The sequence below is a fragment of the Heloderma suspectum genome, chromosome 2, assembly GCF_057233095.1.
Source record: "Heloderma suspectum isolate Gila_16-S chromosome 2, 16-S_ref, whole genome shotgun sequence".
NCBI lineage: Eukaryota > Metazoa > Chordata > Lepidosauria > Squamata > Helodermatidae > Heloderma > Heloderma suspectum.
Window position 1 is genome coordinate 164064425 of NC_139459.1, and position 143076 is coordinate 164207500.

Below are 143076 nucleotides of genomic sequence, written 5' to 3' on the forward strand. Positions count from 1 at the left end.
AGGTGCAAAATAGTGGCTCAGGGCCACCTTCACAGACATGTTTCACAGTGACCCAAGAGAGGGCCTTTTTGGTAGCCACTCCTTAGCTGTGGAACTCCTGCCCAAGGGAGGGTAGGCTTTCTTCCTTCTCTGCTCTCCTTCAAATGGCAAGCAAAAAATGCTTTATTCAAAAAGGCCTTTGGGCTGTGAGTCTGTTGGGTTGGTTGCTGTTTTTCTTCTGTAATTGTTGTCTTTATTGTATTTTCATGAATTGTTTTAATAAATTTTAATTGTGCCTGTAAGCCACCCTGAGTGGCATTTTTTAGTGGAAAGGCAGGGTACAAATAAAATCAATCAATAAATACACCTAGTAGACTTAAGGAATTGGGCTCCTCTGAACACATGACTGAGACCAAGAATTTGTTTTTATTATTAGACCTGAACTCTCAGTACTTTCACACACAAATGCACTCCTGGATCCTGCCCAGGTACACACACATGCTACACACTGTCAAATAACAATTTCCTTTAGAAAGTTTTCCCTAATGTTTAGCTGAAATCTGCTTCCCTGCAATTTCCAGCCATTGGTTCTAGTCCTGCCCTTTGAAGCAACAGAGAACAACTCTGCTCCGTCTTCTGCATGACAGCCTCTCAGATATTTGATATATCATGTCTTCCCTTAATCTTCCTTTCTCCAGGCTAAACAGGCTTTTCTCCAGCTCTGTCAGCCAGGATTCATAGAACTTTGTTTCCAGACCCCCCCACCATCCCTGTTGCCCTCCTCTGGACATGCTCCAGTTGGTCGACATCCTTCTTTTAGTTTGGCGCCCAGAACAGAAGCACTCACAGTATTTCAGAGTGGCATCAATTCCATCCCCTGCCTTTATTTCCTGACAAACTACATTTAAAATACTCTATAGAGAAAACCAAGTTTTTGAATGCTGATCTACACCATCTAGAACTGTTGGGACAATTCTGAGATTTATTTTCATGTTTATACTCATACTGAGATTTATACTCATGTTTAATGGTGCATCTTCTGCAGTTCTGTCCTTTTTTTAAAAGAACACAAGGCCAATGTGTGTTAATTACTCCATTTTCAGAAAAAGAGCTTTTTTACTTAGTAGATAGAAGATAGCTGGCTGGGCAGGATCCAGAAGGATAGCCTGGAGGTCTTTGAAGGCATGCACAACTGCCATGTGGATCTTCCCCAAGCTGAGTCTTCCATGCCAGAGGACCAAAAAGCAGAAGCAAAACACAGTCCTGTCCCTTGGCTTTGCATGACTGTAGGTATTCCTCAGTGCTGGGTAATCAGTGCCCCTGGTTTTTAAAATATGATGCATGTTTGCTGTTCATGTTTTTGCCTGTTCATGGCAGTCTAATTTTTACGTCAAAACGGGTGCAGGGGTAAGAGGAGCTGATCCCTCCCCACTTTTCTGCCTTTATACTTGGACAGGACTGAATAACAAATGTGGCCATTCCCTCACAAGCCTAGTTTGACTCTAAGTATTTCTTAAGTGTTTTCCTGTGGCATTAGAGCAGGATGGGGCAGTTGTGCAGACAGTACCCACGAAGCTAGAGGATCACAGAACGTAGCACATGTTTCCATAAGAAAACTGGATGAATTACCTTTTTTGGATATCTGAGGATCATAGTCTTCAATCTTTTCAGAAATGGAACCCACCTTTAACCTCAAGCTTAAATGGAAGACCCAGATTTAATTTTTTTAAATGTATGTCTCCCTTTCTCCTTTGCTGTCTTTTGCTGGGTGTACCTATACTGCAGACATACAGGTTTGATAGTCATCCTTTCTTGCTATAATAGACCATAGGGATTGTGTGTGCGTGTGAATAGAAATCTCTAACAGAATTCTTAGCATGTGCACTAAACTATAATTCCCAGGATTTTTTGGGAGCAGCCATCATGGCAGTTAAACTCCCTTTCTCCTCCCCTTGCCCTGTCTTTCTACTTGTTTTGAAAACCCTGCCACGAATGTTGTGATGCCACTGGTGTGACACACCCTAACTCAAGCCTTAACTCACTTGAGGCCCCCAACTTACTAGCTGAAGACCAGTGTCTTAGGGACACTTACCAGGGCTGGACTAATCACTGCCCTATGAAGGCCTTGATGGGCTGGTTAGGAACTCTGGCTTGATATAAGTGCAGCTACTGCATGTGTGGAATATGATGATTACGCTGGGTTTGACAAAAATAAAGAGATGGGTGACATATTGCAAGGGCCCTGCAGAGTTGACAGAACTTTGAAGAAATAAGAGAAAAAAGAGGAAGTGTCCTGCATGCCGGGAGAGATATATAGGGAGGCCCATCAGTGTTATAACATAAGTGTTATCGTCTTTGTTCCATGTTTTAGGGAGACTTCCACTTTCACACAGATGCTGACAAAGACATTTGTGCATGTACTGCTGACCTTATGAAACCAATGCAATATGTACCCCAAATGTTGTACCAAAGGTACAAAGGAAATCATGAATCAAATTTAGCTCAATGGGAGAGGGGCAAGATCTTGCACAAAGAGGAGAAAGAGGTATAAAAACAGGAATAAGCAAAGGCTAAGTTCAGCAAGTGAGCAAGCAAGGAAAGAGTATTGAATACAATTAGCTGTAATTGAACCCCTTTGGGCTTTGAAGAATGACTCCCTGGTCAACAGGACTCCAGGACAGGCCTGCCAGTTTGATCATCAATACCTTACACTGAGCCAACTGGAAAAGTTCTGCTCTTGCTTCCACCCAGGTTCGGAGGACTGGCTATCTCCTTTGCTGAAGGTGTAAAGTTAGGATGAAGACAGCCATCACTGTTCAGTAAATATATCTCCTGTTGTGGTTAGGACCTAGGTAGTTGTATGGTAGCCTTGAAGGTCAAGGCATTATACTTGTATTCAATAATACTGAGTTGTACCTTTTCCCTTTTGTGGTGTGGATTTCTTTTCCTAAGTACATGATCTGTTTAACCCTGCTAAACCCTTATGCTCATAAGTGCTTTCATTAAGGATGTCACAAAATGGGACCCCTGCTATCTGTGGTGATCATCAGTTATTCTGCTGCGTTGGCCTGCTCTTAGAATTTCCCACAACAGAGAACAGGAAGGCTATTCCTTCATTACATGCTTATAGGAGGAGTATGGAGATGGAAATCTTTTTGGCAGTCAGCCTCAGCATGAAGTGCTGAGAGAAGAGAGGTGAGAGATGGGGTAAACTGGGTTAACAACACCCACATCCAGAGTCAGCTATGCCTGTGAAGCAAATCTACATGTATCTGTTTCTTTTGTGCAATTTATTCTGCTTCCAGGAATTAGGTTTAGGACTGGGAAAATGGAAGCAGGCTGAGAACAGATGAACTGCAGAGTGCAGGGCAAAAGAAGATCAGCCATGGGGGTGGGGTGGATAAGGAGCCATGTAGGACATGGCATCTGAACTTTATGGCTTCTGAAATGGTTACATTTCAGCATATTCATAGAAATAAAATTCACATATAAAGAAAAAAGAAAGCAACAGCTGAGTAATTCAGGAGTTGGGACTGTAAATTCTGCTCCTGAACAATTATCTTGCAATGAACACAGCCTTGGCTATATAGTGGAACATTTCAGGCATGGGATTTGCAGGAGCAAGACAGGCTGCCTGTCTGCAAGTGTGTGTGTTTGGATGGACTTCTTTTGAGCTTGGCATAAGCACAGTCTGGGTCGGAGAAATGTGGAATCTCACAATATAGTTCATCCTGTGGACCACTGGTCCTTTAATTCAGCATTACCCACAAGACCTGACTGACTGCAATGACAGCCATGCCCTCTGGACCTGAAAACACCAGGGATGGTTAGTCACTGGGTAAGTCGGATCCTAAGGGACTGATCCGCATCAACTGATCCACAACAACCAACCAGGCTGAGCTTGACAGAAATGGGAGATATTTGACATGTGCTCAGCAGATTCACATCAGGAAGTCAAACCCATAAGCAGCTTGGCCTCACAGCCATCTGCTGCCTTGGCCTTTGGGGTAGTGGCCCCCACTCTGAATACAAGCTACACCATCCCTGGCAGAGGCACAGACATAGGCAACTCAGCCTGAACAGGGTTTATTGCATCATACACAGCAAACACAGCATTTAGTGACCACTCAGAGCATGACTGGCTCTGAGCCCCCTGCCCCACCCTCCCTCTGGGTGTGCAAAGACCAGGGCACTGATTGCGACGGAGGGGGGCAGAATCAGTCAAATGACGGGTACAGTAGGGGTCTCTTTGCTCAGGGTTTATAGGAAAGAGTCTGGATTTGCTTGGGAGGGAGCTAGATATATCCTCCTTCCCTCCTTGACAAGCACCAGGCTCATTCCCACAGCCCCCAAAGAACCCATGCTTCTCACACAGCTGGGAGCTGAAGGGCAGGAGAGCAGGAGCTATGCACTGGCTGCAGCTCACTGTGGTTCCTGCCTGCCCTGCACAGGGATGGAGAACAGATCCACAAAGGGGTCATGTTTCTCTTTTCCCTGGGGCCTGCAGACTTGATGGAAATGAAGTGTGGAACTGGCTCACATGGGAGGGCCAGTGGCTAGGAAGCACCTTTTAATAGCCAAGGTCTCTGGAGCACAGCAGGATCTGGGGAAGGTCAGGCTACAGAGGATGTAGCTTCCCATCTTTCTTCCTGAAGCGGTTGCGACGTTTGGTCTTGGCCTCTATGATTTGCTGGGACTGACGCTTCAGGGCTGCGCGTGTCACCACATCAGCATCATCCTCCCCACTGTCATCCTCATCTGTGAAAAGACCAAAAGGTCGTGAGGCCTGCTGCACAGTCACGGGGCCACAAGGCTCAGCTCCTAAGCTCACAAAGACCACCCACCCTGACAGGGCACTCATGTCAAACATGGAATCCATAGGCATGGATTCTCTGCTCTGTATCAAAGCCCTTAGCCAGGGAGCCACAAAGACAAGTAATTCTGCACACATTCCATCACAAAGGAAGACAAATATCCTTTAGGCATCTAGTCCAGGACATGGATGCTGTACACGGAGAAGGCTCGTGTCATGCCGCAGAACAGGCTTGCACTTACACAGAACCCATAATTGCAAACTACCAAAAAGCACACAGTGGATTAAGAACGGGGCTGCACGTACTCTGAGCAATCAAATGTTAAAATTCTGCACCCAGGCAGTCCAAATTCTAGGGGTAAAAAAAGGTGAATTCTACCCCCCCCCCCGTATAAATTATGTAAATATGCATAATTTCTCTTGTTTTGCATAACATATTCTGTATTTTGCACAATTTATTCTGCCTTTCCTAGTTATGGGAAGGCCAAAACCACTGACGTCCCACTGAGTAAGAATTGAAATTCTTACTCAGCCCCTTCTCTTATTTCAGAAATTTTAGAAGGCATGGCATACACATTTCCAAGCCTATCTTCACAGCCATAAGGGCTAGAAACTTGCTCTTTTTTAAAAAGAATATCTCAGGAAGTGTGCCAAAAGCACGTTCTGCACTCCCCTGGAATCATGGCATGACTAAGACTACAAACAGTCCACAGCCGTGGGGAGACAGTAACCTAAAGCCACCTGTGCACGTGCACTGCTAAGGCTTCACACCGCGCCCACCTGCACAGGGGAGCTGCCAAGATACATAAAGCCCCCAACCAGAGAGCCACAGGAAGGCCGACAGAGACGGCCTTCCATGGGAGAATCTAACTTTGTACATAACTTCTGTTCTGTGGCCATACGTTAGAAGACTTGTTTACCCTTGCCAAGACTCAACAGCTTACTCACCATAATACATGTCTGGTTTCTGTGCGATAGGCAGTTTGACCCTGGTGTTGTAGGTGGGCAGCCTCCTCTCAAGCTTGGAATGGAACTGCAACAACACAGGTTGGAGCTTAGACTGAGGCCACGGACGGGGAGGGAACACCTTTGGTTGCGTGTTGGAGCAAAGGCTGGCAGAGCCAAAAGCCCAGCAATTTGGTCCTGGATTATTTGCCCCAAAACTAGGTGGGTCTGCATTGGAGGCAGGAGTAGGTGATTATTTATGGAATTGCGTAGCAATCTCAATTCCAAAAATCGGGGGTACATAAGAAGGAGCTACTGTAATGCAGTAGCTAAGAAAATGAGCTGTGAGTTGAAAAGACACCAGTTCAAATCTTCCATCTGCCATGAACTTCCTGTGCAAACCTTTCTCTCTCAGCCTTCCAATTGTAATAATGAGTGAACAGAACCATCCCATCATGTAAGGATCGCTTCCAGTGTACTGTTTGTCTTGATTACTTCACACGGGTGATGTTTTGCCTAAAGCAGGGTGGGGAACCTTAGTCCTGAGGGCCAATTTTGGCGCTCCTGGGGTCCCAAACTGGCCCGCTGGGGTTCTCCAGATGGCCACACCCCTTCCCATGGCCCCACCCCATTTTCCCCAACCACTGATCATTGGGTGGCTTTCTGCCTGTTGCTCAGGTTTTTTTCCATTCTAAAAAATAGTTACTCGCAGTAAGACCGTTAAGCTAAAATATGCTGGTCTTCTTTTCTATTTTTGGCCTGACCCACTTTGCCTTCAGTCCTGCCCACCACTGGAATTTGGCTCCCAAGAGATTAGCTGAAATGGAATTCAGCCCTCAGGCTGAAAGAGGTTCCCCACCCCTGGTCTAACATGCCACCTGATGGGGTCAGAGATTTAATAAAAGAACCTTAATGTTTCTTAACAATGGGGATGCTTTCTTGATGGCCCAGAAATGCCTGTTCTCCAAGCTCGGAAGATAATACCTATCAGATTTTGGGGAATGTGACACTTCTGAGAAGAGCAGAGAAAAAGCTTGGAGCCAGTTTGATTGTAGGCAGGACAGGGATAGGCCAAGATTTTCTTGCTAGCTGAAATAGGGGTGCACCCTTGAGGTGGGGCACACATTGCTCCCTTTGGGGAACTGATGCAGAATTCCCAGCCTTAAGAGTCTGCTCTCAAAGTGTTCTGCTTGAATATTTGTACATAAAACAAATACATCAAAGACACCAAAAGTCTGCAGTGCTCTGTCATTCAAAGGAAGCTAAACCCTTTGGAACTTTACTACTTGGCGCATTGGAAAACACTGAATTGCATCGAATTCCAACAAAACCGTCACATTTGGTCAAAGAGGTTATAGAGAAGATGAATCAGACAGGGCCCCTCTCAGCCTGATCTGAACTTACCTCCACTTCTTCAATTCTCCGGAGAAGCTCCTTCTTGTCTCGATCCTTGAGGGACTCCATCAGGTACAGCAGTTTCTCCTCTGCTTGGCCCAGGAGGTCAAGCACATAGTCATTGGCTTTTTCATCCAAGACAGTGGAAGCAAAGCGGCTATCTTCCTAGGGAGAAGAAGAGATGCTCACTGGCCTCTGGCCCAGCAGGAAACTGCAGGGAAACAGCAATCTGCTGGGAGAGTTAGTTGCCTAATCAATGGATCCCCACTTTGGCATCTATACCTGTCACAGTTATCATAGGCTGCGCCTTATTCAGCAAAAACTTCTGTTTTGTATCAATTGGATGGTGCACTGTATCTTTAATTAGGGTTTGTCTAATTCGGCTAATTGCTGGTGGTGCAATGCAGCCAATGTTACTTTTAAATATATGTTTTGGCAGCGTCCAGTAGTTGCTTCTTTTTGGGAGGAGATTATTATACAGATAAACTTTGTGCTGGAACAGTCTTTAATATTTGCTGATTTACATGCTCTGTTAAATCACCTACCTGCATCTTGGAAATTAACGAATGGTCAGCGTAAATGGATTTTCCATGAACTTTTGACAGCTAAAGACTGATATTACAGTATTGGAAGGATAAACGCTCACCTCCTATAATACAATGAACTGAGGACTGTACAACGCTTTCAGTATTTGAATGGGTGCTGTATAAACGCCACCTTCAGATGGATACTTATTTGGATATCTGGTCTGCTTTTGTTGAAGCTTCTGTATAATTACTAGAAAGTTGTATTTTCATATATAAGCCTTTCATATGTATTCACTGATATGGATATATACGTGTGTGTGTGTGTTCTCTTCTTTCTTTTTATAATTTTTTGTTTGTTGAAATTTCACAATAAAAAAGTAATTTAAAAAAGTTGGTTTTCAGGGCCACAAAAGAGAGAGCATCAGGGCAGAAGTCTTGCTTCTCAACTGCCCTGTTTTAAGCCTCTCTTTTCATTGAGGAGAACAGAACCCAGGAGTCTTGCCTTAAAGCCCTTGCTATAACTGCTTGCCTCTCCTGCCTTCATCCCCATCATTCCTCTCCTCCCCTACGGAGGGCCTCAATCAGCTTCCCACTTCAGAGAATCGGGCACAGGAGACTCAACCACACCCTGGGCTTAGGGGATAGGCGGTTGCAGCAGAGTCGCACAGACAGAAGTGAGCACTCACCAGCTTGATGTGCTGCAGTTTGGAGGACAAATGCTCCACCCCAGCCTTGGCATTGAGCAGAACCCGGTTCACCTTGTCCAGTTCTGCCTGGGTTGTATCGCGTCTTTTCTCCTCCATCTGCAGGTGGTCGTGCAACTCCTTCATCAGGTTCTGGGCCCTGGTGGCGGGGCAGGGGGGAGAGGGGATAGTTGGGCCCAGAAGAGAACCCATGAGTCTCTCACTGCTCCACCCATTACATGCCCCTTCAAAGTGGGTGGCAGGAAGGAAGGATCAGCATGCTGCATGGCTGGTGGCAAGCACGTGCTGCTATTTCTGCACACCAGCGCAAAGCCTATAGCTCAAACTCAGGAACCAACTTACCCCACCTTCCGGGCCTCTCCTGAGTACTTGGCATGCTCGAGTTCACGTTGCAACACGTCCTTCTCCTCTCTAAGTCGGACCAGGGCCTCTTCGTTCTCATTCCTCATTTCGTCTAGCTGCTTGAAGGTTTCTTCTTGAGCCACAAAGCAGGCCATAACCTCCTGTCAAGCGATCCCAGGGATCAACAAAGTATCCCAGCCAAACCAACCCAGCTCCTGCCCACTCTGCAGGCGATTCTCTACATGCAGATATGAGACCGTGGCCTGGCAGGTTCCACGCAGCTCTGCGGCCAGCCTGCAGATCTTATTGGTCATGGCTGCCAGGTTTGCCTCCCACGATGCACAGCAGAAGGGACCACAACAAGGAAGTTGCCAGGGCCAGCAAAGCCCCCTGGCTTTGCTTGGCCATCAGTCGGAATCTAGGCTCCACCACAGGCTCATTCTCACAGCTCAAGCAGACAAGAGTTGAAAGGAAAGCCACCCCCAGCGCAGGGATACGTGGTGCAGCCGCACGAGAGGGGGCTGAAGCAAGAGACTGCAAAGGTAGCGTAAAGGACAAGGAGCACACCATCAAATTGTGGCAACTTCAGAATGGGACACCCATGTGGTTTAGTAGCCTTGGAGCGTTCTGGTTGGGATGTCCTCAAAGGCCCTGGAGTGCAGACAGGCAAGGAAATGACATTTGCCATATGTCTAGGATCAACATGAACCCCGACAGGACTGAGTGCCTCGCAGTCCTCTTCGTTGGAGCAAATGCATTTGAGATGGGTCCATAAAGTAGCTTGTCAGATATGGTGAGGTCCAAAGCTCTCAAAGTGTGGCCCTGTGTGTTGGAGAGGCACAGCTGCTTATAGGATGAGGTGCAGCTCTGAACATTCAGGCATGGAGGGCAGTGGAGCAGACAACAGGTGGGGCCTCAAACATTTGTGATCTTCACCATCCTGCTGGGCTTTATGGATTCAATTAAGCCATTCCAGCCCGCCCCCCCGCCCCCACCGCACCACAGCACACCCTCCCCAACCCCCTCAGAACAACAGGAAAAGATCTAGATTTCACGTACTTGGCCTTTTGCCCTCCCCGCTCCCGCAATGCCTCCGAGCCGACACTGGTAGGTAATTGTTTGCAGGTCTGGCTCCTGCCGTGAAGCAACAATCGATTGTGCAGAGATAGCTTGGCTGAGAGCCAGAGCCTGCTGCTGGCACAGCAGCAGTTCTACTGGGGATATGGTGTGGAAGGCCCGGCTGGGGGTGCAGATGGACCCGCAGTTTCCCTAGAACTGCTTTTCTAGGGAAAGGTGAGTGGAAGGGTGTGCTGGTGAAGGACACGTACAAATTCCAGTGCAGGCCCAGGCCCCAAACGAATGCTTCAAGGCCAAGGTCATGAGAGAAATCGCCTCCTTTCCCAGGGCAAGGAAGAAATGCATGAATGGAATCTGCCTGGAAAAGCATAAGAACACTGCCTGCCATAGAAGCAGCTCCCTATGCCCTGATTGGCTCACACCAGGTAGTGCACGGAGAGCAGAGGATGTTTTGCAGTCACACATGAATAACTAGTGCCCTGAGCAACTATTGACTTGTGGCGTCAAGTACATATCAGCAGGGAAGGGTCACGGGGTGTGCTGAAGCTGCTGCAAAATGCGAGTTAGAAGGCACAGATCAATACTGATGTTTATTATTTGGTCCTCTGACTGAGAAGAGAAAGCAGCCGTGAAGCGCATTTTTCTACTTTCAGAGGGACAGCTGAACTCACTTCTGTTTGGATCGCCACAAGTGTCAATTCTGTTAGTTGTCTGCTATTCTCTTCCTGTTGGGTTAGTCTGGGGGCAACAAAACGCACAACATTCCACCCCTCCAGAACTCCCCACCCCCTTAAAAGGAAATTAGGCAAGAATTGCACAATGACATATTCTAGGTAGCTTCATTTCTATATTATTGGACAACACTGGGCTGAATTTAAGATACTGTGCAAATGACCAGGGGATAAAAAAGACCCCTGCCCCCGCAACAACTGACTACAACCCCTCCTGAATATGGAGGCTCACAGGGAAGGTGGCCCTGAGACAGGGTTTGTGGGATACCTTTTACAGAACCCATAAGGTTCCTTTCTTGCTTGAAGCAGCTATGCTACCCAATCTTACGCATGTTTACGCAGAAGTAAGTCCTGTGGAATTACCAAGTAAGTATACATAGAATTGCAGCTTTAATACCACACTGGGCTTATCATGATTCTCAGCATACGTTGTCAGTGAAGTTGATGCACGTCAGATACCATTAACAATGGCTTCAGATCTGACCTGACATACACCAAAGAACAAATGCCGATGGCTAAATGAATCCCGGACTGGGGGGCCGGGCCACAAACTTGTATCTCACTCTGGAAAGGCCTTGGGACAGCGACTTTAATGGTAATGTAATGTGTCCTCTTTCAGCTAAGGAGGCAGCATGGGAGAAGCAGGGAGGAGAAAGTGGGCAAAGCTCTTACATCAGCATCGGTGACACCAGTAGCTGCTCGGATCTTGTCAAAGGCTTCTGACGCAGTGAACAGGGCTTGTCTGGTTTTCAGGACAGTTGCTTTCTTAAACAGGGGCTCTTTGAGCAGGTCTTCAGTTCCAAACGGGACACGTTCCCTCTGGGACTGCTAGAACAGATAAAACACACTTGAATTAAGATACTTGTGGGCCAACAGCCAACTGCTCTCTGCAGAAAGGGCTTCTGTTAGGCTTGGGTCTAGCCATGGGTTTTTGATTCCACTATTGTCCCATCTTATTGTAGGTGGAGTTGACTAGATTACTATTTTGTTTTCATTTCCAGTGACTGTTACTTCTTTACAATCTCCCCTTCACAACTGTGTCTATGTTCTGGAGAGGCCATGTTCCCTGGAGAGCAGAAATATCACCCAACCAGTGATTTACAATGGTTAGAGAAGGGATTCAATGCCTTGTACAGCTCCTCTCCTTTCCTCTCTCCTTGGATATAAGTAGACTGCAAATAAGCACATTTGCATATATTTGCTAAACACATATAATCTTTAAGGGTCACATAATTCAATCACAGGGAGCATTTTTTCCCTAAGGCTAATTGCAATATTGGGGGCGGGGGGGGGGATTTTCATTAGGACTACAGCTGGGGAAGGAAGTGTTAAACCTAACCTTCCCCTCTGTGTGTGCAGCAGTTCCAATGAAAATGGGGGTGGGTGGGATACATAATATTGAACCAATGACGCATTAAGCATCAGGTCTAGTTTGACACCAATTCTCATGCTGTTAGTGTCAGGTGAAACAGAAACTGACTGGTGTGGGGGTGCATGTGTGTGCACAAAAGGAGGCTTGACAGGCAAAATATCTACTTGGCCAATAGCCAGCCCGAAGAGAAGCTGGAAAGCGAATGATCCTAAGCTACCCTTCTTTCTGCACGTTCGTTCTGTGCTCTTTTGTCCTCTGTCAGCTTCTTCAGGTCCTTCAGCTTCTTATCACGGATCTTTCGTTCTCTGTAGATGGTTTCTTCTTGGGACAGGAGCTGCTCCTACATGGTGGGGGAAGAGAGGGTGACCAACTGCCCTGGGATGTACTCTGAGCACTTCTCCAACTCTCAGACCTATTTTGGTCAGCCAAATAGGCCTGTTGATGTCGTGAGAAACCAGCCCATGTTTCTGATAGTGCCAGGTCGTCCTGGTCCCTGAGGACCCCTTCCTGGTAATTTTACAAACCTAATCAAACCAGATCATACCCAGACTTGTGGGTTTAACCTTTCCCCAACTTATACTGTTTTCTTGATGGAAATGTGCCCTAGTTGCCATTTGACCCATGTAGGCAGGAGTGCGAACCTCTTTCAGCCTGAGGCCAAATTCCATTTTGGGGGCTGCATTCCAGTGGTTGATGGAGCCAAAGGCAAAAGTGGCAGGGCCCAGCCCCCCAAAAGAAAGAATGTTGTAGCCTACAGCTCTGACTGACAGTAACTAAATCTTTAGAGAGGCATTTCAACCTTTTAGAATGGGGGAAAAAACTACACCAAAGTTGGGAAACCACCAAAAGATCAGTGGTTGCGGTAAAGTGGTTGGGGGAAGGGCTATCTGGGCAACCCTGGGGGGCCAGACAAAGAGCCTTGGAAGGGCAGATTTGGCCCTCTAGGTCTGAGGCTCCACACCTCTGCATTAAGGAAAACTTACAGGCACACATCAGTGACCAGGGATTTGTCACACAAGCAAAACATCTACTATCTGCCGCAGTGTTCTGAATACTGAACATTTCAGGTTTAATTTTATTTATTTTAATCAAGAGTTCTAGCTAATATGATTGCTTTAAAACCTCAGAAATGACTCCAGAACAAGCCTGAATCATGACATCAGAATAAAATATGTGAAATTATATGTACATGTGCAAATACAATTAATTTTCAAAAGTAACTATGAATGCAGATGGGTGGCCCATAAGATGAATCTCCTTTAAAGATCGCAAGCCTTTAATGCTCTAGGACTCTGCAGCAGCATCCCTGGGTGTCTGAGTGTGCTTTGTTCACATTCTTTCGGCACCATGTCCCTCTCATCCCCATTGCCTTTTACACATACTCCACACATATCGCTTAATACCCACTATACATTGCCTGACTGTTCACTGCCGGCCCCCTTTCTCAGTAGCCTGTCGCATCTGCTCCTGGATTCTCCTGGACTTGCTTTATTCAGGTCCTGTGGTATGGCTGTGATGCTGGACAGAGCAGTCCCCTATTGTTACTTCACCCTGTATCCCACATTGTGTCGACCCCCTACCCTAGCTGCATTACGAGCATGTTGCGCATCGGTGTTCACGCTTTCCAGGTCCTTGAGCTCATGACGCAGGCGTAAGATCTCAGCTTCCAGAGCATCCAGCTTGTTCTGGAAGTGCAGGCTCTGCTCCTAGAAAGGGGATGAAGGATCCCAGGGTGAATTGTGGAGCAATCAGCCTTGAGGCCCGAGCCCCTTCGCAACAGGCCATGCTCACTTATGCAGAAGGAACAACGATCTCTAGGGACATGTGGCTCCCTCCGTGGCCCCTAATCCAGACCTTAACTCAGTGGGATTTTACAGAGTAAAAGTAACAGGTGCTGAACTACATCTCCCTTTCTCCAAGGTGGTGGGGAACAGGCTAGAGTGGGGTACCTCCTCTCAGTAACCGCCTATTAGGACATATGCATCTCACCTGCATGTGCGCTTTTAGCTTCTGGTACATGCTGGTGATGCGCTCAGCCTCATCTGTCTTGAATCGGGCCTTTTCCAGGCGGTTCTCCAGTGTACGCAGAGTCTGGATGGAAAGAGCAGCAAATGGGGCTGGAAGCCAGGAGACTGAAGAGCCTCCAAAATCCCAGGCAGTTCAAAGATGACCCTGCTCCAAGGTGCTGTACGGTGGAAACTCAGGTGCTCTATAGTAAATCTTTGCCCAGGGGTCTGATCTTTCCTTCCCTGTCTCCTTCAGATTGTGGACTGATTGATGACCATGCCAAGTACTCTACAACCGAGTTTCCCCAGTGCCATTCTGAGTTGCGGGGAATTTTCAAGCAGCAAGAACACGGTGGCTGCTCCTGTGGTACAGGGGAAGGAGGAGATGGACCTGGCACGTTGCCAGCTGGGAAGGGAATACACTAGCCTTTCCCAAACTTGTTGCACTACAACTGTTTTGGACCAACTCCCATCAGCCTCAGCCTGCATGGCCAATGTTCAGGAATGTTGGGAGTTGTAGTCCAAAACATCTGGAGGGCACCAGGTTGGGCAAAGCTGGAATACAGAATGCTGGCGTATATCAGTCAGCAAGAGAGGCACAGTATTATCTACACTGTGCAAGATCTCAGGGGCTGGAAAAGATGGATGGGAGAGGTCTGGTTGCAGGTATTGCCTTCTCCTTTCATTCAGCAGAGAAAGAACATGTGGAAGGACGGCCCAAGAACTTGGTTCAGCACAACCAACCACTTCCTGTTTCTTTTACTCTGCAAACATGTTCTTTTTTAGCAATTGGAATACATTGGAGACCCTTGGTCTTTCTTGGGCAAGTTTAGAATCTCTCTTCTGTTTTGCAAGTAGCGAGAACTGCAGTTCGGGCAAGTCCACAACCATTGACAGGATGTCTGGGATCTGGCTGGTCGCAATTGCTCATATTGCAAATTACCTTTTAGGATGAGAAATATTGAAAAACCAGTATCTCTTAGAAAGGTAACAGACAACAATAAAAGTATCTGAGCTTTTTTTTAAAGGTACTCTCATATTTGAAAGAATTAGAAAACAGCAATGTTAAACAAGTGATAATCTCATACAGTGCACGAATTGATGTGCTCTTATATTCTAACAAGATAGTCCCCTCAATCTGCTTACATATTAAGTAACATGTACTACAAAATTATTAACAGCTCTAACATATTCATAGCATCTGATGATGGATTTTTGCCTGCATTTTCAAGAATGCATGTTTTTTTGACAAAATCACACAACTTCTATTTTGCAGATAAAAACATGACACACACCAAACACACTCCGCTTCAGGACTTGCTAAGTCTTGACTTGAGACTTCATAGGAAGCTGCTGTGCTAAATCAGACATCTGGTTCATCTTCTAGCCCAGTACTGTTTACACTGGCTTGCAGAGGATCTTCTTTAATCCTGTTATCCATGACCTCTCAAGTGGAGATGATGCCAGGAAACAGTTAGAACTATAAAGGAGCTATCCAGCGAGTGGAACTGACTGAAACCTGGAGCGGATTCACCACCCCACTGACATTGGAGCCTTGCAGCAATGAATTATGGGCCCCTTTTTGGCACCAAGCCCTTGTTCACTGACACCCAACATGTACTGAGCCTATTAACTATGAGGTGGAGAATGCACACTCAGTCCATAGGTTTGTGGAAGTTGATATCTGGTAGTATTTGCCTGTATATTCATGTGCAGACAGCGTTAATATCTGAGGAACAAAGGACTAAAAAGTGCAGAGCAGCTCTAATATGTTCTTAACTAGAAAGACCAAAAGGCCTGGTGGGCAGGTTAAAGTTTGGGAGCCCAGAGGCTGAGCTTTTATCCTCAGTTTGGCTATCAACTTGAACTACACATTTCCTTTCTCTCTGCCTTGCTGTTCTCATCTGCGAATAGGGCACATAAGACTACCCCTAATTTCTGACAGCTATATATAAGCCAAGTAGCTAGAATAAGGACAGAATTAAGGTATAACATAGTAGTTCTTTGCCTCCCTCTTGTGGTGTGTCTGCATAACCTGCCAGCAATAGCTGTGAGCCAAATTATATGTTATGTTAAGCATGTAATTAGCAATTGTAGGCTTGTTTTTTCTTTGATAAACTGCAGCCACAGGGAGGGCTGATCAGGATCGGAACTGTGGCATGAGAGAGGGAGAGAAAATGCAGCCCATTGGAAGGACCTGCTAGTCCCAAGCTAGATCAGTCTTTCCCGCCTGCAGCCGCTGTTTGCCCTGGGAGGAAAGCTGCCATTCTGAGAAGACGGTATCTGATTTAGGATACCCAGATCTGGACTGCCTGGATGGCCTGCACTATCAATGATGGTGATCTTGTAATTTTAAAAAAGTCCTCATAGTCTGAGCATTTCTCCTATGTAATACTGAAGCATGGAAAGGCTCCTAAGGCCTACAAGAAACAAAAGAAAGCAATCACTGACAAGGCGCTGAGGCATTTGCAAGGACCTCCCCATGCCCAAGCGGAAAAACCACTACATTGAGGATGGGAGAGAGGAAATTGACAGGAAGGCAGCTAACCTACATTTGTTCCAGAAAAATACTTAGATTTAATATACCATACCTCAAAATGCGCCTGATCTCGTCTGATCTCGGAAGCTAAGCAGGGTAGCCCTGGTTAGTACTTGGATGGGAGACCGCCTGGGAATTGGGCTCCCTGCGCTGAGCAGGGGATTTGACTTGATAGTCTTGTAGGCCCCTTCCAACCCTATGATTCTGTGCTCAGACAGCTTCTCCACAATCCCAGTTAATCGCATGGATCTCTGCTGTGCTTATTTCTTGTAAGGCATCTTCTCCCTTCACAATTCTCTGCAATGTCCCTGGACTTTGTAAAATCAAAGACCACAGATGAAGGACAAGCCCTTCTAATTACCACAGGTAGTTTAGGAGGCCAAAATCCCACGCAGGTACTTAACAGAGGGGATATGGCTTAGTCGGCTCCATCAATGCTTATCTGGAGGGGATTCAGCATAACCCATCAAGGAGCCGGAGCTGAAGCTAAGGTCTCACAGCTGGAGTTGGAGCTGCGAGTCCCCCATCTGAATGATAGTCCATCAGTCAGGACTGAACACATCCCTAGCCAAACCTCAGCACTCCTTCCTGCAAAACAGAGGTGGTGTGATTACATTCATTGTCAAGGAAAGTCAGAGTGTGGCCTCTAGGAGTTGACAAACGTGGTTGCTGGGAACAAAAGGCATTCTTCCAAAGGGTTCCTCAGCATGTTAAGCACTGTGCAAACATGCAGCAGAATGCCTCCTTCCCAATGGGTAGCAGCTGCTTTTTAGAGAAGAGACAATCAGACAGAAAAACAGTGCAGGACACAAGAGATCCCCAAGTCATTGTTGCATTCCATGGAAAGGAGCTGCAGGAGCAGAAACAACACACCCACTTGACATCTGCCCCTGTGATAAGAATCTGCTCTCTCTGCTAGGGAGCAGCTTTGCTCAAAGCTAAGAAGTTATTCAAAGCAGAACGGAGCCATCTGCAACATCCTGGCTCTCTTTTCCCTTCTCTTACATCCTTCAGTTCTCCTTCCTGAGGAGATGAGGACTCCAGAATCCTGACTCCCAGCCTCTCCCACTCCATCGCAGCCACCCCGTCCTACTGTGCCACAACTGAAGGTGAGAACCCAGGAAGCCTTCAGGCACAAGTCGACTTAACATTCCGCCCAGGTTTTATGGCAAATGGTCTGCTTTAATTCTAGCTCAGCTGGGGCTCTGGGAGAAGCAAAGCCTCCACCTGCCTGGGATATTGGGGAGGCTCTAACCCTCTGGCGGTGTGCGCCAGCCTCCTCGTTCCACAGGACTCAGGCTTCTCTCACCTTGGCTGCCTCGATGTTCCCTTCTTCCAGTGCTTGCATGTCACTGATTTCTTGTGCCCTGGTACTGTACTGAATCTGCAGCTCCTCCAGCCTGCGCTTCCGCATCTCCACCTGATGCTTCAGGTTGTTTAGCTGATTGATTTTCTCACATAGCCGGTGATTGATGATCTGAATGGCACCCTATGGAGCAGAGGGGAGAGGGCAAGGCTCAGAGGCATCTGAACAGCTGTGTGGGCAGTTAATTCACCCAAGAGAGGGTGATTTCATTTTTAAGAGGGTTTTTAAGAGGGCTGAAAGTGCTTTGAGTTGAGGGAGGCTTTGCTTTTCAGGTTGCGCACACATATTTTTTTCTGTCCTATGGCTTCATCAGAGCGAACAGATCTTGCAGGGTTTTGAAGCAACACAGAAGCCTGAAAACCCTGATTGCCAGTAGAGGTAATGTTTTCCCTTTGAGTTGTTAGGAATCTCAGTTTTAACGTTTATGTTTTTCTCATGATAACAGCAACATTTAATAAAGCATACATGTGTAAATGAAAAAGCTGTTTACCAGAAGCAAAAGTTGGACAAACACAGACAATACGCACAGTGATCCCTGTTTCAAGCCATGTTCAACAATCTGAAAAAAATACCATCTGTTTCTGGCCAGACTGTTCTCAGAAAGAAAAGTCGAAAAGCAGAAATGTCAACCCTGTACCCACTCCCTGACCATGCAAGGGATTCAAAATTAACTCTCCTCTTTTAGTCTCTCTTTTTCAGTTATAGTATTTATATGTCAATTTACAGTCTGCAGTGCAGATCACAACACATAAGACAAAATTTATAAAGCAGTATACCATAACAATAACCACAAAAAGAAACAACATACTCATACAGACCAACAGAAGCAGTTAAAAGCAAAAAACAACATAATGATCCATTTTGGACATAACAATAAACAATGATTTATTTTTATGTACATGAGCCTTAGGCTCATGCTCTCTTCCTCCAGCACAGCTGCAAGGTGGAGATTGGAAGCTTTCATTTCCAATTTAAATTAACCAGATTTTAGTATTGTGTCTGAATCCTAAACTTCAGTTAATCTTAACAATAGTTAGTTGAAACAAGCCATCTTCAAAATTTTGGTTTGAAATTGGCTTGTTTCAACAAACTGTAGTTAACCACAGTTTGTCTAGGTTCAGATACAATGCTTAATTGTGGCTAGACTAAAACAGATAAAAAATTCCAAACTCTTCCTCCCAGCTATGCCAAATGAGGAGAGAGCCTAAGAGTGCCTGTAGCTCAATTCCTGTGGTATAACAATAAACCATGGTTTATCATTACATCCCAATGAGGACAATAAGTTATCATTAAATGCCCTGATGAATAAAAAGATCTTAACCTAGCATCTAAAATAGGGTAATGTGGGTGTCTCCCAAACATGTTTGGGGAGGAAACTTCATAAGCAGGGCACCACCACTGAGAAGACCCTTTCCTCAGTCACCACCCATCTTACTTCTGAAGACTTGGGCAGTCTTTTACATATCTTAGTGATCAAGCAAATTCATATAGGAAAAGGTAGTCCTTCAAATATTTAGGTCTTCAGCTAATCAGAGCATTGAAGGTTAAAACAAGCACACTGAACTGAGGCCAAAAATAAACTGGAAATGCAGAGCTTTTAAAACTGATGAAGTATGATCAGACTAGTGAGCTCTGACAATAAAATGGCTGTCGCATTCTAGCCAAGTTGGGTTCTCCAAATATTCTTCAAAGACAATGCCACACCACAGCTATCTGTAGTGTGGCATTAACCCACGGGACTAACCCACAGTCCCGATAACTGCTGTCACTTTTGTTAAAGAATGAAGGCTGCAATAGTTTGCACGCTTATTTGGAGTAAATCCAATTGAACTCAGTGGATTGTACCCCTAAGTAAATCTCCAAAGATCTAAGTAATTCCACTTGCAGGTCTTTGACTACATTCCCAACCCTAAAAACCTCACTTTTCATTCTGTGTAATCATATGAAGGGAGGTGCCTGTATTATTACCTACCTCTCCAGTTTTATTTTTCACAGATCCTTGCTCAGCTGGATGTTGCTGGAATGCAGCCTTGATTACTTTCTCCTCTCCCTGCAAAAGAATCAGACAATTATATTCACCTTGTGGAAGTCTCACTCAAATCCAATATACAGGATGCAAATGCTTCTCTTGGAGTTGAGAGCTTACCTCTTACGAGTGGAGAAGGGAAGGGCATGTGCAGTAAATACCACCCTCTTCCCAAAGATTTTAACTTCTTTTGGATCACCCACATTGTTACTCTCAGGGCATCTGGTGCATGACGAGTACCACGTGCTATGATTGGCATGCAGAGTCCCTTTGTATTTGGCATGTTATGGATGGTCACTAGAGTGGAGACAGGTCTACAAGCCCTGCATTCACTTTGCCTTGGCCACCCTCATCCATAAAAAAATGAGGGGGGAGATCTTATGTGAACACAGGATACAGGAAAGAAATCAACTTCAAATCATCCACCACAGGGTTAAGTAAAAAAAGAAGGGGCAGGTGGGGAGAGAGAAGACAGAACAGCTTGTCAGATAAGCTGTTTGAAGAGAACAGCATGAAAAGAACAAGCAAGAACTTAAATATATACCTCTCGGAGAAGAGCATGCGGTGACTAGTTACGGTGTTCCTCTTCTTCACTGCTGTCACCACTCACTTGCAAGGAGAAGCAGCCACCAGTGATAACAGTGCTAAGGGAGAGTGTGTGGCTAGGGCCTACTGAGGGTATTTTGCCTGAGGGCTTCCCAAATCTGGATCTGGCACTGGGTGATACTTCAAGGCAACCTGAGCAAGGCCTGCAACTTGAGATACTGGATCAAAGGTGTGAAGAATCCCTGACAGTTTGTGATCTCTAGACCATATGTGCGTTCTGCATTTATACCCTCCCCACCAAAAAAAATCACACCTAAGTAAGAACTATTACAGAATGGAACCCCTATCTGAGAGCAGAAGGGATTTTGATATGGGCTTTGATCATGAGTTGATCTCACGCATTCTGTTTATTGTTTCCACTTGCTAGCAAGCGTATTGATTTTCTCCAGAGCAGAACATGGCTCTGAGGCTCACCGCTAGTAGATCTGCCAACTTCTGGTGCAACTTCTTATTCTCCTGCCTCAGCCGCAAAATTGACTCTTTGTTCTTCTTAATGTTCCATTGGGAGTTCTCGTAGAAAGCTTTCCGGTCACCTTCTGTAATGAGCAAAAATAAAACTGCTCTGCTGACCATTTTACCTATTGCTCATTCAAGAAAGCTAAGCAAGGCCAAACTGTCCCAAGAAGTTGACAAGTTTGGTAATGTTGAATCATCTTCATTTCCTCTTAGAGAGATGCAGTTGTGTCAACTGCATAATGCATCAAATGAGGCAATGGAAATTATACTGTACTACATGATATACTTTGTGGACTGGATTTGCATTTTGCTGGAATCAGAAATGCAACCTTAGACAATACGGTTTCCTTCTATAGGAAATCTATTTTCCTTTTATTCTGTCATTAGAAAATGAGATTTCAAGCACTTTCCTTTGATCTACATTTTAAGCCTGAAAATAAGAGGGCTTTAACATTTCTTAGTAGTTCGTTCCCATACAAGAAAAGAGAGGTCACTATAAGTCACTCATCCATCTATTGTGGTAGGTATCCCCTCCAAACACCCTCTCCAATCCTAGACTCCAACAAAAGTGCACTAGGATTGGATGTATCCAATCTGTTCATCTCTATTGGACCTTTGGCACAATGGAAAATACTGATATTAATACTACTACTACTACTAATTTATTACATTTCTATACCATCCCATAGCCGAAGCTCTCTGGGCAGCATACAGAAGTTAAAACATTAAAATACAAGATAGAAAAGTTAAAAGCCATTTACATAAATACACACAGACAACATACACAAACAATATATAACTAAAAACCGGGACTGATTAAAACTCCTCATGTGCTGCCAAATGCCTGGGGAAAGAGATGGGTCTTACCCTGGTGCCGAAAAGATAATAATGTTGGTGCTAGGAGGACCTCATTGGGGAGCTCGTTCCACAGATAGGGGGCTCAGTCAAGGGGACTGAAGAAACCACTACTTCTCAGTGTCTTACTAGACTTGGCAGCAGCATGACCACAGCTGTAGCATGCTTGCACATTCTTTGTCTCTCTCTCTCCTGTGGAGCATTTTTGTGCAAAACCACATCAGTGACCAAGCTAAGCCAGATTCTTGCTACATGCACCTGGGCAAGTGGTTGATTAGAACAGCTGAGTAGAGAAGCCTGGATTTGCAAGTAGCTACTAGCTTGATCACTATGGTATGTAAAAATTGTTCCCAGGTAATCAAACAGGAAAGCATTACAAACATTCCTTTTTTCTCCTCCTTTATACCACACATTAATAGATATAGATAGGAGTGGACAGGTGGGCTAGTAAATAATTTTGCAGGCTAACAACTTTTGTGGACTTATTTGCAAGGCTGGTTTAGCTGAATAACCAATGCTTTTCTTCCAGTAATGTTGCTATATGAGGGACTCAGCTGGGATCTCCTCCTCAGCAGGAATATACTCAAGTAATGGATTATGAGTGATATTTCACTTCTTGCCAACCTTGAGGAAGATCAGAATTTTAGACTTAGATCAGATAATTCTTGGTTGTGATAACCCCAGTGTGGCTTTAAGAAGGACCCCTTCCCTCTCTGCCTTCCCATGAATAAAATGGTAGTAGGGATCTAACTCACAGAGTATTGCAAAGAATGAAGGAGGTAAGAAAATACTGTTACCTGATCCTGATCCTAAAGTTTTGTTGAGTAACCTACAAACTAAAGTAATAATTAATACACAACATACATATAGTTATGGTAAAAGAACTATGAAAAACTTTCTGGTCTAACTGCTATCTAGTCTTAAACCTATGTGGCAATTTGCATGCAGTCCTATCTTACGCATGTTTACTTAGAAGCAAGTCCCACTGGATACAATGAGGCTTACTCCTAAGCAAGTGTACATAGGATTGCAGCCTTACTCCTAGGGACCATTCATTCTGGGATGCCGCCTCCTCCTCCTCCTCCTCCACTTCTGAGGGCTTCATCCTCCAAATTGTCAGGCACTCCTTACCTAGGAGCTGTATCTTGTTCTGCAGCTCTGAGATCTGCTCGTGGATTGGGGGTTTTATTCCTTCCAAGGCCTGGGTCACCGGCATGGCAGCGGTGATGACGGTAGGCTGGGGAGTTAGTGGGCTAGGAAGATGAAGCGCGTGGGGAACACGACAGCAGCGTAGTACACCAGGACTTCTGGGGCACACGGGGCAGAGCCCGGGGGCACCCCTTCAGGGTTCAGTGTTCAAGGGGGAAGCAGTGTGTGGATGGGAGAGGGAAGTAAGGTCTCCGCACACACACTCTGGGGTGTCCGCTGCCTCACCCCCCTCGATGCCTGGAAGTCTCCCCAGTTTGCTTTTTAGACCGATGCTGCTCCCTCCCCGCCTACACACGACCTCCAAGCCCGCCCTTCCCTTTTTGCCAGGCTGCAGCTTCCACCCTCGCCCATCAGCATCGCTATGCCTGGATCGGTCGCTATGGCGACCGGTTCCGATGCAAAGCGCCCATTGGCCGAAGGAAGAAAGCCCCGGAAGGCATGATGGGAGGAAGGTCAACCTCCCCCTTGACGGGCCAGAGTTGAAGTTGACCATCATGTGCCATTGTTGTCACGCGGGGGACGAAACGGGGGAATTTTATTCTTCAGATGTAAAAAGAAGCGAGGCTTTGAAGGAGAAGAACTAAAAATCAGACTTGGAGAGAGGGAAAACCCACTTCCGCCACTTTTATCATGGACGCCCTCGCTGTGCTCAAAATGGCGCCCGGGGAAAAAGTAGCTTCAAGGCTCCTCCCCCCCGCCCCGCCCCGCCCGGCCCGCCCCGCCCCGCCCCGCCCCCGCTTCCAAGCGGATGTTCCATCGTTTCCTTCCGGTTTGTAGCGGTGGACTTAGGACCATTTTCCACGCGGATTTCCGCGCCCGGTTGGTAAGGGAGGCGGCTGGGCTTGTAATGCTCATGAATGAGGGAGTAGCGCGTGTGGGGGCTGTTCTCTAGGGCAGGTTTCCCAAGTGGGTCGGGGAGAAGCGGGGGGAGTGGGGGCGGCACCTGTACGTGAATCTGGGCTACGGGTGGCTCGCTGTAGCAGTCGGTCGCCACGTGAAAGAGCTCACCGAGCTGGCGGAGGGTATGGCATGGAAAGCACGTTACCCTTTTCATGTGGTCCAGGCCTAACTAGCCATTATTTGTGGTTGCCACCAGACTCCTGAGTGTCTTGGATTGCACAGAGGACCCGGCGAAGGGGGGGTGCTGTTATCAGGGGAACCCAGGGCTAAACAGTTAAGCAAAAGGCTCCAAGTCTTTGAGTCTCGGTTGTTTCCCCTTAAATTTCAAAAACCTCCAAAAAGTTATTAGTCGGTTGCCACTAATCCAAAGGGACACTCTGTAGTTAATACTTTATGTCCGCTAAGCATTTGGAAATCCCCTCAGTTTCTCCTCGGTGATTATTTCGTATTATCTTACAAACCTAAAAAATCTCTGTTTAGCGGCTGAGTATAAAACAGAGTATTTAGTCATATGTAGGTGGTTGGAACCTGGATGAAAATGAGTGCAATTGATCAACAAGAACTTAACCTGTAGTTCCAAAAATAGAACTCCTTGGCTGCAGAGCTTTTTGAAAGTGCTATCAAGAATTAGCAAAGAGTGGCCATTCATCTTTTGTAATGTGCATCATACAAGTCATAGAACCCGATCAGTTTAGACTAGCTGAGGTTTCTACTGTCCATGCTAATTAATTAAATTGACTCCAATTAAATGAATTGACATGAATTAAAATGTTGAACTACTGGTATGGAAGGACAGAAGTTCTAATTTACACCCATTGGGGTTAGTCTAGCTAGGAATTGGGAAATTCTGTTAGAGCAGGCATAGGCAACCTGGTGCTCACCAGGTGGTTAGGAAATTAACTCCCATCAGCCCTAGTCAGCATTACCAATGATCAGGTATTATGGAAATTGTCCAAAACATCTGGAGGGGAACCAGATTGCTTAGTCCTATGTTAAGAGCATTTCAAGATACTGAGCAGTTATTGGACAACTGTTAATTAGGCAGGATGGGAAGTGGAGAAGGAGTTGTTTTGATATAGAAATACTCATTAGGACTAACTACTTTGCTGGCTATCTCTCAAAATGGAGTTTTGCCTTTTAAAAATAGAAGTAGGTAACATCAAGCTGATCAAATCTTGGCTGATATAAGCCAGGTTCATTATAGCTGGGCTTTAAAGGCAGAAGAAGCATGGGAGGTTTGTGGTACTCAATAGCCAAAGCTTTCTGAGCAGTTCAGAATAAGTAAAGGCAAAAGTTCCCTTGGATTATGAGCCTGCCCGGCTTGGAAGGGGTGTGCATGAATCTTTTCCCAACCCCAGATACAGCAACTGGTTGGACAATGATATGAAGCGAAGCTCAACCCCTAAGGACCAGAACATGTAGTTACTATGGGGATGCCACCTAGGGCCTTCTTACAGAGAGTCATTCCTCTTCTAGCTGCAGCATATATATATAAAACCTTACTGTGTGGATCTTTATGATCCCATTGTGAGTCTGCCACTGGCAAGAACATGAAGATGTCAGTGTGGTGATGTAGATCCACATTCTATGTAGCTCTCTCTGTTAGAACAGATCCATTATAAAAGAGAAGCCTTTGTTAGCATCTTCATGCTAACATGACTGTTAGTAATGACTGTTGTGATTTTTGTGGGGACCTCGAGTTCAGTAAATGCATGTCTGTTCCCACTCAGCATCCAATTTCCAGTCCTAACAGTCCCTGATAGCCCAGATCTTGGGGTGGGATCAGACCTGTTACTAATGAAAACAGGCCGCTGGAAGTGGGACACACCAGAATAAAAAGCAATTGAAATCATTATTTTAAATGACCAGTGATTGAAAAATAGTAACAGGAATTCTTAGTCAGGAATGCAAGATGTTTATGTCCCAGACTTTCATGGGGCTGAGAGAAATTCCAGACTTCAGAATCACATTTCTGGGCACATAGGAGAACAGCCTCCTGGGATTTTCCAGCCTTGATAGAAATCATAAATGGTGTGTGTCTCTGTTTAAAAACCTGGGTAATTTAAAAGTGTGGAGTAGGCTTTGAGTTTAAAAGTTGGCCAAACCAAATTCCTGAACGCGAAGTAAGTTCTTGAAATGTGAAGGGAATTGTGCTTTTGATGGGAGGGGAAGGAAGATTCTATGTCTTCCCCCTCCACCTATTTTTGGTACAATGGGATACTTCAGTAGTAACAATCCTTTTAATCGAAGTTAAGGCTGTCAATGGCTATCGGCAGGATGGCTGTGTAATACCTCCTGTATTGGAGCGAGTATGCCTCTGGATACCAACTGCTGGGGAGTATGAGGAGGGGGGAGGGGTGCTGTTGCACAACCAGGCATTTGTTTGGCCATTGTTGGATCAGATAGGTCTTTGGTCTGATCCAGCAGAGATGTTCTTATGTTATCTATTTCCCTTTGCCTCAGGAGCTGCTGCTGCTTTGGGCTGAGAATCATGCTGCTTCTGCCTCTAGTGGTGCTCTTGCTTTCTGGCCTGGCTTCTCCAGTGGAAGTGAAGCGCCCACGAGGTGTCTCCCTAACGAGTGAGTTCCTAGCAGACAATACCAAGCTAGGTGGCAACTTGGAAATTCTCCTGTAACGCATTGTTCCATCAGGAGGCAACTCCTCCTGTTCCTATTGATGTGGAGGCTGGAAACAGGCATATCTGCCTGTTTTGTAAATCTGTGGATGCGTCTTTGATTTGTTAGCTTCAGTGTAATAACTGTTTGTTTTTCTGGGTGAGAAATGGAGGCATGAGGGAGGAAAGGGACTCCATGTGTTGGGGCTGCTTTTACCTTCTGTCCTACACTTCATTCTGTTTCCAAAACAAGAAACAAAGCGCCAGTGTCCTGATACTTCAGGCCACGCATGCACTTATTTCCTGCAGAGGATGGGTGCACTTCCAGTGACTTTCTATTCCTTGTTGGTAAGTAGAAATGTGACAGACTTGGTCCATTTCCTAATTCTCATTATTCTCTGAGCAGTCTCGGTTCTTTCAGCGGCAGCTTGGTTTGCATGTAATGCCCAATGCCCAGCCAGGACTTAGTGTTATGTGCATGACCTATAGTGAGCCCAAGTGAAGTCTTGGGCTCATGTACTCCCTCCTCCCCTCTCCTCTTCCCATGTGTCCAGGAGGAGGACTCCTGCCCAGTTTAGTTTCACTTTCCGCAAGGGGGTAATAATTCATTGTGGCCTATTTAGCATCATGTTTGTCACCCAAAATGTGTGCTGTGTTGCTCTGTGCTTGGGATATTGGCCATCTGGCTTGGATAGCTATCTGGATTGGCGTATTTGTGTTCAGTGCTTCCCTTGCTTGAATCCAAGTGTCTTTCTGTCATCTACAGACCATCATTTCTATGACGAATCAAAGCCATTCACTTGTCTAGATGGCTCTGCAACGATAGCCTTTGATAGAGTCAATGATGATTACTGTGACTGCAGAGATGGCTCAGATGAGCCAGGTAAGTGAGGCATGTAATTCAGAGTTGCCCCACTAGCATACCTTGCCCCCATCAATGAGCCTTGCTCCTTATAATTGCTGCTGTAATTAGATGTTTTCTAATATTGTGCTTCACAGGGTTACCCATCCCTCATCATATGCCTCCCCCTCTCAGCAAGGGACACTAGCACTCCCATCCAATACTCCCATCTCTATTAATCCTATTATGCTCCACTCCTATATGCACTTACCTGGGTTTAAGTCCAACTGAACTCAGTGGGGCTTACTTCTGAGTAGACATGTATAGGATTGTGGTGTTAGACTATCAGCAGTGGAGTGTTCCTTTCCCTTATACAAAACTTTAAAAAAAGAATTGCAAAGAAGAGAAGAACACTTCAGCAGAAGAGACTAGGCCCCCGCCTATCTCTGAGCAGCTGCTAAGCACCCACTTGGCATTATCTTCTCAAAGCTTGGGGATAGGATGTATGAGACAGGGCGGGACCTGTACCTTGCTCCTGCTGTCAACCTTGGCAAGAGAGCCTGCATTGAAGGTGGGGAGTAGGGGGGATGGAATGGTTGTCTTACATTTCTCTTCAGAGCATGGGGCAGAGAATGTGAATGTAAAAGGGGTTAAAGAGTAGGAATGATAAAATTGATTTTTGAAAATATTATATGTCCTAATTCCATTTTCAGTAAGACTGAGGCTTTGTGGTCATGTCTGTATTCTGTTTATACACAGTTTACTGCAATCTGTCCAGAAGTCATGGGACAGGGTAGGTTGTAAAGGCCAGATAGGGAGTGAATATGTTTTTGTTTATGCTTGTGAGTGATTTTTGGGTGACCTTTCTGTCACCCAGAAAGATCAACTCTTCATGGTGATAGAAGAGGGCAGAGCAGTCAGAGTGACTTTGCAGAAAGTTTTAGTGGCAGGATAAGAACAATGAGCCACTCCTCTAACAGTTTTCCTCCTTTCCATATGTCAGGGTGGGAGGAAGTTATAATTTATGCCCTTCATCCTGTGGCAGGTTTTTCATATAGACCCCTAGCTTTATCCTCCCTTTCTCCCATGGTAAAATGAGGGTTATATGCATGAAGGAGAAGGAATGGCAGGTAGATCTGTTTCCCAGGATGGCTGTTCAGTAGTTAAACATTGATTAGCCCCTTCTTATAATATTTGTCTGAATCTGGAGACTGTTCTATAATTGGGTCTCAAGGCAGGAAATGGTATTGCAGATGCAAAAGATGGCAAATGGATTTCTCTTGCATGGATGGACAAATGGGGGAATAGGAGAGGAACATATGTGCTGAAACTGCACAAATTTAACTACACACATGTTGTAGTTGTGATGGGGAGGGGTATAAAGTCTGGCTCCAGACTCGAGACGGGATTGTCTAGAGGGCTGGTGAAGGAGTAGCTGCAGAAGGATAACGCAAGATAGAGAAAAGGATTCTGCAGCAGCAGCGGTGAGCAGCATTGTGCTTAGGGCCTCCTTCAGCCAATCATTTGTGTAGAGGGTTGAGCTAGGTCTGTTTTATGGGACTGGAGAAGGCGGAAATGTAGCAAGTTGTTTGTGAGTCTGCTGCTGACACTATGGTTGGGGCAGAGATCTAAATCTCTGTAGGGCTTTGATCAGGCCATGGTGCATATCCTAAGGCCACTAAAGCAGAATATGTAGGCTTCTCTTAAAGTTTTAAAAGCTGGAAATATATTGGATGGGGTTTTCGGTGATTGTGTTGTGACCACCTTCTGCTAACTATAGATCCTAGACTTTTCTCACAGTATTTTTTATCTTTGTCCCTTTGCTGTAAGTCACCCATTCAGTGTATCCAGACCTCACCCTCCTCAGTCCATTGTGCAAAAATGAAAGAAAACCCAACTGTTCAATGTGGGCAAATCAAACACATTCATGGCTCACCTAATTTACTCCAGTCAGGGATTTGGGGGTCAGGGGAGAGAACTGAGGGAAGGATGGGGAAGTAAAGTTGGGCTGTAGGTGTCCTGGACATGGGCGGGAGGCGAACCTCATCCTGCCTTAGGATGGTTCCTCCTCTTTTCCTCCCCCACTCCCATTTGTTAAATGTAACCACAGCTATCCTCTATCTTCCCAGGGACTGCTGCATGCCCCAATGGCCGCTTCCACTGCTCCAATGCTGGCTACCGTCCTCAATACATCCCCTCCTCTCGCATCAATGATGGTATTTGCGGTAAGCATTGCTAGCTCATGGCAATGGAGTCCTCTGGCTGTGGGCAGCTGAGCCCAAGTGGGTGGATGTTAATGGCTCTCCTTGTCTTCTCCCTTTCAGATTGCTGTGATGCAACAGATGAGTACAACAGCGGCATTGTGTGTGAAAACACCTGCAAGTAAGCCATAGTCGATAACCTTTCAGGAAAGCTTTTCTCTGCTTGTTCAAGGGGCTAGTTTGGGATTGGGCTAGCTTGGAAAAGGTAAACTGTTGGTCCCAGGTACCAACTTCCAAAGTCTGTGTAGCTTCCAGGAGAATCCCAGTTTCCCAGTCTGAAGAAATCCACTTAACAGTTTTATTGTTTAACCATAGATGATTTCAGTGATAAAACCACAATTTTAAAAACAGAACACAAAATCCATGATAACCTGGCTGAATCTGTTTAATAGACAAGTTGCTTTGTCAGTTCATTGTATTTTTCATGAATGGCTACAGTGACATGGTTCACACAATCATCTTCAGCCACCATGGTTTGCAGCATGTACTGGGCGCCCGTGGGTGGGTTGTAACCAAATCCCTGCTCAAAAGTTGTTGTGTTATCCGAACCCAGCAAGGGTGGGTTGTTGGCATGGTTAACAAACCATCCAGAACCCATGAGCTGTTTTAGGGTTGTGGGTGTTTTGTTACCCACCCCAACAACCCACCCTCTCCCGGTCCAGATGATGCAACAACTCAGGAGTGTGGCTTGGGTTATGGAATGGGTACCCAGAGGCATCTGGTATGTGCCACAAACCATGGTGGCTTATTTAAGCCACTGTGATTGAAAATGATTGTGTGAACCTGCCCAGTAAATAGAGCAGCTCTGTAGGTCAGAGGCGGGCAGACTTCAGCTCTACAGGGTTTACTTGTTTTTTGGTAGAAGTGCAAGATTCACCAGCTGGACCCAAAGGGAAAATAATCATTAATGAGCAGAATTAAGGAATAGGGTACCTCTGAGCACATGTTCAGGTTTTGTTTTCCAATACTAGAATTAAGCTCACAGTTCCCCGCACCAAGCCTTCTTCATTTTAATTGCCTAATTTGGGGTGGAGGAGCCTGTTTCATTTGTTATTTTTGTTAGACAATTATAAGTCGGAAGCTCTTGCGATCTCCTGCAAACCATCCAGAGATCTACCAGTAGATCCCAGTCTGCCTGCTGTCCATACCTGCTGTAGGTCATGGCTTTTAGTGTTTCTTAGTATATTTCTATCCTGCCTTTCCACCCTATTTGGGTCCATTGGGTAGCTCACAACCATAAAGTTTGAAACAGAATTGTCACATAATCACAAAATAATAATGCCAGTTAAAATCAAATTCTAAAAAACACATGCATGAATACAGTGGAAAGTAGAAACATAATCCCAAAATGCCTTGTGAAACTAATGTTTTCAGCTTTTTAAAGATCAAAAGAGGTTGTAGTGTGGATTTGCAGGGAGAGAACACATAAAATTTTGTGGTGCTCTCTTACTTGGATTATTTTTATGTTGCTGTTTATAGACTTGCTGTCTTCAGCTTATTTTAATGTAGTATTTTATGGTGCATTCAATATTTTATCATAAGCCTCTCTTATGTATTTGAAGGCTAATAAATTAATAATAAATACTCCTCAAGTTACCCATAGCTCTTGCCCTACTACCACACAATTCTGAAAATGTCGTTAAATATAGAGCTTTTTGGAATAAGAACTTGCATGTGTGTGAAACTGAGAGCTGTCTTTGGGTACACAGCCCAAGCTAGTCCCTTGGTGACTGTGCCGTTGCCTGGGTTGCACCTTGTTGCTTTGTCCATTCTGCTATAGGCTGTATGCCTGAAGCAACCTTGACCACCCCTGCCCCTTCCAGGTTGGGGTCTCTTTATGTGCACAATTGGAAGATACCTTTGGGCTAAACTCTGGCTGTCTCTTTCCTTGCTCCCATGCAGAGAGATGGGGCGAAAGGAGCGGGAGGAATTAAAGCAGAAGGCTGAGGTAGCCAGAGAAGGCTTTGAAATCAAGAAGGCCCTGATGGAAGAAGCAAGTAAGAGAAAGGAAGAAAAACAGGTGAGGAGGCTGGCATAGGAAGTGGAGGCAGCCTGCTGATGGAGGAACCTTACCCATTGCCAACACTGCTGTGAGACTGGGTGATTTTCTTCTCATGGGTCCATTTTGGGGGCACCAGAGGAAGTAAAGAAATGGCTCTTCTCAGGCAGGCATTTGGCTGGGAAATGAGACCCTTCCAAGAGAAGTGGGGTCTAGGAGGTACTGAATCAAGGTGTGGTGGGGGATACTCTGTGCACCTTTCCCATTGGCAGCTGAGCTTGCTGGGAAGCTTCTCCTCTGCAGTCCCTGTGTTACTTCATCTTATCTGGAGTACTGGTTGTACATATACATTTTTAAAATGTAATATCAAGTTATGTTTATGCAGCCTTACAAAACAATTGCTCAACAATACCCACCTTCTTGGACATTTCTCTCATGTTCCCCTCAAGAGACCTTAACTAAACTGGATCATACTGGCACTGAAACAGAGGGTAATTAGTAGCTTGTGATGCTGTCATGGGAAGGGCTGGTCTTGGGTTGTATTCAGAAGACCTCTTTTTTCCTCTTTCTCCCCTCCCCTTTTAGAAAAAGCTGACTGAGCTACAGGAGGGCAAGAAGTCTGTAGAGGAGCAAGTGGAGACTCTGAAGTCACTGAAGGAAGCTGCTGAAAAGCCTGAAAAGGAAGCTAAAGAGATCCACCAGAAAGCTTGGGAGGGTGAGTGCGCTGTACCATATGAAGGGATTTAGTGACACTAGGAGTCTCCTTGTTCGTTGCAAGCCAGCCGCCTTCCTTCTAAAGAGATGAGACCAAAGAGATGAGCGTGTGTGTGTGAGAGAATGAACTGCAGTGGGCAGTAGGTTGTTCTGTGGCAGGGAAGTTTTGCACAGAGTCCAATAATGAATGGGAAATGGCATTTTCTGAATTGTAAAAGGATAGTGCCTCTGACAGAAACTGATTAACAAAATTGAGAAGTCCCAATAGTGAGATCTTTGGGAAAAGATGGCAGATATATGAATTTGGCACAGGAGATCGCATGGCTCAGGGAAAGCATCCTGACTTTTCTTCTGCTGATCAGGCAAGCCAAATGTTTCTGAAAGAATGAATTTCCTTGTCCTTGACCATTCACATGGCTACTCGTGCCCTGAGACCTTCAGAGGAGGCCCTTCTCGCAGTCCTGCCACCATCACAGGCTCGTCTGGTGGGAGCGTGGGGGAGGGCCTTCTCGGTGGCTGCCCTGAAGCTCTGGAACTCCCTTTCCAGGGAGGCGAGAGTGGCACCCTCCTTGGTATGCTTTCACAGGTACATACAAACTTTTTTGGTCCGGCAGGTCTTTGGGGATAGCTAGTCTGGACCTGTGAGAATATGATAGATGGATACTATAGTTTATATTTCTTGTCTTTTAAAATTGTGATATTTTATACAATTTTAATATTGATGATTTAATTCTATTTTAAACTTCTGTATATTTCTATTTATAGGTTTTAACTGTATAAGTTTTTAATGTTGTAAAGCCGCCTTGAGTCCCAGTATTGGGGAAAAGGTGGGATGATGATGATGTGGGGGTTTTGCAGGCAGGTGTTGCCCAAAACTGGTTTGTTTGGAGGCAAGCTTGTGTCTCATATGCCTGCAGGGCTGATCCTGTTTCGCTAGCTGTAGAGCCGTACTTCCATGATCTCCTGCAGTCTTCACAGCTCAAGTAGATTTAAGGGCCTAGGGAGAGGGGGTTACTTCCCCCCTATCATACTTTGGGCAGGATCATGTGAGTGAGTGTGTGTGTGTGTGTGTGTGTGTTTGGGATAGTTTAACTTACAGAATTCACTGTATGCAACAAGATGCAGTGATGTCCACTGGCTTGGATGGCTTTAAACTCAGCTTAGACAAATTAATGGCAGGTGAGAGGTCTTTCAGCTGCTATAGGTTGTGATATTTAAATCTGGGTAATATCCAATGGTGGCTAGAGAGGTACAATTTCCAGAAATTTTGAAGCCATGAAAAAAACTCTTCTGAAAAAAAACAGAAATTTTGGGAAATAAACAACACTCTTTTTTTTAGCCCTCTTTAGATCTGTAAAACCACTTTGTTGCTTAGTACAGCTTTCCCCACCCAGGTGCCCTCCAGAAGTTTTGAACTTTAGCTTCCATCAGCCCCAGCCAGCGTGGCCAATGGTCAAGAATGCTGGGTTTTGTAGTCCAAAACATCTGGAAAACATCAGATTGGGGAAGGCTGCTTTAGTAACAAATAACTTGGTTTGCTCATAAAATTATCATTAAACTTAAACTTTTAAAAGTAAACTGAGTAAATTAGTAATTCTTGTCTGAATAAACTATACTTTTAAATGCAATATGCCAAACATGATAATTTTAGGAGCAAAGCAAATTATGCATAATGTATTTTAGGTTCCTATTTAATGTCTGATCAGAGCAAGTGGCCCCTGAAACATCTAAATCATCCTAGAAGCCAAAAGAAGCAGGAAGAACTGAAAGCTGGTGTACAGGATCTGTTCCTATTTGTAAGGAAGTTTAGGGAAATTCCTAAACCTGTTCCTGTTTATGGGGTGGATTTTAAGTAAATTGACCTGAAGGAAAAGCTATTGAGATTTTATTTAACTAGGAAAGACTCTACTTAGGAATGGTAAGCAACCTGTTTGAAAAGTGATGTTTTATTTATTTTACTTGTAAAGAATTGCCATTAATGAGCATCTTATTTTTGTTCATTTTGAAAGGTTGTCTCTAGTGGTGGTTTTAATCCCAAGCCTCTGCCAAAGGGACCAGGCTACTAAGTTTCTTTTAGGTAGAGATGGTTAATTTTAGCAGCAGCTGTTAAAAGGTTTTATAGGTGAAGCAGCACTCCCTACTGAGAACTTTTCTAAAAACTGTGGCAGTGAGTTCTATAGATTCAAGTCTCAAAATTAATTTTTAAAAAAGGAAAAAAGAAATGTGTGAGATAAGCCATGTGCCGGTCTACCACATCTGGTGGCTTTGGCAGGATAATCTACAATGTTCCTTTCACATGTGGGCTTTAGATTAAAATCACATTAATTGACTGCTGCAACATTTAGCCAGACCAAGCCCAGAAACACTGGATGCACATTTTGTTCCAGATTATGATATGGCGACTCTACTCACACGTTGGGAAACTGAGCATGACTTTGGAGCATCCTTAAGTGTCTGTCAGTAAAGATGTACTCAATCAATACTTTTAATAAGGAATGGAATAACTATGCTGGGAAACTTACAGAGGGGATAAAAAAACATTTTTCCCCATGGCTTCATTATTTCCAGACATTTTTCATCTCTTGTCTTTCTATAAAAGTCGTCATATTACATAATTTTTAGAAATAATTTCTGGGAAAGTAAAGGCTGGGTAACAATATATAAATACCTTAAATATTTTATGTACTATTCTGAAAGAAAATATTTCATAGTTTAAAGCTGTTAATTTTCCAGTTGGGGGGATGGGGACAAAAACAGTGCTTTGGGGGGGAATGTTTCCCCCCCGATTCCCCCCCCCGATTCCCCCCCCCGATTCCCCCCCCGATTCCCCCCCCGATTCCCCCCCCCGATTCCCCCCCCGATTCCCCCCCCGATTCCCCCCCCGATTCCCCCCCCCGATTCCCCCCCCCGATTCCCCCCCCGATTCCCCCCCCGATTCCCCCCCCCGATTCCCCCCCCCGATTCCCCCCCCCGATTCCCCCCCCCGATTCCCCCCCCCGATTCCCCCCCTTTCTTTTTCTGGGTCTTCACATCTCTGATGGTGGCACAGCACTAACGCTGATGAGATTGTGCTCTTGTAAAGCAATGCTAGTGCAAAGGTTATTTGCTGCTGCAAATTCAGCACTACTGCCAAATTTCAGTGGCAAAAAGCCACGTTTTCCCTTTACACTTGGAGACGCTAATGATGTTGCGCTAGCTTTGGCTTACGCCAGCACAACATCATTAGCCCTGGCACTGCACCACCATTGGATGTTATCGCATGTGTTCAGGGCAAGATACCTCTGAATATCAGTTGCTCTTGGATTGAGGGCAAACAGTGGCAGCGGGCTGTTCCCTTCACTTCCTGGTTTGGCTCCTTGGAAGCATCTGCTTGGCTGCTGTTGGAATTGGGATGCTAGGCTTAATGTTTCATTTTTAATTAAATTTATATGTCACTTCACACAACCAAAAGGAGTCTCAAAACAATAGCATATTCATGACAATCATGTAAATTTACTTAAAAATGTCCATCCCGAAGATCATTCCCCATCCAGCATAGGAAAGAACAGCAGAAATAACCACCATGGTCCTTAAAACCAGTCTTCCCCAGCTTTGTGTCCTCCAGATGTTTTGGACTACAGCACCCAGCTTTTCTGACCATTGGCCATGCTGGCTGGGGCTGATGGGATTTGAACTCCAAAACATCTGGAGGGCACCAGGTGGGGAAGGTTGCTCAGAACTATCCATATGACTGAGAGAAGAGAAGTCTTTATGTGGTGCTGAAAGGATGACGGAATCGGCATCAGGCAAACTTCCCTGGGGAGAGCATTCCATAATTGGGGGCGGAGGGGGTTAGTGCAGAAAAAGCCCCTTCTCTCATCACCGTTGTCCAAACATTTCGCAGAGGGGGCACAGAGAGAAGGGCCTCAGATGGACTTGGCTTGTCTGCACCAGCAGGACTGCTTTTACAGTCAGAGCCAGAAATATTGGAACAAGGATAACTGTTTTGGCAGTTGGCCTCTGCACACCACCACATTGAAGTTGAAAGGAAACACACCCAAATGGGAGCGAAGTCAGGACTTTCAGCTGTAATTCAAGGGGTTTGAGAAAAGTGGGGCACTAACCATTAAGGAAGGACAGCCAGTGGCATACACACACATCCATTGTTGGTGGCTCAGAAGTAATGGAATGAATGGCTGACAAGCAGCTGCATGGCCAGGTGTGGCCTGTTTCTTGGGTACCCCATGACCAATCAAGCAGATAAAAGGCCTGGAGGTGGTTCTGAGTGTTATATTTGCATTTGGTACCTGTTCAATGGAACTCCCAACATGAGGTCCAAAGAGGTGTCCATGCGAGTGAAGGAGGCTATCATTAGGCTGAGGAAACAAAATAAACCTGAGAGGTAGCAAAAACAGTGGGAGTGGCCAACACAACAGTTTGGAACATCCTGAAAAAGAAGGAATTAACTGGCAAGCTCAGCAACAGCAAAAGGTCTGGAAGACCACGGAAGACAGCTAAAGTGGATGACTGCAGAATTCTGCTCATGGTGAAGAGGTACCCTTTCACAACATCTAGCCAGGTCAAGAACACTCTTGAGGAGGTAGGCATGTCATTGTCAGCAACTATGGTCAAGAGACGGCTTTATGAATGTAAATACAGAGGCCTCCCAACAAGGTGCAAACCACTGGTAATGCTCAAGAACAGACAGGCCAGATTAGCTTTTGCCAGCAAACACCTAAAAAAGCCTGCCCAGTTCTGGAATAAGATTCTTTGGACTGATTAAACCAATATTACCTTGTACCAGAATGATGGGAAGAGAAAAGTATGGCGAAGGAAAGGAACAGCTCATGATCCAAAGCATACCACATCGTCTGTCAAACATGGTGGAGGCAGTGTTATCGCATGGGCATGTATGGCTGCCAATGGAACCGGGTCACTGGTGTTTCTTGATGACCTGGCTGCTAATAAAAGCAGCAGGATGAATTCTGAAGTGTATAGGGCTATATTTCTGTTCAGATTCAGCCGAATGCTGCCACACTGATAGGACGCCGCTTCATATTGCAGGTGGATAATGACCCGAAACATACAGCAAAAGGTACCCAAGCAGCAGGCAAAGAAGTGGGCTGTTCTTCAATGGCCAAGTCAGTCACCTGATCTCAACCCAAGAGAGCATGCTTTTCACTTACTGAAGACAAGACTGAAGGCAGAAAGACCCACAAACAAGCAGCAGCTGAAGGCAGCTGCCTGCAGTAAAGGCCTGGCAAAGCATCTTGAGGGAGGAAACTCAGCATTTGGTCATGTCCATGGGTTCCAGACTTGAGGCAGTCATTGACTGCAAAGGATTTTCATCCAGGTATTAAAGGCGATCTTCAGCAAAGGAGATCGTTACCTTGTCGTGGTGCTGGAGCTTGAGCACCTCAATGATGTCGTGAGCTAAACCGTGAAGGGACACCCAAGATGGGAAGGTCATGGCAGAGAGGTCAGACTAAATACGATCCCTGGGGAAGGAAACGGCAACCCACCCCAGTATTCTTGCCATGAAAACTAAATGGATTAGTACAGCCAGAGATATGTTGGTATACCATCGGAAGATGGGACTCCCAGGTCGGAAGATGGTCAAAATGCTACTGGGGAGGAACAGAGGATAAGTTCAACTAGCCCCAGATGTGATGACGCAGCTAGCTCAAAGCCGAAAGGACGGCTAGCAGCCGATGGTGCTGGTGGTGAACGATGAATCCGATGTTCTAAAGATCAACACACCATAGGAACCTGGAATGTAAGATCTATGAGCCAGGGCAAATTGGATATGGTTATTGGGGAGATGTCAAGATTAAATATAGACATTTTGTGTGTCGGTGAACTGAAATGGACTGGAATGGGCCACTTCACATCAAATGACCACCAGATCTACTACTGTGGACAAGAGGACCACAGAAGAAATAGAGTAGCCTTCATAATTAATAATAAAGTGGATTAGTACAGCCAGAGATATGCTTGGATACAATCCAAAAAATGACAGAATGATCTCAATTCGAATTCAGGGTAAGCCATTTAACATCAGTGATCCAAATATACGCCTCAACCACAGATGCTGAAGAAGCAAAAGTAGATCAGTTCTATGAGGATCTGCAGCACCTACTGGATAGTATGCCAAAAAAAATGTTATTTTCATTACAGGAGACTGGAATGCTAAGGTGGGTAGTTGAACAACACCTGGAATTACAGGCAAGCATGGTCTGGGAGAATAAAATGAAGCAAGACATAGGCTGATAGAATTTTGCCAAGACAACTCACTGTGCATAACAAACACTCTCTTCCAACAACCTAAGAGACGACTTTATACATGGACTTCACCAGACGGTCGACACCGAAATCAGATTGACTACATCCTTTGTAGCCAAAGGTGGCGGACATCTATGCAGTCGGTAAAAACAAGACCTGGAGCTGATTGTAGTTCAGATCACGAACTTCTTATCGCACAATTTAGAATCAGACTAAAGAGAATAGGGAAGACCCACACATCAGTTAGATATGAGCTCACGAATATTCCTCATGAATATGCAGTGGAGGTGAAGAATAGATTTAAGGGACTAGATTTAGTAGATAGGGTCCCGGAAGAGCTATGGACAGAAGTTCGCAACATTGTTCAGGAGGCGGCAACAAAAAACGTCCCAAAGAAAACCAAGAAGGCAAGATGGCTGTCTGCTGAGACACTGGAAGCAGCCCAAAAAAGAAGGAAAGCAAAAGGCAACAGTGATGGGGGAGATATGCCTAATTAAATGCAAAATTCCAGAGGTTAGCCAGAAGAGATAAGGAATTATTTTTAAACAAGCAATGTGCAGAAGCGGAAGAAGATAATAGAATAGGAAGGACAAGAGACCTCTTCCAGAAAATTAGAAACATCGGAGGTAAATTCCAGGCAAAAATGGGTATGATCAAAAACAAAGATGGCAAGGACCTAACAGAAGCAGAAGAGATCAAGAAAAGGTGGCAAGAATATACGGAAGATCTGTATAGCAAGGATAATAATATCGAGGATAGATTTGACAGTGTGGTCAGTGAGCTAGAGCCAGACATCCTGAAGAGTGAGGTTGAATGGGCCTTAAGAAGCATTGCTAATAACAAGGCAGCAGGAGATGATGGTGTCCCAGCTGAACTGTTTAAAATCTTGCAAGATGATGCTGTCAAGGTGATGCATGCCATATGCCAGCAAATTTGGAAAACACAAGAATGGCCAACAGACTGGAAAAAATCAACTTATATCCCCATACCAAAAAAGGGAAGCACCAAAGAATGTTCAAACTATCGAACAGTGGCACTTATTTCACATGCCAGTAAGGTAATGCTCAAGATCTTGCAAGGTAGACTCCAGCAATTCATGGAATGAGAATTGCCAGATGTACAAGCTGGGTTTCGAAAAGGCAGAGGAACTAGAGACCAAATTGCCAATATCCACTGGATAATGGAGAAAGCCAGGGAGTTTCAGAAAAACATCTATTTCTGTTTTATTGACTATTCTAAAGCCTTTGACTGTGTGGATCATAACAAACTGTGGCAAGTTCTTGGTGGGATGGGGATACCAAGTCATCTTGTCTGCCTCCTGAGGAATCTGTATAATGACCAAGTAGCAACGGTAAGAACAGACCACGGAACAATGGACCGGTTTAAGATTGGGAAAGGAGTACGGCAGGGTTGTATACTCTCACCCTAGCTATTCAACCTGTACGCAGAACACATCATGCAACGTTCTGGGCTTGATGAATCAAAGGCTGGAGTTAAAATCGCTGGGAGAAACATTAACAATCTCAGATATGCAGATGATACCACTTTGATGTCTGAAAGCGAGGAGGAGCTGAGGAACCTTATGATGAAGGTGAAAGAAGAAAGTGTGAAAGCTGGGTTGCAGTTAAACCTCAAAAAAACCAAGATTATGGCAACCAGCTTGATTGATAACTGGCAAATAGAGGGAGAAAACGTGGAGGCAGTGACAGACTTTGTCTTTCTAGGCGCAAAGATTACTGCAGACGCTGACTGCAGCCAGGAAATCAGAAGACGTTTACTTCTTGGGAGGACAGCAATGACAAATCTTGATAAAATAGTGAAGAGCAGAGACATCACACTGACAGCAAAGGTCTGCATAGTTAAAGCAGTGGTCTTCCCCATAGTAACCTATGACTGCGAGAGCTGGACCATAAGGAAGGCTGAGCGAAGAAAGATAGATGCTTTTGAACTGTGGTGCTGGAGGAAAATTCTGAGAGTGCCTTGGACTGCAAGAAGATCAAACCAGTCCATCCTCCAGGAAATAAAGCCAGACTGTTCACTTGAGGGAATGATATTAAAGGCAAAACTGAAGTACTTTGGCCACATAATGAGAAGACAGAATACCTTGGAGAAGATGCTGATGCTAGGGAAAGTGGAAGGCAAAAGGAAGAGGGGCCGACCAAGGGCAAGATGGATGGATGATATTCTGGAGGTGACGGACTCGACCTTGGGGGAGCTGGGGGTGGTGACAGCCGACAGGAAGCTCTGGCGTGGGCTGGTCCATGAAGTCACGAAGTCGGAAGGGACTGACCGAATAAACAACAAATTAAAGGTGATCCTTCAGTTTGAAACAATGTTGGTTTGTTCCATTACTTATGAGCCACCAACGATGGGTGTGTGTGTATGCCACTGGCTGTACTTCCTGAATGGTTAGTGCCCCACTTTTGTCAAACCCCTTGAATTACAGCTGAAAGTCCTGACTTCGCTCCGATCTGGGTTTGTTTCCTTTCAACTTCAATGTGGTGGTGTACAGAGGCCAACTGCCGAAACAGTTATCCTTGTTCCGATATTTCTGGCCCTTACTATATGTTCTTAGTTTTGTCTAAGGGCAGTTACCATGTTAAAAAAAGTGGTTTAATGGCTGCCCAAGAGTTGTGCAACTCAGTCTTATAAGAGCTCCATTAAAAAAAATTCTTTAAAACTTTGTCATGAGTTAAGTATGGCTATAAATTAAAAATAAACAAAATAAATGTTGGACATGCCTTTCCATTTCCTTTTTGTTTTTGCACAATGCATGGTTGGTATGTGTTCTTTTGGTGGATCATAAATATCATAATAATGGGAGAAGCATTTGGTAGGGCTCCAGCTGCTTATGCATATGTGATCGCTCCTTCTCTTATTGTCCCTTTGGGATGCAAGATTTTAGGGCAGGATTTTTGGGTTCTCACAGAATTCAAATGTGCTGCTGTTTTGGTGGCTGGAGGAAGCAGCTGACCTTATAAGCTTGAGGGTTTTTTTTAAATAAAGAAAACTTGTTATCTATCTGCTTTGCAACAGAACAGAAAGCCGCTGAAAGAGCAGCAAGAGATCAAGCCAAGGCAGAAGAGGCCTTTCAGGAGCTGGATGATGATGTAGATGGGATGTGAGTTTCATTTGATTCCCCTCTCAGTGGCTGTACCAGTGAATGTGGCAAGCATATAGATCCTGATTCTGCTTCTGATCCTTTTTCTTCCTGATGTGAAATTCTACAGCTTAACTCTTCTTGCATTTTGTTGGGGGTGGTAGGAGGAGGAGCATTTATTACTGCTATCTCAGGCTGCATTGGCTTATGGGGTGGTAACGCAGTAGTCCCTGTGTGTGGTTTCTAAGTAGCGACATCTAAATAGGACACCAAGCAGCTTCCCAGGCTTAGAGGTGGAAGGGTCTGTAGGTCATTTAATCCAATCCCTTTTCCTTGAGTCATGGTCTGAAGTCCTCGTGGCAAGAGCTACTAAGCTCTGTCTGCTTCTATCAGATCCTCTGCACAGTTGGGCAGTCCTTGCTCCTTTAAGCAGTGGGTGAACTGAAAAAGAGGCAGAGGAGCAGGAAGGGTGGGGTTTTCAGGCTTCCTGTGCCTTTTCTTTGAGCCAAGATACTCTGCTCCTAAAGCATCGCCAAGAGAAACTGTGCAAGCACTAACAAGGGCTGAAAACGTGCTCTTTTTAAAACAAAAGCTAGGAATCATAGGAACCCAAAATGCACTTGGCATAGGTATTGAGAGCCAGTGTGGTGTAGTGGCAAGAGTGTTGGACTAGGAGCTGAGAGATCCGGGCTCTAGTCCCCACTCGGCCATGGAAGCTCACTGGGTGACTTTGGGCCAGCCACAGGCTCTCAGCCCAACCCACCTCACAGGGTTGTTGTTGTGAGGATAAAATGGAGAGGAGGAGGATAATGTAAGCCGCCTTGGGTTCCTTGCAAGAGGAAAAAAGGCAGGGTATAAATGCAATAAATAAATAAATAAAGTTGCAAAAGACTTGGTTAGCACCCTAATTGCTTGTCTGCCTTCCTGTGTCTTCAGGGTGTCTATTGCTGAGCTTCAGACACACCCTGAGCTGGATGTGGATGGCGATGGGATCCTGTCAGAAACGGAAGCCCAGGTATCATGATGGGGAGTATGTACCTGTAGCAGAAGGCTGTTCCAATGCAAGCAGTAATGGCTGTCCATGGTTATCCCTGGCTCTTGCCTGGTGACCTTCCACTTCAAAGGGCTTTTCGTACTTGGTGGTTCTTTCTGCCCCCTCTCCAGATTAGGTCAGGTTGGATACCACTTGATGCTTGGAGGGAAGGTGGAGTCTGGGAGGTGGTAGTGGAGAAAACCAGCAGGACTTGATATCTATCGCTGTTATTTCCTGAAAACTGGGTCTTGCCAAAGGGGGATGTCCTGGGGGTCAGCAGTGTTCTGTTGAAGATACTCTGCTCTAGTTGATACCACTCTTCCAGCCATTGCCAATATGATTTGCCCTGCATGTGCTCATTAGCTCTCTTTCTGGAAGTGTCCACCCTCTGTCAGATCAGGAGGGGCTGTAACTCAGTGGTAGAGCACCTGCTTTGCATGTTAGAAGGTCCCAGGTTCAATGCTCAGCATCTCCCGGTAGAGCAGGGAAAGACTCCTGCCTGGAACTCTGGAGAGCTGCTGCCCGTCAGTGTTGACAATACTGGGCCAGATGGACCAGTGGGCTGACTCAGCATAAAGCAGCTTCCTATCAGTTGTCGGTGCTTGAATCCTTGTTGCAGTGGTGGCTGGTCTGTTCACCTCCCAAGCGCTGGGGCAGAAACGGACAGTATATCAGGGAGCCAAGGCCAGCACGCGTATGGTGATGAAGTTTACGTGACACTCCCATGCCTTGCCACAGTTGGTGGGCATGTTGCTCTCACTTTCCGATACTTCTCTGGAGTTGTTCAAAAATCTTGATTATAAAGTAGATTCACATAATGTCCTCTCCCCCTCCCCCAAAGATATTTTGTACACCTGGCAGTGTGCATTCGTACAGAGGTTGATATACGCAACTTGCCTATACTATTTTTGTGCTTTTTCAGGAGAGTGCCAAATTGAGCACTCACCGGCTTGCATGGCCTGGAGCAGAAGTGACACTTCCCAGTTCTTAACCATGGTTAAGAGGTGTCAGGAGCACCTGCTGTTCTCTCTCTGATTTCATCTGTCCCCGAGTTCAGCACAGTTAGCTTGAAACTAGGGTTTGAAGCAGGTTTAAAACTAGTTGCAGTTAAGAGACTGGGAAATGTTATGCCTGCGCTAGATGCATGTCTGACTCCTGCAGTAGTAACACAAATCCTCATAGTTAAATGAATTAACAAGTCACAAGTGTCTTCTTTTTTCTCCCATTTCTCCCACCTTTTACATTGGAAAATGCAGCCATCATTTTGCTGCCACCTTTTCAGCTCTGAGAACTTGAAATACACGTATTTTTAAGTGACAGCTGGGATCCTCATAATGAGAGCCTTCCCAAGTGCCTTGGAGGCTACATTTTCGCCACCTCTTGGTCCAGAAACTTTCAGGTGTTCTTCAGTGCAATGCTACAAGGTCCTGTGTGCCACATTGGGTGAAAAATTATGACTTTTGGCTGAAAAATGCAGGATATGAAGTGGCATAAAGCTGCAACCAATGAAGCTGCTCTTGTGGGGGGGCAGGGGGAGGCTCATTCTGCTCGGGGTTTGCCTAGAGCCAGAAACAATGCATTTGAGCTCCCGGAGGTGTTGCTTTCTTTTGTCTTGTGCTGCTTGGCAGTCTGGCTTCAGTTTTCAAGAGATATTTGCTGTGCACATTTCTGCTTTCTGTGGGATGCTGCAATCTGGGTTGAGTGGGCATCTAATTGGGACCTCATTTGGACTTTCAGATCTTCCCTTCCATAAGGCTTATGTGGGGTTACAGCAGCCTTCCCCAACCTGGTGCCCTCCACATGTTTTGGACTATAACTCTCAGTATTTCTGACCATTGACCATGCTGGCTGGGGTTGATGGCTGCTGTAGTCCAAAACATCTGGAGACTATCAGTTTGGGGAAGGCTGGGTTACAGTGTAGAAATGTGCTTCCTGTGGAAGCTTAAAACTAGCTTTCGTAGAGGATTCTTATGACTCTTCCAGAATGGTTCAGGTTTGAGTGAGTACACTAGAAAAGAAGGGAGTTCCCTAGTTGTGAGGCAACCACTGTTTAGCGGATAGGACCTCGACTTGGGGCAGGCTCCACTCTCCTTCCTGTGGCTCTCAGTCTTGATTCCTTTATCTTTGTAGAGCAGTTTTCTTTGATTTTCAGAATATTGCAAGATTTATACTTTTTTATACTCACAGTTCGCAATCCAAGAACAAACCATGGGTTCTCTTTATGGCTCGTTCATGGTTAACAAACCATAGTTTATTAGCTCAGCTGGGTTTAGACAATATGATAATTGTGGTTCAACAACAACCCTCGGTTCAACAGCAACCCTCAAGTGTGGTTTATCATGTTGTGTGAACCGAGTCATGTCTGGGTTCAAATGTCATGTAGCAACCCTTGATCAGCCCAGTCAGTGGTTGAATCTTCAAAATGGCCTCAGAACACGCCTGACACGCATCATGGTATTACGTGCGAACTGGGTCTTTGTCTGAGGTGGCCACAAAATGGCAGTAATGCTAACTTTGTTCTACTTGAGAGTGTGTTCAGGCTCTTTTTGCTGGCAGCTGAGCTATCACAGGAAGACTGTGGAATGCCTGTTGCAGTCCTGCACAGTTCAGAGCATTCCACACACTCTGAGTACCTCTTTACTCCAGGGGTAGGCAACCTGGTGCCCTCCATAGGGTTTGGACTGTAACTCCCATAAGCTTCAGCCACTGTGGCTAATTGTCAGAGGTTATAGGAGTTGTAATACAAAACATTTGGAGGGCTCCATCAGTATGATTAACTTGAGAGAATCACTGCCCCCAAATGTGCAATTAGCCACTAGTTTAAATTACTTTAAAAGAGGATTAGGCAAATTTGGGGTGGATAGGTATATCAGCATCTATGACAAGTAAATGGAGCCTCCAGTTTCTAGGGGTGGAAAGGCAGAGGGGACCACTACTTTCATTCCCTTCTTTTCTCGAACGACTGGTGGCTGTTCAGTCGCTTTCCCACGCAGTACAATAACAAAGATACAGCACCTCCATCTACTTTTAGTCAAAAACAGGTGGATGTTTCATTAGCTCATCTTTCCCCAATATGGTGCCTTCCAGGTGTGTTGGACTGCAACTCCCATCATCCTCAGCTAGCATGGCCAGTGGCCCTTTGAAAGCAGTTCACAGAAATAAGTAAAAGCTATTAAAAATAGAAACTAACTGTGCACACACACACACACGCGCGCGCGCACGCACACACTATTAAAACTAAAATAGCTGTACCGAACAACTCAAACCCAGATTAACAATCCACAAAAAACATAATATAAAACATTAAGCAGTGGCTTTCACTAACTGAATGCACACCAATAAATTAAATTGCAACGTGGCTTCATTTTTTGAACTGCTTGAGAAAATCTCTTTAGGCTGCAAATTGAGTAGCTAATTCTGTTTCTATTAATAGGCAAACTCTGCATCCTTACCAAACTGAGAAGTTGAGTCATGGGCACCGAAGCTCCTGCCCCAGTGGCCAGTTTTATTCTCTTGTGCTTCAGAGAACTTCTCCATGGCATAGCCTTGCTTGTGTCTAGTCGTCAGGACAGAGAGATTGACATAGTTCAAAGGTGTATACTATTGTCCCTTCTGAACTGGTATGCTCTGGCTCAGAACCAGGGCTTATCCTAATTGGGCATTTCCATTTATAGGTAATAAGAACCCCTCCCAAACGCCTTAAGAATGCAATCATATGTATGTTTAGACAGAAATAAGTCCTACAACTCCCAGCTTCCCCCAGCCAGCATGCTTGGCTGGGGGATGCTGGGAGTTGTAAGACTTTTTTCTGTCTTAAACGCACATAGGATTACACCCTAAGTTGCCTATTAAGCATTCTGTTTTGCACTATGTTAGCTAGTAATATTGCTCAACAAACATCTTACCTTGACCCTAGCAAGCAAAACATCCTATTTGAACTTATCAAGCCTTATACTTCAATGAAGTGTCCAGAGATCAGAGGCAAAATTCAGCTGCTCAGAGCAGTGTATTTTCATGTCATTTTCAGAGGTGAATGTTTGTGTGTCTGGGACATGGGTGATGGATTAGCAAACATTGCTGTCCCTCCCTCTTAGCTAATGGCTAACAGAAGAGCAGAACAAAATGGATTCTGAATCTGGTTGTGCTAACTCCAGTATATGGTTTAGTTTTGCCACGTTGGTGAGTTACAAAGAGATCGTGGCACATCTTGGGTTACATCATACATAGGGGCTTCCTGCAAGAATCTGGCTGGCCACTGCTGGAGTCAGGGTGCTTGACTATATGGACCGCTGGTCTCATCCAGCAGGGCTCTTCGCACGTTCCTTATCACAAGTGACCTTGTACAGCCTGGCTAGCTATTGTCTTTCCAAAATGCATCCCCAATCTGGGGAACGGGAAGAGGCCTGCCTGGTACTTAGTTTGAATTACGGTTCAGCCCTGGAGCATATGAAACTGTGTGAGAGTAAAATGTGACTCTTGTTCTTCCAGACCTTGCTGGACAACAACGTTCAGGTGGACATGGGTGGTTTCCAGGACACTGTGTGGGCGGCGATCAAGGAGAAGTACAGAGCAGAGGTCAGTGTGCCAACCCAGTCTTCCTCTACCGCTGCCCCAAGCAGCTCAGATGATCTCATCTGGGGAATGAATTTGACAAGGACAGCTTAGTCAGGCAGCTGTGTGGCTGCAGTGGCTTTGAGAAGGGCCCACATGGTTAGGTGAAGAAATTCTGTTTCTCTTGCATGTACACTTGCTCAGGGTTCCAGGACAGGGGGTAGCCCTGACTACGGCAGTATGAGTCCCTGGTCACGAAGCTCCAGAATACTGGGAGGAGGGCCACCTTAAAGGGGTGGGTGGATGTCGTTTTCCAGGCCTGAGTTTATAGAGGAAAGAGGAGTTCTGTCTTTTTGTCCTCTTCATAATTGGGGCTGATGGGACTGTGTGATGCCTTAGCAGACGCAGGTGCATGTAGAGGTCCTTTTTACTGTGTAGAGTTGTAGTAATATTTGACAATTATATAGCATTTTCAGAGTGTTCTAAGTACTTCACATATGTTATTTCATTAATCTGTACAATATCTCTGTAAGGTAGGTCAGTATGTTCCCAGATTTCAGCTGAGGTGTTGAGACTGAGAGAAGAGTGGCTTGCCTGAGGCCACCTAGGTTGTTCATGGCAGAAACAAGATTTGGGCCTGAATCTTCTTGGTTCACAGCTAGGTCTCATGACTTGATATTCTATACTTGTAGGCTCTTCTTTTAACAATAGCTGTTACTTGGTGGAACTTCCCAGCATTCCCTAACACTTTGGCCATGGGTCAGCACCGCAGTACTCATGGGCACAGTGGTGCCCACCAGGACCCCTGAGTGCACCTGCCAGATCCCCTGAGGATTTTCGCTTCCTCCTCCCCCTGCTGCTGTTGCCTTATAGGTCATAAGCTCGTCATCATGCTTAGCACCTCCCATCTGAGGTTTCCTCTCTCCTCCATTTCTGCTTCCTTGTTTTGGGCAGAAAAAGGAGGAAGTGAGTGTGGAGGGAGGGGGAGGAGAGTGTGGTGGCTGTTCCCCACAAACACTCTTTCAACCTCTGAAATGTGCTTGCAGTCTCGAGAAGGTTGCCTACCCCTGCTCCAGACATTGTGAAAAAGGAGCTTGCAACACAACACCCCCCCCCCCCCCCAGTATGGCTTTAAGGTCTTCTCCAGCACTGTGGAATGACATATATTTGATCTTTTGCTTTTCTGGTTTGTTTTGTGAATATGGTCTTGCCCAAATTTGAAATTTGATCTTTTCAGGACCTTGATATAGACCAGCCTTCCCTAACCTGATGCCCTCCAGATGTGATGTACTACAACTGCCATCATCCCCAGCTAGCATGTTGTATTCCAAGGAATCTGGAGGACACCAGGTTGGGGAAGGCCAATACAAGTGATGCTTTCATGTTATGGTTAGTATATGCAAATCTTTTTATTTGTATTAGTTGTCACAGAATTGAATACAAGAAGCCCATTTTCAACCACAAGTAGATCATGACCATTCTTGCTGTCAGTGTGTTGACTTTCCCTGAGGGTAGAAACAGAATGGACTGGTGCAATTTTATATAGTCTCAGACTTAAAGCATGAGAGTGATTTTTTCCCTCTACTTTTTTTTAAAAAGAACAACCCTTTGCTAAATAAACCAGCTTGGTGAGATGATGATACATACAAGACCTTGTTTTCATACAAGCTGTTTAAGGCAACCTCTGGCAGATGGTTGTCGTATTGGGGGAGCCTGCCCCCAAAGGGTTTGCTTTTGGAAGATGTAATTGCTGTGTTGGTAAGTGATAACCGGATAAGTTAAAAGTCCGTTAGTAGTTCTTTTAGGATTCATCAAAGATTATGTAAGAGAGGAGAATAAAGAAATGATGATTAACTTGTTAACAGAACTGAAAAAGCATCTAAATGAAAAATGGATACTTTATCTAGTGAGGATTGGTTAAAAAGGAGAATGGAATAAATTGCTGATGGTAAAATTCACTCATTTAATATGGTTTAAAATAAGGAGGTAATTAGAAACTCATTTGTGGGTAACTGGAATTTATTCTTAACCTTTTAGAAATGAAGTTTTCGACAAAATATAGCTACTGAGGGAGTATTACAATAATTCTCATCAGGGGATCTGCTTTATTAAGACTGTGTATACCTTTTTAACTGGGAACTTGTCTGTCTATATTCATAGGTGTGGAAAATGTGTGTGTTTTTTTTTAAAACAGACTCTTGGGAGAGGTTCGACTTTATCTTTGTGACTCTGGCAGGGCGGCAGAGTAGTAGAGGCTCTGGTACTTCATTTGAACCAGTTGCAGTAGCAATATTCAGTTCATGCCTATATCCTTAAATTTGCATGACACCTTTTTGTTAGATCCTGAACACTATGGTATGATTGTGAAATAAGAGTTTGGTCTTGAAGGCACATGATATAGCACAGCCTTCTCCAAGCTGGTGCCCTCCAGGTATGTTGGACTACAATCCCCATCAGCCCCAGGCAAAATTGTCAATAGTCAGGAATGCTGGGAGTTGTTGTCTAAAACACCTGAAGGGCATCAGGTTTGGGAAGGCTGATATTGCAAAATTGCCAAACAGGTGCGTCTACTCAGTGCCTGGATGGGAGACCGCTTGGGATTCCTACTTATATTACTCTGAGTTTCATGGGAAGAAACAGGATATAAATGTAATAGGATTGATTTCCTTATATATTTCTATCTCCTTGGAAAGAGGTCTATTACAGCTTATTTATAGATTTTAAAAATATTTAAAATATTTATTGGCTGCCTTTTAGGGCATTGCCCTCACAGGGCAACATACACAGCCAAGACAGCAGATGTATCATAGACTTCAAATAGTATATAGCAGAAAGTAAATCTCCAAATGTTTCAGACTTCAGCTCTCAGAAGCCCCTGCTAGCATGGCTTCTGGAGGTCTACTTTCTTCCCACCCGTGCTATATAGTTCAGAATCTCAAAGCCCCCATAAAATAGCAGTGCAAATTAAGTTATGTTGTGGAACAGTCAAATTTTTAAGGCCTGCAATGTGGTGTCTTTGTGTAGTTCTGTTGGAAGGGAGTTTCATAACCCTGTGTGACAACACTGAGAAGACCCTGCCTCTCATGCCTGACATCCTAATTTATTTTATGCGGTGGGTGGTTATACAAATAGTGTATGTGACACTGGTCTTAACATAAGGGTAGGACTGTTCAGTGATGGTGGTCCTTTAGATAACCTGACCCCAAACTGTTTAGGGCTTTAAAGGTTACTGTGAACGCTTTGACTTGAAAAACACTGTTTCCCGTTAAAAGCATGTCTAAAGAAGCTTACAATAAAAACACATCCCAATAGTAAGAGCTACGCCTTCAAATGAAATGTTTTTATTTGGTCTACCAGAGTGTCTCCTGAGGCTCCTAACCTTGGAAAACTTATATAACAGGGAAGCAACCATTACGGACAGGGCATGTGGGAAGTGTAAGCTCCAATCCTATGCCGTTTCCTGGGAGTAAGCCCCATTGACTATAGTGAGCTGACTTCTGAGTAGATATGTAGTGGACTAGACTACTAATTACATTTTTCCCTGTGGTTCTTGTAAGGCATCATTAGAAACTGTTCATTCTATGCAATGGGTTAGTAGACTGGCTTCCCCTTGAGTCTCAGGAATGATGCATATAGGTTGTGCACTCTTTGGATGTCATGATAAGCCACGACTGGAATGAGCTGTACGGTCTCCCACCCCACTCCTCTGGTGTGTGGCTTACTGGTCCAGCACACTCTGCAGCCACTATACAGCGCTGGCTTATAGTCCTTGAATTTTTAGAATTTGACTTTTTTTTTTAAATGAATATAGATTTTAGCAGTTAATTAAGCTGAAATCCTTTTGATTTTAACAATTGGCTTTATGCCACTATTATACTTCATCAGTTTTTCCTTCATTGTATTTATTTATTTTATATGAAGTATTTTTATGCTGCTTCTCAGTTGAAGTGGCTTCCAGAGTGGCTTACATATGATCAATTAAACAAGGCAGTCCCTGCCCACAAGCTTACAGTCTAAGAATACATGATCTTGTTCAGTCGTTAAGTCGTGTCCGACTCTTTGTGACCCCATGGACCATAGCACGCCAGGCCTTCCTGTCCTCCGCTCTCTCCCGGAGTGTGCTCAAGTTCATATTCATTGCATCGGTGATGCTATCTAGCCATCTCATCCTCTGCCATCCCCTTCTCCTTTTGCCTTCAATCTTTCCCAGCATCAGGGTCTTAAAAATACATGATACACAAGGAAAAAGGAATGGAGTGTGGAAGGGGGGAAGGAATTAATTCTTTCAGCAGGGCTAGTGGAATGGCCCAGCTCTCCTCTCCCTCTGTACAGCCTTTTGTACCTCACTTTTTGGAGTAATTGATATATTGTGAAATGCTTTTGCAGTGGTTTCATTGCATAATTTGTATTGCGTTGATATATTTATAAGATGCTTTGCATTCTTAGATTGGTCAGAAAGGCAGGATATAATAGGAAGCATAAATAGGCTAATGCTTTTGTCAGAACTGTTTGGACTGTGTAGATTTAGATCGGCTTTTTGAGAACTACAGAATCTTGGTGGGCACTAATTTCCTACTCCTGGGGAACTGGGGCTACCTTATCCAGTGTGAAGCCTTCTCTGAAGGATCTTTGGAAAGGCAGGCTCCTCAGGAACTCCTGGCCCAGAAAAGGTGATGTCTTTGGTATTTGTTCTTCCTTGCTCTTCGAATGTTCAAAACAGTTAACTGAGTGCAGAAATCAGGTATTCTGCTAATGTTGGGCTAAGCTCAAGTCTTCCCTCTCTAGAGCTTGCCTGATGTTCAGCCTCCACCAAAGCCCCCAGTAGAGGAAGAGCCAGATAATCAACCTGATGCCCATGTGGACCAGTTACCTCCTGATGAGGACTATGATGAAGAGGATGATGAAGAGGAAGAAACTGATGAAGATGGCATTGATGAGGAGGTGAAGGTACTAACTATGTTGTAGAAGTCTACAAATGAAATATACAGGGATACCCCTGCTCCTAACTTGAATTCTGCAGGCAAAACCATGCATCACAGGAAAATGTATGCAAGTGTGCTTGTTTTTGCATACTTTATCCTGAAAACAATGTTTTTATGTTTGTTTGAATTGAGAGAAGTTGGTCAAGGAGGAATACGGTGACAAGGGAGTGATATGGGTAAAGGCTCCTGACCAAATTCTATGGAGGATGGGTGGAAAGGTAACCATGCTGGTCACGCTAACTTCTTCCTCTGGAGCCTTCTGGTGACTATGTATTCAAGCCCATTTTCGCAGCCCTGGGGGCTACACACTTTAAAATGAAAAGTGATTTTAAGATCACAAATTCCATACAGGAATGTGTAGAATTCCAGAAGATGAGCAGCCTCCTTCCATATCCAGCAGGATGAAAGTCAAGTGGGGGCTGGGTTTGCCTCTCCTGGCGTAGTAATGGGACAGTGGAGCCTGTTCATCATGTATGGGAAATATCACCCTTTTTTCTTTTTTGGAGGGATTCAGTTCTGTTTTCAAATTCTGGGCTTTTCTTCTGTTTTTCTGGGTATATTTATGTAGCCTATTTTTGTGAGTCCTTTCAAGGGACATGTATTAGTATATTCAGCTGAATAGTTGTTTTCTGGCAATATCTGAGCTGATCCCTGTTTAGTATCAAGAGTGAATTCTTCACTAACCCTAGCACATGTTTCTTCCTGCTCTTCCCCTCCCTTGAGTTGGTCATCTCCTTCCTTGGAAAGCTCTTGGTCACTTGGTATCTATCAATCAGCTCTTCAGGTCTCTATGTGTTAGTTTCTGCCACTATCCTTCTTTGTTTTCCTTCTGCTCTGGGTGTGTATGGTCTGGGTTTGGGGTTGAAATAGATGATCACTACCTGTTGCCTTGTTGTCTCTACAGGTCCCCCCACCCAAGCCATCCTCTGATACTCAGGCAGCGGAGGATGAAGGGGAGAAGATGCCCCCTTACGATGAAGCCACGCAAGCTCTAATTGATGGTAGGTCATTCTTTCCGAAGCATCCTTTCAAATGGAAGGGGACTCCATGATTGTGTTTAGTAAGCCCAGGCCTGCCTGTGGATTTACTGCATAGAAAAGAGGTAGCCCTCTTGGTTTCAGTTGAAGCTACATTAAAATAATACTTTGGGTTGTTGTGAGGAGTCACATTGCTCTCCTTTTCTCATCTGTAAAATGGGAATCAGTTGCGTTTCTTGTAGTATTAATGGGAAGATGACAAGTAAGATGGCACTGCATTTTGAATGTATTTATGAGTAACCCAGATAACAGAAAATGTTTTCTGATAGCTGCATCTAAAACAGACTGTGGAAAGTCACGGGAGAGTGATTAAGCAGGTAACAATTAAATGACCTGTTTGCCAATACAAAATACTGACATGTTTGTCATAAAATTGTTTTTCTAGGATATCCTGCCTGAGGCAGGAGGCTAGGCTGCATGATCTCTAATAGTCTAGAGTCCTACTTGCACCACCGCCCCTAGTCAGGATGGAGGAATTCAGTGCACATATGTGTGTACGTACTCTGAGCCTTGAGTTGAGCTGGTGTTTAGACAGCTCTGCATTTGTCGCTTTTTACTTGGAGCTGGTATTCAATCTCTTATATTTTATTTTACTCTAATGTATTTGTGACCAGTGCTGCCTTATCTGTCCAGGTCATCTCTTGGACTTGCCATTTGTAAGAGGGTTTTTTTAGGCAAGACACATATGAATGTGCTCAGATCTGGTTTTTAGATGCTAAAAAGGGGTTGGTCAGCATGGGGTTGGTGATGTTGGTGGTCACCATGGCTAACTTTGCTCAGGAATGTTTCCTAGTGGAGCCATTTGCAATTTTGATGATGGTGGTTATCTCCCCTGGGAGCTCATGGGTCTCCTCCCATTCTCTCTTGACTTCAGGGAGGCGAAGGCTTTCATAGGGCCAGCACCACAGTAGCTATTTCCATTTTGGCGGCTGGCACTTTGAGGGGATGTCTCCCCAGGTGTTCCCTCTGGGAGATATTTGGGGCAGGCCTCTAGGACAGGGGTGTTGAGCCTCTATCAGCCTGAGGGCAAAATTCCATTTCAGACAAGCTCTTGAGGACCACCCTTCAGCAGTGGGGTGGGGCTGAATGCAAACCGAGTGGGGCCGACGGCAAAAAGGGTCGGGCCCAAAATACCAGCACAATTTAGCTTAATGCCACTAGCAGAGCCTTAGGAGAGGCATTTCAACCTTTTAGAATGGGGAAAAACCTGCAGAAAAGCTGGGAAAGCCCCAAACCATTTGGGGAAGGGATTGGGGCCAAGAGAAGCCATCTGAAGAATGCTGGAAGCCCAGTTTGAGATGCCAGGTAGGCTGGATTTGGCTCACGGGCCTGAGTTTCTGTGCCCCTGCCCCAGGAGCTGGGAAGAAAGCCCCCCTTTGAGCCCTTGTGAAGATGCACTGTATTAAGCAGGTCTTTCTGCTAGGTGGGCTTGTTTGGCTGCATTGAGAACTCTTATTTTTAAGACCATCTTGATGCATGCTCTTCTGCTGTTTGGGAACACTAGCAGGACAGAGAGCACAGTGGTGACAGGAGTGGCGAAGGAACAAGGAACAGGGGGTGCTTGAGGAGTTCTAGGGCTAGAGCTGAAAGACAGCTCAGCATTCTAAGCCTGTCTGTATCTCTGAAAAAATCAAAGGCAAATGAATTATTTGCTGGGTCTTGCCAACTCAAAGTTTCTGGGATCTTGATGTAAGGTCACTCCTCTCTGATGGCAGAAATGTTGTATATGGGCACTCTGTCTTCCTTTACATCAATGTCAGTATTGCTGTATGAGAGCTCTCAGAAAACAAAGTGGTGCCTGCTAATTGGAGGCAAAAAAGAGGAACATGCTATGTCTGTTTGCCTGTGCAGCAGTTCTTTTGGGCATTTGGAATACATATGAGCTGGGAATGAGAGACTGCAGGCAACAGAGGTGGCCTTTGTTTGCTCTTCTGAGTGTGGGCAAGTCTTGAGCAGGGTTGTGTGTTCCCCAAGCTAAAGAAACTACATTCTGCATCTAGGCAATCCAAATTTTGAACTAAGACAAGCTGAATTTTGTAACTTGTATAAATAGGCAAATAGAGTAAATTTTACAGTTTTTTCTTTTGCAAAATTTTACCATTTTTGTTCTGCATAGTCTGGTTTTGCTAATCATGGGGAAGGTTAAGGGCAGTGGAGTCCCACTTCCAACTACTGAGAATCTCATTCCTCCACATTTCTTGCTTTTGAGATGTCAGCAGGCATGGCCTGTGCACTTCCAAGCATATATCTGCAGCTATAAGGGCTAGAAACCTTTACCCTTTTCCTATGCTCTTAAATTCTGATTTTTTTTGTTAATTATCCTGTCCCCAAAGCGCTCTAGGCTTTTGACTTCTATTTTTGTATAGATGTTCCTTCCTTTGCTGAATATATTTAACTGCATCCCTTATTGACTGGTCTTTTAGTCGAAGATCTTTAAGGAGATTGGAAAGTTCAGAGTGTTTTTTCTTTCTTTTCTCTTTGTGGAGTACAACTGCCAGTGGTAACACACACGCACACACACACACACACAGACACACCGGTTCTTTTTCTGTTAAAAGAAATGTCATAAAGAGGCTTATGAGCTTAAAGCAAGGCAAATGTGCCATCACATCACAAAACAAAAGCCATTTGCTCTAAGATGAGATGAGCTCCTGCTTTTAGCACATAGCTGGAAAGGGGAGCTGTTTATGTGTGTAAGAAAATAGCCCTCCTCATTTTCTCCGAACAAAGCAAAGCTGCTTAGATCGTTTTTTCCAGGGTGGGGACTGTGCAGTGACTTAGATGCGCTTGTCCTGAAAAGAATTCCTTAATTACATTTGACTCTACAGCTGTGAGGAGCTACCTTCTCCCTCTGTCTAGTTATAAATAACATTGGCTGAGGGCTAAAGATATAATGGTTTACTTGAATTCATGCAGTGTCATAATCCCAAAGCATTTGTAGAAGGTTTTCATGGAGAAAGTGACAACTGTGGGCTGTGATGCTGCAAGTGACTAATCTTGCAGGAAAGCTAATCATGCAAGGAAGGTATTGGATCCAGTAGACCTCACCCAAGATGAGGCTCCATGAATATTTGGTGCTTTGCTAACTGCTGTACTTACCTTGTGGTAAGTACAGCAGAGCTTTCTCCCTATGCAGTAGCTGGAGTTAATTTGGTAAGAGGCAACCAAGTATTTGCAAGTGACCGTTTGTTTTAACGTGGGGCACCGTTGACAATTAGGTGGTCACAGGCAGGAGAGGTGTGAGGTCAAGACCAGCAAATCGAGCTCTTTCTTTCCATTGGAGCGAGAGGAGTGATTTCAGCCTGTCAGAGAATTACCTTGCATTTCATAGGTGAGAAATGGACATCTCACATTGGGCTCTGCACCACTTCAGTCCGAAACCTGAATAATGAGTCAAAGTGGGCTGTTTCGGAGGTGCCTCTGTGTGGTACGAGGCTGAAGCAACTTGTATACGAAGCACCTCGTCTGACTTGGTGATTCGTTCTGAGCAAGCCAGACAGCCTGGCGTCAAAAGTATCAACTTCATAAAGTTCAGCAAAGGGTTGAGGAGGGAAGGAGGCAGCTTTGGCTAATGGAAACTCTAGTTGTCAAATCAGGGCTGAATGTAACCCAGCAATCTCCAATCAGAGACAGTGGTGGAGGAGGGGGGGAGATTGAATAACTGGAGAAAAATGGCTGTGTTTCAGAGACAGATTATTCTGGTAGTGTTACTTAGGGAAATGAGAAGTGAGAAAGCCCCCCCCCCCAGCCCCTGCTCTGCTTGCCCGTTCCTCTGCCTCTGCCACAATCGCCATGTTCTTAAAAAACATGGCAATTGTAAGTCTATGTGCACATAGACTTATTTGCAAAAATCACCGTGAATCACCCAGGCAGGAGGAGGAGGTGAGGCACACGTCCCTGCCACTCACTAGCTGTCTCCTCCTCATGAGCAGGAGGCGGCTAGCAGTCCTTGGGTGTGTTTCCCAAGTTAGCAGTTAGCAAAACACCAGTGATTTACCCCCTCAATTAACAAGGCATCACACCCCTTTGTTATAGAGATCCTGAGGGTTAAAATGAGGGCTGGTTTCCCTCTTTGTGCTGGAAGAAAGTAAAACAAGGATCCATGCAATCGAAAAGGGGATCTTCATGATTTCATATGGTTTTTAAAGGGGAGACTCCCCAAGCCACCATCCAATCACAGAGCGCATCTGTCTCCACGGACTGAAGCAGAAAAATCACGGATCTGCCACTTGTGGGTGCAGCCATGGCGCAAAAACAGGAATCCAAGGCAGGGATCCTCTTGATTTCAGATGATTTTTCACACCATTTGAGGTGAAGCAAAAGATATGGGATTTTTAGTGTGCATACTTGGACAAAGATGAGTTCTGTGCTTTGATGGGGGCGGTTGGGTAGGGGGGACCCAATGTAAAAATGTAGAGGATCCATATTGAATTGGGTGTCTTATCCATGGCTTTATAACATGACGGTGCTATGAAGCCCCAAAATCTTATATTTTTTGTCACTCAATCCATGGGCATAGATGGGCTGTGTAATATGACAGTGTTTGGAGATATCTTCCTTGTAAAAATCATGAGGATCCCTAAGGATCCATGCTTTGAATCCAATTTTTTCCACCGCGGCTATGGCGGATCTATGATTTTGCTGCTTCAGTCCATGGAGGCAGATGTGCTTTGTGATTGGATGGTGGTTTTGTGGGTCCCCCCATTAAAAATCATATGAAATCAGGAAGATCCCTTTTTGATTTTTTGGATCCTCGTTTTACCCAGTCCCCTTTGTGTTTACTGCTCTCTTTCCCAGCACAAGCATATGTCTGTCTACTCAGAAGTAACTCCCATTATGGTCAAGGAGGCTGCTCCTGAAATGCAGGTGCATCTGGACTTTCAGGGGAAAGAAGAAAGTGGGGGAGAGTGGGAGAAGCCTCACTTATTGGTGGAGCAGCCCTGTCAGTCAGATGATGCTCACTCCAACCCCCACCCCCACCAGGAAGTATGTTCTGTGAAGTGATTTTTACTGGTGTGGAGAACCTGGTTGTGGAGCCCTGCATGGACCACATTGCAGCAAAGCTGATTTCTTTTAAATTAAAATCTAGTACTCCTCCATTGGCTTCTCCTTCTGTTGTCATGGAAACATGGCCATAGACAGCTGAGCAGGCAGGGGGTGGCACTGAGAGGTATAGCTTATTGCTTTGAGAGTTTTTGTGGAAAAACTCAAAGTTCAGCTGCACCTAGCACAAAGAGTACTGGGCCAAACTGTGTGAAATTTGGCAGGTGGCATCCCCTCCATGTCAGCAGAGAGGTCCCCAAGTTTTATGTATTTGTCATGAAAACTGAAAAAGTGATGGCCATTTGTGTTTTCCCATGCAAGTCAATGGGAAAATGCCCAAACTGCGTGGTCCGGATATCCAGATCTCATTTCGGATCTGGAACTGAGTTGAAGCGGAGGGGCTCTGAATCGGTCCAAGTCAAAGTGAGGCAGATTAGGAGGGTTTGGAGCAGCATCCAAAGTGGATCGGGGGGTCCATGCATAGCCCTAATCCCACATTCCTTGATGCCAGACAAAAAGTGAGTGATGGAGTGAGAGGAGGAGAGAGATGGACACAAATGTTTACACATGCCCACACATGTCAGTGGCTACACTCTGCCAAGAATTTTAATAGTCCACGCTTCTGGTTATGGTGCATATTCAGTGGGTGCCTTTCCATCACTATCGGGCTACTTAGTTCCCATTTGCTGCCACAACCTGTCCAGTAAACACCCCCAGCTGAAGTTTCTCTTGTCCCACTTTGGTCCAGTTTCACAAAGAAATGATCTGCCCCAGATAACTCCCACAGCAAATCATGCTGCAGGAATAATGTGTGTTTGGCCTTCTGATCTGGTTTGCGCAATCACTGCAGCCCACAGTACATGCCAGGTGGTTTCTGAATATTCAAGCCGCAGCTTGTTATGTTGTCTGAACCCAGGCAGTGCATAACCGTAGAACAGGCCATGTGTTATGCAAGCGTAGTTTAATCCTCTCATGACCCCTGCCACCCATGTCTCAATGACATGACAAGCTGTGGCTTGAATATTCAAAATGGCCAGCCACCAACACCACAGCCCACCTTGGCTTAAATAAGCTATGGCGGGCTGTTTGATCATGTGAACCAGGTCTCTGAGTCTGTTGTGATGGGCAGTTGCCTGGAAGCTGGACTGGCAACCTGTTCCGCTTCAGTGCTGTTGTACTCAAGGCTGCCACTCAGTGCTGGGCTGATTTGTCTTTCTGGGCAGCACATGTGGAAGCTTTTTATGCACTTCGAAGAAATTCCTGTGTGTTTAGTAGCTTTCAGGGTCATTTGAAGACATTCTTCCCCTTGACTGTGCCTCCCAAAGAGCTGGTAGTCTCCTTGGTCATCAGATCTGCTGCAAATTTGTTGGATAACAGGACAGTTTTAAAGCCACATCTCCTGCTTTCTGTCTTCTGGCCAGGGCCTTTATCCCAAGAAAAAGACAAAACCTGGGGCTTTGAGAGGTGATTCTTCTTCTTAAACTGCCTCTCTCTCCTTGAAGTGGTCGTCAGCCTGCTCCTGGGAGCTTGCGGAAGACGAGCAGATCCTCTCTAATAACCCACAGCAGGAGCACATTGCCTTGCTGTGGGCTCTGTCAAGAGCAAGGTATCAGAATTTTTATGCTGCTCTGGATTCCAAGCGTTGGGAGTGAATGCCACCTAGAACAGTGCTCCATTCCTGGCAAGGCCTGTATGAAGTGCATTAAAGTAGAGCAAGCCTGGCCAACCTCCTGGTAGTCAGATCTCTTTATCACTCTTTGCTTATTGATCTGTACCTTAGATACTGTTGCCAAGAATATTGTGTGTGTGAGGGGGAGAACATAAAAACTGTATAACAAGCACCCAAGAGAGAGGACACATTGGGGGGGAGAATTTTGCGCATTCTTCTCAACATGTCTCCAAATGTGGAGTCTCAATGCTCATGTCAGCTAGGATAAGCACACACTGGTTTGTAATGTAGAGAGATGCTGAAGCTAAGTCATTTTGTGTTGTTGACCAACTCATTCTCTTTTCTTGACTTTGAAGTCTAATTTAAGGCCTCGTGAGACATCTACATATGTAGTCAGTGTGGCCGCATGCACTTAATTTACATGCTTTGTTTGCACAATTCTTGTTTTTTCTTCAGAATGGTTACTGGCTGCAGGAGAAGGGTTGGGACTCAAAATGTTTGTGGCGCAGGAGGATGGGACTGAGGCCTCTACTGCTATCTTGAGTATCCTGTATCCCTTTTGTTACATTTGCCAATCACTCATCTCTTCCACCTCCTGCCATTCTCCTATAAATGGTGGGCTTTTTTCCCCTACAGCCTCAACTCAAATTCAATATTGTGGGTGCCAGATCTGGTGCTTAAACTCATATTATTCCTGCTCTGTTGTATGATTATGGCCAAGCAATAATTGAGACTACTGAACATGCTTTCAGTGCTAAATCACAGTCCAGTCCTTTGAATCTCTGATTTAGCCTTACACAAACCAACTTGTACACACTGCTTTATTCAGTGTACACCAGGACTGCAAGCCACACTTTGATCTTGGTTTGTGATCCAGGTTTTGAGGGCAAGTGCAAACCATGGTCTCTAGGTTTGGATGTAGTGGCAAGCTACAATTTCTACAAAAATGGAAGTCACTTATTAAAGCAGGGCACACTAGAGATGGGGGAGGAGGAAGCACACAAGCACAGGGCTTGTTCATGTAATATCAAAGCATGGCTTAATGTTACATGTGAACTCACTCTCTGTACTGTTGGTGTATCACTGAAGCACCTGGTAGGCCAGGTTGGAAGGGAAATGGTTTACTCTCAGCTTGGCAAAGTATGCACTGGCTGTTTCAGCCTACAACATAGGCTGTGGCTGATGGATTTGCCTGTGACACCTGGGAACTGTTGTCTTCATCTTCCTTGGATAGCGTCGTTTCTGAGGTGTTTAAACCAAGGCTTCATTTAGACATCATGCCAAACAATGGCATGCTCTAACCATAACCCAAATAATCGGGAAAATTATAGTTTAAAGCTGCCAGTCTGCTTTTATTTTCTATCTATTCAGGGTGCCTGAATCCATAGTGCAGTGGCTTCTGGAGGTGGAGTGATGGCCATCACTCTGGCTTGTTAGTACAGACACTGCCATCCATAGTTAGCAAAACTCTTCAAGCCATGGTTCCTGATTCTGGTTTGGCCGATCACAAATGACGGTTTGTCAATTCAGATGTCATACCAAACTGTAGTTTCTTATGTCTGAATTGGGGCAATACCCAAGGCCCCAGGTTGCTTCCCCCTCACATCTTTCTGTTGAGGTTGAAAGACCTCCTTGTTTCAAATGGCATCATGGCTCCTGATCTTATTGCTTGTTGTGTGGGTGTTCATGTTCTCAGATGCTTGTGCTGGTTGAATTGTTTTTTGTTGATTTTGTTTGTGTCCTTACTTTATTGATTCCTGTAAATCTCCTTGAGCCTTTGAAAGTGAGGTAAAAATATCTTAAATGGATGTATAACTTGACCATTTCTGCTCTCTGTTCTTAGAGAGACAAAACAGGGAAAAGTTGAGTCACCACCACGAAAAGCGTAAATAAACTGTTAGCTTTACCTGAGGTCTAAATATAGCACTTGCAGGGGATGTGTGAGAGAGGTTCCACTGAACTGCCCCCAGGTTGATGTCATGAAACCAGCCTTGAGCAGCTGGAGTAGGGCTATCTCAGTGGATCCTCAAGCCCCTCTCTGAAGAGAGCTGCTGCTCATACACATGTCTTCATATTAACAAACGGCCACATGAGCTAAGTAGTTACATGCAGTGGAATGTCTGGATTCACCCTGATACCCCGATTGTCTCAGTGAAGGGATCCTACTTTAGCATGGTGCTTAGGTTTAATGTGATGCTTCCTCTTTCAGGTGGCTTGGGCTTCTCGTGGAATCTGCTGTTATTGGGTTTGCCCTAGGGCCATGTGGCACCAGCTTGGGAAGGCAGTGGGCTCTTTTAACTGTTCCCCAAATTTGGGGTGGAGTTTAAAGGAGCTGCCACCCAACTGACCAGAGACTTTGTGCAGTTCTTCCAAAGCCCGTCCAGTTTCCAAGCAGGCTCTGCCGGAGCCATAGAACAGAGCTTGTCAAAATGTACCAGGCGTAGCAAAAAGCTGTTTTATAGCTATAATAAAATGAACTGGGAAGCCCAAGGCATGTCTGCACTTTGTGTTCTGGGAACATGTGCCACCTGAATAGATCACTTCCATTAGCATTGCTAAGCAGATATGCCATTTCTCAGATCTCTAATGTTCAGGAAGCGAAAAGCAATCAATTGGCAGGGCTGGCTGTTTAAAGTGGCTCATGCAGCATAAAGCGAATGGCTCTGCTTGTGGCCTTCTCCTTAGCAGAAGTTGAGAACCCTCAGAACATACCATTTTTGCAAGCAATCAAAGCTGTACGTGTGTGTAAACGTGGAAGTATTTTGATTTGCCAGAATTCCTTTTTTGCTGCAGTTAAGGTATTGAAACTGGTTTGTTTTATTTTTCAGTAATTCCAGCTATTTGGGGAAGGGGACAGTGGAGCACAGGAGGGGAGTCAAAGCCCAAACAAAAACTGGCTCAGGCTTTTCTTTTTTCTATCCTAAATCAAAATAGAACCCAAACCATGGTTTGTAATTTTGTTGTTGAACCCTTGAACTGTTACGCTGTTCAGATCCAGTTCAACTAAAATAACTGATGTGGTAGTGCACTGCCTGCCTCAGCCAGAATGAGCTGTGACTAAAACCAATGTTTAGGATAACTTTTATACATTGGGGTTTGTCTAGTCTGTCTTCCCAAATGTCTGAAGATGGGGAGGAATAAGCTGAAGCTGAACCCTGACAAGACTGAGGTACTTTTGGTGGGAGACAAGAGGAGGTTGGGGGATGTTGACCTGGTGTTGAATGGGGTACGGCTACCCTTGAAAGACCAGGCTGCAGCCTGGGAGTAATTTTAGACTCCCAGCTGTCCATGGAGGCTCAGGTGTCAGCTGTGAGCCGGACAGCGCTGTACCAACTCCATCTGGTACAGCGGCTGCATCCCTACCTTTCTGACCATCTGCTCCCATCGGTAGTACATGCCCTGGTCTCCTCTTGTCTAGACTACTGTAATGCGCTGTACGTGGGGTTACCCTTGAAGACGGTTCGGAAGCTGCAGCTGGTGCAGAATGCGGCAGCTTCCCTGATTAAAGGCAGCTGCCGGCATGATCACATCACTCCAGTGCTGAAGAGTTGCGCTGGTTGCCAGTTGTTTTCTGGGCCAAACTCAAGGTGTTGGTTTTGACCTTTAAAACCCTATGCAATTCCGGCCCAGCCTATCTCAAGGAGTGCCTCCAGCGACACCAGATAGGTCACTCAACAAGATCAGCCTCAGATGGCCTTCTATCTGTCCCATCAGCCAGGACAGCTAGGCTGGTGAGGACGAGGGAGAGGGCCTTTTCTCCCCCACTCTGTGGCACTCCCTCCCTAGGGAACTCCGCCATGCCCCCTCTTTAATGAGCTTCCGCCACATGTTGAAAACTTGATTGTTCAGGCAAGCATTTGGGGTGGGTTAGGGAAATTTTAGAAAATGGTTTATTTATTTATTGCATTTATACCCCGCCTTTTTTCCTCTTGCAAGGAACCCAAGGCGGCTTACATTATCCTCCTCCTCTCCATTTTATCCTCACAACAACAACCCTGTGAGGTTGGTTAGGCTGAGAGCGTGTGACTGGCCCAAAGTCACCCAGTGAGCTTCCATGGCTGAGTGGGGACTAGAGCCCGGATCTCCCAGCTCCTAGTCCAACACTCTTGCCACTACACCACACTGGCTCTCTGAAATGATGTTTTAATGTGTAATTTTATTGCTTTAAAACTGTTTGTATTATATTGTACATTGGCCAGAGTGGCCGGGTGACCAGCCAGATGGGCGATTAAGAAATTTAATAAATAAATAAATAAATAAAAAAAATAGGCTGGACGGACTGAGGTGCAATTTACTGTAAGACTGCAATTTACTGGCCGGGCTGCAGATAAACAGCTTGGTAGAGGAAGAAGACAGTGCCCCCGTTCAGACATATAACATATCTTGGCTTAATAAGCAGACATATGGATGAGCCTTGTGCACATCTGCTCCACCCCTTCTTTTTTCCCTTCGCAGTGTGTCATGATTGAAGACTTCTTGAGGAAGTTGACCATCATTTCCTGTTATGTCCAAACCAGGAAACTGTGGTAACCAGGATCTGAAACCAACCTCAGATCATGGCTTCATATCCTGGTTTCTTATCTGGTAACTATAATTACTCATCTGGTAACCATAGTTTCCTGGTTCGGACATAAGGGGCAGTAGAGATGTGAATGCCTGGAGAAAAAACTGGGAAAATTCAGGGGGAAATGTGTTTTCCCCCAAGGATCATCTTCGTTTTTTTTCCTGAAAAATTGAACAGCTTTGGATCATGAAATATTTTCTTTTAGAATTTAAGACAAAGTGTTTATATATTGTTTCCCAGCTTTTACTCCCCACAAAATGATTTCTAAAAACTATGTAATAAGAACACTTTTATAGAAAGACTAGAGATGTAAAATGTCTTGAAATAATGAAGCCATGAGGAAAAATGTTTTTTAATTCTCTCTGTAAGTTTTCCAGCATAGTTATTCATTCCTTATGAAAATCATTGGTCTAAAGTATATTTTACTGATAGACATTTATGCTCAGTTCCTAACACGGGAGTGGAGTTACCATTGTGTATTCTTGACAGTAAATGTTTGGTATATTAAATGTAAAAGTATCATTTATTCTGAAAATAATTACAAATTTACTGAGTTTATTTTTTAAAGTTTTAAAATATAATGATAATTTCATAAGCAAACCAAGTTACACATAAAATCCACTTTAGGAACAAAAATGCTACTTTATGTTCTTAAAACAGCCCTCCCCAACCTGGTGCCTTCCACATGTTTTGGACTACAATGTCCGGCATTCCTGACCATTGGCCATGCTGCCTGAGGCTGATGGGAGCTGAAGTTCAAAATATCTGGAGGGCACCACATTGGGGAAGGCTGTCTTAAAGCAACAAAGTGACTAGATCTGTAAGGAGTGCTAAAAAAATTTCCCTTAATTTCCAATTTTCCCCAAAATTTCTGTTTTTTCCCACCCACCCCCACCCGGAAAAAAACCATTTTTTTTCCATGGCCTCAAAATTTCCAGAAATCTTACATCTCTAAGGGGAAGTTATGGTTAATTAACCCAGGAAATCTCCAACTGTGGCATGTTGAGGAGGAAGGGACGATGCACATAGGCACAAAGTTTGAGCATATCTTGACTTAATAAGCTGCAAAATGTTATGGCCAAACTGGGGCAATATTTCTGTGTGCTGTGGAGTGCCTCCCTCCCTATCCTGTGTTGCATAGCCACATTCTGTAACTGTTAAAACATTTCAGCAACCACTTCCTTAAAGGCCAAGTTGTTTTAAAAAGAGAGCTCCCTTACAGACAGGTCTGCAAGGTCCAATACAGTGCAGAGTGCAGCAGCCTCCAGTGTCCTCATAGCTCTGACGGACTATAGGAATCTGACAGCATGGGTTGATGTGAGGTAGGTGGTATGTAGTTGAGCAAGAGAATTATATGTGTATAATTATATAATCTCTTTGTTTTCCCATCATATTGCATCAAGTAGTGAGCAAGGATAAATAATTTTCCATTCCCCATTTCTCTCCCTACTGTTGATACATGTTGAAGGCTGTTAGGATACAATATCCCAAAGGTATTAACTGCCTTATTACATAAGCAAATCAGCAGTGTAACACGATCATTTACTTTTTCCCATATGAACTAGACCTGAGCCAGTTACAGATTCTTTTATCAGTCTTAATGGAACTAAACTAGAATGGCTTCATTCACAGCTGAATCCAACTGGAACTAAACCACAATATTTGACTCCCTGCATACCTGAAGGGGATGGGTGGATACATATATACACGCACATGCACACACCTACCCTTACCATTATCAGATACCCCTACTTCTTTTGAATTCACTGTCTTCCCATGTGTTTATCTGTGTTTAAAAAGCAGTCCTTCTATTTATCTGTTAAACATCTTACCTGATTATTCAAATCTGTTAAATGTCCATTACCTGCATAAATGTGCATATGCATAAACTAATAGATCTGAAGTCATGGAGAGTTTTTTCTTGATTTTTAAATGTACATATTTTTCATAGAAGGCATTATTTTAGAGCCATTTCCTCCTGTGTGAAAGGAGGAATGCCTCTAAGATGGCACCTACTCCCTATACCTTGGGTAAGTAATTGCATTAAAAATAGTTAACTATTTAAAAACCCTGCACAATTAATTGAGGGTCTCTCTAATCCAGGGGTGGGAAATGTGTGGCCCTCCAGATGTTTTGGCTTACTACTCCCATCATCCCTTACCATTGGCTACACTGCCTTCTTTAAACCATCAAAAGATTTTTAATTGTTTAAACAAATAATCAACTAAATGTTGCAGCCCTATTTAGTACTAAGAAGTGGCCCTGGTGATAATCTTGTCCAGTCTGGTACCCTGTGTCTTAAGTATCCTGGGTAACGTAACATAAATGGTGCCACTGTTTTGCAGAATTAACAAACTAGGCTTGAAGAGGCAGGACTACATCCAGCTACTTATACAGGGACTTTACACAGTTGTGCTTTTCTATAATCCATAAGATCAAGGCCACAGTTGCTTAGTTTCTTAATATTTGCTTAAGTATAAAGAATATCTGCTTAGATCTGTAATATGTGGTTAACCATCAGAAAGATGATGTGTGTAGGCTCAGGCTTGCGGTCAGGTATGGGAGGGGGCTTGACCTCCCCTGGCGCAGAAGCATGTGGTTCCTCAGATGAAAATGGCACAGTGTGCACTTTTGAAACACTGAAGTTCAAAATGCTTAAATTACAGCTCTCGTTTTATGGCTTGAGTGCAGCCCCTGAAGTATTTTATGATCCTTAACAAGTCTTGGATTATGTGTAGAAGGCAATTGTTTGAAAGAAAAAAACCAAGTTCTCTCCTGGCCAGCTTACTGAACCTAAAAGGGGCATTTAAGTTCAGTCCTTGGGATTACTCTGCTGGTATGCAAGCCTTAGAAGGTCCCTTCGGTTGTTGAAGGGCGGAATTATATATGTTGGAGAGCAGATCTCACCACTCTGAACATGGTCTGGTCTTGAGAGGTTCAGTGCTTCCACTGCAGGTCCTCCATCATGAACTCCTGAGCTCTTTCTGTATACTTCTGAAATATGGGAAAAGGGTTGTTATGCGTTGGTCTCTGGCTCAAAGCCAAATGAGATTACTTAACCTGCTGCTTCCCCTGATATCCACTAGATGGTGGTGGTGTATCCCAGATTCCCATCATAGTTGATAGGGATGTAGGAAAGTCACTTTTTCAAAGGGTGACATTCGCGGTGGGGGGGAAGCGCTCCGTCCCTCCCCCCGAAATTCTCTCTGGCTGGCTCCGCTCAGCGGAGATTCTGCAGAGTTGCCGGCCGGGGCCACCCGCAGCCGGACATCTGGCCGCTGGGCAGCCTGCAGGGACGCAAATGGCGACTGCCGTAGCCGCCATTTGCGTTCCCTTTTTTTTGCCGTGATAGGCTACGTAAATACTTACGCAGCCTATCACGGCTTCTGCAGGGATGCAAATGGCGTCCCTGCATTAGCCATGATAGGCTGCGTAAGTATTTACATAGCCTATCACGGCTATAGTGATGAAGGGAATGGCGGCCGCCGACGCCATTCGCAGAGCAGCACGAATGGCACCGGGTAAGTGTCCCGTTTCGCGTGCCTTTCGTGGGGCGGGGGGCTTCGTTCCGCCATGGATTTCGGGGGGCCGAATGCACTGGCATTCGGCCTCACCGAGATCCGTGGCGGAATTCTCTGACATCCCTAATAGTTGATGAGTTCTTCCAGACAGAAGTATTACCCACATGATTCCTTATTATTCCAATTCTTATAAGTTACTTAGCCTTAATACTCAGGTAACTTTTACAGCTATATGGACATACTTTATCCTGAACTGAAAGCTTAGGGAAACAGCGTCAGAGCAGTCAAGGATAGAACTTAGGCACAAATTAGGGATCCATTTCTAGTAAGCTTTTCTCCATAGAGGAAGAGACTAATTTTCAAAGCCAGGGGGAGCCAGTGATAGTGAAGATGCACAGAGGTGTCCAGTCATAAATGGCTGCATTTGGGATTGATGTTTTTGGCCCCGTTTAATAGTCAAAAGGAATTTCTGGTAGAGGTAGGTTTTTTTATTAGAGAGAAGTGGATTTAATGGCTCTGCCCATAAAGAAAAATTTGAGAGCAGAGAAAAGGTGCAAAAAGAAAAAGGAATGGGACAGGGAGAAGAGGAAAGTAAGCGAAGTCAAGCATCAGTTCCTGAAATCACAAGATTATTGCTGTTGCTTTAAACTTTTAAAAATGGTTCTGGATTTTAATTTTGCTGTAGGTTGCTCAAGTATCCTCTGGATTGAAGAGTGGGGTAACAAATATTAATAAGGAAATAAAAAGAAGAGGCTGAGATCAGTGGCAACGAAGTCCCTACAAGTTCTTCTCTGGGCTGCTTGCAAGGCTCAAACACATCTGCGTCTGCTTTGCGGCCTCATTCCCCTCTCTGCCAAGGGCAGAGATGAGCATCATCTAGTGCACTGCTCTTCAGCTGTCCCAGGAGTATTGAAATTGTCCAGTGGTTAGCTCTTGGTCTGCAATAAGAAGGAAATGGTCCTTTTAGATTGCTATTATTAGGCTAAATCTGAGCAGACAATCCATTGTTTCTTGTTCTCACCCTCACCCTCCTTTGGACAAGACCCAAAGTCACTTGCTCTTGCTCTTTTTTGCTCCTACCTTTGAATGTCCAAAGCAGCTTCCAGTTCTGAAATGTGAAAGATTTCTTCATGCAGGACACAAGCCAGCTATAATCTCCCTGTTCACACTCTCTAGGTGAAGAGGGAATAAGCATGTAAGGGGAAAGCAGTGCAGAGTACACCTGGGAGTTGCAGTTCATATCTTGACCCAAATGACCAAGTTGTGCTCTCCGCCTCAGTTCTCTGTTGTGTAATGGGATAAATAGTGGCTTACCTTGCAGGATTGCTATGAGGTTGAACTGCTTCAGAGCAGGAAGAGTTTTTCTGATCTTAAGAACAGCTAGGCCAGGGGTGGGCAACCTGCTAGGCAGAAGAACAAATCACTGAAAGTGGATGTGGCAGTCTGGGTGTTACGGCTTACTGTTTTGAAAGTTCTTGTGAAAGTGCTTTATGGTCTTCATTTTCTGTCTTCTCACCCACCTGCAGTGGCCCTTTAGGGTTGGTAATTGTATTACCATTTTACAGGTGAAAACATGACTTGCCCAGGCTGCAGGCTTGAGGTGCGGTTGCATAGAAGGGAATTCTGCAGAGAACTTAGTATGAATTACCATTTTCATTCAATGTTGCAGCCAGTCTTATTGTCATATGTGTTTTCCAGCTGCTGAAAAGGCCCGGGAGCAATTTGAAGAGGTAGAGAAGTCCCTGAAAGAAATGGAGGAATCTATCAGGTATGGCTGTGGGCTAAGTGCTGCTGCTCCTCGAGGATGTTATAGGCCTCCATGGAGAGGAGGGAGCACCACCCTGTTGCTGCTTTGCCCAGTTTTTGTGCATTCCTAACTAGGGGTGGGTGAATTCCCGAACGTCTGGTCCGGGGGTGGGTGGGCACCGTGGACTCCGGAGGTTGGATTCTTTGGAATCTGGCCTCATTTGAGTCCGTGGCGGACTTCTCCAGCATCCCTATTCCTAACACATTTTACAGGGACTAGGCGGTGGGATAATGTGTATCCATGCATGCTTCAGGGGCACCCACCAAGTCTGCCATTTTTAATAGCAGTCCTCTGATCAGCATATTCTTTAACAAATCAAAACTAAGTGGTCATGCTACCTGTGAATAGTTAAACCAGTTAACCACACAATGCATTTCAATACATTTGAGGGGGATTCTGTTGACTCTCTTGCACTTTGGATCTAATCACTGAGACTGCCAGTGAGGTACGGAGCGGTGAGAAGTGGCTAGAGAGGCCTGAACAGCTGGCACGTTGAGGCATTATACCTGTTCCTTAATATATTCAGGGTCAATCTTTAAGCTACACAACAAATTGGCTGGACCTGGGGTGGTGGGTGGGGTGGGAAAGAGAACATTTAATGCCCTGCCAGTCTGTCTCGTTCCAGTTGTATAGCAATTGAACAAGAGGAAGGGAACCTGATGGACCTCGGGGACAAGGCCACCATCATTATCACCATCTTCTAAGACTTTCCTCCATTGCAAACAGTCCTACTGAACACCCATAAATCTCTCAATCATTTCACCATTATCACTTGATCTGCTGCATCTCACATCACCAGAGAGAGAGCTAACAGGATCCATAAGGTCCACCTATACATCTGATGAAATGGTCAACTTGAGAGGAAACCAGATTTGGGTGGGCACTCAGTAGCCATTCCAAAATGGAGGTGAGGCAATTGCTGGCAGGGGAATCTGCAGATTTTTTTTTCTAGCAAGGACAGAACAGACTTGAGGTCATGCAGCCTGGCCTCCCTGAACAAAGCATTAACAAGGTCTCCAGCTTCTGCCAGGCATCCCCTCAAACATACTTTCCTGCCTCAGCAGGTGAGACCAGTTGGATATTTTTCAGTTTCCTTAAAGTCTGACTCTGCATTTAAATTGGCAGCCTACAAGCTCTATGTCCTCCCGCAGTTATGGGTTTAAATTGTCCTAACACTGGAAGCTCCCTCTAACTGTTCTGCCACCCCAGCAGGGATGTTGGAGGTGTCTGGGAGAAGGACTGCTGAGAGTCTGCAGTGTAATAACCTAGCTGGTACACTAAGAACCCCCAGTATAGTTTGTAACAGGGACAGTCATTCCAAATTGGCTTTCTATTCTGTAGATGCTTCCTAGAGTCTAAGACAATATGACTTCACCATCCTCACTGTATGTATTAAAATACACGCCCCAACTCCTTGCCAATTTTGTCTTACTCCTCCTCAGCAAAAAATGAAGGGCTCTCCTAATAACCCTAAACCTACTAAGGCCTCATTTTTTGGCAGTGGAAGAGAGAAATACGGGGACCCACACCTTTTGCCAATTCCTGTGCCTTAGATGAAGTCTTCTTAGTCCTATGCAAGTGTTCACCTGCTTATGTGTAGGGTGAAAGCAAGTAGAGGGACGTGGCCTGCTGGTTAGACCTTCGTGTGTTCAACACAAGAGTCTGTAAAGGGCTCTGTAAGCATGTTCAGGAGAACATGCTTCCAGAGCTCCCATGATCAGGAGAACTCTGCCTTCCAGATCAGCATAGGGCTCTTGAAGTTTGTAATGCTACTTCCTGCTTGACATGGCCCTATTTCTCTTCCTCACAGCCTTCCCCTCTGGCTTCAAACAATGGTGCTTGTACTCCCTGGCCTGTTTCCCAGGCACCCAGTGGTTTGGATAGATGGCACCCTTGGCTGCATTGGGCTGAGGCAGCGACCTTATTTTCATAGTCTGGAGGAGGGGGTCCTCTTCTTCCCAGGACCATTTTCAATATTCTGGCTCTAACCCATGTAGTCCTTCCTCCTTTCCCCTTTTATTTATGGGAACTCAGCATGATGGATGTTTGAGGACCCCTGTGCGAAAAAGAGTCAATGTGAATTCTGCTGAGGCTTTCAAGAGGGCTGTCCCTGTTCAAAGGGTTAGAAGGACTGGTGGTTTTTAAAATCCTCTCCTACTCTTGACATTCCCTGCTGCTGTTTTGCTACCTTGACACATCTCAGCCTGGATGTTAGTTTTTAATTTTCCCATGAAGATGGGAGGAGCAGTTAGTGCAGGTTTGCTCCGGGGGTTTGGGCATTGCTTTGACTCCATTTGCCATTCAAATCACATCTTTTTCTCTCTTCCCTCCCCCAGTCCCAGGTGGGGGAGGGGAGAAGCCAAAAATAAAACTCAAGCTGTCTCCTATTGATTGCATACATAATTATTGCCATAATCACATACTCCTGAGCTCTTAGGGCGGGAGGGCTGATTCAGGGAGCAGATGGGAGACCTCGGCATGCTTAGCTTGGTTGACCTTGGTGACAGGCACTTCATTTAGCTCTTGGGGGAGGGCCTATTTTCTGGTTTCTTCCTCATTCTCAGAGGAAGGAGCCAGAAATGCACAATGCCAGATGCATTGGCTATCCTAAATGGAGCCTATAGTTTGGTTATTTCTGGCTGCGCCTTTAGTTTAGAAGCCTCTTCACACAACCATTGAGACATGGTGGAGTGACCTCAGACTTTGGGTGTGATTTGCAACTACTCCCAATGTGATTACTATTATCCCCAGCTCATTCTTTTACTTCACTTCATCCTGGGAAGGGCTGCACTCACAAAGGCAGATTCTTGTGATATAGGCATTGGTAAGGTCAGCCAGCCCAGCTCTTTCTGGCCAAAAGTCTATAAACAGTTCCCATTCTCCATGGAACCATCTACCCTGTTATTCATAACAAAGGTTCCTCTGGGAGAGGTGTGCATTTAAATACATCTTAACACTGAAATGTCACTGGGGAGGTGTGAATCTAGCAAACCAGCTATAAAGCAACTGTTTGAATGCACCTTAGATATATTTTCCTCCAGCTCAAACCACTGGGACCTTCTCTTGCATGAACACTCTTGTAATATTCTGTCAGTCATGCCTTTGCAAACTATACATCCATTGTTTTTAGAAATCTTTATTTTGGAAGCAAAATAAACAATTTATACCTATGAAAATACAGTTTATTCTTGACTTAGCATGTACATTTCCTGTGCCCTGACTTTTATTTTATTTATTTTTATTTACAGCATATATATACTGCTCCACATCTAAACAGATTCCGGAGCAGTGAACAATAAAAGATTGTTCTGAAGCCTTCTGGAGGCTTCTTGTGACGTCTTTCCCTCCATCAAAGGCATCTTTCTCTCTTTGTATAGCATAGTTGAAGGGCAGGATGGCAAGGTGGGGCTTGTCCATAGTGGGGCTCTGCTCTGACCTAGATCTATGAGCAGATTAGGAACTTGGGCCCTAATAGGCTAATCTCATTTCTCAACAGGGTAGGGTAGCACAGTCTAAGGGGTGTTGAAGTTCTTTCAGCCCACGGGCTGGATTCCATTTTGGAGAAGCTCTCAGGGGATGCATTCTGGTGGTGGGCGGGGCCTAAAGCAAAGGGGATGGGGCAAATCTTTCTGCAAATTTTCCCACAAATTTTCAAAGAATACCAGGACATTTTAGCTTAAAGCTTTTACTGCCAGCAACTAAGCCTTAACCAGAGGCATTTCAACCTTATAGAATAAGGGAAAACTGTATAAAAGTCAGGAAACCACCAAATGTTTGGTGGATGTGGGGAAGGGGCCAGAGGAAGGGGCCAGGCCATCTGATGAATCCCAGGCGGGCTAGATTTGCACCCCTCCCCCTGGGCCTGAGGTTCTGCACCCCTGATCTAAGAGTTTCTGTGCCTCTGGAACAAATTCCATTCTAAAGCTTTCAAAGATGCCCAGGTTGTAACCCTGACGACAGATTTTGGTTTGCTGAGCGTCTGTGTGGGCAGAGTGATTAAACAGCTTCTGTCCTGGCTGGAATTGGAGTGTTGGGTCTAAATTATGCCCACTAAGGCAGAGTTCTCCCTGAGGTGGTAAACGTTTGTCTTGGCTATGTCACTTCAGATGGCAGGTGGGGGCTCACATAATTGAATGCTCCTCCTCACAGCACCCCCAAGCTCCCTCCCCTTGCACACAGAAAACTAGCATCTCTTGGAGAAGGCTAGGCTAGATCCCTTCTCGCTGAAACAATTTGTTATGTTCAGAGTGGGGTGGGTTTGGCTGGGGGTTGTATGGAGGAGCATTCAGCCCTGTGAGCCCCCACCTGCCATCTGAAGTGGTGCAGCCAAGGCGCAGTTTTACCCCCTCAGGGAGAACTAGGCCTAAAACAGCAGGTGCAAAACAAGAGCCTTAATTGAAGTCCCTCTTCAAAATTGGCTCCACATGGGGCATTTCCCACCCAGCCATAACTCGGCTGTAGTTGCCCCTCCCTGCCCCAGGGAGATCTCTGGTTTGGCCCATTAGGAAGGCTTTTAGAGGGGGCTGGGGGTGGAGATGGAGATGAGGATGTGTTTGCTAAGTAAGCAGCTAATGGCAGTCTGGAGTAGCAGCTGAGACCTGTTTTCTTGGTGTCATTTTTCAAAGCGTTTTTTCTCTTGAGGTAGTGAAAGCCAGCCTTCCCTTTCCTCCGAAAGGAAAGTGGATGCTGTACTCATTTATTTAGGGTTCCCTCCCCTTTTCCTCAAAGGGCTCGGCATGGCAGACCAAATTTGCTCATCTCTCTCGCAGGTGTAACAGTCTTTCAGCTGTAGGTTGCTACTCTTCCCTTTTTCACAGGTTGGATGCTGTTGCTGGCAGAGAAGCAGCTTGGCTTGAGGCTCTGAGGACAAGACTGGGTTAGAACCCAAGCACATGCCTCAGGCATGCTCTGCCACAACAGCCTGTCCATTTGGACAGCCTGTGTGCTCAAGGAGGGAGGAGAGGACATGAGCCTTCTGGAAGGATGAAAAACCGAGAGTTGGTTTCACTGTGGAACAGAGGCAGGAGGAGGAGGCTTCCTTCTTCCTGAAAGCAATTTTGGTCTGGCTGGGGCAAAGTAGCTGCTAAGGCAGGTCCTTTATTAAACAAAGAGCTTTGCATCTCTCTGTGTTCCTGGGAGAGAGACCCGTAATTAGGAGTAGCCTTGGTGACAGGGCAGTAACCATGGGAGCAGCCCCCCCAACAAGTCCCTTTGCTGCTCTGTGGGGTCCCCCGGGGCTGCAGGCAGATGATAAGGCCAAGGAACAAAGGCAGCCACTTAACAAAGGGTTTGGGCAAAGGGCACTGACCCCTGACACAGACTGGACCTGCTTTCCTTAGGGCCAGGGAGGGGGGCTGATGCCAGGTTAATGCTTGACCCTTGGTGGTGGCTGAGCAAAGAGACTGCTGCCTAGCTGGCCTTCCTCTCTGAGCCCCCCCCCCCCCCCGGGTTGTCAGGAGGAGCTGTAGCTCTGTGGTTGAACTCAATCCACAGAATCTTGAGAGCTCTTGCCAGTCGGAGTAGGCAGTGCTGGACTTGGCCTGGCTCAGCACAAGGCCGCTCCTCTTGACTTTCTAAATCCTTGGTAAAATGAGGCAGTGTGTGAAAGGGCTGTCACAAGTGCTGCCTCTCCCTCAGTCTAGGAAATATCCTACTTGCCATAAATCTCCCCTCAAAACACACACGAGGGCGTTCCTTGATTGCTGCATCCCTTCCTGTTCCTCGCTCTTGTGCCCTCTTAAGTCCCCTCCCACACAATATGTTATGAACCCGCTCCAGAGAAAGGGTTAGTGAGAGACTGCCACGTGTCTCCTTGTTTCCTTCCCTTGTCCCATCTGGTCTCTGCTCTTTCTGATCAAGCCATGTTCTTTCCCTTTGTCTTCCCCATCATATTTTGATATGTGCATTAACCACTAAGAAGTCTTGGGTCCTGCTGTGGTATGAACACACCCTTAGTGGCCCTAAGTCCTCAGGATCTGTTTTGCTTTTGTTGTTTGATGGAGAGAGAAGGATTGGGAAGGAGACTGGAACATTTGGTTTCCTTTTGCATTTTAGGCAGAGCATTCCACTTACCTTTTTGTTTAGTGGGCCCAGCAGTATTCTTATCCCCTACCCCCAGTATTCTTATTTAGTAAAATGACCTGTTAGCCTTGTGTATGCAAGATTTTTTTTTAACCATATCTTTTTCCCCTTCTTTTCCCAGGAGCCTGGAGAAAGAGATCACCTTTGATTTTGGACCTCATGGAGAATTTTCTTATCTCTACGGCCAGTGCTATGAACTTGCCACTAATGAGTAGGTGCCTGCATCCCCTGCTCACTGTCTTTTTCTTCTGGGCAGTGGATCTTTTCCCTTTGCTCAGCCTCTTTGACATCTTTTGGTGATATGCGATGCTGTTCCTTGCTCCTTGTGGGCGTGAGGAAGTGGCAGGGCAGGGCCTCTGTGCCAGCAAGCCTGCCTGCCTGCCATCACACCTGAAACGTCCTACCTTGTGGTCTCCAGCTGTATTCTACTACTAGAATACTACTGTATTCTACAGGCCATCCTTCTGCTCAGCATTTCTGCCTTCTCCTCTTGCCATACTACTCCCAGTCAGGAAATATTAAGGAGGATTTGGAATAAGTTGAGCAAACGGAGTATGTAAAACCAAGCAAACAACCTTTGCGTAGAACCAACCCAAGCACTGGGGCAGTTCCATTGCTGGCATTTCTGCCATGTTCTAACCCTTGAGGTTAGGGTCCCCAACCTTTCTGTTTCAGTGGGAAGTTTTGGAATTTTGCAAGTATGTCATAGGCACTCTCACAAAATGGCTGCCATGGGGGCATCTTGCCCATTGATAAAATGATAGAACACTCATTTCCCAGAAGCCAAACTGGTGAGACTAAAAGAATAGTGACTTGCCCAAGAACCTAAGTACAAGGCAGAGGTGGTACCCAAATAAAGATAGAGGGCAGCACTTTGTTTTGCAGCAAACCAGCCTCCCAGTTAATTTTTTATTATTAAAAATATTTAAGATATAAAAATCAGGAGGAGCAGGGAGTCCCCAGGCATGGGGCCAAAGCAGTGCTGCTTGCTGCCACCTCTTTCTTGTCTTTTAAAATAGAAATATGTGCCCCTTAGGGTCCCATTCCCAATTGGCCCTCCTTTTGCCATGGGGTGCAGAGTTGGAGATTATCTTTGCCTTGTATGGGGCAGGGCTTGGGGGGGGGGGCAGGAGGAATGTAAGACAGTGCAGATGGAAGGTGGGTCTTTACCTTCCAACACTGGTGGTGAAGCTGGTTCAGAAACACCGCTTCAGGGCTGCCCTGCAAGCTTTGAAATGTCTTCCGGTCACTCTCCATGCTGAGCTGTCTATACTGCAGCTGGATTAATTTGGATGTTGGCTGACCACCTTCTGGGCATTAAGATGAGGTTTCTAATGCACAGTCTGAAATGCAGTGTTTACTGTTGCCTGGAAATGGTTCAAAGAACACTTAATCGTGGACTTGGACCCCAGAGAAGAAAGTAGCGGTTATCAAATTATCACTACCTGCCACACCCAGTCTGCACTTCAGTGGGGATTATGTATCCTCAGCCATCCATCAAGAGCATTTACCAGCCTATCTTGAATGGTTCAGGAAAAAGGGCTTGTTCTTAATGTGAGGCTTGTGGCAGTTACCCAGGGCACTTGATCAGTTGCAAAATTCTGCAACGAGGAAAGCCAGATTTGGTAACTTACCTGGAGATCAAATTAGGCCAGCAATGTAGTTGGTGACCCCAGTGCAAGTACAGTCGAAGTTCGTCAGAAGGATATTTTCATTGTTTGGAGGAGAGGTGAGGCCTGTAGTGTCCATGGACCCAAGCCAAGGGGCTGGGGTGGACCTGTGAGAACTCTGCTCCTTTTCCCTTGAGGCATGACAGCAGACTAACTAGGAGGAAACTGTCTGAATTTGCACTAAAATATCCAATTTTTGGAATTCATTTTGCAGACTATGCACCATAAAGGATTGATCCTTAATGGAGCGTAGTTGCAAATTGAATGGATTTATGGTGGCTTCCTGTTTTTCCTGTTGTTCTGTTCTTGGTTTGCAGCACATGAAATGTCTTGGGAAGAAAGGGCAGGTGAGACTTACTGCACCCCAGAGGTGGTATTAAGTGCTGGTGGAAAAACTAGGGTTGCACCAAAGTTGAAAGGCCCTCTTCCAGCTGATGCACCAGGGCAAAGCTGGGGAAAGGTGACAGCAGATTGTGCATTTAAGCCTGAATTGCTGCAATGTTATTGGGGTGGGGTTTTTTTATTGATTGATTTATTCATTTTATTTCTATACCGCCCAATAGCCGAAGCTCTCTGGGCGGTTCACAAAAGAGAAAAGCACTTGAGAAAAGGACCCATGGTGGTAAGCAGCGGAAATGGGTGAGGATCTAGCGCTCTTCACCCAGCCTCTCCTTTTACTCCTTAAATTGGACTCCCAGCATCCTGTGTGACTAGCAGATCTGGGCTTACCCACCAGGACCTGTCACTTGTCCTGCTCTTCCTAAGCAAACATGCTCCAGGGATGAGAGGTCATGGCAGGAGGAGCACAGGTATTGGAAGATGCTTTGCCTCATCTGGTGCCATGATCAGGACCGCTCCCTTGTAATCACAGCTGTCAAAAGCCCCCCGCCATGAACATCACTTGGCACAGCATGGTTTCCTGACCTAGATGGAAGAAAGGGGAAGATTACTGGTCACGCCTGTTCCATTTTTAGGAGGCAAAATTGGACTTCTTGTTTCCGGGCAGGGAATTGGCTTTTGTGAAAGGGCGGTTTGGTCTCTCACACGGAAACAATTTATTTTTAGAAATGAGGCTAGCAGCTTTTCAAATGATCCAAGCATTCTGGAGTTCCGCAGCCATTTTTTGGCATGCCAGGTTCAAGCTGGCCTCCAAGCTCTACTTTGACCTAAAGACCTCTGGCCATCCCAGAACCCAGAGGAGTCCTGGGACCAAGTGATAATCTACTTCCTCCTCCTCCTCAGTTGAGCTGTGGTGCAAGTTGAGCTGACCCCTCAGGCTGGGTTTACCCAGCCCTCCTCATAGAATCATAGAATAGTAGGGTTGGAAGGGGCCTACAAGGCCATCGAGTCCAGCCCCTTGCTCAATGCAGGAATCCAAGTCAGAGCATCCCTGACAGACATGATGGCCTCTTTTAAAAAAACAGGTTTGCTGTTGCATGTAGAAAGATTAAATGCATACAGCCAGTTGGCCACAGGCAAGGATCTGGTGCACACACGGGCTTTCCCAAGCTGACTTGTTCCCACCACATCACCAGGGGTCTTGAAATCTGCCCCTTGATGAGAATGCACCCAGGCATGCAATTATAGGGTTCTGTTTCCTAGTTTCTTTCCAGCCTTGGGAGTATTGACAACATCCCCTCAACTTGGGAGCACAGCCTCCATACTCTTTATCAGGCTGTGGCAGAGGCAGTTCAGCAAGAGCAGGTGAAGTTTTTATATACGTGTTAGCAAGAGCTCAAGACTGGTGTTTGCCTAGTTGTGAGTAGAGGGGAGTCCCCACAGTAATGGTGATCCCTTTACTGGATGGACTGATGGCTATTGTGGTAAGAGTTCCATCATTAAGGACTGATGGCTATTGTGGTAAGAGTTCCATCATTAAGGACTGATGGCTATTGTGGTAAGAGTTCCATCATTAATGCTCAGTATCTCCCTGGTGAGCAGATCACATTTGGCTGATGTGAAGTGCATGGAGACAAGAACCAGAAGTCACAAGGAAGGACTGAAAATTGTGCTCATAGGAGAGAAGCTCATTCCTTTCTCCAGTGGAGAAAGCCTTCTAAGCCTTCAGTGGAAACTGCTGAAATGTTTTCAGTGTTTTCCTCTGCATTCATGATGTCCAGAAACATCATGGTTTTTAAAAAAACATCTGGGTTCCCCCAATTCTTGTACAGGGTTGTATTTTGCATGTCCTGGTGGGAAGCTGGTCTTCTGCACCTTTAAATTGCTGTCTTTGACAGCAGAGTAATCTCATAAGACAGGTAGATCACCTGTACATCATCTTCTTGCCAAGCTTCCCATTCCTTCTAAGGATCTGAGCAGTGTCCTTGCTGGAGACATTTTGCTTTGGACACCATTGCTCTAGGTACACTCTACAGGTCTAATTATCAGGTCTGTCAAATGTATGATGCAGAAGCTCATGGATCTCTTCTGTCTTTTTCCCCTCCAGATACATCTATCGTTTCTGTCCCTTTAACAGAGTGTCTCAGAAACCCAAGCATGGTGGCTCGGAGACCAGCCTTGGGTAAGAGTTTCTATCACTTCCACCCATTCCAGGAACGAGGATCTGGTGCCCACGCCACTCATAACAGCCTGTCACCTCCCTCCTGAACTGAACTGGGAGGTGATGTGATGTAGTGGCTAAGAGACGGAACTATGGTTCAGGAAGTCCCTAGTGTGAATGTTGCCTCTGCCCTGAACTCACAGGGTAAGACAAACTCTTAGCCTTACTTTGCCTCTGCCCCTCCCCCCGCACCTGTGGTGAGGGTACAATTGACCTGCCTTACAAGGCTGTTGTAATGATTACAACCACGATAACATTTTGAAGCACTTTGAGCAGTATATTGAGCACTATTAAAATACTGAGTATTCTTACTAAAAGTAAGAATAATACTATTGCCCCTTCCTCAATAAGAACGCCTTCCCCATTACAAACTGGGAAGGACCCCCCTCCCCCAATAAGTGTGGTGTGAGTTTTAAAAAATTCATAGCCCCATTCTCTTACCTCTTGAGAACAGTCACCTCCCATGGCGTGACCTCACTTGGGGGTGTGGAGATCATGGAATCATAGAATAGTAGGGTTGGAAGGGGCCTACAAGGCCATCGAGTCCAACCCCCTGCTCAATGCAGGAATCCAAGTCAGAGCATCTCTGACAGATGGCTGTCCAGCCTCGTCTAGAACGCCTCCAGCGTGGGAGAGCCCACCACCTCCCTAGGTAATTGGTTCCATTGTCGTATTGCTCTAACAGTCAGGAAGTTTTTCCTGATGTTCAAATGCAATCTGGCTTCCTGTCACTTGAGCCCATTATTCCATGTCCTGCACTCTGGGCTGATTGAGAAGAGATCCTGGCCTTCCTCTCTGTGACAACCTTTCAAGTACTTTAAGGGCACTATCATATCTCCCCTCAGTCATCTCTTCTCAAGGTTAAACATGCCCAGTTCTTTCAGTCTCTCCACACAGGGCATTGTTTCCAGTCCCCTGATCATCTTTGTTGCCCTCCTCTGAACCCTCTCCAGTTTGTCTGCATCCTTCTTAAAGTGTGGTGCCCAGAACTGGACACAGTACTCCAGATGAGGCCTCACCAGTGCTGAGTAGAGGGGAACTAGTACTTCCCGGGATTTGAAAGCTATGCTTCTATTAATGCAGCCCAAAATGGCATTTGCCTTTTTTGCAGCCACATCACATTGTTGGCTCATATTCAGCTTGTGATCGACAACAATTCCCAGATCCTTCTCGCTTGTAGTGTTGTTGAGCCACGTATCCCCCATCTTGTAACTGTGCATTTGGTTTCTTTTTCCTAGGTGCAGAACTTGGCATTTATCCCTATTAAATATCATTCTGTTGTTTTCTGCCCAGAGCTCCAGTCTATCCAGATCACTTTGAATTTTGTTTCTGTCTTCCAAGGTATTAGCTACCCTGCCCAATTTTGTGTCATCTGCAAACTTGATCAGCATTGCCTGCACCACCTCCTCCAAGCCATTAATAAAAATGTTGAAGAGCACTGGGCCCAGGACTGAGCCCTGCAGTACCCCACTCGTTACCTCTCCCCAGTTTGGGAAGGTCCCATTGATAAGCACTCTTTGAGTCCGATTCTGTAGCCAACTGTGGATCCACCGGATTATTGTTTCATCTAGCCCACTTTGAGCTAGTTTGCTCATCAGGATATCATGGGGCACTTTGTCGAAAGCTTTGCTGAAGTCGAGGTGTATTATGTCTACAGCATTCCCACGGTTCACAAGGGAGGTTACTTGATCAAAAAATGAGATCAGAGTCGTCTGGCAGGACTTGTTCTTGACAAATCCATGTTGGCTTCGAGTAATCACGGCATTGTTGTCAAGGTGCTTCCAGATGGATTCCTTTATCATCTGCTCCAGAATTTTCCCAAGGATTGATGTCAGGCTGACTGGTCTGTAGTTCCCAGGTTCCTCCTTTTTACCCTTTTTGAAGATAGGGACATTAGCTTTCCTCCAGTCATCTAGCACTTCACCTGTCCTCCATGATTTCCCAAAGAGAATAGACAGCAGTTCTGAGAGTTCTTCTGCCAGTTCCTTTATTACTCTAGGATGCAGTTCATCTGGCCCTGGAGATTTGAACTCATTCAGAGTAATTAGGTGTTCCTTGACCATATGCCTATCTATCTCAAGCTTCAATCCTGCCCCTTCAGCCTGTACTTTGCCTTTGCCAGGGGGGTCATAGACCCTCTTTTGTGAGAAGACTGAGCCAAGGTGGGAATTGAGTACCTCTGCCTTTTCTTTGTCATCTGTTATCATTTTGCCATCCTTATTTAATAGCTGAACAACCATTTCTTTCCTCTGCCTTTTACTATGCACGTAGCTGAAGAAAGCCTTTTTGTTGTTTTTAGCATCCCTTGCTAACCTCAGCTTGTTCTCAGCTTTAGCCTGCCTGATGCCATCCCTGCAATTCTGTGCTACCAGCCTGTACTCTTCCTTTGTTGCTTGGCCTTCTTTCCACTTCCTATATGTGTCCTTTTTTGTTTTCAGGTCATCTCTAAGCTTTTTGTGAAGCCACACTGGCTTCTTCTGTTGTCCTCCACCTTTTCTTCTTGTTGGAATTGTTTGTAATTGTGCCTTGAGAATTTCCTTTTTTAAAAGCTCCCACCCATCTTGGACTCCTTTTCTCATTAGAGTCGCTTGCCATGGGACCTCACTGATCATTGTTCTGAGTTTATTAAAATCAGCTTTCCTAAAATCCAGGGTATGCGTTTGACCACACTCGGCTTTTGCTTCCCTTAGAACCAAGTACTGAAGTACAACATGGTTGCTTTCCCCCAGAGTTCCTGTAACTGCTACTTTATCCACTAAGTCATCACTGTTGGTTAGGAACAACTCAAGGATAGCCGATCCTCTAGTTCCTTCTCTACTTTCTGTAGGAGGAAGTTATCCGCCACACAAGTCAGGAATTTCCTGGAGGGGATGTTTTGCAGAATTTGTCTCCCAACAAATATTGGGGAAATTGAAGTCCCCCATTGCTACTACATCATGCTTCCTTAAAACACTGGCTACTTGCTTTTCAAAAATTTCATCCTCGTCTTCACCTTGGTTGGGTGGCCGGTAGTAGACTCCGACCACCGGGTTCCTTTTATTCTTTGCTCCATTTATTTTGATCCAGATGCTCTCGATGGGGCTAAAAAGCTCATCCCCCTGTATTTCTGTGCAGAGATATGTATTTTTCACATACAGGGCAACCCCACCTCCCTTTCTGTTCCTCCTGTTCTTTTTGAACAAGTTATATCCTTTAGTTGCTGTATTCCAGTCATGAGAGTCATCCCACCAAGTCTCAGTTATACCTATCAAGTCATAATTTCCCTCCTGTATTAAGAATTCAAGTTTGTTCTGTTTGTTTCCCATACTCTGGGCATTAGTATATAGACATTGAAGACCATGTGCTTCATAGTCTGGCTTTCTTCCTACATGTGTCTGAAGACTATTATTGGGCGCTATCAGAGCTGTTCTCTCCGTTGCAGTGCATGAGCCTTCATCCATTGTTACCCCCAACATCACATCTCCATTCCCCGTAGGATTCAGTTTAAAGCCCTCCTGATGAAGTTCTTCATGCTGTGGCCAAACACAGTCTTCCCATCCTTTGTGAGGTGCAACCCGTCCCTTGCCAACAGCCCATCTTCCAGGAAGTATAGCCCGTGGTCCCAGAATCCAGATCTCTCTCGTCGGCACCACCTTCATAGCCAGTCATTCACCCGGGGTATTTTTCGTTCCCTTTCTATCCCTCTTCTAACTACTGGAAGGATGGATGAGAAAACTATCTGGGCCTCAAAGTTCTTGAGTTTCCTTCCCAAAGCTTCAAAGTCTGACATGATTTTGTTGTAGCTCCGCTTGGCAGTATCATTTGTTCCCACATGGATGAGAAGAAAGGGATACCTGTCAGTGGACTTTATGAGTGCAGGCAACCTTTCAGTCACATCTCTAATCCGTCCTCCTGGGAGACAACATACCTGGCGAGTCCACTGGGCTTCGCAACATACTTGGGCTTCGATCCCACGCAGCAAGGAGTCTCCCACTACTACTACTCTTCTCTTCTTGTTCTAGGCCTGGGTTTCATTGCCTCTGTTTGACTGATCTTCAGCCTCTTGCTCACTCTCATGTAGGTTCCCCTGCAATTCTTCCTCTGCAGGCTCTCCTCCAGTATCATCCGCAAGTACCTGGAATCGGTTCCGCAGCTCCACTGCTTCCATTGGTGTAGAGTGGCATGTAGTTCTTCTCCTAACTGTCACCCTTTTCCAAGGAGTATCCTCTACTGCATTTTTCTTCACCTCAGCATTTCCCACTTCTGCCTTATCCTGCTGTTGCTCTTCAAGCTTCTGGTCTTCCCTTTGCTGCTGTAGTTCCCCCATTCTGTCCAAGAACTCTTTGTGTTCTCTTATTCCCCAGAGGGTCAACAGTCGCCGCTCCAGTCCGCTTACTTTTTCTTCCAGCAGTGTGATCAACTTGCACTTGTTGCAGGTGTAGGCCATGTTGTTCTCAGGCAAGAAAACAAACATTGCACACACCTTGCAGGTCACCACCACGGGAGAGTCCTGTCCTTCCATTGCCTCTTTTCCCTTTTTGTGTCTAGCTTTGTGATTGTTCTAGACTAGCCTGTGCTTGCTCCTCTACTCACTAGAGGTTAAAAGCAGAGTCCCACTGGTGTGGAAGTGTGTGTTACAAGACAAATAAATGGGAAAAAAAGTTTGTTAAAAAAGAAAAACAATGTTAGGGGCCTCCCCCTTGACCTCCCCTGCCGAACTCCCCTGGCCAACTCCTGTTTGCTCCCCCTGTTCACTCCCCCTGTCCGCTCGCTCTCTGGGAGGTTGCTTGCTTCTGTAGTCCCTGGACCAGCTGGAGCAGCTTGCTCTGCTCTGCTCAGCTGGGAGGCGGGAAACAGACTGAAGCTTCCTGCCCACTCAGCTGCTGGGACTACTCAGGCCACACACACCCAATTCAGTTGGAGCTCTCAGAAGCACCTGGTGAGCTCACAGCCACTCAGAAGGATAAAGGGCAGCCCCCTGGGCTTCCTGCAGCCCACTTACCTCTTAGCCTCTGTCTCCTTTGTCTCCTCTACCACTGCAACTCCCCTGGCCAACTCCCATTTGCTCCCCCTGTTTGCTCACTCTGGTCGCTCGCTCTCTGGTCGCTTGCTTGCTTCTGTAGTCCCTGGAGCAGCTGGTCCAGGGACTACAGATGGCACTGCATATATGGTTCTCAAAGTATTTCCTTTCCTGTAATACCAGCCAGCCCTGGAGTGGATTCCTCCTGAAGAGATGGGGGGGGGGGGGGTCTCCATTTTTTCTCATTGGGCTCTAATACTTCCCAAGGTTGTGGTTGGAAAGAGCTGCTTTGGGTATCCTGACTTGCCTTGCTTCCTTTCCAGTACGTGGGGTTCCTGGACTGGCCCAGATGATAACAAATTCAGCATCATGAAATATGAGCATGGGACAGGCTGCTGGCAGGGCCCCAACCGATCCACCACGGTGAGTTACTTGGGTGGGCCCAAGAGACCTGTAGGCTGGGCTGGATGACAAGTAAGATACAGCTGCTCTTCATTCCAGCAGTGGAATGGCCTCTCACTTGGCTGGCAATTTCTCCCTGGACTGGGAGAAGTGTTTTGGCTTCTGACACACCCTACAGTTCTGCGTTCTAAGGGAACCAAAAGTATGCCTATTAAAATGGGCACTCCAGATCTCATGTAGTAAAGGAAACCACAGGGAGTGCCAGTTCAACAAAACAGGCACACATATAATGAAGTTAAGCACAAAACAGGTAGCTAGTGTCTGGAATATACTGTAAAAGGGTGGTCTGTGGCTAAGCTGGAAGTTGTAGCAGAACAGGCAGAGACGGGGCAGTGACCAGGGGTTGGGTGGTCGGTCATTCATTCATTCCCTTGCTGTAGTAATAGCCCAGGATTTCCCTTGGGAAGATTTGACAGATAATGGGACAGGTCCTGTTATGGATCAGTAACTGGTTAACAAACAGAAAGCAGAGTAGGAATAAATGGTAAATTCTCCCAAGGGAGGGAAGTAAATAGTGGGGTCCCACAGGGATCTGTATTAGGACCATTGCTTTTCAACCTGTTCATAAATGATATGGAATTAGGAATGAGCAGCGAAGTGGCCAAGTTTGCAGATGACACGAAATTATTTAGGGTGGTTAAAGCAAAAAGGGATTGTGAAGCACTCCGAAAGGATCTCTCCAAACTGGGAGAAGGGGCATCTGAATGGCAAATGTGGTTCAGTGTAAGCAAGTGTAAAGTGATGCACGTTGGGGGCAAAAAATCCCAACTTCAAGTATAGCCTGATGGGATCTGAGCTAGTAGTGACCGACCAGGGAAGAGATCTTGGGGTTGTAGTGGACAGCTCAATGAAGATGTCAACCCAGTGTGAAACCACTGTAAAAAAAAGGCAAACTCCGTATTAGGCATAATTAGAAAAGGAACTGAGAATAAAACTGCCAATATCATTCTGCCCCTATACAAATCTATGGTGCGGCCACATTTGGAATACTGTGTACAGTTCTGGTCACCACACCTAAAGAAAGATATTGTAGAGCTGGAAAAAGTGCAGAAAAGGGCAACTAAAATGATCAGGGGGCTGGAGCATCTCCCTCATGAGAGAAGGTTACAACAGCTGGGATTGTTTAGCCTGGATAAAAGGAGGGTAAGGGGAGACATGATAGAGGTGTACAAAATTATGCATGGTGTGGGGAATGTGGATAGGGAGACATTTTTCTCCCTCTCTCATCATACTAGAACCCAGTGGGGTCATCCCATGAAGCTGAGTGGTGGGAGATTCAGGACAGATAAAAGGAAGTACTTCTTCACACAGCGCATAGGTAAACTATAGAATTCACTTCCACACGATGCAGTGATGGCCACCAATGTGGATGGCTTTAAAAGGGGGTTGGGCAAATTTCTGGAGGAAAAGACGATCAATGGCTACTGGTCCTGATGGCTATGTGCTACCTCCAGTACCAGAGGCAATGAGCCTATGCACACCAGTTGCTGGGGAACATGGGTGGGAGGGTGCTGTTGCACTCATGCCCTGCTTGTGGGTTCCTGGTCAACAGCTGGTTGGCCGCTGTGTGAACAGAATGCTGGACTAGGTGGACTTGCAGGGGGTGGGGGTTATGTTTCTTGGCAGAAGCTTACTTCCTTCAATCAGCTATTTTGGCTGGCTGAAACCTTTGGTGATGTGCTGTGAAGAAGTGATGCCTGGGTGGGTTATCCGTAACCACTGGTATGAAGGGAATTAATCCTCCACTGGAGGGATCAGGAGGCTGTCACTCTTTGTTTTAAGAAGAAAACTTTGCCCTGCACATTCTTCGATGTGTGAGAGCAAAGGTTGCAACAGCTGCAGTCCTAAGCATGTTTACATGGGGGTTCCCGATTGCAAGGGCCAAGAACTTTGGAAGGTTTATCCACCAAGAAAAACCTGCTGTATGTAGAAATACAGCATATCAAGGAGAAGGATTGCTTTATGTGCAAGGAGAGGCATGCCAGGGAGAGAGGGACATCCAGACCTCTACCTACAGCCTGAAATAGTACAATCCAGGAAAAGCATGGTCAGGTGACGTTCTGGCCCTTAGAGTAGTTCAGCACTGGAAAAACCTGTTTCGGTGTGTGTGAAGAGGCTATTTCTTGGGCTTCTGGGCAGGGCTGTACAACATTTAGGTGGTTCATTGGATTGCTTCTAGCTTCGTGATTCCCTGACTTAGTATGTTCAATTAACATTGGTAACTTAGTTCCCTCTAAGTGTGATTTGGATTGGTAAGCGCCAGTGTGATGTAGATTACTGGGCAGGACTTGGAGGGAGGTACTCAGTTTCAAATGCTTGCATGAAGCTCAGTGGGTCTCTGAGCCAGTTATGTGTCCCTCTGTCTCCCCAGCCTTATCTACCTCACAAGTTGGTTGTGAGGATAAAATGGGAATAATCCCATGTATGCTACCTAGAGCTCCTTACAGGACGGATAGAATACAGATATGATAGTTAGCCAGGCATGTTGGGTCTTGCGGTAAAATAGTGAAGGGGAGCCAAGTCTGTGTGCCCCATTTTTAAAGGGTCCCAATGCTGGGCTGCAGTGGATAGACTAAGAGTTGCTGTCCTGATTTCTCTCTCGCCAAGGTGAAACTTTCATGTGGCAAGGAGACGGTGGTCATGTCCACAACAGAGCCCAGCCGCTGCGAGTACTTGATGGAGTTTGTCACCCCAGCAGCCTGCCATGAGCCAAAAGACCTCAATCATGATGAACTCTGAGAGCAGGTGAGCTGCATCAGCAAGTCCCAACAGCTCTACATAGGAGTCAATAGCTCTGGGCAGTAGTGAGCTGTGGAAGGAAGGCCACAGTGAGACGGGGCAAGAGTTCTCTGAATAGGAGTCACCTCCCTTGCATGAGATGTCTGCAACAGGGAGATGTGTCTGTCTCTGATTGGAGAGTGCCAGAGACTGGGCCGTTTGGGAAGTAGTGACTCTCACCCTGGCCTCCTTCTGTTTCGTCAAAGCCCTTATCTGTATCGAAGGAGGACCAGTGTGGGTGCCAGCTTTGTTCACTTGACTGATGGTCCTGTCTGCCTTTTTGTTCTTGCAGATGTGCACAAGAGCCGTTGCCAGTGGAGCCAGGTTCTAATCCACATGATTCCAAGAAACATTGCAGAATTCACCACACCTCTTGCCCCAAAGCCCACCCTCATGGACCTCCCACATGGATCCCACCATTAGTGCTGCTCCGCCCCAGTGGACTTTGGGGATTTTAAATACTTGTTTTCCCTGCCAAGTACTGGGACTTGAGTCTGTCTCCTCCCCATACCCATCCCTGTGGCTTCAGGGAACCAGATGCCCTGATCGTGCACAACACATAAGACTGCACAGCCGCCTGGTCCTTTATCATGCTGGGGGAAGGCTTTCTCCACCCCTTGCTATTGTCTCTGCAGTTACTTTTCAGCCACAGTGGAGAGACCTCAGGCCGGCTGCCCAAAGCGCTTTCTCCTGCTGGCCTCTTTTGTTCTGAGCCAGATTTCCACTCAGTCTGAGACTTTGCACAGGTGAAGGAAGAAGACTGGAAAAAGAGCCTGTGCCAAGCTTGCCTCCTGCACTGGCAGTCACAGCCTGTTTTTAAAATCTGCTGTTTGGTGTTGATCTCTTATTGGACAAACACACATTTCCTCCCAATAAAGAAACATCTCCCATTCCTCCTCTTGTCTCTATTGCATCCAAAGTGAGTTGGGGTGGTGGGTTTTATTGCAATGAAGGGATGCTGCGAACTGGGGGTGGCACAACATGGTCTGTTTAGGCCTGCCTTCAGTAGGGGCAGCTGGTGTCAGTGTACGAACATGTCATTTCTCTCTTCTTCCCCCACCCCTTTTCACCCACCAGCAGACAGAAACCTATGAAAAACATTAGTGGGGGATGGGATGATGGGTTAGAACCAATAGACCATCCTCTTCTCCCCCCCCCCCCCGCCCCCAATGGTCCTTGGGGAACTGGGCCTCCCGGCTCTGTCGGGCTTCTTCTCTTGATAAAGGTTTGGGGGAGGGAAAAGCTGGTGCCTTTCACCTGCTCCCCTTGATTGCTGTCAAAGCCCAACTAATTTCCATCACAAAAGGGACGCTCCTTCTCTCCCAGCCACCATTGTTTTCCATCTGAGCCCCTCTCCAAAAGGGTGTCTGCTGCTTGCCCAAGGCTGGGGGTGGCTCTCACAAAAGAGCCCTCTCTTCTCCGGATAGTGTTACTGCATGGGTTCAGGTCTTCCCTGGGCAAGAGGTTTTGAAGGAAGAAGGGGGCAGGGTGTAGGCATGCCCAGTTATTGAGGGGAGGGGGACCACCCTCATTTTCCTACTCAATCCTTCCAGAGTGTGGGAGGAGAAACAGTTTCCCTCCCTACTCCTTGACTGTCAGGTGACACAGCCACCTTCCACTGATTAGAGCAGGCTTTAAATTAAGCATCTGCTCCCCATTCACATATCGGCTGGTTTCTGTGTATACCCTTGCACAAGCCCCTTCATTTGGATCAGAACTTCTGATCAATAAAGGGTGATGGCTGAGAGTTTTCTGTACCCCAACAGCTCCTATTAGTATTTTTCCGGACTTCAAGAAATATTTCATTTCTATACTGCCCAATAGCCAAAGCTCTCTGGGCGGTTCACAAAAATTAATAGATCAAATTAGGCTGTGTTAATATGGGGAACAGGGCAAATCCAAGTTACCTCCTCTCTGTGAGCCCCACCCAGTCGCTTACATAATTGGGAATGTAATAAAAAGGCAGAACCCGCCATCTGCATTTTATAGATGTGCTGGTAAAAATGTCAATTTGTCTGCACTGGGTGACAGGTGTTTCTGGAGTGGGAGTGACCCTATGTGCACAGTGCATCTGTGGCCCCCTGCTGCGGTGTCCCCATGTACAGTGGCTTATGTTTCCCCATAAAAGTGAATTGTAGCTCTTTACTCATATAAAAGTAAAAGTTGCACTTGGGCAAACCATGCAGGTGGGCCTGTCTAGTGACGTGAGTGTCTGGAATGAGCATCAGGGTTTGCCCCCTCTGTACTGTGTTACTGCAGCTATTTATGCTCTTCCATAGAACTCAATGGGAGCAGCTGAGCCTGGAGTCCACCCCTGCCTGCACATCCCCAATCTGTGTTATGTTTCTTGTCATGGTAGTATGAGAGAGCCAGGGGCTAGGTTTTGCATCTACCTCCTGCTGACTCCTTCCTGTAGCAACATGGAATAATTGAGAGGAGGTAGGCTGTCTGCATCCATACATCACAAGCCTGCATCCTATGCACCTTTGTCCCAATGTTTAAAAGCCCTGAGAATGTACAAGGGTTTGGGGCATCAAGTTGTCAAGTTCATAGCCCTTTGGAAATGAGGGGCAGTCTAGAAATACTTTCCCCTATTGAAGGCAGGGTTCCAAGGCTAACAAAACTTGGTAAAACTGAGGCTTTCCCATGTTTTTTCCATCTTGCAAGAAAATGAAAGCTAGCCTTAAATCCACTGCAGAGATGCAATACATTTAAGTTTCATATTGCACTTGGAAAATGAATCTAAAGTTGGGCTATGCTCTAACATGGAAATATTCCAGGTAGCCAATGGGGAGGGGCTGTTTGGGATCCAGTAAAGCATTTCTCAACACCTTGTCTTTGAAGTGCCGGAGCAACTGAGCACCTGCTCTGGTGTAGTTCTGTATATCAAACCCAACATTTGTTGTCAATAGGGATGTTTGCAAAAGCATAGCTGAGTGTTAAAACTGCAAGGTGGGCAGGACTCTATTGTTCCGAGTGACACGCAATGAAGTGTTTTAAGGATAATCCGTACTGGTTAATGTGGTGTAGAGGGAGTACAGCTGTGCTGGAATTCTCTTCCTTTGCCACACAACAGACACTCATAAGATTCTGAACTTTTTATTTTCTGGCATGAAAAGTACAAATAATTAAACAATTCCATGTAAAAGATTCATACAGCCGCCGTGCCTGAAATCCCAGTAATAAATAGTCTAAACTAAATGCAAAGTGTCATTTTTTCTTATTTTTTACAGCAGTTTTTAAACCCTTCCCACATCAACTGACTCTCATGATTTTTTTTTAAATATTGTTTTTAAAAACTGTCCCAATACAGAAGTGTGACGCTTAAAGGAGCTCTGGGGTCCAGGCACTCCAGCCCTGTCATCTTCTCCCCTGAGCCCCACCATGCCCCATGACTAAATACATGGGTGGGAGGGTGGGTGGGGGCATGTAAAAGGTTATTAGGAACTCGCCATTACAACAGACAGACAATTCTTTATCCCTCTGCTCCTTTCAATGTTGCACCCTGACCCATCACTGGAAGCAAATTTTCCTAGCAGACTGTAAGGACATGTTACTAGCCCTTCTCCCTCACTCTCTGGTGTTTGCCTTCATCAGTATGCAACCTCCTCTTTCCCTCCCCATCCCTGATCCGACCCCTAATCAATCCACTTCACTGTTTAGTAAACTCAAACTGGCACTTATTGCTACTTGAAAAAATATACTTGAGAAGAGGCTAGATTGCTGTGACCATTTAGGAATCAACAGATCGCAAGACAGAATTTTGTTTGCCACTAAATGCCCTTGCTGAGATGCAGGGAAAGGAGTCAGATGCAGGGGGTGGTTGCAGGATTGGAAATTAAGTGGGATCTGAATAGCCAGCCACAGGGCATTTTGACCAACGGAATGGAACTGGAGGCAAAGTTTGCTACTGGCTGTGGGTTCCATATGCAGCTTGACTCTGGCTCTGTTTCAGAACAGTACTTTAAGCACAGAAGTGATTTTGGTGGCTGCATAGCCTACAAACGGAGGCACGCTTGCAGCTGTGCTTTGGTTATCTCTGAGCAAAAGAACTTTAGTAGTTTCCCATTTCCCACCCTCCAAGAGCGCTTTATTTGAGGGGGCCTTTCTGCCCTGCCCAGTCCTGGTGTCACATGTGTACCTAGCAGGGGGCATTCCTGTATAGGGAAGATAGGACTTGCTACTGCTAGTGTGGTGCCGTTAGAAGAACCTGGAAGTTCTTTTCCTGTTCCTTCATTCCAAGGCAGGGAAGAGGTGGCACTGCTCTTACTCTGGCCATACTGAAGGCATCCTACATTTTGGGTGGGTGAGGGGGAGCAGCCTTAAATCCATGCCACTACCGTCTAAGGCTGGCTGACTGCACAAGCAACCCAAGTGGTTGCTTGAAGGGTACACTCAGGGCATATCCTCCACTTCATAAACGAGAATACAGCCATGCTGTAATGTCCCTATTCTTATACCAAAGGCCTTTGCTTGAGCCCCTCCCCCCATAACACATTGCTGAAGGCTCTGCTCTGTCTGTTGTATGCTGTATTAATTTACTCTTCAGTAAATTACTTCTGTATTTGACTTCTAGAGACCCCAGGGAGGGAGCTGAACCCTGAACAATGACAACTTGGTCAACTCACATTAACATTTTCACAAGCTATCCCCAAAAGGCGGAAATTGGGACAGTGGTTTACCAGGGACATATACCAGAGAACAGGTCTCGCTCTCCTAAATAGGGACAGTTGGAGCAGATGTGAGACGCATGTCCCAGGACCCTTTGCCAGGCCGCAACGGTGCAATACAGCCCTCCGCATATAGCCTTACAAGGTCTCCAGAGGCATGCCTCTGTGTGGGGCCACCTGCTCAAGGTGGAAGAATGTCTCAGGTTGGGCCCACCCTGCTTGCCCACTCTGGTGCAGGCCCAGCAGCTTGGGAATAAGGATTAACTGCTGCTAAAGCAGGATCACTGAAATGTGAGTTGTGTTGCGTGAACCCAGCCGCCCTATAAAAGAACCTGTGGTTTGTTAAGCACGAACAACCCACAAAGAGAAGCCATGGTTTGTTGTTAGGTTATGAACTGTGGATATGTTAGCACAGCTGAGTTGATGCAGCACAGCAACCCATAGTTCAACAACAACCCACACTGAACCCATACTCATTCTTGAGTGTGGGTTGTTATGTGTGAACCCAGTCACTGAGTTCAGTGGGCTTATTTCCAGGTAAGTGGGTACAGGATTGCAGCACTCTGTCTGCTTTTAAGAGTTTGGCTACATTATTTGGCCATGGTCATGTTCTTTTTCGTAATCTCTGCACAAGCACACAGAAAAACCTGCGCTTCTTCAAAGCATCTTCGGAACGTTCTAAAGCTATACCGAGATTTTTTGGAGAGGCAGGGTCCACCTCCTGGGTCTAGTGTGCATGCCCAAAGGGCACACCTACGTCTTCTCGCTCAGTTTTTGACTGCCACCGTGGTCCTGAACAGGCCATGCAGCAAGGTAAAAATCAATTAACTAAGGGCACAATCCTATGCAGGTTAGGCAGAAAAAAGTCCTACAACTCCCAGCATTCCTCTATGCTGGCTGGGAAATGCTGGGAGTTGTAGGACTTTTTTCTGCCTAACCGGCATAAGATTGCACCTTTATTTATGTTTAAAATGTGAGAGGCTTTTGCTGTATGTGACTAGCCTCTCCTTCACAAAAGTCCTCATCTAATTGTAAATTTTCTCTGAGGCTCAGTTACCTCGAGCCTTTGTCTAAAGAGCTGTTGCTGTGTGGATCCAAAAGAACAAGAGGCGTTCACCATAACCAACTTGCCTCTTGGACTCAGTCTGACTTTGTTAGCCAAGAATGCAAGCTTTTGAGATCACAGGGCTCTTCAAAACAAAAAAAGCAGCAAAGAGCCATCTGAACTCTTTTTGCATTTCCATTTTGTTAATAGATTCTGGCCAAGTATGTCATTACCTTGCTGTTTAAATTTCAGAAATTTTATTTTCATATGTGTTAGTTAAATCTGAGCATCCATATACCGGTTTCTGTTGATTTGGCCTAATGTGCTTAGTTTCCTTGATCAGTGCCTCCCATTTGCTATTTTTAAAAGTCACTTACTGTACAGTCAGAGATCATAACAAGTGGCCTCTCCTTTTTGCAGAGTTCAGCAGTGGGGCGGTATGCATATTTGATTTGTTCCAAGCCTGAATATTCCAACTCTTTGCTCATAGTCAGAAGTAAGTTCTACTGAATTCAGTGGGGCTTGCTGCCAGCTAAGTATCCATAGGATTTCACCACATTAACACAAGTTATCATTCATGCTGTATAACCAAAAAATTCCTTTGTGCTTAAGGATCTCAGTGAATCAGAGACAGAGGGGGTCAAAAATGGCCTTTATGCCAACAAGTTTCAGCTGCCTGTGGTGCTTTCTTAAAATATTTAAAATTAAAAAAGCAAATTGTCACTGAAATAATTTCTGTAACGTGGGAGGGATGCTGAGTGGCAGCATGTGAAGGGCAGAGGGTACAAAACACAAGAATAAATAGAGAAAATGACAAGCTACATGTTCCCCTCCCACCCGCCCCTTAACTTCCTATTAGGATGAAGACTCAAATGTATTTTTCCCAACAAGACAAAAGTAGATGATGTAACATCAAATCCCACAAACAAACTTGCCTATAAAGATTTTGTTCTATATGCCACATTTGTAGGTTGTTCTTAATTTTTTTTTACCTCTGTGCACTTTGCCCTTGTTGGAGAGCCTGTCATTTAAGCTTTTATTATTATTATTGTTGTTGTTGTTTCAATTTTGTTTGCTATTTAATAAATAAATTAGGAATAATCACTTCTCAGCAAATTAAAAATATTTCCCTTTTAACTTGCAACTCTGATGAGAACATAAATATACACAAATGTACTCTTACAAGGCAGTAATAAATATTTAAGTTAACAATAAGTTAAAACTACAAGAAGCTAAAATTCGCAAAAAGATACAAGAGTTAATGGTGCCAGTTTTTTTGTTCTTTTTCTCATTTTATCGCAAACAGAAGCTGCCACAGACTCTTACAAAACACAAGTGAACACATTTATTGTCAAAAAATCAAGAAATCCTAAACTAATTTCTAAATCATTAAACAAGTAAAACTCGAACTAATGCTAAAATGTTTAATTATCATTAAGTTCGTCTTTTAAATGTTGTTCGTTTTTGTTTCCATTTTTGCTTTTGAGAGCAAAAGAAAATAAAGTCCCTTGCTCAAGTGCCAACAATGACTTCGTTCTTTTCAGCAAACCAAAATAAATAAATAAATAAAAATGGAAAATAGCTGATGTGCATTTTCAAGATGTGATTTGTGAACACAGATCCAAAGAGATGCCTCGGGAAAGGCAGTAGCAAATGTGTCCCCTTTTAAAGTTAGTTTTTAAGAGAAGCTTTCCTTCTCATTCCCTTTGAAGTGTGGAGAGGGGGAATAAGAAAGAAATGTGGACATGGATGTCAGTGTAGTACAACCCTTACAAACAGATTAATCCCACTTCAAGGCTCCATTCTGAAGGGAGACGGCCATAAACTAAAATAAATTAAATAAATACATCTTTTTTTTAAAGCAGCAGCTCTACAGAGCAAACTTATGACATTTTAAAAGTCCTTCTGGGCTCTTTTGGCTTAGATTTGAGAAACTGGGTGATATGTCTGCAGAAATGGCTAAAACTCCAAAGCTATTTGGCATTTATGGCTGCCTGACAGGCTAAAAACACAAATAGATTTTTCTTTTCATTTTACCCCCAAACTCTTGCTTTTAAACCAAATGAGTAAAAAGAAGTTGGCTAGTGTTGTGGAGAAATTGTCCCATATGAAAGTTTTGGCCTGTATTTCTCACCCACCCACACCCACACAAACACACCTGTAAGCCAGGGATGAAGGATGGTCTGTTGAGGGCAAGCAAAGAGAGAACTGGCGCAGGAGTTGCCTTGGTTGAATGCTGAACCTTTGCTCCTTTGCCAAGAGTCTGATCTCTGCCCTGTACCTAATCCAGGACAGCACCTCCTAAATCACAGGAAACTTACATACAGTAACAGAGATGCCATCCCCAGGCATTTTAGTCACTTTGTTAAGAATGGGAAAATGCCCATGGCAAAGTCACTGGGAATAGATTTGGTGTCAAGAACTGTCAGGAAAGCTCCCCCACAAGCCTTTAAGCCAAGGCCAATGTGACAAATGTCAGGTGGAAGGTATCGCGGCAGTAAGTTGTTTCCTTCTTCTTAAAGGATTGTGTTATTTTGGCTTTCAGTGAAATAAAACATTGCCTCAAACACTGAAGACCTATTTGGTTAAAGATGGTGGTAGGTAGATTTATTTTGCCTTTAACTTGCCAACACATTTACATTAATCGGACACAGACAGGATCAAGGATGGCCTGGTGGACCATGGTTGGGGGGCTGCGTAGAGGCCCTGCAGGGCTAGATCAGTCTCTGAAAAAGACAGAGCATCATCAGAGAATATCCCCTTCCTTTATTATTGGGCACTGTCCCTAAGCATGATTGGGCATCTTACTATCATGGTTTTAGGGTGGGATGAAGTTCATGCCAGAGCCCTGTTACTTGCTGTGCCAGTAACTCAGACCCAAATCACAGACAGCAAGGCCAGAGGTGAAGGCTGCTTGAAGGATCTAGGCTCCTGTGAGGTGAATCCTTTCAATAAGTCGGTTTGGTACTGATGCACACCAGTACACACACACACACACACACACACACACCCCTCTGGCTATGTCAAAGCACACGTGGCCTTGCTACCTGCTGTGTTTGCAGACAACCCTGAGCACCAAGCAGACACCAGCTTTGCTATGGGAGCTGCAGGTGCTTTGACCAAAGACGTTTCTTTGTGCCCAGTGCACAAGGGTCCACACCTCACATCTTGCTGCTGCGTCCCCAGATCGACATCAAAACCTCTTCTAGGAATCTAGTGCCTCTTCTTCCCAACAGGGACACAGAATTTCCTCATCTCCTCCCCCATGCCCACACACACAAACACGTACACCAAGGCTGAATGCAATGTGGTCAGAAACCACCGGACAGAGAGGGAGCACATGCCGTTAAGTTAGGATCGGAGAGGGAATGTCATACTGAAAGCTAGATGCCCAGCAGACAAAAAGCATGTCTTTGGCAAGGATCCAGAAAGGCAGTCTAAGGAACCCACCTTCCTGTGAGATGAGCACAAGGCAACCACACTGGCTTATGCTGTAACTACTGGCCCATACTGCCCCAGGCTGCAGAAAAGGCCAAGAGCCCAAGCAGGAGTTTGCATCTCAAAAGACTGGAAGATTTATTGCTGCCAAGAGGAAAAGAGAAGCCCCCTGAGAGAAATCTTAAAGCATGGGAATTGCAAGGCCTTCCTACGGTCTGATGGCTCCACAACTGCCTCACAGTGCAGAGGAGAGGTCAGATCCCTTCCTCGAAAGTCCTGCACATTCGCTAACATCTGCTGGAGGTCAGAGGATATCCTCAGTTCCTGTAGTCCACAATGGCAAAGTGCAGTGTTGCTTACAGAGGTGATTGGCATTGAAAGACATGTGCTCCCTTGGGGATGACCGGCCACAACACAGCAGGCTCTAAATCGAGCACAATGGCCGAGGGTGGAAATCTGTGCCATTTCAGAGCTGGGGTGCATAGGGTTACTTTGGAGCAGTGGAAGGGAATGAGCAGGAGCAAGTGTTAAGACAGAATAGAAAAGCCAAGCCAAGGCTGAACATGGACTCTTGGACCTTGCCAATGCTTCCACCACAGCCCCTTTCTAGCTCTGTCAGGAAGCGGGCGAAGGAGCAGAGAATGTTACTGGAAAAGGTGTGGCACAGCCATCCCTTGTGACATCCTGTCGCCCTGTGCAGATGGCAGCCCTCAGGAATCATGTTGGTCTCCATGTAGCTTCTCTGGTGGAGTGTGGCTTACACTCAGGCTTTCTAGGGAGCCATATGGATAAAGTAAACGAAGGCGTTACCAAAAGAGCCCCCAACACCACCAGTTAATAGTGGAAGGAGGCCAAGAGCTGATACGTTGGGCTGCATTAAGTTGTCTGGAAAGGGCAAGTGGCAAATGTTCTACCTCGGGTCCACTCAAACTGTATGGGAAAGAGAGGGCAAGTCAGAAAGGAATTAGTGCCTCCCTAGCAACTGCTCACTCCTCCCTGTCAAGCCCTTCCTCAAAAACGTCAAGAAAGACAATTTCACCATGCCCCAAGGCAGCCTGGCCCACTGCTGTTGTGCCTTTCTGAAGTACCATGCTAGGCCCAGAAGCATCTGCAGATTTCCCAACCTCTCTCTGTAGGACTTTGCTCTGGATCAGTCTTCCTGCCCCTCTATTACCCCATCATCCAAACCGATCCTTGGCCTCTTCCATAGGATTGCCAGATCAAAACTTCCAAAAGAAGGGGCTTGTTTATATTAGATTCTTGGAACTGTACAGACTCCAGTTGCACTTTATGGGTCTGGGACGATACCAGATGTTGGGATCATCACTGTAAAATAAGGGTTGTCACTTAAACTAAGAGGATCACTGCTTTCCTCCATGACCCTTCTCTTGTATGCTTTCTGTACAGCACGGTTGGCACTAAGCTAAATGTATTGCACGGGAATCTCCCAAATTGGATCAGGCTGCCTTGCAGTTGGGAAGCTGAACATAAAGCTACTTTCCTGTAATAGATTATCACTGCGCTGCCCGCCCCCCTCCTCAGCAGATCTAGCTCTTCTTCTTCTTCTTTCTAAGATTATGTGCAATATTATGTACAACAGTCTTGGAGATCCTCTTTAGTTCAGCCAACCGTAGTCAGGGATGTCTGGGGCAGTTCTAGTTTCATATCCCCAGCCACAGCAGAAGGAGCTGTTTGCTGCTGCTCCCCTGTCGGCAGACCGTGCTTCCTCACTGTACAGGGGGACCCTGCATGCATTAGGAGGTTGATGGATACAGTCTCTCTTTCCCCATGCAGCAGCAGGCTTTTCCAGCACAAGCAAACCCAGCTGCAGAAATCAGTTTCCTCACACAAGCAGAATTAACTGGTTTGGGATGTTTCTTTTTAATTTAGTTTAATGATGATTTTTGATAACTCAGAAGAGAAAGTGAAAGAATTGTGAAAAAAAAAACCCTATGGAAATGGATGTGAGTAAAGCTAATGCTATTATTAAGCACATAGCCTTAAACATTTTTTTAAAATTGTTTCCAGTTTTCTGAGCTTTTTGTTCTTTTGGCAGGAGGGTGAGAGAAAGTTGGTGCTGTAAAAAGCCACTGTTACAATCAAGTGATTACAGCCCTTTTGCCCACTCCCAGCCCCCAAGAAAAGACACAAGTAGAAGAACACCCCAAAAAAGGTAGGGAAAAAAGAATAAGTCCTGAAAGCAATTTGCTTCCTTCCCTGTCTTGATAGGTTAGGGAGAGGATTGTCCAAAATCTTTGGGATCTGAGACACCAAATGCTGCTCTTGCACATGAATCTCAAGACCTTTCCAGGCAAGTGTGTGCGCGTGTTTCCAGTGTAATTATTATAATATGCCATTGGTGCTAAGTTGTTTGGAGTGATGTGGACGCCTTCTGGCAATGCTTCTAAGGTGGGGAAAGTGCATTGTCCCAGTACCTGCCCACTGTTGTTTGGAGGGCTTGTGGAATGCAGGTGTGTGTGTGTGTATGTGTGTGTGCGTGTGTCACAGCAAACATCTCTTAGGTAGTGCACAAGCCATCACTGACAAAAAGCCACACCTCTCCCCTGCTCTCAGTTCCTATGCCATTAATTGAACTATGCCCCTTTTAAATGCGCATGCTTCACCAACGGTTAGAAAAGGTCTCCAGCTGCGGTGTGCTCCCCTGCTGAGCCACCATAGGGCTGGAGCACTCAGTGCTGGTTGAATTCCCCTCCCAGAAAAGCAAGCTCCACACAGCCCAACCCCCTGCACTGTCATGTCATTTTATGAAACGGACAAACGGGAGGGAGGGATGGCTCAGCTGTTAGGAGGGAACCTTCCCAGCTCAGTTCCAACGACACAAATGGAAACAGTACCTTGGCTGTCCCCCCCCCCCACAGCAAGGCTTGTAGCAAGACTAACATCCCCCTCAAACCCAATTCAGTTCATGGGGGCTCTGTGCTACACTTCAGAAGCAGTACAGGACTTCCTAGCCCTGACTATAAAATACAAGTGGTTATTTTTCATTGTCTGGAAAGGCCCTTAGGAATTAATGATTGGGGTGTGCAGAGTAGCAGCACCTAGTGGCTTGCTCTCTTTTTTGTGAGTGTGTGTGAAGTTCAAGAATCCCAGTAAAAATTTCCAACAAGGTCTCTTCTCCTTTTTTATAAAAATAGATTTTTTTATCTTTTAAAATTTTTGTTGGTTTTTTTGTTTCCTATTTCAGCCTTTTTAATGCATTATTTTCCCCCTTTGTTCAGTTATTTGTTCAATCTAACATTGAAAAAGAGAAAGGAAGACCCCAATCATCAGCCCATCCCCACTCAAGCACCTTCCCCTTTCTCCAAACACCTTTCTAGCTTCTCAGTGGAACACAACTCTAGAGCTGGCTCCCTCCTCTGTCTCTCTTTCGGATGGCCCCATGCTTGGTCCTACAAATTCTTCATTAAACATTGATGCAGAGGAAGGAAAGAAAGTAGAAAGAGAGAGAGAGATGACAGACAGACAAAGAAAGAGAGAGAGGAAGAGGAAGCGAGAAAGGAAGGCTTGATTTTGGAGAGGAGGCAAGACAGCAGGTTGAATTGTACCACCATCTAACTCTCAAACAGTGGGCAAGCCTGTATTTCTGATCCAAAGAAGCTTGCCTCATCAAGTCCACACAGCCTGGCTAAGAGCCATATTGTCTCTAGGAATCTTCGACTCTACACCAGATCCCTGACCTCCCTGCTTGATATCACCATGGCCCACCAACCCCATCTGCAGAAGAGCTGGAAAAAATCGGCCTTTGCTCTCCCCAGGGAACCAGGCTTCTCTGGGGACCGGCAGAGGGGGCCCCTTCTGAGGGACATATGGGACTGGCCTTATTTTCCAAATAGTGCACCATCCTAATTGAGGGCCAGGCGCAGTGGCGGGATTAACAACCAACATCGCTGAGATTTTAGACCAAGGGATGAGAGGAGAGCATTCTCCTCCCACCACATTTGTCCCTTCTTGCATCCAAGGAGAACAAAGGTGGTGAGATGAATTGTTGTAACTCCTCCCCCTAGGCTAGCTCAGAATAGCTGTCATGACATTCTTGGATTTACTGGCCCACAATATGCTGACTCAGGGTGGGGGTGTCTCTATCACACCTTACAGATAATGTTTTTATCCTCCAGGGTTAGGGAACCTGCCCACTAAAGGAGCAATATGGGGGTCAGAATTCATAGGGTGAAAGAAGTATGGATGATTAGGGAACGCTTCTGACTTGGACTGGGAAAACCTAGAATGGAGGGAGGGTCACCAAGCATAGAAACAGAGAGGTGTCCTATTTTGCGCGGATGTCTCCCCTGCATGTTGCCAGAGCAGGGCTTGGTTTTCAAAAAGTGGCTGACATGTTGCCGTGTCCGTGCTCCCGGCTCGGCTGTCGGGCACAGGGGAGAAGGAGGGGGAGGAGCCTCCTGCTTCCCAGAGAAGATCACGGTGTCTGGCGGTTTAATATTCTGCAACATCGAGTCAATGAACACTTCCGTTCTGGTGGCGAGCTGGGGAAGAGGGCTGTTTCCAGCACACTTGTTGCTCCCCCCTCCCCCCATCTCTCTTGCTCATTCGCTCACTCATGCCTTGTGTTGCTTACTGGTCTTGAAGGAAACCTGGAGGATTCGGTCACCCAGTCGGTAGCCATTGAGGCTGGCGATGGCCATGGCTGCTTCGTCGTAGTTGGTCATGGTGACAAAGCCAAAGCCCTTGCACTTGTTGGTGGTGAAGTCGCGGATCACTTTGACGTTGGTGACGGCCCCAAAGGGCCCAAAGAGCTGCCACAGGACACTCTCGTCTGCCTCTGGGGAGAGGTTGTACACAAAGATGCACCAGCCAGCACTGGAGGCCCCTGTCAGGTTGACTCCCGCCAGGCTGGTCATGCTGTCGATCGTGATGGGAGAGAACCTGGAGATCAAGGAGAGAGGACTACTTTGGGTGTAAGGCTGGCATTCCACCAGCATGAGCTCACTGCATGATGGATAGGTTAGAAGCAGTGCTGCCTACTCCCCAGGGAAAGGGAGTGGCACCAACAGTTCAGCCCTGCACATCTCAGCTCCAAAGGGCACCGGGGAAAGGACACTGGTCACTGAGGGCCGTTCCTACCAAAATTTACCTATGTCAGGAAGATGGCAAACGTGTGGGACACGTCAGGCCAAGCCTAATGGACACGCCTACCTTTGTCATTTTTCCCACTTGCGAAAGCAAATCTTGGTAAAGTGAGTTAGTGACATTTTAGCCCACACTCCTGCAAGGATATTCCTGCCTGGACTGAGCTCTTGGTTCTGTCTGCAAGTGTGCCACAGTTCCCCTGTCTGGTCTTTGGGTTTCATGACTCTAGTAGCTAAGTAACCACCATCTATAAAATGTGAGGGGGGGGCTCATAATAAAGAGGATTGTGACTGTCCTGTGCGTGAATGAGTGTATCATGCAAGCATGGAAATTAAAATCTGATGCAGAATTTGGCATAATGAGAATCTCAGTTTCCATAAAACACCAAGTTATAATCTTCATGGAGACAAGGAACATCTTAGAAATATTTCTAAGTCAGAAACAAGATGAAGGTTGGGCAGAGTTTGCTGTGATAGGGGTGGCGGATAGATCTTGTACACACATTCCTATCTCCCTCTTTTGGCTCCCCACTACTGTTTTCTGTCATGTAGCCCTGTCTTCTGTCACCCCCATCATAGCTTTAAAAAGTGCAAATTCTTCGATAACCTGAATCTCTGGGCTGATTCACACAAACTACTCCATGTGTGGCTGGGCAATTTTTGTTCCTGACCCAGAATGCACCATATTCGTGGCTAACCCCTGATCAACTTTGTGTGCTGCTACAACCAAACTTTCCAAATATGAGTGGAGTGATTGTGCTAATGATGAATCGTTCAGATGCCTTCTTCAGCCTCAAGCCAGGTGTAGCAGAGTAGCTGTGTAAATCAGCCTCTATGCAGGTGTTTCCAAATTTACCTGATTTCACCTACAATCCTATGCACACTTGCTTGGGAGGAACCCCATTGACCTCAGTGGGATTTACACCTGAGTAAATATGCAGAGGATTGTGCTGTCATGTCATTTTGTGCAGAATTTGCGAATGGGAGTGTGCTGCTCACACCCCTAATACAAATTCTCCCCTCTAATTTTGTTGAGATCAGGTATGGACGGAAGTAGGGGCAGCTTCTCCTTGCTGAACCCTGAGGAGGCAGCTGGATGTTGCCAAGAACCTCCTAGGCAGATTGGACCACACATAAAGGATGATGTCACAGCAACCTCTGTACATCTTTTAAGTATGGGCTTAAAATGAAGCACAAGGTTTGATTTGGGTCTGGAAGCACCCAATGCTGTAGCATTGTTGAAACTAGGCAGGTATGAACCTGATTAGTGCCTGGATGGGAGACCATTGAGAGCTCCACATAATCCACTTTGAACTTGTTCAAATATGTCGACAGCCTTCTAGCTCTCATAGGGTTGCCCCACAAAGCTTTGGAAAAAAATTAATCTGTCCATTGGGTTTCCACCTTCCCAATTCAGCTTCAGAGCAACCATCTAATTTCTGTCCCTCAAGCAATGCAACTAAATGAAATCAAGAAGCACCCAACACAGTGACAACAAAGAGAAACACAAGACCAAAAATCATAAGGAACAGCCAGTCATCTGAGCAAAACAGCGAGCCCTTCTCTCAAGCCAAACCCAAAACAGAATGAAAAGGAAGGCATGAAAATCTACAGTGTGTCCCCAAGACACACAAACCCAAATTCCACAGGCCCAGGGCAGAAGATGGAGGGATTCTATCATTTTAGTTTTTACTTTTAAATTCCCATGCTTATTGAGGAAGGTTGGGGAAGTAAGGAAAAAATGATTAAAAATAAGAAGTTAGTATCGGGAGAAAATATTGAACCAAGCAACTAAACATTGTTTACATTGTTTTTAAAAAGGGCTCAAACTGAATAAGAAAGCAGTCATCTACAATAGGAGACTCGACCCACACCAAGTCTCAGTGTTCTGTCTAGTCATGACCCCCATGTTCATCTTTCTAAAAAGACTACTAGGGCCATGCTGAAGAGAGGGCTGGTAAGGCAGAGGAAGGGGAGCTCTTGCCTCTGGGGTTGTGTTGACAATCACCTTTTAAAAATCCAGCCTTGTGCTGTGGGCCAAGGTGGGGAGGGAGAGGGGGAGTGGCGAGGAGCGTAGGCTTTGGAAGGCTATTTACCTCTTGACGCCGTATGCCATGTTTAGCAAATTGTCGAGCCTGTGGGAGGAAGAGGAAGATGAGGAGAGGCCATTGTTAGTAGACGATCTCGTAACAAAAGGGTCCTGCGAGGTCATCTGGCTTGGTTATTGGTGCGGCAGTAAGGCAGCACATGGATCCTGTGACTAGCACAGGTAGACGTTTGTATGCGCAAATGCAATTTGAGGCCCTGGAGGAATTTAATGTCTTACATTTTTAAAAAAATGTTGAAAAATAATAGCAATGGGAAAGGAGCTCCACCTATGTTTTTAAAAAATCTGTTTTTCATATTCTGGGAAGTGTGGGGACTGGGCAGGCATCAATTAAGGGCAGTTCAGGCTACGCTTCAAACATGATGATGATGACAATGTTGATGATGATTGTGATAATAATTAACCCTTTAAAAAAAACTAGAACAGTGCATGGCAAACATATGTACAGTTACAACTTGCCATCTGTTTTTTCTATTTACCTTCCACTGCAAAGCTGTATCCAGACTCTCTTGACTTTGCTTCTGTACATTTGCATTTAAACCTGCATGGTTCCCATTATGCAACAGAATCAAAAAGCTTGCTTTTTTTAAAGGCAGTTTTTTAACATCCAAGTTGCCAGAGTTTGCAGTGGTCACAGCCACAGATCTTAGTAGTTGGTACCTTCCCTGTGACCTCCCTGATTGTGTTAACTGTCCTGTTCTCACAGTTGTATCTCTACCATCCATTAGCTATGTTTACCCAGAATCCCAGTTCTTCACATGTTGTAAGCAAAACTCCAAATTGTGCAATTGTGTAAAATATACAACTGAAACACAGCACTTTTCAGGCCCAAGTATGTGTTTATTTTATTTTATTTTATGGCACTATCATAAAAGGAAGCTTAATAAGCCAAGAAAGAACAAAACCTATGTTCACATGTTCCACAGGTATGTATGGATTTTACATATGTGCCATGTGCTTGCATGTTGTACATCATGCAGATGCCATGCTTTTGTACGACATCTTCGTATGGGCAGATTCCACCAGAAATGTTCAAACACAAGTGGCCCAAAACTACCATTCAGTCCAATATTACTGCATGGAATTTTATCCTGCCTATTGAACCTTAACTGGGTCTGAATCAAAGGGAAAAAATGCTTACTAAGAAATACTAAATAGGTAAAGTAGGATTTTCTGCTTGTGGGTGGGGGCGTATGCAAGCCTTTCAACCTCGCGGAACTCTTCATCAAGCAGACTGGGGGTGCAGCTAAGTTCCCAAAATGGTTCTTTTTTTGATGAAGATACCTTTTAGATACTTCAGGCAAACGGACTGGATTGTGCCGACTGGACTGTGGGAAAGGGTTGCTGAGCCTGCCTTTTGGGAAGGGATTTGGACAGATTGGGCTCCTTGATACTGTAATTCCATGACAGTCCCCTAACCACAGACTATTGGAGACTATTTAGTGGCTAGGCCACTCTCTACCTGAAGGATCAGAAAATATCTGCATTAGCTTCCTATATTTTCTATACACACAAATCATGGACAAATATGACACAATGAAGCATGGCTACTGATCTGTATAAGGATTGTAGGGTGTCATCATCTAGCTCCCCGTTGTCCTTGGATATGGATCATCTACCTCGGAGGTCTTCTGGCCCCGAAATCCACCAGACATAGGGGAAGAGGGGAAATTCCCCAGAGAAATCTCTGAGGAGGAGGTGGTGGTGGCAGCCAGATTCTGAACCTGGGAGTGGCAGCTTATTGGCAGCTTTCAGGACAGAAATCTGATTTAGCCAACTAACCAACCAAGGTTATTTGCTGTCCATGGAAGAATGCAAAAGGTACAATTAAAGAGCACCGCTTTGGCATTTATTTTGCCTTGCTTTGAGATATAAGGGTTTCCCAAGCTTTGAATTCTGTTGGCTCGACACCTATTATCCCTGGGAGCTCTCCCAAAGGGAGCTTAGGCCAAACTAAACAGTGGTTGTGTTCACACAAAATGCTAAGCCTGGAATATCCTGGAGTATCTTTCATGTGGAAGCATGCTGGTGCAATACTGCCCAGTGGCTTCCATTTGGTTCCTCCTGCAAGTGGGAGAGGTTTAGCTAACCAGGAACTTATCAGGAAAAGTTTAGCATCACATCTGAACCAGGACTCCTGGCAGGACTCCTCTAACAAGCCAGAGTTGGAAGGCTTTCAGGTCCAGGCTTATTAGGTGAGGGACAAGCCAGAGTCCAGGTTTGGATAAAAGCTTTTCTGGCCTGGTAAGTTCCTGGTTAGTTTAGCGCTTCCACTTGCATGAGGAGCAAAGCAGGAGTGATGAGGCAGTATGCTCACTTGCTTGTGAACAATAACCCAGGATTGTGACGTATTCTGTTATAGTGTTTTGTGTGAATGCAGCCATTATGTCCACTGTGTAATTGCATTTAACATGCCTAGGTTTCCCCCTCTTTTAAATGACCGCGATAGGAGCCCCCGTCAGGATCAGGAGTGCAGTGAGCAGGGAGGGGACTTTAACCCTTCTTCCCTCATAGTCCTGACAAAAATCCTCCTCCATCCCACTTGCTATTTGTCCTGGTAGAGAAGCTGCCATTGGTGCCAATGGCAGCTTCATTCCTGTGCAAAATAGCAGATTTGTGGGTAGGGATGATTTTTGTTGGGACCATGGCACAGAGGAAATGGTAAAATAAAACCCCCTCCCCATGTGCTGTGGTCCTGATCATGATAGCACTCCCTACAGCTACTGTTTCAAAGTACAGAACTAGACAATAATACATTTAACATATTGTGCTGCTTGACCCTCAGCCTCACCAGCAGCCTGTAACCAGCTCTCTGCTGACACACCACATTGTCTATTGCTGGTTGCCCTCTGCTTGAAGTTGGTCCTTCCCAGACATTGCTCAGCACTCTGTGGGCTCTCAGCCCAGCTAGAAGAGGACACTGGGAATGGGGGAGATAAACTCTGCCTAACTCAAGAACCTGACAAATTGAGCATCAACAGAAGGCAATATGGCACAAGATATTGTCTCACATGTGTTGTCTCGTTCCATAAGACCAAAACAGCAACAAATTGCCTATACCAAAAAATTATCCTGTGTTTTAAAGCCCAAAACGGAACAACAACAAATAACTATAGCCTTAATGTTGTTCAAGCAAGTCTACCAAGAGGCATACGAGTGCAACAGAAACTTATTTTGCCCAGCAGATTAAGAGCAGGTCAGCCTCTTAGAGGTGGGTAGCAGAGAAGTTCAGGAAATTCACCTCACAATGAAGCAATGGTTTCCCGAACCAAACATCCATCATGGTCTTCTGGGGAAGCAAGGCTTAAATAATCCCTGCTCTCCAAAGATAGCAGCATCCAAAACTTTGCACATCCAAAGGGCAGAGCTACTCACTGTTCTTCTCTCCATCACATCAGTCCTCTTCTACAAGCCTTAATATGCTTCTTGTGGCCAAACATTATTTCCCACTGAATCAAGCAAGCACAGCCCATGGCCAAATCCATGATGCTTAGCAGCACTGCCTAAAACAAGCCCCCATCCATCCCATCTTTTCATCGCTCTCCTTTCATCACTCACACCGGTTGACTGCGGAGGTTTCAAAGCATAGTTCTCTCCCCTTTACAGCAGGAAACCTGCAACAGAATGCCATCTTGTTCTACAGCTACTTCCTCTGGTGAGTGCTCTAACCTTGCTAATTAGCATCAGATGTTCAAGGCAACATGGACTGGTTGGTGGACAACATGATAGACTCAGGCCTAAGAGACCTAGATTAAACTCCTCCTCACTGGGTTACTAGTGTCTTTGAACTCACTGGGTTATACTAGTGCATTTGGAATTTCTCAGTCTCAGCCCTTCAGCTGTAAAATGGCACTATTAGCCAACCTAGAGAGTTGTGAGAATGAAGAACAGCTGAGCCCTGGGGACAAAGTGAGTTATGAATCTGAATAAGTATGTGATGATTATATACCACATCATGGGTGCCACACAATGTTATTTTGGAAAAGGAATGAAAGGCCACATCACACATGATGATTTTCCTGCCTGGTTACAGAAAGGAAGCTGTGCTAATCCATGTATACTGCCACATATGAAAAACACATGTGTCTACTTCATCACATGTACCAGAATTGAGAAGAAATAGACATCTGCACCATTTTTACACACAGTGGGTACATGGGTTGTTTTTTCTACACCTGTGTACAGCCACATGGGGAAAATGTCACATGTGAGGCAGCCCTACCACATAAAAATGCATGAGAAACATGGAAGAAAACATATTGGGTACTGAACTTGTGCTGCAGGCCTAGATTTCAGGTGCAACCAGTCCTTCAAAAGCAAACTGGGTGAAGGTTATACAGCCTTCCTGTTTTATTTGTTTGGCTTAGTTTTTTCAAAACTGACCAGAACACAGGTAAAGGGTAGTGTCTAGGGACTAGTCCAATCCATCACTGTTTCCCTCCCCATCTTATGTACAGATTGAAAAAGAAAAGGGATTATATGAGCATCTGCAAATCGCTGATACCAAAACAGGAAAAGGTCACCCCTTGCTTCCTAGGCACACAACACAACTGATAGGTGGCACATGTTGGCATTGAGAAGGGTAACTCCCTAGCTATTTAGACCTGATCAAAACCTGGCCACGCACTAGAAACAGCAGTAAAACTGAGCCTCCAGCTATACAGAGAGTAATCCCTTACTGAGCACTGAGATGCAGCAAATTCTGGGGTAGAGCAATGGGATCAGCTGCTGCTGAAACTGCTAGGAGGAAATACAAGTTGGTGTATGAGGCTCACTCACACTGGAACTGCCTGACCTATTGCGACTGATCCTTTAGCAAGAGCAATGTTCAGGTGAGCATTACTCTAGCTTCTAAGCGATGGCTCCGACAGGCAGCTCCCTGCAAGCATCTGGCAGGGTTGATACCCCCTGGCAAGAACTAACCTTTCTCCATCTCAGCATAGCAAAGGTATGAAGATGTCCATAACTTGGTCCCCTCTTGCTCCACAGAACTCAGCATGATGAACATATCTGTAGTCAATGAATGGTACCGTTCCTGCCTGCCCTGCTGCGTGACCATCATACTCCAATATGAGATGTTGCTTAAGAACAGGAAGGAGTCCAGGATACAGACAAGGAGCCCACAAAGCCCCAGAGGTGTACTGACCCACTGTGTCTTAGGGGAGAGTATAGAGCAGAACAGGAATAGTTTACAAGGCCCAAGCCCAAGGATTCAACTTTGCAGGAAGCAATCTCTTAAGCAACAGCCAGTGAGATTGCACTATAGGGGCACTAGAAGGAGGTGAAGGAGTTTCATAGCATATCCTCACCTTGTGTTTGCTTGTGGACTATAACACCCACACCTGACATACTGGCTAATGACGAGGGCCTCCAGGCATGGCATCTGAGTCCTATATCTCCTTCAAGCAGGGGGATGACAGCTGCGAGGCACTGGGTGAAGAGAAGGACCTGCCCTCTCAGCCCTCCAGCAAAGAAGAGGGGAAGGTGTCTCACCTGAATCGCTGAGTCTGGTGGTGCAAGGGTCCTGTGTACCGCCGAGCTGTTGTCTGGTACAGGTGTGTAAGCAACGCTTGCCCTGTCTTCTGGCTGGGGTTGTTGGCAAACTTGACTGTGATGGGCTCACTGGCACCAAGTGGTTTCTGCCCATTCAGCCCCTTGATGGCCTCCTCAGCTTCTATCCTCTTGTCGAAGCGGATGAACCCCACCCCTCTGGAGACACCTGTAAGTGGAAGAGATAGAATCGCACATGGCTACATGGATACTGCATGGATGCTGATTAGTGTTGTTCTGAGTTCTTATGCAATTCTACATCATGGATATTTTTTATCTGAAGGCAGACATGTCTGATTTGTTTTAGTATCTTGCATTCATTTCAATGTCTACTATTTGATATTTTTTATTTGTTTTCGTGTCCCTGAGAAAAATAACTGATTGAAATTCACTCAGAAGTCTTAATGAAAGAAATGGCTCATTCAAGAACCAGCCTGAGACTTGCCTCTTCCTTTGTTTTATTAGCCGAGGTATTGTGATTGAGTTTCAGGCACTGAGCGTTATGAAGCATGGGAGCTCAACTGAGTCAAAGCTCAATCCTGGAACCTTTTTTGAACGCTAGGATCTAGCCCTGGAATATGTGAAGTGCTGATACAGGTAAGAACGCCTTTGAGATTGCGCCAGCTATTGGGCGGTATAGAAATGTAATAAATAAACATATGCAGACTACATTTGAAATTAGAGTGGAGAGTTTCTACTGATCCCCCAAATGAGATCCATCCAGTGTAGTCCTTTATTTGTCTGTGCAGACAAGGGATGAGCTTATGAATGAAGAACTGGTACACAGCACAAAGGACATATAAATATGAGCATATAGCTAGATACATACAGCCTAGCACGTGTCCGCACAGGGGCATAGTATATTTCACACTAATCGCATCGTAGCCATTAGTACTTATAGGCACATGCCCTATCCACTAATGCACAGTTCATCCTGCTGTGATTGAAGGCCCCTAGGACAATAAGAAATTATTTTCTCCTCCCTCCACCCCTGCTTGAGTCCCTTTGGTTCTCCTTTTCTACCAGAGGCACTGGTGGTGGAGCAGAGATCCTGCTCTTGCTTGTTACCTGTGACCTGATCGACAAGGATGCGGGAGGTGATGATGCGCCCATACTGTGAGAACAGCTGCTCCATCTCTTTCTGGCTCATGGTCTTGGGCAGGCCACTCACGTAGAGATTGGCATCACGGATAGAGGCAGAGCTAGGCCGTGCGTACGATACCTGATGGGGAAGGGTATGGTTAGAAGGGGCCTTAAGAAGGGGCAGGGATCAGGCTTCTGTATCAGTTTCTCACATTAACCCCAGCAGCCCTCTGCTCTAAAAAGCACTTTCTTCCTGGGTAGTTCAGGATTCCTTCCTCATTCATTCCTTTCCTCAGTAGCCTTCTGCTCTATTAAATTTTTGATTGTAAGCTCCTTGGGGCAGGAACCTGGATTTTTTTGTAGCTGCTTTGGAAAGAACAATGTATATTAATTGTGCTACATTTATAGAATCATAGAATAGTAGGGTTGAAAGGGGCCTACAGACCATCGAGTCCAACACCCTGCTCAATGCAGGAATCCAAGCCAGAACATCCCTGACAGATGGCTGTCCAGCCTCGTCTTGAACACCTCCAGTGTGGGAGAGCCCACCACCTCCCTAGGGGATTAGTTCCATTGTCGTATTTCCACACAAGTCAGGAATTTCGTGGAGGGGCCATGTTTTGCAGAATTTGTCTCCCAGCAAATATCGGGGAAATTGAAGTCCCCCCATTACTACTATATCATGCTTCTTTGAAACATTGGCTATTTGCTTTTCAAAAGTTTCATCCTCGTCTTCACCTTGGTTGGGTGGCCGGTAGTAGACTCCGACCACTAGTTTCCTTTTATTCTTTGCTCCATTTATTTTAACACAGATGCCCTCGATGGGGCTACCAAGCTTATCCTCCTGTATTTCTGTGCAGAGATATGTATTTTTAAGATATAGTGCAACCCCACTTCCCTTTCTGTTCTTCTTGTTCTTTTTGAACAAGTTGTATCCTTCAGTTGCTGTATTCCAGTCATGAGAGTCATCCCACCAAGTCTCAGTTATACCTATCAAGTCATAATTTCCCTCCTGTATTAAGAGTTCAAGTTTGTTCTGTTTGTTTCCCATTCTCTGGGCATTAGTATATAGACATCAAAGACCATGTGCTTCATGGTCTGGCTTTCTTCCTACATGTTTGTGAAGACTATTATTGGGCGCTATTAGAGCTGTTCTCTCCGTTGCAGTGCATGAGCCTTCATCCATTGTTACCCCCAACTTTACGTCTCCCTTCCTCGTAGGATTCAGTTTAAAGCCCTCCTGATGAAGTTCTTCATGCTGTGGCCAAACACATTCTTCCCATCCTTTGTGAGGTGCAACCCGTCCCTTGCCAACAGCCCATCTTCCAGGAAGTATAGCCTGTGGTCCCAGAATCCAGATCTCTCTCGTCGGCACCACCTTCGTAACCAGTCATTCACCCAGAGTATTTTTCGTTCCCTTTCTATCCCTCTTCTAACTACTGGAAGGATGGATGAGAAAACTATCTGGGCCTCAAAGTTCTTGAGTTTCCTTCCCAAAGCTTCAAAGTCTGACGTGATTTCTTCATAGCTCCGCTTGGTGGTATCATTTGTTCCCACATGGATGAGAAGAAAGGGATACCTGTCAGTGGACTTTGTGAGTTCAGGCAACCCTTCAGTCACATCTCTAATCCATCCCCCCGGGAGAGAGCATACCTGGCGAGTCCACAGGTCTTCGCGACATACTTGGGCTTCGATCCCACACAGCAAGGAGTCTCCCACTACTACTACTCGTCTCTTCTTCTTGGTGTAGGCTTTGGTTTCATCGCCTCTGCTTGGCTGCACTTCAGCCTCTTGCTCGCTCTCATGCAGGTTCCCCTGCAATTCTTCTTCTGCAGGCTGTCCTCCAGTCTCACCCTCAAGTACCTGGAAACAGTTCCCTAGTTCCACCACCTCCACTGGTGCCGACTGTCTTCTAGTTCTTCTGCTCCTCACTGTCACCCTTTTCCAAGGAGTATCCTCTACTTCATTTTTCCTCACCTCAGCAGTTTCCTCTTCTGCCTCAGCTTGCTGTTGCTTTTCTAACTCCTGTACTTTGCTTTGCTCATGTCATTCCACCATTCTGTCCAAGAACTCTTTGTGTTTTCTTATTCCCTGGAGGGTTGACACTCGCCGCTCCAGTTCTCTTACTTTTTCTTCCAGCAGCGTGATCAACTTGCACTTGTTGCATGTGTAGGCCATGTTGTTCTCAGGCAAGTAAACAAACATGGCACACACCCTGCAGGTCACCACCACTGGAGAGTCTTGTCCTTCCATAGTCTCTTTTCCCTTTTTGTGTCTAGCTTTCTGGTTGTTCTAGAGTAGCCTGTGCCTGGTCCTCTACTCACTCTTTGCCTTTTTCTCCTTTGTCTCCTCTGCAACTGCAACTCCCCTGGCCAACTCCTGTTTGCTCCCCCTGTTCGCTCGCTCTCTGGGAGCTTGCTTGCTTCTATAGTCCCAAGACCAGCTCGAGCAGCTTCCTCTGCTCTGCTCAGCGGGGAGGCAGGAAACAATTATTATTATTATTATTATTATTATTATTATTATTATTATTATTAAAAATAGATTTCCAGACTTCCACCCTTGCATACCATCTAGTCTCCTTCCATCATCTGTATTGATATATTTATAGCTTATTCTAACCTGAAGGCTCAGGGTGTATAAAACACATTTTTTAAAAAGAGGAGTTCCTGCGCCTTCTGAACTCAGATATTCACAACAGCCTTCCTTTCTTGCACCCATCTTGAGGCCAGTTTCCTCTCATACCCTCCTCACCTTGATTGTTTTTGTCTGTAGTTTGAGCCCATTCAATGTGTTTATTGCTTTGTCAGCATCATTCGAGTCAACATAATTGACAAAGCCGTAGCCTAAACTCTGTCCTAGTGTGGAAGAAGAAAAAGAGGTTACACAAAGAATTAGATGACAAGATAGCAAGGAAGAAGAAGAAAAGATAAGGAAATTTTATTTTATGCCAACGAAAAAGAAAATATAAACTAATTTGAAGCCAATATTAAAAAAAAAAAAGTGACCATAAGAGCAGCAACAAAATGTTGAACTGGATTAGAAATCTGATGAAATTTCAACATTTAAAGTTGAAATGTGACCCAAAAAAATCCAGTTTCAATTTTGAATGCAAAATTTGACTTCAAGATTTGAATTTTTCATTCCCTCAAATAGATGACAGAGCCAAACACCTATGCAAAACAGCTATCAAATACGCTGAAATATAATGAAGCAAAAAACTAGCAGTGCCCCCCTGCTAGATCCACTTTCTCCTCAGGAGATGACTGGAGGAATCATTCCACTAGTCCTGTAGGACTTTCGAATACAGTCTGAGCAAGGGTTGAGGCCTATTTATTTACTCTTGCGGCCAAACAAGGGATAATGGTAGAGAGCTGAGAAAAAATTTCCAGATGGGTAGTGGTGATGGTGGCTTAACTGAAATGCAGCTGTGCGGGGCTGTGAATTTGACTGAAGTAGTGAAAGGGGTTACCTAATCCTTTCCCCTCTTGCTGTATGCCAAAGGAAGTGAGGTGGGTGGCTACCAGGAAGAGGGCCTTTTCTGCTGTGGCACCCCTGCTGTGGAATGTGCTTCCTAGAGAGGTTTGCCTGTCACCCACATGGTAGTCCTTTCGGCGCCAGGTGAAGACCTTTTTATTTTCCCAGCATTTTAGTGTTCTAGTCTTTTAGCTCTGCTGTTTTAAAGCTGTATTTTAAATCTCTGCATTGTTGCTAGGTTTTATTCTGGTTGTACTTTTATATTGTAGTTTGAAGCTTTTATATTTTATATTGTTTTGTGCTATACCTTGAGGTTTTAATTTTTGTGAACTGCCCAGACAGCTTCAGCTATGGGGCGGTATAGAAATGTAAATAAATAAATAAGTCCTCCCCAAATTGTTCTTCACAAGCTGCTTTTTCCCCAGCAAGGGAAAAGATGTGGGGAACCCAAATCTTTTTCCTGCAGGTGAGAAAGCAGTGAGGGAGGGATAATTTTGATTAGAAAAATATTCCACAAGAAAGAGGTTGAGAACCCATCTCCCCCATCAGTGTTCCAGTCAAATTTACACACCGGCTGCCTGCTGCATTTCAGCAAAAACAAAAGCATCGTGAGACTATCTCCCACTTCCTGTCCGGTTTGGCCCTGGAACTGCACACAATTTGTCCGCTGGTTCCTTTCATCCAAGGTAGACTGATGTGGAAGCTAGTGGTCTGGGGGCACTGCACTCAACATTGGAGGCCAAAGGCACAATCATTTTCAGTCATTTCACTTCATCTACAAACCAAGTCCCATGGATCCACAGCAAGGAAGTGTCAAATATTATATCATTGGATGTCATAATGATGTCAAATGACAAACATTTGCTAAATATTCCCATACGTAGCATTCATTTAAGAGAATTTTTGAAACAAATTTGTTTCAGCTCTAACCTATGCTAATGCTATGCTAAGCCTCCATTAGCTAATAGGATGAGAGAGACATGGAAACCTGTCCCATAATCCTGCTTTTAGATGAGCAGCCTAATAAAAGTATTAAGACATTCAATTAATACTAAACAACTCATTTATTAAACAAAATCACTTGCATACTGAACTGCTAATCACAGAGGTTCTCATTTCATTTGGGGGTGATACTGACTTTTATAATATAAACAGTATTTCTTCAATAGCCATTCCTGGTACACTTTCAGATGATCTACAAGACCATATTATAAATGGCAAAAAGAAGAAGGAAGAGTGGAAACTCCTCCTCCTCAAATGTACTGTATTTCCAGCCCCTCCCCTAACAGAAAGGCTCCTATTCAGGGCTCCTACTTGTTCTGAGTTCATATGGGGCAGGGTTCAGGAGAGAGAAGGAAAAGGAAAAATGGCTCCTTTTTTCTTGTCAACTCTCTTGGCATCTTAGTGCTAAAGGGTTAATTTTGTTCCTGCCATCCCTAAATTTGGGTACTTTATTACAATATAGTCGAGGGAGAAGAGGTTTCGGGGGGGGGGGGGCAGGGGGAGGAAAAGTACACTTTTCCCCTGTCTTCCCTCCTGACTCCTTTCTAAATAGCACAGGGAGGAAAAATTTATTTTCACTTCATGGCATGTAAGACCTGGCCCTAATCTAGGCTGGCCACTTACCCATTGCCAAAAAAGAGGAAGCACATCACCAAAAAAGACGGTACCAATTTGTATAATATTTGCATATGTTAATGATGTATAAATACAAATTCAGAAATAATAACTATACTTTGAATAGATATCTCACCATAGTGGGGAAGACTGACTAGGTGATCTGTGTGCCTGTCTGTTTGCTGTACAGGTGCTAACTCTTGAAGGGCAACTCCAGAGCCCTTGCTCTCCCTTCTTATGGTTCTTCAGTTTTAAACCAGACTTGGACTGGGCAGCCTATCAGACAGAGGACACCTTCAAATAGAGGACTGTTCTCTGTAAAGTAGGATACTATAAGCTGTTAGGACCTCAAGCAGGCCAATTCCTCCCCCTCCCCTTTTATTTTCTCTTTCATTTCTGCCAACTGACACTTTCAAACATGCTTAGTCCTCCTTGGGTTATTTTGGGATTTGCTTTTCTTTCCTTAATTTACAAACCAAACTTCCTGCATGCCTTAGGAATCTGCTGAGCAAGTATGCAAAAATGATGTTGTCTATTGGTGGCCCTGTTTCACTGCCAAACTGGTAAGACACAGGATCACCAAGTTCAGAATTAAATTATGAAGAAGGGCTGGGAAAATCCCTGAAGTTCCCACCACATGCTGAAGGGGTAATTCATTCCACTGTTTAAATTTAAAAATGTAAACTCAAAGGTAGGTTGCCTTTTAAGTGCTGCAAACTGTAGTACCAAAAATGTTTAGGTAACTCCTGCCTGTGAGCACAAATTGTCCCTGCTGCATGCGCGTAGCTTTGTTAGATCACAACCACACATGGGACCAATGCAGCAGCTGAGTTTTAATTTAGGAGCCTTTCAAGAATCTTTCTACACATGGTGGGGTGGCCTGCAGCAAACTAGAACAGGGGTCCTTAGCACAGCAAAGTTTAAGAGCCACTGATATTTGATAGAAATCCCAGATAAAGGTTAATTGTAAATGGTCCCTTATAATACAAGTTGCAGTTTCACACATAGATTGAGGCTGTTCTTATAAGCCGCTGAACCAGGACAATCAGAGGGGTTATAGATTTTTATGTGCAATTATAAAAATATTTGTATAATAAATCATTCAGTTTTCATCTTTTTTTTTACAGCTGGTAAAATAATTAAAATAAAATCCCAATTTAGTAAATATTATTAATGTAAACACTAGGGGTTATCACTCTCATATGATGGCAGTAAGATGCCCAGTTGTCGGTACATGGAGGAATGCTATGATGGTAGAAATTACATTTCGTCTTATTTACTTAAGGGCCAAAATAGGCATGACATCAGAAATGTGTGATTTCCCAACATCTATTGATTGATAGATGGATTGGGTTGAAAGCATCTGCAGAGTGATTTGGATCAGGGCCATGGTGTGGAGGGAGTTTTAATCCTTTCCTCCCATGTCAATTCCCTGATACAAATTGCTGCTGCTGCCTCACCCCCACTCCCCCGAGCTGCTGTTAGCTGCAGAGATGAAAACATCAGATGCCTGTATAATAGCAACTCTTGGTAGTGGCAAGGTTTGCATCAGGAAATTGGTACAGGGGGAAAGGATTACGCTTCTGCTCCCCATGCCATGGCCTCAATCTGAATTACTCCACCTACACACACACACACACACACACACACATGCCTGCTTTTAACATACACACAAATGTCAGGAGATGCATCTTCCATGTGACATCTAGTTTGGTCTTTAGAACAGCTTTTAGAGCAGGGGTGGACAACTTGTGGCCCTCCAGATATTTTGGCCTATAATTCCCATTATCCCTCAGCATTGGCTATGCTAGCTAGGGCTGATAGGAGTTGTAGGCCAAAACATCTAGAGGGCCACAAGTTGCCCACCCTTGCTTTAGAGCAATGGAACAGCCATATTCTAATATTCAGTGGACAATGGGAAAGCCCAGCCCTGTGGATATTGGTTTGCGTTTAATGAACATGGATATCCCCTGTGTAGGTTACTATCAGTGTGTTTATCACTGCCAAATATCAATGGGTACATCCTAGTTTACAACTGATCGGCATTAAATATGTATTACCTGCAAGCTACCTGCAGGAGTTTCTAGTTAGATCCTTTTGTTAGAACTGTAATCTTGCTGTATTTGTGTATAATTTATAGAACTATTACATGTTCTAATTATGCCTGGTTTCCTAGGTGCAGTCTGCATCTTTTAAGTCTTAAAATGTGGCTGGTCATATACTGCCAAGGTGTCTTGTAGAGTTCAAGAGAAGCTTGGAAGAGCTGGTTGCTTTGGGGGGCTTATGATGGCAAAGAACAGGCCTTGACCTCAATCCAGAGTAATCGCTAACTGTGCTTTAACACACGTTGGGCTTCCTTCTTGTTTTAATAGGAACTGGTGGGATCACTACATAAGACTACGGAGATAGATAACCTCTGTTTGCCAATTTTAGCATTTTTAGTAACTCAGGACACTTGGAGTTGGATCTGAAGGGATGAGAGAAATAATTCCGTAACGTCAACACTCTGGTTTGTGACAATCATTCTTTTGGACAAATGTAATGTTTGGCAACTATTAACTGCAGTGGCTATAGTACTGCCATGGATGTGGAAAGCTTAGATTCAAATTCCCGCTCACTATGACATTCACTGGGTAGGCTCTGATAAATCTGTCTCTCAAAGTAGTGTATGAAAATGAGATAATTAGAGGGCAGGTGAGATATAAACACCCCTTTGATTTCAATTGTTCTTGAGTAATCTGTGAAAGTAGAAATCCTGCCTTCCTGAATACTTAACTACTTGTGAGCCACCCTATGAACGTTTTATGTTGAAGAACATTATATAAATTGTTGAAATAAATAGATAGTCCTTGGGACTAGATGGAAATCAGGATAATTATTTGTGCAAATTTCTATTCACTATTCAAGACAGTGTACAAAAATACTTAAAGTGCATTGCGGTCATGGACTGCTGTTTGCAAAGCCACAAATCAATGCAATAAGGTTTTCAAAGGGATTGCCCAATTTACTTGCTGGTTGTTGCACAAATTGCTGAGAATTCAGATTTGCCATTTGTAGAACTTTCTTCTTAATGAACTCCAACAATAGTTAGTATAAAATGTACTGTGAATTGGTAGCAGTGCATCTTGAGATCTGGTTTTATAATCCATCCATGGTTTGTTGTCCTTATCAACCAGATTTCTTTACCAGTGAAAAGGTGGTCTTCCCACCAAGTAAAAATAAATTACTAAATGATTATATGCAGAGCCATATCAAGTCCCGAGAAGAACACATTCCTCCCCAAATGCGCTTGTAGGTCCTCCAGAGTTTCATTTCCAGGACTGTCACCCATTCATGATCTAGCGAAGCTCCTTAATGTCCCAAAACTCACATAAGGGCTCAGTTATCACACCAAACTTTAGCTAAACTTCCTTCACTAAGAACTCGCCTACTGGATCAGACCAAAGCCTCATCTGGTCTAGCATCCTGCTTCTCACAGTGGTTGGCCAGATGCCTCTGGGAAAAACCCACAAGCAGGGCTGGAAAGCAATAGGCCTCTCTGCTCTTGCTCCTGAGCAACTGGGATTTAGAGGCATACTTCCTCTGATCTGAAGGTTCCATATAACCATCATTACTACTAGCCATTGATAAACCTCCCTGAATTTTTCTAATCCTCTGTTAAAGCCATCTAACAAAGTCATTATCACCATATTTTACAGTAGCGAATTCCATAAATCAATTATGCACCGTGAGAAGTATGTTCTTTTGTTTGTCCTGAATTTACTGCCAATTAATTTTCTCTTAGGGAAGGTGCTCCAGTCCCCTGATCATTTTAGTTGCCCTTTTCAATACCTTTTCCAGCTCTCCAGTACCTCTTTTGAGATACCAGAACTGTACACAGTATTCCAAATTAGGCTGCACCACAGATTTCTACAAGAACACACTATTCATGTTATGTCCTTTCTTAATAATTGCAAGCATGGAATCGGCCTTTTTCATAGCCAATTGAGCTATCCACCATAACTCCAGGACCTCTTACCTAGTTAGTCACCGTCATTTCAGACCCCATCAGCTAGGATATTTTGCCTCACTTTATTCTATCTTACACTGAAATACATTTGCCATTTTGTTACCCACTAATCCAGTTCCAAAACATCCATTTAGACCTCTTCTAAGTCTGCTTGGGTTTTCACCGTACTATGGCTTGTCAAGATGTTTGAATTGAGCCAGAGAGTTTCTCTGATCTGGTTCACATGCCACAACAGCCCACCATGGGTTAATTTACCCGCAGATGCAGGGGCTGTTCCATCATGCTGGGCACCCACATGCGCCATGTTTTCATGGTGCTCGACTTGCCGTGGGTTGTCATGTGGTGCAAACCCAGGGGGCAGGGGTTGTTTGAGGGTTAGACAGCCCTCAAATAACACATGGCTTGTTTTAGGATTATTTGAGGGTTGTCTCTGTCTTGCTGCCTGGGTTTGTGCCACACGGTAAGCCAAGCACCCATCAGTACCATGCAAAAATGGCGCCCACGGGCACCTGGTACGTGACAGATCCCACAGGTAAATCAACCCACAGTGAGCTATCATGTTGTGTGAACCGCCTCCCCCACCATGCACACACACACACACACACACACACACAATCTTACCTGTGATTTTGTCTCGGACGAGTTTGCAGGATTCAATCTCTCCAATGCTTCCAAAGAGGCTCTTGAATTCTTCCTGTGTCATGTTCTGGGGCAGGTAGTTGACTATGAGGTTAGTTTTGGAGTCATCAGTGGCACCATTGGCACTGATCAGTGGCCCATTGGGGAGGGAACTGTTGTTTGTGGGGCCATTGGACACTTGGGTCTCCATTGTGCTGATTATCTGCTGAAAACAAGAGGGAGTCAGGAAGGGGGTTACTGTTATGAAGGAGCAAGACGCAAAACCCAGCAGCCTGTTTCAAGTTTGTGTGGTTTTGTTTGCAATCTCAGGGATGTTGGGATGGGTCAGATTGGATCAGGCTAACAATAGGCTTGCCTGGATTAATTAGAATAGTCTCTGTTCTGGCCTATCTAGAAATCTCTTTGACTAGCCTGCCCTTCTCCCATAGCCTGGAATGTTGGAGAAGCACTTGCCCAATGATTATCCAGATACCATGCAGGCATTTATAGAACCAACCCAAGATCCCACAAGTGCCAACCGACAGCTATAGCGTTGTTGCCAAGGCACTCAGAAAGGCTGGGAGAGAAAGCAGGAGCAAGTACTGAAAGTGGAGAGGGAGCAGGGTTTCAATCAGGGAAAGAGTGCAGTTGGCTCTGCTTGATCCTTGCAAGTTCTGCTCAGGCTCAGGCCTCGCTTTCATGCCTGGGCAATGTTCTATTTCTGGAGGACAAGGTTTCATCATTTGTGAATTGTGAGGTCTAGTGTCACTGATACCCCAAGAGCCAACCAGTGCCACAGACAGCTCATCCCAGAGAAATGCTATTGGCCTGATTCATGTGTCCTTGCTGCAGAATAAGCAACATCACTGCATCTCACACATGACAGCATACATCTTTGCAGAGATTGTCTCCATGTATGAAATAAAAACTTCATATGTGAAAATAGCCAACACAGAGTTACACTCAAAACAAATGCAACAAAGTGCACAACCAGGCATTATGTAATTTGCACTCATTTGATTTATATCTTACCCCATCTCAAGGGCTCAGGGCAGAAAACAATATGTTAATCACAAATCCATATATTATGTTGGCTAAACTGCATCTTGCTGTATTTCTGGATGTCCAAAGCCAATTTAAATAAATAAAATTAAGCAGTCTTACAACAACACTTACAGAAGATACCTAGACTTGGGCTTTATTGAGTCTCCAGGGGAAGGGAATTCTAGAGTTGAGAAGAGACAAACATGGAGAATGCCCTTTTGCATCTATGGACGCATGGGCCACGTACAAATGCCATGGCAGATCAGCCATATGTTGTCCTCTCTGCACATAATTGGGTTTACCAACCCTGTTGTAACCTCACAGAGATTTGAGACACTGAACAGTACCAATACTCAGTCGTGGAAGCCATCTTCAATACTAGAGTGTGGCATGGGAAACATGTGTCAATAAAAAAGAGAGCATCTTTGAGCATGTCCAGGGTTCCCACAGGTGTATTAAATTAGGGAAGGAGCTTCCACTGGTCCCTAAATGAAAGCTATGTGGATGAGGCTATGCATCACAGACAAGGAGAAAAATCTGCCCGTTAATAATTGTATATGCTGATTCATGTACTGTATGACTGGGAAGTGTGGGGAGGGGATGGTGCTACATCTTGGTCCTGTCATATCCTATGAACTTCCACACACTTTCAAATTCAACCATCCATACTACAGTAGTTCACACCCTATATACGCATTCTCACTCTCTCTATTCATATATTGCCCAGCCTTTAACAACTTCAAATGGCATTTGTCGCCATATTTCCATCTGCATAAACCAACTGATTGAAATATATACTAAATCAAAATAGTATCTTACCTAGAGTTGATGGGGTGTATATATTGCTGGGGGCGGGGGGCAGAATTGGTCAGGTCACAAACTGCATCTGCAAAATGGCCCAGCTTCTCTGGAGCTCTGCTGGTCCTACTTACACTGGCACAACGTAGGTCCTTCCTAGGACATTTGTTCTGACTGCCACAAAGCCTCTTTGCTAGGCATCAGTTTCCCTATGCCTTCCAGCAGGCTGCTGATCTGGTAGTAGAACAGTGAATCCCTGTTAAACTATTGATCAGGCCATTGATTCTGCCATTATCTCCAGCCTCAGGCCAGAGGTGGCTATCATCAAAGAAAAATGCTTCACTCCTCCACAGGGCCTGCCATTAATTCTGCCTCTCTTATTTCACTATCAAGATGTATACCCAACAGTATTTGTTGGGCTTTTGGGATCTAAACTTGCAATTCTGGACTGAGCAAATTCCCAAAAAATAAGGTAGGAACAGAATTCAGGCACCCTGGCTCCCAGCTCTCACAGCACAGAGCTAATTTGTACCAACATTTCTAACACATTAAAATCAAGTTCAACACAAGACAGGGTTTTCAGAGAGGCTGAATTAAGCCTCTCTTGTGAATGCTCTGACATGGGGCATCTCTACGCCAGCCTAAAATCCTGCATTTAAAGTGGGGCTTTCTGCTTCCTTTTTAAATGCAGGTTCACGACTCCCTTTTTCATGTGCTTCCTTTCGTCATCCATTATCTGTCATTGATCTCGCTCCTCTTCTTGCCGCTTTTACTCTTTTCACAGAGGAAATTGAAGCGGAACACAACGGGGGTAATTTGATAGCTCATTATCTGCGATCCATCTAAAAACGGAACAAGGGGGGCATTTAGTGCAGGAGACACCTTGAATGATCACAGCGTCATGTAAAGAGCTCACAAACTTCCATGAAGGATCAATCTCAATCGCAGGATAAAAACTCAGTGTGAAGGAACCCATGTGCTCCGGTTGTGATTTAACCACATCCTGCTTCAACTGACTCTTGGAAGATTTTCAAGGCATTCTGGTCACATGCTGAAGGACTCACAAGTCAGGTTCAGCACATCCCACCACTGAAAAGCTGATCCTGGGCTAACTGACTTCAAAATATTCAAAACTATTGCATGAATAAGGCCTTCTGGTGGGTGAGTTGGGTCTCCTTTGACTACAGTAGCTAAATAAAGGCCATGTAGATCTACTCCTGGTTATGGTCAGACACTTTGACCTCTCCAGATTGGACTTTGCCTTGGGAGTCCTCTAGTTCATATCTCATCTCTCTCTTTCTGGAGAGGGGACGGGTAATCCCCTTTGTCTGTGTACTTCATCCCAGGCCAAGGTGTAGTGGTAAATTTTGAAGTACAGATGCACCTTATGAAAGTCCCTGTAGCCACACCCCCAAGGAGAGTCTGAAAATGCAGGCAGAGGTGTTGATCTATTTTATGTGTGTGCGTGTGTGATGGGTGTATTCACACATGCATATCGTTGCTGGGAAAATCCCTTTCCCTCCAGCTACTGGGAGGATTGCCGCTAAGTTCAGAGGGAAGAGAGAAGTCTGAGGTCATGGCAAGTGGCCTCATCATCCCTCCTAATCAAAACGTCCTGGCGCCTTGATCATGCCAGTCCTGGCTGTACTACACTGCTGCCCCAGGTACATAAAGGTGTTATTCCTAAGTGCTTTCTTTAAAGAATGGCTAAGCGTAATGCTGTTTGCAGTTACTCTTCCCAACACTGTGTAGCTGGACTCTTCAGGCAGGAAAGAATGTGCTGGCTTGTTGTTGGACCACACCTGAAACTATACATGCAGAAAGAAAGAAAAATCAGGTACCCAGGAAGCAGCCAGGTTCTCTGCTTCAGTTTTCAATTCAATCCAGGCCCTAAAGCAGGGGTGGGCAACTTGCGGCTCTCCATATGTTTTGACCTACAACTCCCACCAACCCTAAGCCAACACAACCAGTAGTGAGGGATGATGGGAGTTGTAGGCCAAAACACCCAGAGAGCCACGAGTTGCTCACCCCTGCCCTAAAGCAAGGGTGGGCGAGCTTTTTGGCTCTGAGGGCTGCATGCAGTGCTGGGTGGTGGGTCGGGAGCCCCACGTGCACACACAGACAGGGGAGATGGGATTGCTGGGGGAGTGGGAGACTAATTCTTCTTCCCTCTGTGATCCTAGCCACTTGGGAATTGATGGGAGATGGGGAGGCTAAAGCCTCCTCCCCTCCCACAGTGACCGTGATCGGGATTGCTGCTTCCCAGCCACCATTAGCGGCGCAGAAGCTGGATCCCATCTGATTCAGGGTTGCCAGCAACCCCAGTAGGGATCACTGTCACAGCGCTGCTAACAGCAGCACAGCAGCAATATTTCCCCATAGCCCACTGATCAGCTGGGCTGCAGGGGAACGTGTGTGGTCCTCAGCTGGGCCTGTGCGGACTCCACAAAGAGCTGCCGAGGGTCACATGTGTTAGACTGTGGGTTGCCCACCACAGCTCTAAAATATCACCAGTAAGGGGGGATGGAAAACAAAAGTCACCATTTTGTAAACTGAGTAGACACCACACAGAAGCAAAAAAAATGGCATGCCACCCCTTGGGCCAATTCACGTGTTCCACAAAGGCAAACCCAGATTTGCCACTAAGCATATGCACAGCAGGGAGGTGCAGCCAACCGAGGCTCCCTGCTGAGTGACTCTGTATGATAGCTGTGTTTGCAAACATATGCTTGTTCCATTCACACTTAGAGCATCTTAGATGTACACTTAAAAATGCAATGTGTAAAGCGACCCCAAGACTTACGGAAAGGCATATGTGAAAGAGACTGGCAGAAAGTGTAACTGCAGAACAGGCAGAAGGCACTGGCAGTGGAACAATGGACAGGAATAAACAGTAGCACATTGAACTAAAAGGGCAGTTGTAGACCAGTACAAAGGTTGCAACCCTATTTACGCCTATTCAGAAGTAAATTTATTTGTTTATTTATTTAAAACATTTCTATCCCGCCCTATATCATTAAGATCTCAGGGTGGCATACAGATAAAATCAATTTAAACAGTATAAAACAATAAATAATGTAAACACCTAAAAACACATTAAACGATTTAACCAGCTAAAATCAGTTAAAATCTAAAACAATAAAACAGTTAAAACAATACGCTAGGGAATGCATTTAGCCCTCAAAGGCTTTGGTAAAAAGCCATGTTTTTACTTGGCACCAAAACGAGACCAAGGTCTGTGCCAATCGGGCCTCCAAGGGGAGGGCCCTTTCCCACATCCCACCATAGTGTATGTCTCGTATTGGTGGGATGCAGAGGAGGGCCCCTCCAACAGATCTCAGTTCTCAGGCAGGCATATATAAGGAGAGACGCTCCCTCAGATATCAAGGTCCCAAGATGCTTAGGGCTTTAAATGTCATCACCAAAACCTTGAATTCTGACCAGAACCGTATTGGCAGCCAGTGAAATTCCTTTAAAACCGGTGTTATATGGTTTTTATGAGGCGTTCCGGTCAGCAGTCTAGCTGCTGCACTTTGCACTATTTATGAAATGCCTAATATTATGTTGGATGCTTATTAAGTCCCACTCATATTCAACAGGACTTGCTTTCAAGGAAGTATGCATTCCACTATTTGTATGAACATTATACAAATATTTTGTCAGTGTTGTAGTAAATACATGTGGACACAGGATATTGAGCCCTAGCATCAATAAGTCTACATACAGTTTCTCCAAACACTGAGACAATTCATACAACCATTTTGGCATGGCAAAGCCAACACACACTGACTTTTGTTGGTGTATGAATAGTCTGACGAGCACATGTTCAAATCACCACTTGCTACTACCTTCTTACCCTACATTCTGAAAGATTTCTAGGACATCTGCAACTTTGACACGACAGAGCATTCACACAAGCGGCTACCATGTCAAAAATGGCAGCTCTTGGTGGTTTCAAGAACTGCCATTTGTCAAGCCTGTTATGTGAATCTGCTTTCAAGATCCTTTCCTATGTTCATTATTTATTTATTTACATCATTTATATATCACATTTATAAAAAGATTCTGAAGCAGTGATGTTGCTGCCCCCAGCCCTGTGGTTCTCAAGCTTTCACTGGCATTGGTTGGTGCACCAGCTGCAGCCTTTCCTGAAGAAACCCATCTCAACAGTTACTCATCCTTTGGTAACATCCATGTTAAGGCTGCTCCAATCATTGCACAAGTGGCTGCCAATGAAAAGTGTTTGAAAATTATTCCAGAATGGAATAGCAGAGACCTGGTTATTACCTGGGATTGGCAGTTTTATTTACTTGTTCATTTATTTCATATATTTGTATCTTGCCTCATCAGAAAAGGTTTTGTGATGTCTTACAAATAATTAAAAAACTAAACACTGAGACATTAAAAACCCCAAACCCTAAACAACCAAGTAAAACAGCTTCAAGTGTTTAAACTAAGAATGAAAATACAAAAATAGCAGGATAGAAAAAACATTCCACCATTAAAAGCATTAAACACTCTAAAAGCAGCAGCCAATAATGCAATAATACATTGAATTAAAAGACCTGAGCAAACGATACCATTTTTACCTGGCACCTGAAACTCATAAGAGCGGGTGTCAAGCACACATACTTAGGGAGGACATTCCAAAGCCAGAGTGCTCCTACCCAACGGGCTACTGATCAGTGACAAGTGCCATTGTCATAAGCACTCATCCACAACTCTCTTTGCTTCTGGGGTTAGCAATTTGAGTAGCACGTAGCACTATGCTGGGAGCAGATTTGATGACCCCTAATCTACAGTGATTCTCTGATATATTTTGCTTAAACACAACTGGACTACAGGCTAAACAACTTCAATCCATCCTGAGCCACTGGTCATGTTCAGACAGCTTTAGCATTACAAGAATGAACCACTACCCTCCCTCCCACCCCATACACACATGCACGCACGCGCACACACACACCTCCTCTCCTTCTCCAGCACAGCCATAAGCAGGAGATCAGAAGTTTTCACTTCCTGTTTCAATTTACTACAGTTTAGCATTTTATCCAAATGCTAAACTGTGGTGAATATTAACTATATTAACCATGTTTGCTTCAAAGCGCTCCATAGTTAACATTGACAACAGTTTGTCAATTTGGACAAAATGGTAAACTGTGGTTAAACAAAAGTGGAAGCAAATGCTTCTGAATTTCTCCTCACAGCCATGCTGGAAGAGGAAGAGAGAAAGGGAGTGCACAACCTGAAGCTCACTGCAGCTCATTCCCATCATGCTCAACTGCGGTTTAGTGTGACATCCAAACTGAGTAGAATCAAACCTTCAGTCTCCCTTCTCCTCAAGTTCATTCTAGTCTCTTGAAAAAGTCACCTCAACTACAAAATGGTGGGATGCCTCACTGCTGTTGCTTTTTTTTTAAAGGACCTCTACCCTTTCCTGCTGAGCTCTGCAGTTTACCTGCAGTTTATGATTTTATTCCAGAAGGTCTACATCTGTTCTAAAGGGTAATGTCCTTCACGTTTTAAAACACAGTCTCACTTAAAATAACTTATTTTCAACTTTAAGTTCAAGAAATTGGCTTTCCTTCTGTGTCACCTTAAGGCTCCAGTCCTAACCATATTTGCAGTGCAATCCTATGCATGCTTAGTTGGAAGTCATACCCAGTGGCTGCATTACCATGGAATTCTAGGGAATCTTAGCTTAGCAGTGAACAAGAAGTGTGCTAGTGCATGCAGCCTGCTTGCTCTAACTGCATGAGCAGTTTGTTTAGTATGTCATCCAAACCAGGAATCCTGGCTTGCTGTTCCCAAAAAAGCAAGGATTCATATGCCAAGAACAAACCTTAACCTACAATCCTGGCTTGTAAAGGGTTTGTCTAGCCACTTGCACTAGCAGAAGGAGTCAAGAGGAAGCAAACAACTTGCATGCATGGTAAGCCAGGATTCCCCATAACGCTGTCCTAGCATTCCGTGTGAATATGGGCACCGTGTTCAACAGCGTTTACACTTTAGTGTGCTTAAGATTGCGGCATTAACTATAGAGTAAGTCCTATTGAACTCAGTGGGAATTAGAAGTAATGACATACTTAATCAAGATCACTGGATGTTTCCTTATATAAGCCTTGTTTTCAAGCTCTATCGTTCTTATGGCTCTTGACTGTACCCAATTGAATTTTCATGATAATTTTAAAAGCTTTGGAAGTGCAACTAAACCTAACAGAATGTCAAATGTTTCTCAGCACAGGGAGAAAGTATGTGGAAGGAAGGGAGAAAATAATCTAATTAATTATGTAATCAGAGAATGGCATAGTGGAATGCTATGTGTGTGTGTGTGTGTACATGAATGAGAGAGAGGAGATGTTTACGATGGAGGTGACAGAACTAACCCTTCTGAAAATTCTTTTTCCTTCCCAAATCCAAACGTAAGCTACGCTGGACCAGCAAATATAGGGCCTAAAATACATATCAGTACATTATACTACAAGCACATGATATTATTGAAGCTCTGGTGCCTGTTTCTTTAAGAGCATTCAAAATGAGGATAAGTTCTGCAGACATTAATGCATCTGCAGACCATCTTGCTGTCCTACTGTGAGATTTGAGTTCCATGGTAGGAAAGGAAAGGTTCCTCCTGTGCAAGCACCGGGTCATTACTGACCCCTAGAGGGACACCGCTTGTGCTGGCGTTTTCATGGCAGACTGTAGCGAGGTGGTTTGCCATTGCCTTCCCCAGTCGTGACTACCTTTTCCCCCAGCAAGCTGGGTACTCATTTTACCAACCTCGGAAGGATGGAGGGCTGAGTCGACCTGAGCTGGCTACCCGAGATCCGGCTTCCGCTGGGATCGAACTCAGGTCGTGGGGAGAGTTTCGGCTGCAATACTGCCACCTACCACTCTGTGCCACACGAGGCTCTGTGAGTTCCATGATGAAAGGATAAATATAAATTGCATTATCTGAGACTTCTGTGAGGACAGGGAAGTTGTGAGGCTAAAACACAACTCTGAACTCCTTGGAAGGGTGGGATGCAAATGTTACAAAATAAGAAACAACACAAATATTTGGTCATGAAGTAACATGGAATTTCTATATACATTTTCAAAAATAAAATTAAACAGTGTGTATCTTGAAAGGCCCTTCATACTGACTTCAGGAAGTTAGATAGAAAGGAGAACATTTGATACAAAGAATCTGGGCACTGTTACACATGCTCTCTTTCTTAACTCTTAACTTTACAACAGCTACCTCCTGTTGTTCCTCTAGACAAGACATTGTCCTCCCCTAGCTACCAACAGACTGTGTTCACACAGCCTAATCTGGTATCAGTTTCAAGCTCTGGCCCACTTAGCCCTGCTAAGCCTTTAATTGGGATGATCCTCGGTCTCTATCCTCTTTAGAGCCACACAATGAGATTTGCCCCCCTTACTTACCCACTCTTGCCAACAAACATATGTTGGTAGGAGAAAGCATGGGGCTGGGAATTGGATTGAGATATGCACACCCCCAGGGTTTATTCTCCACCCCTATCCACCCAGCCCCCCCATTCCCACATGACAGCCATCTGTCCTAGGTTGTAGGCTCCAGGGGCCTGCAGGCCTGGTTGCCATAGCAGCCATTCACTGCTTGGTGTTTTGGCAGCTTAAGCAGCTACCCCTAATCTGATCGGTAAAAGAGGGATGAAGCCTGTAAACACCATAGGTGCGGTTGAAGCAGTGATTAGGGAACAGGACCTACACTTTCTTCCTCTCCTATGTCCCGTATGGGTAGGGCTTTAAAACCCATAATCTATAAATCTCTGCAAAAAAACAAAACAAAAAACTAGGTACTATCCAAATCAGAATCGGACAGCAGGTGATAGATGTTGCTGCCCCCAAATACCCACAAACATGCAGAACACTGGCTAAATTCTATAGTGTGCTTGGTTATTCGTTCTAAATAGCCCATAGGTGTCTCTTAAAATTCTTAAAAGTAATTTTAGTTCCTACAGCCTCCCTCATCCCTTGCCTACTACATCCAAATACTACATCCAAAGAGAAGCACTGTGGGACAATCTGTTATATTATCCATATATATATATACAGAAGCTATTTTTCAATATTCCATTACACTTTACAATGATCAAGGAATGGATTTCAGGGTGGGGCTATACAAACAGGAGCAGGCCTGATTCTTGATGGCTGAAGTCAACAAGATTATGGAGCAAATGTAGTATTAATAATATCCCTGAGAGCACAAATTTATTTTCTCCAACAATAATAAATGTATCAAGTATCTAAAAGCAAAATACAAAATGTGTGCTGTAGAAAATATGTGCTGTAAAATGACAGGGCCCACAAGCTTACAATCTAAAAATAACACATAAAGGGGGAAAGGACAAGAAAGCGGGGATTGGAAGAGGGGGCCAAAATGCGTCTGGGTGGAAATATTGCCTAAAAATATAAATATGATAAATATAGAAGTAAAACGTTTAAGATAGGCATGTATAAATGAATGGTTGCCATTCATTCTTATGTCCAGTAGGACAGTGTTGCAGTAGAGGCAAAAAACGGTCCATCATCATCTGTGATCTTGGGTGTCTTAGTAAGGAATACAAAATAACAAAACACGAAAGATCAAAAGTATAATACAAAACTTTCCATCCCCACCTCCTTGTCCTCCCATTCATCACTGAGGTTGCTTACAACATAACAGCCCAAGCAAGTTCACAGTTAAGCAGGCTTCTTCATTTGTGGTGGTAAGAGTGTGTGTATAGGAGCACTGGAAGTCATCATACCTCCCCTCCCCTCTTCTCTCCTCTGATCTATGAAACTTCACAGGTCAAATGTGGGTGCTTGACTGCCTATCAGTGTGGAAATGAAATGGGGTCACTCAAAATAAGGTAGTTGTCTATGCATACTTGGAAGACTCCCTGAAATGCAAACATATTTAGTTTCTAAATTAAAAGAAAAATGTTAAATTAAAAGAAACCCTAGCAAGGATCTACCTCTGTTTGCAGTGATATACCTATACCCTGGGTTATTTACCCTAGCTATTTGTGTTTTGTTTTGGGTTTGTTTATTTGGTCCATTGTTGTTTTTTCACCTTGCCTTAACTGTACTTACTAACACTGAACTTTAATACAATGCATATAAATATGTATCTTTTTAAAGGACCTATACTCATTGACTTCCAGGGCCTATGGAATGTCAAGCTCAGCTGAGTCACAGAATTCTGAGTCATGGGTATCAATTGGAAGACACAAAAAATGGAGGGGAGATTGACCTGCTTTGGGCCCCTAAGTATCCTGGACAGGGGGGATTAGGGTTGGAGAGCTGCACACGATGGGGATCCGATATAGGGAGGTTTCTACTTTCCAGAACACCTCCCCCTATGCAGCAATTAAAGTGCTCAGGTTGAAGAAAACCTTACCCACTGACCTTGCAAGTGCTACATGACTCCTATTCCAGCCTGGCTGGAGCACTAAACTGCAGCACTTCTGTTAGAAGCCAGGGGTACACTGCAATATTTTGTTGCGAGTCCCCACTTGTTCTTTCTAATACCAAACTTGGGTGATCCAGTGCCTATCAGCTTGGCAGCAAGATGGGGCTACCCAAATATATGGTAGTGGTTTCTGCATATTCGATGACTTCCCAAGGTACACAGAAGTAGATTAGCTTATAAATTAAAAGAAAAAGACATACACCAACCCACCCCAAAACCAGCCCACATGGAATCTAGGATGTCAGCTGTGGAGAACAGAACAGAAAAGAAAAGGGGGAACCTGGTCTGGCATTAGAATCAAGGAGAAGTGTACCATGAAGTTACCTCCCCCTCGGACCCGGACTATACTGGAAGATTTCAGGTGGAAGGAAAGCAATAAATCACATTTCCCTTTCAGTCTTCAGAAACTTCCCCTTCGATATAGCAATAGAGAGCCAGCCCTGAACCTAAGCCCTTTAGCGATATCTAATGCAACAGAGGAAGGTTTCAGGCCGGTGGAAAAGAAAAAAATCCTTTTCCCCATGCCTGAAACACAACACACATACCCTGTAAGTCCCAAACAGCACTACAAGGCTCCTGTTCTAGGCTGGTAGAACCCTGAAAAGAAGCACAATACAAAATGACATTTTGTTGTTGTTGTTCAGTCGTGTCCGACTCTTCGTGACCCCATGGACCAAGGCACGCCAGGCCTTCCTGTCCTGCGCTCTCTCCCGGAGCGTGCTCAAGTCCATATTCATTGCATCAGTGATGCTATCTAGCCATCTCATCCTCTGCCGCCCCCTTCTCCTTTTGCCTTCAGTCACAAAATGACATACACTTGTTTATATGTAATAGCCAGTTCTCAGCATTTTCTCTTTCTCTCTAGCTCTCTTCAGGCATTCAGTTTGAACACATTAAGAGGCAACGGGGAACATGGCGGGACTAGTCCCACCCCTTTAATGATGACACATGAATACTGGCCATGCTCCTGGACCAACATGAAATTGGCTCAGTCTGAAGAGGGCCACCTTCTATATGCATAGGGTTTCCTCCATGGGGATAAGAACTCAGATTGACCAGGGTTTCCATTCTTTTGGTTGAAACCATATGCATATAGAAGACAGCCCCATTCACAACGAGCCAGGGAAGTGTGGCTATGTCATTCAAGGGGGAAGGGTTAGCCCCATGTATTCCTACTTGCCCATTCATACATTTTTGTACTATCAGGTACTGAACGCCACAGGTACACTGTCTCAGCCTCCCTTCACATTCTAGCATGACTAAGGAATGGGACCCACAGGAGGGCTGGAGCTATGCAGATTAAGCTCCAGCCAAGTTTCTAAATGAGTTTTTCCAGATGGACGGTTCCTAGTGCTAACAATTGGAAGGTATTATGCACCTATTCTGACTTTTCTTCCTTAACAGGTTTTTCTGTTATGAAAAAAGATAGAAGAAGTGGTGGGAAAAGATGGGAAGGTTACAAGTGCAAGACAACAACATCTGGATCCCCCATAATATTCCATGAATGAGGCAAGGTGATGATAGCGCTGTAAAAGCCTCATATGGAAGTACCCAGCGTTATCCAAATAGGTGCTGAGGTCACTATTGAAAAGAGGCCACACATTCTCCTTCATACTCCCAGCACTGCTGTCACTCCTGCCAGGGGCAGGGGCAAGCTTTGGCTCCCATGTCAGTGGAGTAGCTGAGAGCATGCCTTTACTTCTTTTAGGTAAGTGAATGTCTCTACAACTGCAAGCTGCAGGTGGGGAGCTATATGTTTGAATATACCCCTACACATAAAGAATCCCCGGTCCAAGAAATGCTGTACCACAATTCTGCTCACTGTACAAACTGGTCGTGATTGATGGGTAAAAAGCACAGGTGGAAGCATCCTTGTGTTCTTAGCATGCACACACAAAAGCCTAGACTCCCCTAAGGGAGTTTTTACTGGCTGGGGGTGTGGAGGGGCTTTTCCCTACCTGCCGTCATGACCTGCTGGGACTGAAGGCTGGCCTGGGGTCTTTCCAGGAAAGAAAGAGGAAGAGATGAAATCCTTCTGTGGTTTTAGTAGGGGAAGGTACCAGAAGGTGCTAGGCTATCACTACTTCATTTGTTCCTCCTTGGCAGAGTTCTTGCATTATTTAATGGAATTAAGTTATGTTTATTTTTTATCATAATATTTTCTTGATTGGCACACACTCTTTGAGACACTGAGAATATCTGTATTGGCACCCATTTACAATGGTTTTGCTTTCCCATGTTGAATGTTTATCCTTTACAACTGTCACTCTTATGGTTGCACAGAAGACACTGCCCCAGTCCAGTGACAACCACTGGCAATGCAGATGAAAGCAGGCCAGGCACTGGGAGGGATGGAGATGCAGGGGTTTGAAGCACTGGAGCACATCTGGCCATATCAGACGGAGGTCCAAACAATCCCATTGGTAAACTTCCATTCCAGGATTAAACCAGACAGCTGCTCTCTCTGCTATCTCCCAGAAGAACTTGTCACGGACATAGATGATTGTAGAGGAGGAGGAGGAAATTCAGTGCCACAACTCCCAAATGCACTCCCAGCCTCACTCCATGCAAGTAGCTGCATCATGCAGTCAGGGCCCAACATAGCGATTTGGAGCTGCAGCCTGATGGGATAATTTTTCTAAAATATAATGCATCCAGTCATGTACTCTGGACACTGTAGGGATATTACAAGTTACCTGAGAAGTCTCCTATGCCAGGCATGGGTTTTACAAAAGAACACAGGAAACTGCCTTATACCAGGTATGACTTTCGGTCCATCTAGCCTAAAGTTGTCTACAATAACTTGTAGAAGCTCTCCAGGGTCTCCTGCAGAGGCCTTCCCATCACCTGCTACCTGATTCTTTTTTAATTGGTGATGCTAGTGATTAATCCTGGGACTTTCTGAATGCAAAGCTTGCACTCTACCTATGAGCTACAGTCCCTCCTCCCCATTTCCTGTCTTGGGACTGGTGTGTCTATTATCATGGGTTGGGTGGAATAACATGGGACCAGGGAAGACTAGAGTGGGGTGAGGCCTCCCTCAGCACTCAGCTAAGAGACGGAAGGTGTGGAAACAAGTTGAGCTGTTGCTTGGCATAAAACTGACTTTCAAGGGCTAGAACTGGGGCAGCAGAAGTCTGGGAATGTTTCACTTACACTTGATTGGTGTGTGTGTTGAATGCTACCTGCCCAGAGTATTTGAAATGGTCCAGGGAAGAGACAACAATGAATCTATCAATGGGTAGGAATGCCTGGCTGATTTTACAGTGTACACATTCATCCTAAATTTCAGTTTCAACATTCAGAATGGGAGATTTGGTTTAAATCCATAGTTTGGCACACATTCTAAGACAGAGAATGACTAGTTCTGTGGTGGGAGGTGACAAGGAGATTATGAGAAACTCACCATTTCCCTCTCACCTTCCAGAACCAGTCCCCCCACCCCCAATTATCTTATGTTTCTTGTAATGTGCAGCAAGCTGTGGTTTGCTGGTAGCACAGTGTGGGCTGAGGTGCATAATGTGATCTGTGAAAGCACCAATTTTTTAAAAAATAATCTCCCCATAAGGCTTTTTCCTTGGTGGTAAATAACGATCGACACAGTTGGCTGTGAGGGGAGACTTGATGTTGGACTGCTGCTTCTCCTCTGTAAATGCCACCCTGCCTTTGCACAACAGAAGCAAACATAGGCTTCAGAATCCTAAGTTGGCCATCAAATGTCCAATTCTACCATATAACCCTTGGTTGTTGAATAAGACATGCATGGCCATCTTCTAATCCAAGCTATTGCCTCTTTTGGAGCTGCCAGACCTCAAGGTTAGCTAGACAGCATAGAACTTGGCTGACTTGTCTAGTGCTCAGAACAACCTTCATCTGGAACATGCCCCCAATAAGAAGCTCTACTGAGCTCTGGTGCATCCATGGAGCTTTTTTGGTCAGTGAATGTGTGACATGTCAATTCCTACAAACCCAACACATGCCAAAGCATTAAGAGGACAGCTGAAAGTATCAGAAAATGCCAGCTTGTGGGGTCTTACCAACATCAAGAGAGTCCTGTCAATCAGAACAGAATCAAGTAGCCCCAGAACTGTTCGAGCAAGCTGTGCTACTAAACCTAGGTAATGCAGTGGACAGAGGGTGGCAAAAGTAGGAAACTTAAATGAAACCCACTAGGAGGCCTTGGCCAAGTCAGTCACTGTCTCAGGTGAATAAAACATTATTCTGTACTCTTTCAAGGAAGGCTAGAGTGCAAATGTAGCAGCAGCAGCAGCAGCAAATTCATTCTCCTCATCCTTATGTAACCGAAATGGCATCATCCACACCCAAGAGGGAGGTATCAGCAGGGTCAGAGAAACCCCAAGGTTTGCAAAGTCTGAAAAATATTTAGGAACCCCCCAAAACAGCTCGATAAGAACTGAGCATGCTCTGTGAGCACAGAATGCTGACTGGTGGTTGAATTGATGGATTGTTAGGAGGCAGGACTGAAAACTGATGTGGGGGGTGTGTGGAATGGAGTATCCTGCAGAGGGCTGGAACACTAAACAGGAGTACTCCTCACTGCAACAGTTTGTTGCAGATCCCACTTGTAATCATAATTATTAGCCAATCTAATGAACTGTTTTCACACGCACATGGGCATCCAGAGGAATCATGCTTAAGAAGCATTCCACAGATAATCATGACACTTCGAACTTGCGTAGGGCTCAAAGGACTTCACATACTTTTATCTCATTAATCAGTACAGCAACCTAATAAGGCAGATCAATATTATTAGGCCCATCAGATAAATGGGGGAACTGAGGCTGAGGAAATACTGGCTTATCTAAGGCCACCTAGTGGATCTCTGGCTGAAGCGAGGTTTAAACTGGGAACTTCCCAGGCCACACCCAGCTTGTCGCCACTACATCATAACATCATCACAACATCAGCTGGAGCTGCAGTGAACACTCTTAGACGGCAGTCTGAGTGGCAGGGCAGATGGCTCCGGACACTTCTCTAGCTGCACGAGAAGTCTGAAGATCCCCCTCTTTTTCTCTCATGTGAACGACGGGAGCTGGCCTATGGGAAAGATGCCCCTGAAAGAGCATGCTGCCAGGTGCGCCACTCCAGTGAGCTGCTCTTTGGCGGAAAGGGAAGGGGCCGGGCGTACCTCCTCATGGGGCATGCGTCCCAAGCGGTGGCAGAGCAGGGGAGATGACACTAATGGATGAAACTCCCCACCAGCCCAGCCCTCGCTCAGGTCACAAGATGCTGTGCTATTACCACTTCATCCAGCCCCAGCTGCTAGGAACGCAGCACTCTCCTTACCGTCCTGAGAAGGCTCTGCATAGCCAAGGTTCACATGCCTGCAAGGGGAACTGGGGTGGCAGAGTGGGCCGAGAATCAGGCACCCTGTTCTCTCCTCCTCCCTCTCCACCACACACAGACATATACTGAGCCACTTGCTAAATGCGATGATGGTAGCATGTGCCCTACTTGCTCAGCCACCGAAAGACACATAAAAAGAGATCACATTCATCAACACTCACCTCCAGGATTTGCGGGAGGGGGGTGGCGGGGACTGGCAGTGCTCTCTGTTGAGTGTATCAGCTTAACCCGCCTTTTGTAATTTGTTTTTGAAGTCTAGTTCCTCTCCCCCTCCACACAGCCATCCCCCAGTCAACGTTCCCCTTTCACAGTGGAGGAATGATCCCAGAAGCCCCAAGCAACATAAGGCCCCTTTGCTTTGCATGCCCAGTTTCTGAAACCCGGAAGTCCTGACCTTGATCCCACCTTTTCTCAAAAATAGGAAGAAATCACCATCAACGTCATCCTAATCGTTTATTGTGCCGAAGGAAGAGGGGCATATAAAGAAAAGAGTTAGCAACATGCACACAAATGCATACCACCAACCATCGCCGCCGCCGCCTTCATTCCTCCCCTCTCCCCACACGGAGACAAGCACGGCATGCAAAACAATGCCTGCCCAGCCAGCACTTCAGGACAATGCGGCATTGAGTGCCCAGGCGACAGGAGGCACAAGGACTGCCAGCCACCGAATGTTGCTATTCTTACATGCATCCGACACGCCCACGCCAACAATGACACACACAATTCCCTCTTCTCCAGGAAGGGGAGCTGCAGACAGAGCAAGACCATCAGGAAGAACTAGAGGTCATGGCTGGGGTGGGAGGAGGGGAGGAATGAAGGTGTGCTGCATGCCCTGGAAGACTGGGTCACTCACAGCTGGACTGGGCAGTAGCTGGGAAGAAATTCCAGGATTCCTAGGTTCTCTTTCCATATTGGTAGAGGTGCAAGGAGGAGGAGTAGATTTCTGGAAGCCTGGATTCCTGGATTCTCTTCTTAATATTTGGGCAAATATTTAGTCTTTACATATGACAACTATCCCACACAGAAATACTATTATCCACACTATACGGAAGGGATGGGGAACATGTTGGACGGCAATTCCCATCATTCCTCACTATTTACAATGCTGGCTATAGGGCTGATAGGAGTTGCAGTCCAACAAGGATAAGTAAACCCCGGTATTAGCAGCATATTTTTTAAAGTGCACCTTCAATGTGTAGTTTTGCATATGAGAAAGCAGGTTTCTCTGTGCATATCTCTAGCTGGATATGGAACCATGGACCTTAAATGGGTGCCATGTGTATGTGATTCTCCTCCCTAATCCAGCAACTGGAGCTGTGCATACGTAGCAGTTTGAACAAAGCTGAAATCCTGTTGGTCAGCTGTCCAGAAGGCAGAGGTATATTGGATCCACCACCATCCATTTCCTGACCAAACAGCTGATTTGCAGGATTTCAGTGGATTTTTAAAAGCCAAAATCCCTCCACTTTGCTGTTCGGCAGGAAAGATGGAGGGGAGCCTGTATGTCTGCTGTGCCAGATCAGGGCCTTTATTTTCATCTATTACCCATTTTATATTCTAACACTAGCGAACAAACCCAGCTCCGCATAGGTGGGAATAGCCCTCACACTGATACACTGAAGCCTTCAAGCACACTTAACAGCTGTCAGAGTTGCCCACTGACACCCCTAGGCACAGCCCCTGCCATGGTGTGCCCCTATAGCCCCCTGAGGGAGGGGTCTGTCCCTGAGGGGGCCCCACAATAGGGAGAGGGTCAGGCATATAACTGTCTCCCTCAACCTACTGATCTGCTGTGGCTTCAAACTGTATGGAGTGCAATTAGCTATGTGCTAGTTAGTGAAGTCTGCTCCTAGTGGCTGAAAATCTAACTGCAGGCTTCAACCACATGGACACACTTAAATTAATTTAAATTAATGCATTTTAAAAACAAAATAATCCTGAAATGCACAGTCCTAAGGTCCCCTTTGTATACATGCCACATTTCAGGTGTCTAGCTTTCATGGTCTTGGAATTATGGCGATGACGGACAGACAAAAAGGCAGACAGAGACACATCCTCTTTTATGATTATAAATAATCATATAGTTAAAATCTGTTTGCTGCAGTGTTAAATCATGATGTGAAGTTGGTTGAAATTGATCAAATGGTATTGAAGCAGTACATCTTTAACAATTCTGATTGGCCGACATTTTGTTTCAAGACGGGACAGAATTTTCACTGTGCCTATAACCATCCCAGACAGAGGTAGAACAAATCCTGAAAATTTCATAATAATCAGATGTAGGGATTTTGAGTCCATCGAGGACATACAAACACTTCCCCCCCCCACACACACATATATATATATATAAAAATAAATGATGTGAATCCATAAAGGCAAGGATGGGCAACTTGTGGCCCTCCAGATGTTTTGGCCTACAACTCCCATCATCCCTCACCATTAGCTATGCTGGCTAGGGCTGATGGGAGTTGTAGGCTAAAACATCTGGAGAGCCACACATTGCCCACCTCTGCCATCAGCTCTATACTCACCCTGATCCCTTTTCCCATGGGCCAAGTTATAAATCTAATAAATAACATTATGCAACATCCAAAGACCCTTGAATATAATCAGTCTCAACATGCCACACACGATACACTCCCAAGAGGGGTTTAAACCTTTTGATGTCGTGATGAAATCTGCCACAATGGTGTCACACCAAACTGCATTCTGTGTTCCATCATTAACATTCTCTTACCCCTAATTATACGAACACACCACTTTCAGAGCACAAAGATCTGCTTTCTGGGGAGCATAGCCCAAATGCTCTGTTTCGCCATAGCAAAAAGTGATGATTGCTAACCAACAGCACTGATTTACAGCTCACCCCATCCTACAGGCAGGTCTCACTGGGTTAATTTCTCTCATCTATCCCTCTCTAGTCCTGGGCATCAAAAGGCAGTTCAAATAAAATCATCTTGTCCTGCTTCTGGAAGGCTCACATTAGCCCATGAGTGAGCATGGATATGTATGTGGGGGCAGTGCATAGAGATGGTACTGATGGTAGCCTGGCAATTGTCTCCCATCAAGAAGTCAACCCAGCAGAGAACAGGTGTCCAAGGTTGGTTTCCAGGAAGGATCCTGGTGGGGAAGAAGCAAAGCACTTCTTCCGAACATGAGCTCCTTGCAGAAAATGAAAATTTAACAAGTTGGCTGTGTTTGCACATTCAGTACAGACATGGATATCTCTCAAATGAGCATCACATTTTCTACAGCTTTAGTCACATTTTAATTTTTGTCATGTGAAATGTGACAGAAGAGAATCCCTTTGGGTTGACTCCTTGATGGGAGACAATTGCCTGGCTGCTGTCAGAACCATCGATGATTGCACCCCACACATAGAGGCTCACCCATGGGCTAATGCAGCCACAAATCTCATCATCCTTGACCACTGAACATGCTGATGGGAGCTGTAGTTGGAACCATCTGGTGAGCACCAGGTTGGGGAAGGCTGGGCTAACATATCAGCCTCTCTCAGCCAACAAGCAATGGACTGGTTCTTTTGCTTCCCACATTATAGGAAAGCTTTCCAATCTTTCTTTTCTAGCCAAGGTGGCTGTGTAGGCTGTGGCTTAGCAGTTCCAGGCACTTTGGACTATCTGGATCCATTTCAGTCTGGCTTTCAGACAGGATCCAATCAAGTCTCCTCATTCTGAGGTTCTGCATTACTCTGAGGATGACTCAGATTCAGACAGGTTACAGGTCACTCTTCTTCAGGGGGAGCCCTCGGCACTCCCTTCTATGCCATCCCACCTGAGGGCGTAGCTGTCCCATCATCTGGCTGTGAAGGTGATTCCCCTGCAGCTTCTCCTGTCCCTCAGCCACACAAGAGCACACAAATGCTCCCAATTCGCAGCAAATCCCCCATGAAGACAGGCCCCACATCTGCCAGCCTTCTTAAGGCCTCAGTTGACTGCAGTCCTTTGCTGAGACAGGAGCTCCTTATGGGAAAATGCTTCAGTCAACATTTCCTGCAGTGTGCTATCCAAGGTCCTGATGGTCTGCCTCACCTGGGTGGCCCAGAACAGTGAGTGCTGTGTTACAGTTTGCTGCCCCAGGGCATCACACCTGTTCAGGGCAGATCCTGTATGCTGCACCCTGATAATTGACCTGTACCAAGAGGAGAGGACCTGTTGGTTTTTCTGAGCCTCTCAGTAGCTTTCTATGCCATTGTTTGCTCTTCTGGACCACTTGCATGGGTTGGGGAGGGAGCACAGCTTCATAGTGGTTCTGCTCCTACCTGGCTGGCAAGTTCCAGAAGGTGGTGCCAGCTCTACTGTTGTTTTTTTCCTCATGGGAACTTTCCTATGAGGTTCCATCTTGTTGCCCATGCTTATTAACACCCAGATGAAACTGCTGGGTGAGATCATCTGGGGATTTGGGGCATGTTGTCATTAATATGCTGACTCTACCTAACTCTATTTACTCCTTACCTACAATGCCATATGTGGTAAGTTCCTCTGCTGGAAGTAAGGCATGGACTGGACCATGGAGAATAAACTGAAGCTCTGCCCAGAAGTGATGCTTATGGTAGAGGGCTGTCAACCTGATCAGGGGGATATGGCTGTCCTGGATGGGGTTTGTACTCTCCCATGGGGATCAGGCCCACAGTCTGGAAGTACTCCTGGACTTCTGGATGTCCAGGTGTCAGCTGTGGCCAAGAGCATCTTTCACCAGCTTTGGCTGGTATGCGAGACAGGCTCCTGTTTGAAGACAAAGGACCTGGGCACTATTGTGCAGGCGACCTCCCAAATTAACTGTAATGTGCCCTGCATAAGGATACCCTTCAAGACAGCCTGGAAACTTCAGCTGGTCTGGCAATATGTCTTCAGTCTAGAGCTAGCTGCAGAGATCATGTAACACTTGCTCTCATTGAACTACACCAGCTGCTAGTTCATTTCCGGGCTAAATTAAAGGTGATGACTAACATTTAAAACCCTAAATAGCCTAGATATGGGATATTCAAGAAAATACCTTCTCCTGTATATCCTGCCCTTCCCTTGTCCTTTGTATTCCAGAGGTGTTGCTCTGGCTGCCTCCCCCATCTAAAATAAAATTAAGTAGAACTCTTTCAGTGACAGCACCTATAATGTGGAATTCCCTGCCCTGGGAAATTGACCAGCTCCATTCCACTGCAGTTTTCAGGAGATCCATAAAGATGTTTTATTCCACCAGGCTTCCTGAAATAACTAGTTTCTTCCTTTTAAAAATGCGATGTATTTTGTGCTTCCCAGTT

At 45.2% G+C, this 143076-nt stretch overlaps 3 protein-coding genes across 9 annotated transcripts; 1 reads left to right on the top strand and 2 right to left on the bottom strand.

Annotated features, from left to right (window-relative positions):
- Window positions 1–3706: 3706 nt before the first annotated feature.
- On the bottom strand, window positions 3707–23329 carry ODAD3 (outer dynein arm docking complex subunit 3). 4 transcript variants are annotated; one of them, XM_084835668.1, is made up of 13 exons: window positions 22871–23329; window positions 20843–20964; window positions 19769–19846; window positions 17740–17919; window positions 13875–13976; window positions 13466–13591; window positions 12103–12225; window positions 11186–11338; window positions 8706–8866; window positions 8346–8502; window positions 7142–7297; window positions 5741–5825; window positions 3707–4737 (listed from the first exon to the last, which is right to left on the bottom strand). In XM_084835668.1, the coding sequence occupies exons 1-13, from the start codon at window positions 22953–22955 to the stop codon at window positions 4598–4600; spliced, it is 1668 nt and encodes a 555-aa protein (XP_084691794.1). In that variant the 5' UTR covers window positions 22956–23329; the 3' UTR covers window positions 3707–4597. The 4 variants fall into 4 exon arrangements, 2 of the variants coding, with proteins under 2 accessions (XP_084691794.1, XP_084691793.1); XR_014787970.1 differs by having other exon boundaries at window positions 4035–4737; window positions 7142–7293; XR_014787969.1 differs by having other exon boundaries at window positions 4035–4737; window positions 7142–7293; window positions 11186–11341.
- Window positions 23330–23721: 392 nt separating this feature from the next.
- Window positions 23722–91592, top strand: PRKCSH (PRKCSH beta subunit of glucosidase II). Of its 4 annotated transcripts, none has more exons than XM_084835676.1 (18): window positions 23722–23771; window positions 26312–26427; window positions 27229–27345; window positions 29433–29528; window positions 29628–29685; window positions 31467–31584; window positions 32149–32278; window positions 41575–41659; window positions 42575–42653; window positions 47160–47246; window positions 52008–52169; window positions 53109–53205; window positions 69737–69806; window positions 76048–76137; window positions 80043–80117; window positions 85479–85578; window positions 88225–88362; window positions 88688–91592. In XM_084835676.1, exons 2-17 carry the CDS (start codon window positions 26340–26342, stop codon window positions 88354–88356), a joined length of 1584 nt encoding a protein of 527 aa, XP_084691802.1. In that variant the 5' UTR covers window positions 23722–23771; window positions 26312–26339; the 3' UTR covers window positions 88357–88362; window positions 88688–91592. The 4 variants fall into 4 exon arrangements, with proteins under 4 accessions (XP_084691802.1, XP_084691803.1, XP_084691800.1 ...); XM_084835677.1 differs by having other exon boundaries at window positions 52008–52163; XM_084835674.1 differs by having other exon boundaries at window positions 23722–23767.
- A 10530-nt stretch (window positions 91593–102122) lies between these two features.
- ELAVL3 (ELAV like RNA binding protein 3) lies at window positions 102123–121331 on the bottom strand. Its single transcript, XM_084832200.1, has 6 exons — window positions 121115–121331; window positions 114145–114248; window positions 111379–111532; window positions 110254–110479; window positions 104750–104788; window positions 102123–102471 (listed from the first exon to the last, which is right to left on the bottom strand). Exons 1-6 carry the CDS (start codon window positions 121320–121322, stop codon window positions 102123–102125), a joined length of 1080 nt encoding a protein of 359 aa, XP_084688326.1. The 5' UTR covers window positions 121323–121331.
- Between the last annotated feature and the right edge of the window lie 21745 nt (window positions 121332–143076).

What these genes read in the sequence shown, in the direction of transcription:
- ODAD3 (XM_084835667.1), bottom strand. Translation starts at nt 22,955, where the DNA reads ATGCCGGTGACCCAGGCCTTGGAAGGAATAAAACCCCCAATCCACGAG. An exon ending in GGAACATCGAGGCAGCCAAG is followed by an intron (nt 13,977 to 17,739) that starts GTGAGAGAAGCC and finishes CTTTCCATCCAG; the next exon opens with ACTCTGCGTACACTGGAGAA. An exon ending in AACTGCAGCACATCAAGCTG is followed by an intron (nt 7,298 to 8,345) that starts GTGAGTGCTCAC and finishes TCTTCTCCCTAG; the next exon opens with GAAGATAGCCGCTTTGCTTC.
- PRKCSH (XM_084835676.1), top strand. Translation starts at nt 26,340, where the DNA reads ATGCTGCTTCTGCCTCTAGTGGTGCTCTTGCTTTCTGGCCTGGCTTCT. An exon ending in CATCAATGATGGTATTTGCG is followed by an intron (nt 29,529 to 29,627) that starts GTAAGCATTGCT and finishes TCTCCCTTTCAG; the next exon opens with ATTGCTGTGATGCAACAGAT. An exon ending in CCACCAGAAAGCTTGGGAGG is followed by an intron (nt 32,279 to 41,574) that starts GTGAGTGCGCTG and finishes GCTTTGCAACAG; the next exon opens with AACAGAAAGCCGCTGAAAGA.
- ELAVL3 (XM_084832200.1), bottom strand. Translation starts at nt 121,322, where the DNA reads ATGGAGACCCAAGTGTCCAATGGCCCCACAAACAACAGTTCCCTCCCC. An exon ending in TACAGACAAAAACAATCAAG is followed by an intron (nt 111,533 to 114,144) that starts GTGAGGAGGGTA and finishes CTTCCCCATCAG; the next exon opens with GTATCGTACGCACGGCCTAG. An exon ending in CCTTGTCGATCAGGTCACAG is followed by an intron (nt 110,480 to 111,378) that starts GTAACAAGCAAG and finishes TTCCACTTACAG; the next exon opens with GTGTCTCCAGAGGGGTGGGG.